The sequence below is a fragment of the Chenopodium album genome, chromosome 17 (genome assembly GCF_948465745.1).
Source record: "Chenopodium album chromosome 17, dcCheAlbu1.1, whole genome shotgun sequence".
Lineage (NCBI taxonomy): Eukaryota > Viridiplantae > Streptophyta > Magnoliopsida > Caryophyllales > Amaranthaceae > Chenopodium > Chenopodium album.
In genome coordinates this window covers 6131413-6275591 of record NC_137850.1, presented here as the reverse complement: position 1 = coordinate 6275591, position 144179 = coordinate 6131413, and the positions used below count along the sequence as shown (strand labels likewise).

At 34.9% G+C, this 144179-nt stretch overlaps 12 protein-coding genes and 1 non-coding gene across 18 annotated transcripts in view; 4 read left to right on the top strand and 9 right to left on the bottom strand.

The window, feature by feature from the left end:
* The window catches only part of LOC145589446 (dolichol kinase EVAN-like), a 7800-nt gene extending 1445 nt beyond the window's left edge, over window positions 1–6355 (bottom strand). Inside the window, exons 1-9 of the mRNA XM_081646016.1 lie at window positions 5940–6355; window positions 5692–5804; window positions 4886–5068; window positions 4608–4712; window positions 2570–2640; window positions 2413–2490; window positions 2058–2272; window positions 1717–1906; window positions 1560–1625 (exon numbers count right to left, since the gene is read on the bottom strand). Of these exons, the coding sequence (XP_081502142.1) occupies window positions 1560–1625; window positions 1717–1906; window positions 2058–2272; window positions 2413–2490; window positions 2570–2640; window positions 4608–4712; window positions 4886–5068; window positions 5692–5804; window positions 5940–6133 (1215 nt within the window). The 5' untranslated portion in view covers window positions 6134–6355. The remainder of the gene's footprint in view (window positions 1–1559; window positions 1626–1716; window positions 1907–2057; window positions 2273–2412; window positions 2491–2569; window positions 2641–4607; window positions 4713–4885; window positions 5069–5691; window positions 5805–5939) is intronic.
* Window positions 6356–27982: 21627 nt separating this feature from the next.
* LOC145588585 (uncharacterized) lies at window positions 27983–28606 on the bottom strand. Its single transcript, XM_081645216.1, has one exon. It carries the CDS (start codon window positions 28604–28606, stop codon window positions 27983–27985), a length of 624 nt encoding a protein of 207 aa, XP_081501342.1.
* A 13315-nt stretch (window positions 28607–41921) lies between these two features.
* LOC145588584 (uncharacterized) lies at window positions 41922–42290 on the top strand. Its single transcript, XM_081645215.1, has one exon. It carries the CDS (start codon window positions 41922–41924, stop codon window positions 42288–42290), a length of 369 nt encoding a protein of 122 aa, XP_081501341.1.
* Window positions 42291–44669: 2379 nt separating this feature from the next.
* Window positions 44670–47444, bottom strand: LOC145588583 (heavy metal-associated isoprenylated plant protein 3-like). The gene is made up of 5 exons (XM_081645214.1): window positions 47436–47444; window positions 47155–47338; window positions 46417–46601; window positions 45272–45359; window positions 44670–45151 (listed from the first exon to the last, which is right to left on the bottom strand). The coding sequence occupies exons 1-5, from the start codon at window positions 47442–47444 to the stop codon at window positions 44814–44816; spliced, it is 804 nt and encodes a 267-aa protein (XP_081501340.1). The 3' UTR covers window positions 44670–44813.
* Window positions 47445–53217: 5773 nt separating this feature from the next.
* Window positions 53218–57965, bottom strand: LOC145587513 (putative CoA ligase CCL7). Its single transcript, XM_081644251.1, has 6 exons — window positions 56855–57965; window positions 56022–56211; window positions 55111–55256; window positions 54039–54106; window positions 53828–53930; window positions 53218–53680 (listed from the first exon to the last, which is right to left on the bottom strand). The coding sequence occupies exons 1-6, from the start codon at window positions 57854–57856 to the stop codon at window positions 53567–53569; spliced, it is 1623 nt and encodes a 540-aa protein (XP_081500377.1). The 5' UTR covers window positions 57857–57965; the 3' UTR covers window positions 53218–53566.
* A 12634-nt stretch (window positions 57966–70599) lies between these two features.
* On the bottom strand, window positions 70600–80230 carry LOC145587512 (pescadillo homolog). The gene is made up of 13 exons (XM_081644250.1): window positions 80139–80230; window positions 79578–79614; window positions 79412–79497; window positions 78718–78966; window positions 78439–78564; window positions 78240–78324; window positions 77826–77936; window positions 77435–77528; window positions 75542–75783; window positions 74918–75025; window positions 73823–73944; window positions 72154–72373; window positions 70600–71093 (listed from the first exon to the last, which is right to left on the bottom strand). The coding sequence occupies exons 2-13, from the start codon at window positions 79599–79601 to the stop codon at window positions 70821–70823; spliced, it is 1740 nt and encodes a 579-aa protein (XP_081500376.1). The 5' UTR covers window positions 79602–79614; window positions 80139–80230; the 3' UTR covers window positions 70600–70820.
* Window positions 80231–89540: 9310 nt separating this feature from the next.
* LOC145587511 (lactoylglutathione lyase) lies at window positions 89541–97188 on the top strand. 3 transcript variants are annotated; one of them, XM_081644249.1, is made up of 8 exons: window positions 89541–89660; window positions 89940–90080; window positions 90185–90246; window positions 92768–92828; window positions 94206–94285; window positions 94385–94455; window positions 96538–96627; window positions 96925–97188. In XM_081644249.1, exons 2-8 carry the CDS (start codon window positions 89979–89981, stop codon window positions 97023–97025), a joined length of 567 nt encoding a protein of 188 aa, XP_081500375.1. In that variant the 5' UTR covers window positions 89541–89660; window positions 89940–89978; the 3' UTR covers window positions 97026–97188. The 3 variants fall into 3 exon arrangements, with proteins under 3 accessions (XP_081500375.1, XP_081500373.1, XP_081500374.1); XM_081644247.1 differs by lacking the exon at window positions 89541–89660 and adding an exon at window positions 89678–89831; XM_081644248.1 differs by lacking the exon at window positions 89541–89660 and adding an exon at window positions 89702–89856.
* Window positions 97189–102781: 5593 nt separating this feature from the next.
* LOC145588582 (serine/threonine-protein phosphatase 7 long form homolog) lies at window positions 102782–104660 on the bottom strand. The gene is made up of 4 exons (XM_081645212.1): window positions 103789–104660; window positions 103602–103689; window positions 103074–103505; window positions 102782–102991 (listed from the first exon to the last, which is right to left on the bottom strand). Exons 1-4 carry the CDS (start codon window positions 104658–104660, stop codon window positions 102782–102784), a joined length of 1602 nt encoding a protein of 533 aa, XP_081501338.1.
* Window positions 104661–104793: 133 nt separating this feature from the next.
* On the bottom strand, window positions 104794–107235 carry LOC145588581 (uncharacterized). The gene has a single exon (XM_081645211.1). It carries the CDS (start codon window positions 107233–107235, stop codon window positions 104794–104796), a length of 2442 nt encoding a protein of 813 aa, XP_081501337.1.
* A 7533-nt stretch (window positions 107236–114768) lies between these two features.
* On the top strand, window positions 114769–115203 carry LOC145588580 (uncharacterized). The gene has a single exon (XM_081645210.1). The coding sequence runs from the start codon at window positions 114769–114771 to the stop codon at window positions 115201–115203; it is 435 nt and encodes a 144-aa protein (XP_081501336.1).
* Window positions 115204–119277: 4074 nt separating this feature from the next.
* On the top strand, window positions 119278–123629 carry LOC145587510 (alpha-L-fucosidase 1-like). The gene is made up of 3 exons (XM_081644246.1): window positions 119278–119915; window positions 121583–121819; window positions 122411–123629. Exons 1-3 carry the CDS (start codon window positions 119344–119346, stop codon window positions 123204–123206), a joined length of 1605 nt encoding a protein of 534 aa, XP_081500372.1. The 5' UTR covers window positions 119278–119343; the 3' UTR covers window positions 123207–123629.
* Window positions 123630–124342: 713 nt separating this feature from the next.
* LOC145587509 (uncharacterized) lies at window positions 124343–131955 on the bottom strand. Of its 4 annotated transcripts, none has more exons than XM_081644245.1 (12): window positions 131878–131933; window positions 130752–130834; window positions 130273–130340; window positions 128703–128769; window positions 128071–128191; window positions 127680–127745; window positions 126858–126951; window positions 126574–126690; window positions 126303–126403; window positions 125729–125803; window positions 125537–125629; window positions 124343–125030 (listed from the first exon to the last, which is right to left on the bottom strand). In XM_081644245.1, exons 6-12 carry the CDS (start codon window positions 127698–127700, stop codon window positions 124737–124739), a joined length of 795 nt encoding a protein of 264 aa, XP_081500371.1. In that variant the 5' UTR covers window positions 127701–127745; window positions 128071–128191; window positions 128703–128769; window positions 130273–130340; window positions 130752–130834; window positions 131878–131933; the 3' UTR covers window positions 124343–124736. The 4 variants fall into 4 exon arrangements, with proteins under 4 accessions (XP_081500371.1, XP_081500369.1, XP_081500368.1 ...); XM_081644243.1 differs by lacking the exon at window positions 128071–128191 and adding an exon at window positions 131116–131211 and having other exon boundaries at window positions 131878–131910; XM_081644242.1 differs by lacking the exon at window positions 128071–128191 and having other exon boundaries at window positions 131878–131935.
* A 9216-nt stretch (window positions 131956–141171) lies between these two features.
* On the bottom strand, window positions 141172–141278 carry LOC145590345 (small nucleolar RNA R71). Its single transcript, XR_014101968.1, has one exon. It is a non-coding gene; the product is annotated as a small nucleolar RNA R71 (small nucleolar RNA).
* Between the last annotated feature and the right edge of the window lie 2901 nt (window positions 141279–144179).

Sequence of the window (144179 nt, the reverse complement as noted above, 5' to 3'; positions counted from 1 at the left end):
AAATGAAACTGTCTCTAGTGCAAAAACATATTTTTTTGATAATGATGACAGCCAATACAGCAGAACTTGATACCAATAAGCTGCCAGTACAATGAAAAAAGAAACATATTTAAAAGACCCAGAATTTAATTTGGCAAGTTCATGAAACACTACAGATACCCCAAAGAGGGAAAAAAAAAGATTGCATGATATGTATAGCTACTAGGCTACCACGGGATGCATCCACCATGCAGAACTCTGAAAAGAATTTCATCATACAATTGTTGAGCAAGGGGGCCAGAAAAAATAGAGGTCAATTCATCCATAATTTATAAAAATGGTGAACAGATTATCTTATATATAATGCCTATTGAGCTGTTCAAAGCATCCTATATAATTAGTATCTTTAGATTTTCGCCAAGTTCTGGTGATCTTCAGTCAATGTAGTTCATATCTGGCACATTTACAAGGCCGACAAGATTGATATTCACCTGGTAGTGTGGGACTATATGTTAATTGAAGGCTTTGGGAGGAAAAGGGGTTAGAGTCGTTAGACTAACATTTCAAGTGTTTAATAATTTACTTTTAGCAAGGCAAGTGTGGAGGCTAATTATGGTTTTATGGAACCTAGTTCACTAATTGGACGTGTTCTTAAAGTCATTACTTCCAAAATCCAAGAGTGTGGAAGCTGTGACAGGATGTAAACCCAACTATAATTAGAATAGTATATTTAATGCTTATTAGAGGGTCAAGAGGTTGAGGTGACATGTAGTGAAAGTCCCTTCTTAAACCTGAGAGATTAGTAGCAGAGGAACACCTAGATATGATTTGAGAATCAATGAAACGAGGGCTTATTACTTTATAAGAAATAATTGTGATGTGGCTGTTAGGGATGATGGTGTTGTCGGTATAAGATTGCTATATTACTTTATAAGAAATAGTTGTGATGCGACTGTTAAGGATGATAGTGTAGTGGGTATGAGATTGCTAACAAGGGAAATATGGTGGGAACTGGCTGTGAAAGTGGCTAGTCAGTTGAGAGCTAGCAGTGATCCACATGGACCACATATTGCTGAGGCAAAAAGTGGCAAGTCATTTGAGCTCAAGGTTTGTACTCCACTGTAGCCTAAATGTAATCAATTGTTTAAAGCATTAGGAGATGCAGTAAGAACTTATTAATTAATGAAATGCACCCTTTTCTAAAAAAAAAAAAAAGAAAAAAGATTTGAAGGCAAGATTTCATGGCCTTACCTTTCCCTGGCCTCAGATATATTTTCTCTATATTTTTTAGTTTAAAATTTTGGTCATTGTCTCATGTTATGTGGCTCCATTTTACTTATCACTTCTCACCAGTTACCCAGCAGAGCTGGGTAAGCCAGTTTCTGTTAGGAATAGTCTCATGAATAGAAGCATTGCTATTATTGTATCTCATATTCTCATTCTTCTTGAATCAATAAATAACTTCCCTCAATTTACCTTCAAAATCATTTTTGTTTACATTTCAAGAATAATGCAGCTTCTTCCAAAGAAAGATGAAATGAATTAAAAAGGGACCATGGAAATTTGCAAATTGAACTTACCCGAACTATTTCCAGAACTAAGAAAGCTGCCAAAGCCACACCAAAAGCAAGATTAAGAAAATTTGGCTGGAAAAAATTAAAACAAAAAATAGCATCAGACATTGTAAAAAAAAAAAAACAGAAATTAACCAATCAGCCATAACACAACAGAATCAACCTGAAGAATGAGTGCAGGAACAAACATAGAAACAGCCATTAGATGATAATACTTTCGCAGAAGAATCCGCTCCACCTTACTACTCCTTGAAATATTATAAAATCGATGCACTGAGATACAAATTACAGCCACCCAGTAGATGCACAATGATAACCTCTTAAGAGGCTCAGAGAAAACAAATTCGAACACCCTGTTTCAAGGCAAATTTGAAGTCAAGAATCAGCTGAAAATTTTGAAACCTCCGCACAATTAATTAATGCAGCCTAAAGCTGCTTCAATAAAGTGCAGTAAACATTGTACACCAGACATACACAAGTAGGAGAAAAAGAATGCATTAATACCACCATAGAGGATGCACTTGAAAATCCTGAACAAACTGCACCCATAGTGGAATAACTGCAGCTGAACTAATAGCCAGCAAAGTAAGGAATAAAACTGATCGCCCGTTTTCATTCCAGATCCTTGCATTATAAGAGCTTAAACTGATGAGGCGATTGGCAATTTGAGCAGAAACTTTAAAAAGTAAAGGAAACAGAAGGAAGCCAAGTAGATAACCCTGCAACAAAAGTTAAAGTAACAAAAATTTAATGTTGTAGTAGTGTCTTCTCATCAACCTAAAGTCCTAAACCACATGCCAACTCAGCATAAAAAAAAATAATACTAAAAATAAAAATAAAAACAATTGAACAAGTATACCTGAATGATGGTGCTAATCTCACTTCTTTTAATGCTATATCGCTCATCAGCCTCGGAAGGCATCAAATATTGTACAATCTGATCAAAAGAGGGAACGGCCTTTACAACAAATAATTGGCAAAACGGTTCACATTACTTATAGAGCAAGTGTAGAAACCTTCACAAGAGTAGACCTAAGCATGTCTCCAAAATATGTAGTAAGACCAACAGTCACCAAAAGTGCTTCTCCTACAACATTGAATGAACAACAATAATCAATATATAAAAAAGAAGGGTAGCATATATATCCCCTTAAAGTAATACCCTAGACAAAAAATCTACATTAAACTTCTGCTCACAAAGAAATAAATAGAGATAATTATTAAAATCCAAAGCGTAAAATATTAAATGAGCAACTTATAATGCATTCAAATGATAGACCATATGGAATGAGAATAGCTAGTTAAGGGGACAAATAATTTGAAATGGGGGAGTATACATCTACAGCTTCAGAGGGCCTATCACCCACTGCTAGTGACCTTCCCAACCCCATCCCTACTCTTGAAATTAACCAAGGTGTGGACACCTCTAGCAATATATTCTCAAAATTCAACCACAATTCAATTCCCTGCTATGAGCTTTTGCTCGTGATTCTTTGGCTTTGTTTCGTAGGTGTAACACACCTTTAGCAGCAACATTGCTACCCGGTCTGATTTTCTTGATGAATGAATACTTTTTTGAAACCATAAATGGGCATATTAAATTCACCAAGAAACTAATAAATAAGTATACATCTTCAATAATCAGAGCTTCTTAAGTTTTCAACATAATATATTACGTGGCCACAATTTCTCTATTTACCAAAGAACCCCCTTAGCAACAATCTTGAATCAAAAACAACCCCCCTCTCTCTCTCTCTCAAAGAGTCATACGGAATCAATCATGAGAAGATGTTTAACTGATTTTCAGCTAGTCTATGAATGGAGCAATATTACTCAAGCATTGGATAAATCTCCTATGAAACCCTCAGTTAAGCTAATACACCAAAGTTACCAATTACTCTTTGTAAAGGTTCTCATAGGAATGGGATTGCTTGAAGAACTTGTTGGTTTCTTCCCTGACTGTATGATTACTGATTGGATATTTGCACTGCTAACTTGCTCTTTCTGCCAAATTGTCACATGAGAAGCACGCTGGTATTTAAAATATTATAAGCACGACCCAATCTAGGATCAAACAATCCTGTGGTCCGGAGTTAGCCAAGTGGTTCAGATTGAGTATAATATTCAACAAAAAGATACGGGACGTATACGATTGACCTATTGTGCAAGATTTCAATCCTACAAATTCTGCAAAATTAAGCAATAATTCTCCAATGGGATACTGCACAAAAGCAGTATTGAATCCATTCGGAAAAGGGAGGGGGGCACTCAGCACTGAATAGTTAATACAATGAATCCTTCAGCTAGTTCTCATATTTGATTCTTAAATTTCAAACTCTTTCTTCCATCCTCACTACTCCATTGATAGTGTCTTCTCGGCTTCTCGCACTCATCAATTTGTTGTTATTTCACTTCTTCAAAAGTGCAAGTTATGTGGTGATCAATCTAAAGCTAAGTGGAGCTTGAAAAGTACAATTAGAAGACATGAGGATTCAGCACAAAGAGGCTTGTAAGATTTGTAACTTACTAACTTTTTATACAATTTGATACAATTGTGTACCATGGGCCAAGAAAAATTCTCTATTACTTCCTCAGGTCTTTTCCTACTCCAACATACCTTTTCAAAAGTATCATCTTAATTGCAACATTTTTAATTTTGGATAAATTTGACACCCAAACAGACATTCTTGCCCTTATCACCCACTTGTTAGGTTGTTCTCTTACTTGCTTTTACATAATCACATGGGTATAGTGGCCCGTGGCGGCATGGCCCATTCACACCACTTATCGCTTTCCTTAATTTGTGTGGCCAACCCATATGTTGCGATAAATAACGAACAAAGGAAGTATGCTAGTAGCTAAACCAAACCCATCAAACTCCCAGTAGGCGCCAGTGTGCCACAGCAAAATGCAAAGTCCCAACTGCATTTCTAAAATAATTATAAAAGATATAACTTAATAAGAAATACACTTGTTAGATGGTCAAACAAGCGTCTTTCCTTGTTCCAAACAAAGGTGGAGAAGTAACATGAACAAGATCAGACAAGCACATACCTATGGAGGCACATGAAGGGAAAGTACAAAGAATGTGTTGAATCAACTTCACTGCAGCTACTCCATGACTCAACATCCACATAAATATAAGTGTGAAGTGCAACCCTGAAATAGAAGGAGATCAAGTCATACAATCATATATGAGCCAATAATCAAATACACTAGACACCCATTAAAAAAAACAGTGTAAGAAAGAAAACACTGTCCTATTAACCACAAACGATTTATAACCTTCATTTTGCACAAAAAACAAAGTGTTGGTCATATCCAAGACATACCATAATTAGATGCATCAAATGGGAGAATTAAGTACACAAATGCACCCAATATTACAAATGTGATGGTGCACTTTAATGCAACTCTGCTGCTGCTTGAATGCTGAATGACCACACCAAGAAAGAGAAGTACACTGAAGCAGCTAATATATGTAGTCCAATATAGAAACTTCTGGTACTGAAATTCTGCACAGCATGAGAAGATTGACAGCTTAAAAATCAGATGCACAAACAAGTAATTCAAAATAAATAAATTAATTAATCACAAATCAAACTACAATTGCTTATAGTAGATCTTGAAATCACAAAAACAATAGGCTCACAATTCATCATGGAAACTTGATCATACGCTAATTATCCCCCTTTAACATCCAAAGGAGAAATTGAACTACACATTTGTAAAAAGAAGCTGAATTCCATATTTGACCATCAAAATTTATGTTCTAAATGCATACCAAGAAATGACAAATTAAGTGTCTTCTCCTTTCAAACAACCGAAGGATCGACAAGTAAAATTTGACCTTGGTGTCATGTTTTGTTCAAGAAATTGGCGAGAATTACTAGTTATTATCCATTCATCTACTTAATTTCCATATTAATCAATCCAAGCTATAGGTATAATTAGAACTTTACCCGGCCCAGGCAAAAATGAACATAAACACAGCTCATAATTATATGTTTTCTATCATTCTACTTGTATGCATACACACTCAATAATTATACAAGAAACAAACATTTAGTATTGTATAAAGCAATCAAATTTACATATGCAACTTTTAGCATAACTCAAACATGAATTACAAAATTACCTGCAAGTGCAACTTCCTGCAATGGCAATCCTCTAGATAACTGAATCAATTTCGAGAAGACGACAGCTGGCAACGTAACAGCTCCCAGCAGAATCCCCGACGAGGCACCTGGCCTACACAATTCAATCAAATTATCCCAGCAGAGTTAGATTTTAATACCAAAAACACATTTTACTAAATCTAGAATTAAATTAGAATCAAAACCCTAGAAAATTCACCAAAAATCAAAATTGAATTGAGAAAATGACCTGGAGCTGAATTTAGGTTTGGATGTAGAATTTTCGACGGAGATCTCGACAAAGAAGGCGGCAAAAGCGAGAAAAGCGAGAGAAATAGCTTCAAGGAGGAGGAGAGAGAAAGGGGCGGAGTAAAGAATACGAGTGATGACAAGTAAAACGACGGCTCGCTCGCCGTTTAGCAGCGAAGAAGCCATTAACGCCATTGTTGTTGCAGAAGAGCTTCGTTAACATATGTAATCCGCCATTGTTGACGAATTAAGAGGAGAGAGAAAAGAAAGGGGAATTTTGGCGCGCACCGAGTTGGAATTCCGACGGATCGAAGAATTAAGAGAGAGAAATGAAGGCTAAAATTGTGGGATTGAAAACCGCGTGATTGTTTGTTTGTTGGAGTGATGGTGACGTGTGGTATTACATGATCACGACCAATTATGAAGCGCCATGTCGGATTTGTTTGGTCATCCAATACCAGAATTTCAATGTTTGAGTCGTTGGAGAACTTTTCACGAATGACACTAGAAGCATAGCGCCTTTATGTTATGTTTGCATATAGGCGGACGAAAACGTAAATTTACAAGGTAAATAAGCCATTTGACATTCGGATTAGTACAGTTTATGGTTGTAGTGGTACGTTTTTATATACTCCGTATTATTATGTATGTATATTGTATCATTATATCTTAGTAGTACTATTACATTTCATAGTAGTATAATATTATACTATTTATATATTTATTTGTACTATTAGCAAAATATTTATACCACTACAACACATAATGGTACTATTTACTAGAGCTGATCACACTGAGCCCGGCCCGATTTTGGGCAGGTATTGGACAGAATTTTCCGGCCCGAAATTGGGTCGGGCCCGGCCCGGCTCGATTTTTTAAAAAGTTTGGACAAGTTTGGGAAATGGATTTTTTTGCATTTTTAGTTGATTTTTTTTGCCAGGTCCGAAATAGGCCCGAAAAGCCTGTATGGCCCGACTAGTTTGGGCGGGTTTGGACACATGTTTTTCGGCCCGAAGCTTGGCCCGACCCGACCCGAGAAATGGGCAAGTTTTTTTACCTCAGCCCGACCCGACCTGCCCATTGATCACCTCTACTATTTACCTATTAAATAGTACTTTATAGTTTATACTCATGGCCACCTGATAAATTGTCCCCACCACAACTTCAAATTTGTTACTACATTGTCATTTTATAAGCAAACATTGCATATAGGAGCTATGCGCCAGGGGTTCTCGGCGAATAGGCCCTATTTACTAACAAAAAAGTATTGCGTCAGTCCGGACTGACGAAATGGACTAACGAAATTCGGATATTTGATATCCTCAATTGGTAGAATGATATCCTCAATTGGTAGAATGATATCTTCTATTGACTGAATGATATCCTCCCTAACTGGATGATATCCTTTATTAGATATATGATATCTTTTAGGATACTTCTACTGTCTTGATGGTATCCTCTATTAGTTAGATGATATCCTCTACTGGTTATATTATATCATGGCTGATATCTTATAGCCAATAGAGGATATCATCCAGCAGCCAATAAAGGATATCATAGACATAATCATAAATGATATTCCCTTTCGTTTTTAAATACTTGCTCCGTTTTTCCTTTTCACGGAGTTTTAGGAGAAATTGGAGAAAGTAATAAAATATGAAAGTAGTGGGGTTGGTGGAAGAATAAAAACTTGTAAAAAAACAAAAGTAGTAGAGAGAATTGAAGGAGAGAGGATATGGAATTAATATTGTTGGGTACATTTGGTGAGAGAAATTAATTAAATATATAAAAGTTTTTCAAATAAGGAAATGGTGCAAGTATTTAAAAACAGCCGGAAAAGAAAAGTGAAGCAAGTTTTTAAAAACGGAGGGAGTATCATATAGTCAATAGAATATATCATCTAGCCACAATATCATATAACTAGTAGAAGATATCATCCGGCCATTACAAAATATCATCTAACCAATAGAGGATATCATAAAAACAATGGATGATATCAAAAAATAAAAAAAAGTAACACAAACACATGTACCAATTCATCTTCTATCTTAGGTTATCACGTCCTATCATCTTTCTCTCTCCACCCTTTAATCCAGGCTATTTGCTCCAAAAGAGCAATCTGAATCCTCCATTTTCTAAAAGCTCTGCAACAAAAAAACATCACAATTGGTCAATTAATATCACCAATGAAATTCACGCCAATTTTTTTTACTTAATTTTTAAAGTTCTAGCAAATTAACTACCTTTTAGAGATCTAAGAAAATGTTTTTACGAGACTCTTAAGCCTGCTTCGAATGGCAACGCCATGGAAGGTGGCTTCCGACTAACCGCCATTACTAATGACCAATGCTTTAGAGATCTAAGAGAAGGAGAAGGTGTCGTCGTCGTCGCAATACCTTCGTTGCCGCACGAAACATTAGGTCAGGCTTGACTGACCCAATAGTTCGTGTTTACTAATATTATATATAATGGGAACATGAGGGTGGAAAATATAATGACAAAAAATACCACTATATGCATAATAGTACACAAATAGTATTATTCAGACAACTTATGTTTTAATGGTACATTATTCATGCATTATAGGATACAAAAATATACTACAGTAACATTAAGAGAGAAAAAAAATATATCACCAAACTCCAGATTGCCCTCCTATATACAAGCCAAACAAATAGGCCCTATGTGAATCATTACAGCTAAAGAGTGTAAGGTACTCCTTTTTTTTTTTTTTTTTTTTCACACATGGTATAAGCAAGGTACTATTTGATTGGCTAAATTTCTTAAGGGCATTATTGATTATGGTCCACTATCATGGACTATTAAATGTCTATGCTTAGCCATTTATTCTTAAGTTTTTGTTTAAAAAAAAAAAAAAAAGCCTTTAACGATAAATCATTACAGTCGTAACAAGTCATTAAAGTCATGTTTGTTTGTACTAAAATTGTTAATAGGGGTAAAATTCTATTTATCAATAACAACCACTTAAAATTTGTCTTATATTTTTCAAAATTAAATGACGCAACATCAAAATATTAAAAACGTTCTACTAAAAAAAAATGAAAAAATCAAATCCCACATCTTTGTTTAACCTTTGGTTATAAAAGGAGCAAAGCTCTAATATTATTAAGCAAAGCTCACGGTACACAAAATCATCTTCTTTTCTCTAACTCTCCTCTATCTCTATTTTCTATACTTTATTTAGTTTCAGCTAAAATCTTGATCCTTTATCATATTATTAGCAATAAAATGTCAAAGTTTTTGGTATTCTACGTGATTTTCTTTTGGGTTTTCTTGATGAGTGTTTTACAGAGTCATAGTATGTCTATTTCCAACTCCTCAAAAGAATTATGCCATAGTGATGTATAATTTGCCTTGCTGTAATTTAAAGGTCTTTTCATCATTAATATTTTAGCATCCAAACATTGCTCAATGCCATATTTTTATTTTGATGAAGGATTTGGTGGTTAATATTGCTAGGGCAAAAACCAATTTATGGAGAAGGGCAATAAACTATTGTGGATGGGAGGGGTGAATTATCACCCATTTACTAGTCAAGTGACAAGCTCCTAAGTTGTGCTCAACTTTAGGGAAGGATTGGGTCCAACAATACCCTCTTCCAACTCCACCATATGCATACACTTAATATGTTCAACTTTTCCCACATGTTCAACTTTTCCCATTTAACCAAAATTTGGTTGCATTGATTCCATCATTTAACCAGGCTTAACCTTTCTCACTCAAAAATCCGAAGTATAGTTCCCTCCAAAATTGGTTATATCCATTAATTGGATCCCTTGATCTTTCTTTAAAATCATACATGATTTGATGTTATAATGATGAATTTCAAAGTGATCTTGGAAATTCTTACATCTTTAACGGATATTTGACAACAGATTAAGATCCAATTTGATATATATATATATATATACCTCACTCATTAGGAAATAGATCTTCTTAATGATTGAGGTATATCATATTGGATCTTATTTTACTTAAGTCATGCCAAGATTGTCATAAAGTGTACATCCTACAAGAGCAAATTCCCATAAATGAAGATTATCATTCAAGATGATGGACTATCAGCTTCACCCTTGGAATCAATCACCGGCATCGACATCCACACTTAATAGCCAATGGAAGTCCACATAATCCACGATTGCCAACATATGAGTTTTCACATATTGAAGTCGATTGAGTGATTTGTAATATTGGCCCTTTAACCTGGTTTTATGAGACAGGGAAGACTTCCAAAAATGTCAACTTGCTAGCTCTTGCGGAATATTTTCAGTAAGCTTTGTTGTTTAAAAGATCAAGTGACTCTCTAGAAGTTTTAGGCTCCCAAGAAAGGATGGAATATGATTTGTTAAGTTATAGTGTGAAAAGTTGAGCCAACACGCCATACCCAATTCTCCTAGTGATTTTGGATGTCGCCTTCAAATGTATTGCTTTGAAAAATCAATGCTTACCTTGTTTACTAGGATTATTTTAGTAAAACCTTAACAATACCCTTGACTTCAATGGAATCCAAATAACTACCAATAGTTTTTATGTGCTTTGATCTTGTCTTATTACTTCTTTTACATTCATCATACTCATACAGCTTTGAAAGAACCTTCCAGCAAAGTACCACAATTTTTTTTTTATGGCAACATCATAAATTCGTAAAGCGGGAAACGGAGTCATTGTTGTGTCTGAACTTCTAACTGAACCATAGAAGTTATTGGAGTGTAGAATAAAGACTTTTAAGTATGAAAGTGTATCCAACCAATGATGGAATGCTTCATTTAGAAAATTATTTTAAAGATTTAATCTCCAAAGATTCACAGTTCGATAAGAACCTTGGCACAAAACCTTCAAATTGATTTGAACTTAGATCCAAAACAATTAACTCATCGCATGTTATTGCAGGAATTTTGCCTTGAAAATTGTTTGAATTCAAACTCGACGTTATAATATTAGTACTCATGTCTCCCAAGAAAGTGGGAAATTTGATCGCTAAAGTAATAACCTCGACCTCATTGAAGTTTCCTAAGCAGTTGCGTATCTGACCACTCATATTATTGTTACTTAAATCATGAGTTGTAAGTGTTGTGGACTTGCAAATTGACTCATGGACCTCACCAACTACTGTGTTGTTTGAGGCTAAAAGAATCCAACAGTTTTAAAGAACATTGGAATGGACCCTTAAGAAGTTGTTATGGATCAATACAAAGTTCTAATTCACTCCAAGGATGGTGCTCAACACTTTCTATTACAGAAATTGTCATTTAGAATCATAACAAAACTCCTACCTACACCTTGTATCCAATTGGGAATCTCTTCGTGGATCAATGTTATTGTATGATATAAAACCAATCTAAATATCTATAAAAAAAACGCACTTAAAGAAGGAAATGTACTAATATTACAAGATGAGAGAATCAAAGATTGAAGCTTGAGCCAATTAAAGGTGGAATTGTGTTCATAAATGAGCACGATAGAGCAAACTTTTCAAAAATTGGGTTCAAATCAATTTAAACTAATTCTTAATCAAATGTAAATGAATTTATTATACTAAATTATTAATAACAACATTTATATGAACTTTCATAATAACTTGAAAATCCAAAGATAAATTCATATTATATTATACTTCTCCTGTTTCTATTTAATTGACACGTTCAATTTAGGCACACATATTAAGGAGAGGAAAGAGAATGAGAGAGAACGATAAAGCAAGTGGGGTACACTTAAAAATCAAGATATAAAACTTACCCAAAAAGGAAACGTGTTAACTAAAAAAAAACTTCCTAAAAAAGGAATACGTGTCAACTAATAAAAAACGGAGGTAAGTATATTATAGGGAAATTCTCTTTGGTAACACTCAATTTTTAATTTTTCTCTTTGGTAAATTGCAAAAAAACTTATTATCATTGGTAATCCTAAACTATTTATATTTATTAGTTATAACATTAATGATTGATTTTTATAGATTTTTAACCATAAACCATAGTTAGCTACGTTTGTTTTATTTATTTTTTACAATTAAACTTTTTAATAAATAAATAAATAAAACAAAAGTAAACATACCCCCACCCCTGCTAACGATCAATCTCCCCTTTGCCATCATCATCCATCCTCCTTCTTCCTCTTCCTCCATCATCCTCCTCCTTCCACTTCCTCCATCCACGGAACTTGTTTTTCTTCTCATCTTTAGTGCAAATTTCTCTCTCTTCCCAAATTCTTCTTCATCCCTGAGACCCTGATATTGCTTCACTCAAATTCCGCCATGAATTCGACCCACACAACAACCTCCTCTCCTACTGGTTATACTCCGATGTTTGTGCCACCAATTGGGTTTGCATCAATTATATTGTTCTTCCGATGGCCGATCTTTCTCTCTCTCTGCCTTCCTTCCCTCAATCTTAGGACCCATTCCGTCTCTCGCCTCCCTCAATCAACTCCTTCTTCTAGACCTTTCCAATAATTGCATGAATGGGTTCATTTCCCCTTTTTCTAATTGCTCTAATTTGAAGCTTGTTAATCTATCTCATAATGATTTTTTGGTGAATTTTCTTGGCCATTTCTAGTGTTATCCCTGATTTTCTAGGAGTAAAGAGAATAAGGGGAATATCAAGAAAAGGGGGGCTGGGGAGTATCAGGGTGGGGGACGTCAGAGGGGGGAGACCTGGCGCCTGCAGGGAGGGGCCGGGGCTGCGGACTGCCGGTGGCAATGAAGGACTGAAGGGGAAGTTTTTTTACAAAAAAAAATTATTTAATTATTAAAAAATTTAAAATGTTAACCATGGTTAATGATTTTAACTAAAATTGTTATTATCTTTGGTGAACAATAATACAATGTTACCAATGATAATAAATTTTTTTACGATTCACCATTGAGAAAAATAAAAAGTTCAGTGTTACCAAAGAGAATTTCCCTATATTATATATTGCACATATAGGTATATATTATGTGCATGTATATTCTTGACACATACAAGCCTTAGACACCTAAAACTATGTAATATTGACATGTTATAAGGAAGAATGAGTTTATTTGATAAGAAATGTGAAAAATAGGCAAAGTAGAAGTCATTTTAGCCTAATTTGATTCAATTTGGATGATAACGATCCTAAAACTTTACTACGTACACCTTTCATGTGATTTCAAGCCTTAGCCACCTAAGACTAGCTATTATTGACATGTTATGATGAAGAATGAGTTCATTTGATAAGAAATGTGGGAAATAGGAAAAGTATGAGTCATTTTGGCCTTATTTCATTCATTGTGGATGAAAATGAGTCTCAAAACCTAGTTACTTAGACCTTTCATGTGATTTCATACCTTAAACGCCTAAAATTAGCTAATATTGACATGTTATGAGCAAGAATATGAATCTTTATAGGGTTACAATGAGAGGATCAATCATATTAGACTAACAAGATATGTAAATATATTATAAAGATATTCATATACAAAATATATCCTAAACCTAGGATGAGAATATTCTATCGATATTCTCTATCATAATCACTTGACCGTAATTGGGTAACAATTCACCCCCTCTCATCCACTGCAATATGTTGCCTTTTCCATGAATTGGTTTTTGCCTTAGCAACTTGATCACCAAATCCTTCATCATAATTAAAATATGGCATTGAACAATGTTTGGATGCTGAAATGTTGATCATGAAAGAACCTTTAAATTACAACAAGACAAAGTTTTCATCAATATGACATAATAATTCTTTTGAGGAATTGGAAATAGGCAAACTATGACTCTCTAAACACTCATCAAGAAAACCCAAAAGAAACTCATGTAGAATACCAAAAACTTTGACATTTTATTGCTGAGATAAATGATCAAGATTGTAGCTAAAACTAAATAAAGTAGAGCAAATAGAGAGAGTGAGAAGAGAATTTGAGAAAACAAGATGATTTTGCTTACTAAGAGCTTTGCTTAATAATTTAGAGCTTTACACCTTTTATAACCAAAGGTTAAACAAAGATGCAGGGTTTGAGTTTTATTTTATTTTATTTATTTATTTTTAAGTTGAACATTTGTAATGTTATTATGTTACGTTATTTATTAATTTTATAAAATATAAGAAAATTTTTACATGGTTGTTAATAATAAATAGAATTTTACCCATATTAAAATACGGAGTATTTACTACAAACAAACATGAATTTAATGACTTGTTAAGACTTCAGTAACTTGTCATTTTTTTTTTTTTTGCACTACAAGAAAACGCTCATTTACCGATGGGATTTACTGATGGCTAGAAAAATCCATCGGTAAAAAAATAATTTACCGATGGTTTTACTTAGCCATCGGTATTTACCGATGGCCTGGCTATCGGTATATTTTTTCCGATGGCTTTCTTCCATCGGTAAAATATTATATTTTTACCGATGGCTAAAAACCATCGGTATAAAATAAATACCGATGGCTTTTAGCTATCGGTATTTTACCGATGGTTACAAGCCATCGGTAATTTTAAAAAAAAAAATAAAAAAAAATGAAGTAAAACCCTAAAAGCGCCTTTTTCCTTTTTCTCTTTCTTCTTTCTTCTATCTTCTTCACGCCTCTCTCCTTCTCTATTTTTCTATCTTCTTTTCATCTTCTTTTTCTCACGCCTCTCATCTCTTTTTCTCTCTCCTCTCTCTCCTCCTTCCCCCTTTTGCTCTTTTCTCCTCTCACTCTTCCATTCCCTTGTTTCTTTTTTTCTTTTCCTCATCACTCATCTCACTTCTCTGCCCTCCCTCTAAGTTTTGTTCTTTCTCATGGTGTTTGTGGCTTTGTTCGACGGTGTTCATGGGCTATTTGTGGGTTTTTCGGCGACAATGTGGTTTTTTTGGTCAAATTCGACCATAAAAACTCCAGATCTGGAGTTTTGATGGTCGAATTAGACCATTTAAACCTTGAGAAGTAAAAAGAAAATCTAAAGGTATGTTATTTGTGGTTGAATTTTCGTTGGTTTTTTTGTTTTCGTGGGTTTTGTTGTTGATGTTCGTGGGTTTTGTGGTTAATTTAATGGGTTTTGTGGTTGATTGTCTTATTTTTATGGTTGGTTTTTCTGATTTATTTGGTAGATTTTCGAGGGAGTTGTGTTTGATTTTCCTTGGTTTTTGGTTGATTTTCGATGAATTATTGTGGTTGATTTTCATTGGTTTTTTTGGTTGATTTTTGTTGATTTTCGTTAGTTTTTGTGGTTGATTTTCATGGATTACTGGTTGTTTTTCTTGAATTTATGAGGGTGGTGGTGGTTGCGGTGGCTGGAACTTAGGTGGTGTGGGGTGGTTGGCCGTTTGGGTAGGGGCTAGTAGATAGGGGGGTGGGGGACTGGGGGTAGGGGGTATGGGGTATGGGGCTGGGGCAGCAGGTAATAGGGTGGGTAGGTGGGTTTTTAATTTTTTTTTATTTTTTAAAAATAATTACCGATGGCTAAAAACCATCGGCAATATTAATATACCGACGGTTTTCCGCCATCGGTAAAAACAAACCGATGGTTTAAGCCATCGTTATTTTAAAAATCACCGATGGAGTTTGGCTATCGGTAAAACCATCGGTATTATTTTTACCGATGGCTTTTCCATCGGTATTTTCAGATTTTCCGACGAATTGTTATCCGATGGCCAAAATACCGATGGCAGCCATCGGTAAACGTGATACCGATGGTTTTTTATATATTTACCGATGGATTTTGGCCATCGGTATTTGGATTTTTTCTTGTAGTGTTGTAACTAGGGCAGCTAACGCGCGCGCATAGCTAGCCATATCCGAAACTCTTTTGATTTGGCCTTACATCACAAATTTAGTTGTTGTTAGTAATAATGAGGGAAAATATGTAAACAAATGTTCACACACTATTTTTAAGAGTTAAAAAAAAGGTAATTATCATAAATAAGAATAAGTAAGTAAACATTTTAGAGGGTATAATTATCCAAACACTGTTGATTAAAAAAAAAAAAACTTGTACATAATTAATAAGGGCATATATATAAATACACATTTTGAAGGGTAATCTTGTACTTTTTATAAGGTAGTGAAGTGAATTAGGTAGATTTATGTATGTATAAAAGTAAGATACCAATTGTCGTTCCTCCTCCCCCCTATGCTTATATAATAAAGAAGGATTTTATGTACATAATCTTTGTGTTGAATAAGCACATTTTGTGACCAAAATGTGAAAAAAAATAAAATAAAATAATTGACTCAAATTTGATGTACATTAATTTTAGGAAAAGTTATTAGGAATAATACGACCTTTTACTGGTTTTCCAAAAATATAACGACTTTTTTTATTATTTCGGAATAAATAACCTTTGACACACACCTTCTTTGAATAGAATGAATAACCGGTAACCCGTTTTATAGGTTAAACTAGACACATGTCGCATAGTGATTGGTTAGGATTTTTATTTTTATTTTTACATTTTTCTTTTAAAATAAAATGATTTTTATTTTAAAAAAGTTATTCCCCTTTTCACCTGTAATTGCTCTGCCTCCTCCTCCTCCTCCTCCCCTTTCCTATGTCAGCCGCCACCTATAACCTGGGAGACACCAGCACCGGTCACCTCCCTTTTTCCCCCAAGGCCACCTAACTCCCTTTATCTACCACTTCTTGCAGCTCCCAAAATCCTCTCGTATCCCCGCAGATGCAATCAATTTTACGGTTGTGTTTGAAAATAGTGGTGGTAGAAAGGTTTCATAGGGAATGTTTTGGGCTCGAAGAGCTTTGGAAGTGTGGTTTGGGTTCGTGGTGGAAGGATGGGGTGGGTGTTTCGGCAAAGCTGGTGGGGGCAAGGTCGGGTTTGTCAATGTAGTGGAGGGTACGGGTCGGGTAAAGCACGGTGGTTGATATCGGGTATGGTTGAAGTTTGTGCTTTTGTGCATAGCCAAGCGATTACTTCGATGACGAGGAGTGAAGTTCTTATTTGAAACATGGACATGTCAACTAGAGAATTTGATCTCACAAGTTGAGGGATTCTGGTAGCCAAATAATTTCTCACAAAAATCATATTTTGAGCCTACATCATATGCTAGATCAACACAAACCGAGAGCAATTCTATCCCTGTTATGTAAAGTAAAAGAAGCCTAATCATCTCTAACTGTAAATTGCGACGAATTCCTCCATACCAATTTATCACTAATTGCAGGACCTTTAAACAGGGACAACATCTTAGAAAAACCGCCAACCGGTACACCTCATTCAACCTAATATATATTAACAATAACATTATACTACCTCCGATTTCAATTATCTGCAACAAAGGGGTATTATTTGTGAGATACTCCCTCCGTCCCCAAATGATAGTCCCTTATGGGCAAAAATCACGGGAATTAAGAAACTTAAATAAAAGTAATAAAATTACATTGAAAATATAAATTTACATTATTGGGTATGTAAAATAGTAGAGAGTGAAAGTAATAAAAGTACATTGAAAAACAAAATTTACATGGGAAAGTTAAATTTGCACAAATATTGTTGTAATTGGTGGAAGTTTTGATAAAAAATTGATATTAATGATACTTGAAAAAAGCAAATGGGACTATCAATTTGGGACTAAAAATAGGCCATAAGGGACTATCATTTGGGGACGGAGGGAGTATAAAATATTCCTTTGTTGCAGATAATTAAAACCGGAGGTAGTATTAAATTTATAGAAAAATATCTTTTAATTTTTTATTTCATTTTTTTGAGCAAATTTTTATTTTATTTTATTCTAGTATGCTCTTTTAATTTCGGGAAGAATATCTAATCTTCCTTCAAAAAAATAAATTCGAAAAGAATATCTTTATGTTGATTTAATTTATTTATTTATTTATTTATTTTTTTTTACATTAGAAATCAGCTTTGCAAGTTCTGCTACACTACTTAGCTGGTATTCTAAAGGAAATACTAAACGAATATCTGCTTGATTTACCGCACCGAGATGAATCCTTAACAAAACAAAAAAGCGCCATACAAGGAGTATGTATTGCAATTTCTTCGAGGAAGCCCCAGTTTCTCAACAACTTTTTCAACTTTATTTAACTGTGGAGCCCACAATATTGAAAAAGTTGTTGATTTATTGACGAAAATGCCCTCATAAGAAACAAATTTTGTTTCTCACCATGAGAAACAGGGAATTTCCCAATTTCTTTTAGATTTGACACATTGATTACAAATTTTGCTTGTAGTTGGGTTCGATAATAGTCATACGCATCATCAATAATAACCAATCTCTTGAGATTATGAGCTGATAAATCCATAAATTGCTCGTTCTTACCACCATACTGCTTATTGGTTACATTTAAATCTTACATCAATGAACAACTCCTAAAAATTACTAACCACAACTCACCAAAACCCGTAGATAAATGGTGTTTCTTCAATTTCAGAAGAGTCACAACAAATCCTCATAAGGACATTTAAAATCTTCGATCAATGTAAGCTCAACCAGAGATTGACATTAAAGAATGCAAGCAGGTAAATTAATTCTCTTACCTAATAAATTGGACTTCATCATTTCCACAATAATTTGTTCCGGATTTCGAGTGCATATACATGACTAATCCATGATTCTATATCTTCTTTATTTTTAGAATTTTTCCAGAAGAGATAAAAACGATGAATTTTCGTCGAGGTGATCTGCTTAAGGATGCGATAAACAGTTGCGGAGAAATCAGGAGTTGGAGGAAAAGGATTACATGTTGGGGTGATGACGATGCTGGTGATGTGAGTCCAGAGGTAACGCAATTGGCGCGATAAGACGGAGGTGGATATGGTAGATTTGATCGGTAGGAGAGAAATAATATGTATAAGGATAGTGTCTAGGAGTAAGCTCAATCGATCAATATCCTCCATTGTTTTTAATCGCTTAATTTCAGCCATTGTAACAAGGGTTTGATTTTATGTCATAGCAATCGCAATATATATGTGCTTTTCCTCCAACTAATGGATTAGAAATATTGTATGTCAAAGCAATCGTAAGCATAACATTATATTAAATTTATAGAAAAATATCTTTTAATTTTTTGATTTTTTTTAATGCAATTTTTTTTTAAAATTTTTTTTTTTTTTTTAAATTCCAGTATGCTTTTCTAATTTCGGGAAGAATATGTTTATGTTAATTTTATTGTATTTTCTTTATTATTTTTTTGAAAAATTTTATTTACTTCTTTTGATTTTATTCTGGTATATATGATTTTTGAATTAAATATCTTTATATTAATCTTATTTTTATTTTCAATTAATTGTAGTGTTTTTTTTAGTTTCTTAATACTAGGACAGCTAACGCGCGCGATGCACGCGCATAACTAGCCATATCCGAAACTCTTTTGATTTGGCCTTACATCACAAATTTAGTTGTTGTTAGCAATAATGAGAGAAAATATGTAAACAAATGTCCACACACTATTTTTAAGAGTTAAAAAAAAGGTAATTATCATAAATAAGGGTAAATAAGTAAGTAAACATTTTAGAGGGTATAATTGTTCAAACACTATTGATTTTAAAAAAAAAAAATTACATAATTAATGAGAGCATATATATAAATACACATTTTTAAAGGGTATAATTGGCATCACACTATTCATAAGAGTAATCTTGTACTTTTTATAAGAGAGAGAAGAGATAGGGAAAAAAAATTAATGGATAAATGGCTAAGATTAGATATTTAATAGTCAATGATAGTCGACCATAAGCTTCGTTCTAGCAAAAACACTTGCGTGGACCTGGTCCACAATAATATTATTGTGGACCCGAGGTCTATACACACGCAACTGACATTATTTTGAATATAGTGACCATTATTTTTAACATAGTAACCTTATTTTTAACATAGTAACCTTTATTAAAACTATTACAACGTTTAATAATATTGTGAACTTGAAATACGACGCTATTACCCTAATTTTAGCATAGTGGCCTTTATTATTCATATTGATCAGTATATAAAATATTTCATTACAAAAATAACCACTTAGGCCTATATATTACCAAAATGATTTTTATTTCAACATAGTGACCTTTTTTAAAATTATAGTGACCCTTTTTTTTTGTTAATAAAACAACCATACTTTCTCTAATGTTAGTGGTCCACAATAAATTAGTGTGAACCAGGTCCATTTAAGAATTTGTATCGTTCTAGTTACATGTGTTTTTTTTTCTTGAAGTTTTTGTATATTTTAGCTTTTCCCAAATTTCTTGCACACCAATAACTATAACTAAAGCAAAAACAACTATTAATTATTTGCCTCCTAATTCCCTTCAATTACCCTCCTGTATTTTTTATTTTATTTTTTTATACCCTAATTTTAAGGAATTTTTTTAGTCAGTTCTCCTTATGTATCGTTTATTTGTTACCTTTTATTTTATTATAAATAAAAACAATTATCACATATGTTTAACAATTATTTGTAATAAATTGTAAAGTTGTTGATAATTTTTTTTTGGTCAAAACACTTTTAACAAACTTCGAAAATTATTGTGAATGCAGGAGTTAGTTAATTAAATTGATAAATTTAGTAAGATAAGGTTAGTTTTGATTTCTCTAGAAAAAAAAAATTAGTTTTAATTACTAAGGGTCTGTTCACATTTACTGAACTGAGCTGAACTGAACTGAACTGATTGGAGCTGAATTGAACTGAACTGATTGGAGCGAACTGAACTGAATTGAGCTGAAATAAATATTTTATGAGAGAGGAAAATTAAGAGCTGAACTGAACTGAACTGAGCTGAACTGAAATTAAGTAAATGTGAACAGACCCTAAGTGTATTATATTATACTACTAATAAGACTTGAAAATAATAAAAAAAAAAAACAATTAAAATGAAGTTAATTCAAATGAAATGACTTATATAACATGTATTAAATTTGAATTCATTTATATTAATGTCTACCCTTCAAACTCTCTTATAAAATATATATTTAAAATATCTTTATAAATTAAGTTTTTATTCAATAAATTTTTTGTGATGTTATTTTTTAAAGAAAAAATAAAAAAAAATTTGGCGGGAAAATTTTTATTATGAATGTGACACGTGTATTTTATGAATAACTTTGGTGATTACTTTATCATATAACTAGTTAATGCTCGAGCTGAGCTATGCTTGGGTTTTTCAATTAATACATGGTTGGATTATTTTTATGCATAACATGAAAAATAAAATTTGTACAATGATTTACTTAGTCGTCAATAACTGCAATTATTAATATGTAACATATCTTTCTAGGGAAATTTACAAATTACAACCATTTAAAGTAAGTATTTTGCAAATTGCAGCCATTTAAAAAAAAATTGCAATTTACAGCCAAAAAGTTCTTATAAATTGTAAATTGCAGCCTGTTTCAACTTTTTTCATCAATTTACGTGTCGAAAAATATTCGGTTAAGGTTTTAGGGGCCATTTTAGTTCTTAAGGGTCCGAATTGAGCTCGGAATTAGCAAATAAATAACTTAAGTGCCTCGTTTTTACAACAAAAAATAGTTGCCCACAAATCGATACATTTTTGTTACGCAAAACGAGACACTTACGTTATTTTTTTTGCTAATTCCAAGATCAATTCGGAGCCCTAAGGGCTAAAAATGCCCCTAAAACCTTAACCGAATATTAAACCAAACAGGGTGCAATCAATTTATAAGAACTTCTGCGCTGCAATTTGCAATTTTTTTAAATGGCTACAATTTGCAAAATACAAAATTTAAATGCTGCAACTGACAAATTTTCCTCTTTTTTTTTTTATTTTTTTATTTTTTTTGTTTGTAATTTGATCAAATTGAAAATAGGATTATGTAAGTTAAAATATAAATTTTCTATCTTATCTTTAATCTTGATAAAATAATTATTTATTTTCTTATGAAAAAAATGATAACAAAAAAAAATAAAATAAAATAAAAATTTGGAGGGAAATTTTTTAATATGGTATTGATACGTGTAATCAGAGAATTATTTTAGGGTTACTTTAGTATATTAGTATAGATATAGAATTTTTTTTAATAAATGTTATTTTTAGAACTAAAAAAAAGAGTTAATTTTTCTATCATTACTAGGTGAAACCCCGTGCAATGCACGGATATTGACTAATTATAATGAAAATATTATTAGATATTAAAAAACTAAATCGATTGATCAGTATTAAACCGTATGAAATATAGTTCGTATTAAAAATGAAATACAGTTCGTATTAAAACAATAAAAACATGAGAGAGAAAATATTTAAATATGTGATAGTCATAATGTGTAAGTCGATATTTTAAGAAGTTTACTTTAGATTTTATATAAAATAAAACTCATAATCTAAATGCAATCCTTTTTTTAATGTAATAATATTTTTTTTTAGAAAGTAATTTTGGCAGGAATTTTTTTAATAACACATTGACAAGTGTGCTCTTAGATTCGTTTTTAGTAGTATGTAATGTAATTGATTGATTGATTGATTATGTTTATTTCAAAATTAAAGATTATGATTTTTTTTAAAGTAATTTGTACTTCTAATAATGCCAAATTATTTAATAATTATATTTAAAAAGATTTCTTTATTTGCATATAATTTTAAAATTCGAACAATTGCTCGGGGTTATATGTACATCGGTACATTATATACTTTATTTACACCACTTTTATTATAGAAATAATGGAGTGTAAATTTGTAACTAGGAAGTGACATTTGTCACTCTAGGTTTCACTTTTAATACGGAGTATAAAGTTATTGTTGATATGATTATTGTATTATAGCTGCATTGATTGATTGAGTTGTTATTCTAGGGTTTTTTATGTTGTTTCTCTAAGGAGTATTGTTATTGAGGTTTTAGAATTATAATATTATTTTTGGGTTGAGAATTAATTAAATTTGAATACTAATATTTTTGCTTTACAAGAGTTGAGATATTTGGGAACATGTGCTAGTATAGAAATATTATTCTTAAGAGACTGTTATCAATCCTAGATCCTTAGGTGGTGAAAATCTTGCGCAAAATCATAGTGAAGAAGGAAGTCGAGATATGGAGGAAGTCATTATAAAAGGGATTGATTCTGTAATGGATCTCGGTGAAAATCATTTGGAATACGTTAATAGTGGACAAAAAGATTTGGATGGAAAAAAATACAGACATTTATTTTCTTGAAGGAGAATAATACTTTTTAAAAAAATTATCCCTTCCTAGGTTTGTGGATTAGAAGTTTAGAAAAGACGGAAGACCTCCTTTAGGGCGTCAAAATAAGCGACGGGAGTTTCTGAAGGTAATTTTAAAAATTTGATCCTAAACCTCATCTATTAACTATTATTAAAATAGAAGTTTGCTGACATCATACACCCCCCTCCTTATCCTATGTGTCGCTTCCATATTAAATATTTTCCCGCTATTTTATTGTATGATGTCATCAATTTTTTATTTATTTATTTATTTTTTTCATTTTATAAAAAAAACTACAAGTTGCATCAAATTATAAATATTGTATTAGATAATAGATGCATCCCATAAATACGATTGTATCAAATTGCATTAGATAAAGTTTGTTGGTTACCTATAATTACGGAGCTATCAAATTGTATATTGTATCAAGCCAAAGTATTGTACAGTATTAGATAACATCCATTAGTTAAAGTTTGTGAGGATAAGTGTAAATAAATAAATAAAAAAAAAAAAAAAAAAAAAAAAAGCAATAATTATCCTATGAATACGAAACCTTATCTAATGCACGGTGATCATGTGGAGCATTTGCTAATATATACTTATATGTTGCAACTTTTTTCAACATTGTGTGTGTTATGTATTTGAAGGTATGAAAATATTTATCTTCCACATTTCAATTAGCAATTTAGTTTTACTCATATTGATGTCAATTATTATGATTATTCGATAGTAACTTTTTTAATCATACAAGATATATGAAAATGTCTATACAACAATATGAGTTCATTGAAGACATAAGTCCAATGAAGGAAAATATGACAATTAAGATACGAATAATTATGGAAGCCACCAAGCTTTGATAATCTATATGACTATAATAGCATTGAGATGGTATTTCTCGATGAAAAGGTATTGATAATATATTCAAAATTGTTACAAAACAGAACAAACATTGAACTAAGCATTAGAAAAGTAGTTGATTTCCATTGATGAGTGAGCTTCGGTTACAGTACTACAATGGAGTCAGAGAATATAAAAGAAAGAGAAGAAAGAGAAGAAGAAGAAGGTGAAAGTAGTTAGTTGAATTGAATTAATGAAAAATAAGTGCTAGTACTTGAGCTTATATACTGCTCATTTATTTATTACATAATTGCTTCAACTAACTCGAGTACTAACTAGCTGGCAGTAAGTTTATTAACTTTGCTGAGTCAACACTTCTTAGAGTAATATTTCACATCCCCCCTCAAGCTTGGGATGGTTTAAACATACCAAGCTTGGACTTCAGAGCTTCAAACTGAGGAGAAGGCAAGATCTTTGTCATGATGTCAGCCAACTGAGATGTTGTTGGAAGATATGTCAATTGCAGCAATCCCTCCATTACTTTGTCCCTTGTGAAATGACAGTCAATATCTATGTGCTTTGTCCTCTCATGGAAGACAGGATTTCTAGCAATATGCAGTGCAGAAATGTTATCACAATGCAGTTGTACAGGCTTCAGATCAGTAATGCCAAGCTCTTCCAAGATCCTAACTAACCAAGTGACTTCAGAAGCTGCTGAGGCCATGGCACGATATTCTTTCTGATGATGACTTAGAGACTGTAGGCTGCTTTTTAGACTTCCAACTTATGGGAGAATCCCCTAGCATCATTACATAACCAGTGATTGACCTCCTTGAATCAATACATGCTGCCGAATCAGAATCTGAAAAAGCTTGTAAGGTTAATTGAAGACCCCCTTTAAACAGAATCCCCTGACCAGCTGTAGCAGCCACATACTGAATAGTATGTTTCAAAGCCTGTAGATGAGAAGTTCTAGGAGTCTGCATAAACTGACTGAGTGTATGAACTGTAAAAGCTAAATCTGGCCTTGTGTGAGTTAAAAAATTCAACTTTCCAACCATAGACCTGTAATAGGAAGTATCCTCCAACAAATCACCTTCATCAAAAGACAGTTTCAAGGATAAGGGTAAGGGAGTCACTACAGGCTTGAAATTTGTAACTCCACTTTCTTCAAGAAATTCCCTAGTGAATTTTGCTTGGGACATAGTCACACCCTCACTGTGTAAACCTATCTCCATTCCCAAGAAATAGCTCAGAACTCCCAAATCCTTGATGCTGAAGGTTGTGTGCAGATGAGACTTCACAAAACTTATCTCCTCTAAATCATCTCCTGTGATGATTATATCATCAACATATACTACCAGAAGAGTGACTTTAGACATGGTCCTTTTGATGAATAAAGAATAATCATCTTTGGACTGTTTCTAACCCAGAAAAACCAACTCACCTAAAAAATTTCTCAAACCACTGTCTGCTGGCCTGTTTCAAGCCATACAAAGATTTTCTTAATCTGCAGACTTTATTATCAGGATTAAGAACTCCTTCTGGCATTCTCATATACACTTCCTCATGTAGGTCCCCATGAAGAAAAGCATTATTTACATCTAACTGGAACAATGTCCAATTGTGATGAACAGCCAAAGCTATTATACACCTCACAGTAGCCATCTTAACCACTAGTGAGAATGTCTCTTCATAGTCAATTCCATACTTCTGATTATATCCCTTTGCAACTAATCTTGCCTTGTACCTCTCAATAGTGCCATCTTTGTTGAGCTTTGTCTTAAAAACCCATTTACTGCCTATTGGTTTCTTTCCAGGTGGAAGATCAACAAGCATCCATGTGTTGTTTTTCTCTAGAGCTTCTAACTCCTTAACCATAGCCAATTCCCAGTTCTTATCTCCTGCAGCCTCTTTATAAGATGAAGGTTCTATAATGGAGCCAACTTCAGTAATGAAAGCCTGGTGAGAAGAAGAGTAAGAAGTAAAAGACACAAGATTACACCAGTGTCCTGTTCGCAGAACAACATTACCACAAAGATACTTGTCTAAGTAACTTGGTGGCCTTCTTGGTCTTGTAGATTGTCTGAGAGATATATCAGTGTGAGCAACTTGAGACATGTCAACAATATTAGAGCCACCACTATTATCAGAAATCACCTCTGTATCTGTATGTATACCAGAACCTTCAGTATTATCCTCAAAAACATCTGGCACTTCAAAATCCACCATAGAAGGAAATGGTGTGTAAGTAGGCAAGAAAAACGGTGCAGGAGTTGTGCTAGGGTTATCTGATAAGTGAAATGGGAAATGTTTCTCATGAAACACAACATCCCTAGAAACAATAATCTTTCTTGTTGCCATATTCAACACTTTATACCCCTTCTAAGTTGGTGAATATCCCACAAAAACACATGTATCTGCCCTGGGCTCTAGTTTAGTTCTATGTTGTCTTGAGGTTGAAACATAGCATAAGCAACCAAAAACTCTCAAGTGGTCATTATTAGGTTGGTACTTAAACAATTTCTCAAAAGGAGTAACATTACCCAAAGACTGTGAAGACATTCTGTTGATAAGATAGGCTGCATACTGAACACATTCACCCCAGTAACAAACAGGAAGCTTTGATTGAAAAAACAAGGCTCTACCTACCTCCAATAAGTGCTTATGCTTTCTTTCAACAACTCCATTCTGTTGAGGAGTATCACTGCAACTAGTCTGATGCAAAATCCCTTTAGAAGTATACAATTGTAGAATTTTGCCTTCACACAATTCCTTGGCTTTGTCACTTCTAATGATCTTTACTGAAGCACCAAATTGTTTCTCAACAAATGTTACAAAATTGAAAAGTATGTCAACAGAATCTGTCTTATTTCTCATCAAATGAATCCAAACATTTCAAGTGAAATCATCCACAATTGTCAAAAACAAATTGCATTTGTTATGTGTCAAGGTATGATATGGCCCCCACACATCTACATGTAGCAATTCAAATGGTGCTGAAGTATGAATACTACTATAAGGAAAAGACTTCCTATGTTGCTTTGCAGCAGGGCATATACTACAAATAATATCTTCAGACACTCTATGACAATCCACATTATTCTGAACCAAATTCAACTGAGAAAAGGGTAAATGACCCAACCTGAGATGAAGAAGCTTAGCTTGTTCTACAGCACTGGCACTAGCATTTGCAGACCTTGCACTCCCATCTCTTGGTCTAACAGAAGCTTTAGCAAAATACAAACCACTGCCCACCTTACCAAGAACAAGTGGTGGGGTCATAGCTTGTAGATCCTGAACAACACACTTATCAGAGGTGAACTTCACAGTGCACTCTCCATCTTGACACAGCTTATGAACAGAAATTAGATTAAACTGGAAACTAGGAACAAACAAGACATTCTTCAACACAATACTATCATTCAGTTTGATAGTCCCAACATGAGTCACTTGAACCCTTGTACCATCAGGAATTGTTATAAAATTGTCCAAACCACACACCTTCTCATAGGAATCAAACAAATCCAACTTGTGACACATATGGTCACTAGCCCCACTATCAACAATCCAACCATTACTATATGTAGAAGACAAGAAACAGTAATTACCTGCAAAAAGGGCATTTGCATCACACCCACCATTTACTTGCTCCATGTTCTGCTTACTGCAAAAAACTTTGAACTGGTTATACTCTTCTAGTGTCAAATTTACACTGGAAGCATTATTCTCTTCTACAGATGTGTCAGCAAAATGAGCAAACTTCTTGTATGGTTGATTCTGATTATTCTGCTGATTGCTCTTAAAACCAGGAGGAAAACCATGCAACTGAAAACATCTCTCCATGCTATGTACAGTTATTTTACAGTGATCACAGTAGTAATTGATCTGTCTTTTGAAGTTTGCATTCTTGACACCTTGCTGAAAACCACTGCCTCTTCTAGCTCATCTACCATACTGATTATACTGCCCTCTATTATCAAATCTTCTTGCAGCAAAAGCTACTGGTTCAATCACCTTCTGAGACTGGCCACTCAATTCCCTGTGTTTCTCTTCTTGTAACACCATTCTATAAGCCTGTGCTAATGTAGGCAAACTAGGCATTTGACCTCACATTAGCATAGTTGTTGGTTAACTTCATCAAGAAAGACATTAACCTCCGATCTTGTTGAAGTTTGATATACTTCTGAGCTAAATTACAAGTACAATTAAGACAAGAACAAGCTGTTAAAGGACAGAGATTATCTAGCTCATCCCACGATTTCTTGAGTTTATTATAATACTCAGAAATTGAAGCTTCATCTTGTGACACATTAGCCAAATCTTGCTGCAACGAGTGTAGTTGTGCAGAAGAGGCATGCCCAAATCTTTCCTCCAAATCTAACCAAATATCCCTCGCAGTGTCAACAAACAAAATACTACCAGCTATTTGTGGATCTAACACAGCGATGATCCAACTAATGATCATACTGTTACACCTATTCCAGGCTCTCAGAGTAACAGCATCAGTTGCAGGAGGTTTAGGCAAACTACCATCAACAAACCCCATTTTATTTTTAGCAGTCAAACCTATAATCATCGACCTCTTCCAATTACCATACCCATTTCCATCAAACACATTAGAGACCAACTTCATTCCAGTAAAATCAGATGGGTGCAAATAATATGGACTAGCAGTATCTTGATTCAAATCAACACTTCTTTCTGTATTACTAGCCATTATCAAGAAATTTCTTCAAGAATCACTAAGAAAATTCAACTAATTGAGAAAACTCAACTATACCCAGAAAAATTCAATCGAGAACAACAATACCCAGAAACAATTTTAGCACAGAACAACTTTATTTCAATCAGAAACAACTCACAATCGATTCACAAACACCAGATTCACAACAAATCAACCAAAAAAGAAGAAGAGAACTCATAGAAATCGAACCACCAAGAAAACGCCCAAATTATACTTTGCAGAAATCCAGAAGTGAAACCCGCTCTGATACCATGTTACAAAACAGAACAAACATTGAACTAAGCAGTAGAAAAGTAGTTGATTTCCATTGATGAGTGAGCTTCGGTTACAGTACTACAATGGAGTCAGAGAATATAAAAGAAAGAGAAGAAAGAGAAGAAGAAGAAGGTGAAAGTAGTTAGTTGAATTGAATTAATTAAAAAAAAAAGTGCTAGTACTTGAGCTTATATACTGCTCATTTATTTATTACATAATTGCTTCAACTAACTCGAGTACTAACTAGCTGGCAGTAAGTTTATTAACTTTGCTGAGTCAACACTTCTTAGAGTAATATTTCACAAAAATAAATACTTAAGTCACATACAAAACAACTTTAACTCTATTCTCTAAACGTATGATTTTTATAGGGTGGAAAGATTCAAGCATCTGTTAAGAATTAGTTTCTCACTTTCTTTGATTTACCCAGTGAATCTTTCATCTGTAATTGTAGAGCAGAAAATTAACATGACTAACTATGTACAACTTATACGGAGTATAATTGAGCATGTTAAAATTAAGAAAGGAAAGAAATGGTGCGCTGAGTTTACAAAGAAAGGAAATAAATGGTGTGGTGTGATGGGTGTTAATGTTTCATGTGGTTATAAAACATATAGTACTTGATAAGGAAGGAAATGTCAGAACCTGGTTAAAATAAATATTAGTTTGCCTAATTAATCAATGAAAAGATACAAAGTACCATCTATTTTTTTTTTTTTTTTTTTTTTTTAAGGAGGAGCAAAAATGCTATTTTATATAGTAATTAGATACCATCGAATTAATGCTAATTTATTTTTGTACAATATATACTCACCTCTTTTAATATAAAATTCATATAAACAAAAATGTCCAATGTTGTTATGAGTATAAGAAAGTACGACTACTTCTATTTCTTTGATTACTTCAAAATACTAATTTGATTATGAAATATATATATTAAAAAACGAAAAGAGCAACTTTTATAATCTCACAAAATAAAAAAAAAAACATGATAATGATGAATTTCATATAATAATATAAATTTAAATTAGGTAAAATATTTATCATCAAAGTGCAACGCACAGGTACTAATCTAGTTACACATTAAAATACAATCAAACTTATCATAAATTAAGTTATCTTTAAAGGGTTAAAATAAATATAAAAAAATGGTTGTTAAAGTTACCCTCATATTCAACGTGTTTGGGTCCAATTGGGCCTAATCATTAAATGATCCAATTACAAGCCCAAGGTCAAGGTTCAACTCTCCAATTATGCTAAAGTCAAGATCAGTCCACAAGGCAAGTCAATTGGGCCAAGGCCCACTTCTCCCATATATGCTAAGGTATAAAAGCCATCAATATTACATTTGTACAGAAAACAAAGCCTCAAGCAATTAATTCTCTTGCATAGCTTTCTCTCTCTACACATTGTACTGACTTTAGCATCGGAGGGGCCTTCCTCGGCAACACCCCCGAGGCTAGTTTACGTGTGTTTGCTATGCAGGAAATCCTCGGCCCAACGTCACTTGGACCGAGCCCAGTCTTCTCCATTTCATAGGATCTTCGGCAAGGTCCCATTGTTTTCACCCGAAACAATTTGGCGCCGTCTGTGGGGAAGACTTTCAAAAAATCTTTAAGCCGATTTCAATCGTTCTACCTCAATCTTAGTTTTCAATGGCTAAGAATCGTAAGAACAAAAATGACGGTGCTTCTCCTCCGAGAAAACGCCGAAAATCACTAGGAGGGGGTCCCTTAGAACGCCCCACTCCTAGCCTGTCTCCTCCTCGGGATAGGAGCCCCTCCGCGGGACCCAACTCTCATGAGGAGCCTAGGGAGAGATCCGAATCTCCTATCATCCAGTCCAATCATCCACCGAGCCCGCCTCGGTCAAATGAGGACAACAGGTCCACTCAAAGGACCCAATCTCAGGCCCGAAGCCAATCTCGGAGCATTCACACCCACTCTCGCTCTCAGCCGAGGACACCCTTGACAGGGCCCAACTCGGAGGAGGTAGTGAGAGCCTTAGCAGTCCTCATGGAAGCCATGAAGGCCCAGAACATGCCACCTCCACGCGACCGAACCCCTCCGCAAACCAGAAACCAGCGGAGGAGCCTCGGCCAGGAGGGGGGGAAACTCTCCTCTTTCAAGGAGCTTGGCGAATGGGAGGAGGATACCTGGAGAACCGAGAGGGAGAGAAACAGGAACTCTCACTTCTTCAGGAAATCTTCCACTCAGCTCACTACGAGCAGAACCCATAAAAGCAGCAGTTCTGCCTCTCGTCCAGAAACTGCTCGCCGAAGCGTTCACGACCGTCTCGGCGATAGGGAACGGAGCGTGCACAGCCGCCTTTCCTACCCTATAGCCGAGGCCCAGACCTCCCATCCAGGGACGAAAACCTCTTCTACCTCTCTGAGAGGGCGGAGCGCGGTCCCTTCGGCTGGGAATAAGGGCAAGGCCGTAATGCTGCCTTCCAGTTCTCCATTCGAGCAATGGATACTGGAATCTCATGTGCCGACGGTTAAAATCCCGTCGCATATTACTTATGATGGAACTTCGGATCCGAAGGACCATATTGCCTCATATGAGGCTCACATGCATCTCTGCCCCAGGTCCGAGGCGACTTGGTGCAAGTATTTTCCAACCACTCTCAAGGGGGTCGCGCAAGCGTGGATCTCCAAGGGAGTTAAAGAAGGCTCAATTACTGGGTGGGACGATCTGTCCTCCAAGTTCAAGAGCAAGTTTTCCACGGAAAATCGCCGAGAGACGACTACTGCAGAGCTCATGGGATTGCAGCAAGGTGAGGCCGAGAGCCTCCGAGACTATCTGACTCGCTTCAGCAACGAGTCATCCAGCATCTCTCAGCTGGACCAAGGGCTGGCAGTTTTCGCCCTTCAGCACGGCCTCAGAACTGGGCCGTTCTCTGACTTCATGGTCATGAATTCACCCAGGACCTTGGAGGAGGCATTGAATGCTTCGGATAAATTCATCCGAGCTGAAGAGTGGCACAAAATGAAAACCCAACCTCATTCTGGGGGAGGGAAACAAAAACAAGCACCCTCGTCTGAAGGCCAAGGCCAGAAGGCAAAGGGAAAGGCGAAAGCCTCGGAACAATCTTTGACCAACGAGTCGAAGAAAGAAAAATCCGCTCCTTTCGCGGGCAGATATGAATCATACACTCCGCTCTCTCTTCCGCGCGCTAAGATCTACAGTTTGACGAAGGAGGAGCAGAGTTACAGAAAGCCGAGACCACTCCCAGAGTGGTATCAGCGAAAAAATAAGAATCAGTGGTGTGAGTTCCATGAATCACTGGGACACAACACTGAGGAGTGTATCCAGCTGAAGGACCAAATCGAGGATATGGTCCGGAAGGGATACTTGAAGAAATACATCGCGGATCACCGCGAGAAGAAAGAGGCTGAGAAGTCCGAAAAAGACTCTCGGCAAGAAATCGACTTCCCCCGAAAGAATAGCAAAACCGCGGAAGGAAAATTCCCTCCAATCCATGTTATCTCGGGAGGAACATGCTATCGGAGGGAGCACAAGCGTCACCTCAGGGCTCTGACCCACCAGGTGAATCATGCTGATATTCAGCCACCCCAGTCACCGGTGCCGAACATGACGTTCACAGCCGCTGACTGCCGAGGGGTGACGTACCCTCACGAGGACCTGTTGGTGATCATTGCCACGGTGGCCAACCACGACGTCAGCAAAGTTCTAGTTGACGGTGGTAGCGGAGCAAACATTTTGTTCCGAAAGGCCTATGATCAAATCAAGCTGAAGCCCAAGCACCTTACGCCGGTATCCTACCCAGTATCCGGATTCAATGGGGCTTCAACTTATCCTGATGGGAAGGTTCTACTTCCTGTCACCATCGGCTGTGACGAAGCAGCTAGGAACGTCATGACTGAATTTTTAGTCATCGATGCTCCTTCAGTGTACAACATGATTTTGGGGAGACCCATAATTCACGAGATCCAAGGGGTCGTCTCAACTTATCATCAGCTGATGATTTACGTTTCAGACGCTGGCTTCCCCAAAAGGATCCAGGGCAGCCAAAAGGAAGCCCGAAGGTGCAACTACCTCAAGCCATCCACTAGTCGCCCAGACGACGACGATGAGGATGAGGAGGAGAAAGAAAAAGAAAGAGAGTCGAGCACAAAAAAGCCGAAAGGTCTAAGTGCTTCGGCCCAAGGTTCTGTACCCAAAGAAAAAGGGTCAGAAAAGGAAAAGGCGAGCTCTTCATCTGAGCCGAAAGACTCAGAGAGCCAGCCAAAAAAGAAAAAGTCTGGGACGCCTGCTGATATAGACAGTAGGCCAGATTGTGAGGAGTCCAGTCCATCAACAATGGACCTGGACCAGCGGACTGAGACGGTCGAGTTGACCGAAGGAGATGCTGAGAAATGCGTAATAATCGGGATGGACCTTGATCCGAACACCCGTTGTGAACTTATTCAACTCCTTCGGGACAACAGAGATGTGTTTGCTTTCTCGGCAGCTGATATGCCTGGGATAAGTCCAGACCTCATCTCCCATAAGCTTAACGTCGACCCAACGTGTCGGCCAGTCAAGCAAAAGAAGCGGAATTACTCCGCAAATAAGAACCGAGACATCGCAGCCGAGGTCAAAAAATTGCTGGACGCAGGCTTCATCGAGCCTTGTCAATATCCAAAATGGCTGGCAAATGTGGTGATGGTTCAGAAGGCCAATGGTACCTGGAGAATGTGCGTTGACTTCACGGACCTAAATAAGGCTTGTCCGAAGGATTTCTATCCTTTGCCGAGGATTGATCAGCTAGTCGACTCGACGAGTGGCCACGCCTTGCTTAGTTTCATGGACGCATTCTCGGGGTATCATCAGATCTTCATGCACCCCGACGACCGAGCAAAGACGACATTCGTCACAAACGCCGGGGTGTACAATTACAAAATGATGCCCTTCGGATTGAAAAATGCGGGGGCGACTTATCAAAGGCTGGTGGATCAGGTTTTCGCCGATCAAAAAGGCCGGAACATGGAAGTTTATGTTGACGATTCAATCGTCAAAAGCAAAAAATCTGAAGACCATGTTAAGGACCTGGCTGAAACCTTCGCCACCTTAAGAAAGCATCAAATGAAGCTGAATCCGAAGAAGTGTGTCTTCGGCGTGAAGTTAGGGAAATTCCTTGGATTCATGGTCAGCAAGAGGGGGATTGACGCCAATCCCTCCAAAGTCAAAGCAGCTCTTGATCTTCCTGAGCCGAAAACAAAGAGGGACGTTCAGCGGCTCACCGGAAGAATGGCAGCCCTCTCGAGGTTCATTTCCAGAGCTTCGGACAAGGGACTACCTTTCTTCAAAGCCCTGAAACTCCCAAAAACAAAAGAGCTCGTTTGGGAAGAAGAGCAAAAAGAGGCCTTCAAGCAGCTTCGGGAGCATCTGGCTCAACTCCCAACTCTGGCTAGCCCAGTGGAGGGGGAAACTTGACTCTCTGAGCTTCAGCCGCAGTAGCAGCCTATGAGAGTTGGACATTCTGAGACTGGAGCTTTTCTTCAGCAGCCATTCTACTGGCTTCCAAAGCTTTTAATTTTAGTTGCACCTCAGCCTGTGCAGCAGCTCCTTCTCTGATTCCGCTCTCAATAGCAGCCTTGAATTTTGAGATGTCCACTCCCAGATGATCCCGAAGGAAGTTCTCCCCTTCTATTAGTGGGGGAAAAACCTCCTTCTCCATGGCAGCGCAGAAGGTTTGGAGGGCTTCAACAGCTTTCTTCTCATATTCTTCTCCCTCCTTCTGCTTCTCTTCAGCCGCTGCTTGCTTCAGCTGAGCAAGTTTCAGCTCCTCAACGGCTACCTTCCTTGCATGCTCAGCAGCATCAACCCTATCTTGTAGGGAGTCTATCAGCTCTACAGTAAGAGTCTGATTGTGCACAAACTGGAAACAAGGGCACAAATCAGTAAAAAAAAAATAAAAAAAAAAAAAACTGAACTGAAGAGCTGAATTGAAAATTAAAAGCAAGGAGAAAGATTTACCTGCATCATCAGCAGTTGGTTCGACCTTGCAGGGTCTGGAACTGATCTGCTGGATTCACCCATCCCAGCAGTGGCCTTCAGCGACCAGATCCTCGCCCTATCTACTTCGGTTAAGCCAGCAAAATTGCCGAAGTAGGCTGCAGCACCTTCTCGGTTCTAACCCCATATGAGATCCCAGATGTGATCTGGAATTGGAATGCGGGGGGCCGAGAAACCCATTTCTCCAGAGTGCAGCGTCTGGAATGAAGGGAAGGAAGACTCGAGAACTTCCTGAGCCTTAGATGGCTCAGCGTCTTCTTCTTCAGGAGCCTCTTCCTCCTTCTCAGCAGAGTCAATTATTATGACTTCTGCTTCTTCTTCGGGGGTGAGGACGAAAGCCTCAACCTCCCTTGCAATATCAGCTGAGAAACCCTCAGCAACGGGCTTCACAGCGCTTTCAGCATTGTGCTCAGCAGCACTCTCTTGAACCTCCTCCTCCTCTGGAACCCTCCCTTAGGATCGGGAGTTTTCTGATCCACCTCCATCTCAGGAGGTGGTGGAGGGGTCTTCGGCGGAGACTGAGGTGGTGGCTGAGGAACCCTCGGCGATCCACCGCCTTCCTCAGGTTCCTGAATGCTAATGCCGACGGGCCTCAGCCTCGTTTGGAAGTCGTGAGGGCCGATGATGGCCATCCTTCTTATTTTGCGAAGGGGCTGCTCGTCCATATCTGATTCTTCGGATTCCTCCTGGACTTGGTCTTCGGGACGAACGGGAGCTTTCCCTTCTCTTCGTCTTTTGCTCTCTTCAGACTGCAAAAGACAGGGGGGGCAGGAAGAACGTGAGTAAAAAAAAAAAAAAAAAAAAAGAGAAGCTGAAGCCTGAAAAGCTAAGTATAACTCACCGAGGTCTTCAGCAAAGCCTCGTCTTCGGCCTCAGCTGCCCTTGCTGCTGCTTCTTCCTCAGCATCCCTGGAGGACCCTTCTCCTCCTTCACAAGCTTCAATAGCCCGTGCAACCTCTTCGGCTGTACGAGCAGCTTCGAGTTCCTCGTCCAATAGCTGGCACCAAGGATCTCTCTTCTTCCACCAAGGTTTCTGCCGCTGATAGAGGGCAGAAGCTTCGATCTGAAAGTGATTCGAGTCCAGATGAACGTCTCGATCTTTCGATTCAGTGATGGAGGGGGCCCGAGTCAAGATGGTCCTCCCTTGGTCAACGTCGAGACGCTCGTAGTCAATCCTAGCAGTGACCTCGTCCAGCACTGAACATAGAAAATAAGTACAAATCAGTTCAGCAACATCAAAACGCTGAATAAATTACAAATGCGAAAGCAAAGAGATAAAAAGAAAAGGCTTCGGCCCCAGCCGAAATAGCTTACCATCTTTAAACTTTCGGCTGAGGCCGACAGCAGCAAGCATATGCTCCTGAAAGATGTAATGGTTATCAGGGAGCCAAGTTGCTGGAATGGTCTTCAGACGACCTCTCCCCCCTGGGTTATCAGCCTTCCCAAAAATATTGGCCTGATTGAGATTGTAATCTCCTTGGCCATCGTTTTCTAAGGGACCCAAGCTGAGCATCTCTGGGTCGGGATTGGAGAGGTATCGGGGGGCACTGAAGACAAAGGGGTGGTCAGGATCTGTGGGCGCCCTAACCCAGATCCATTGGCCTCTCCACTCCTTATCCGAAGAATCGTTCGGCCACATTGTCAGATGTTGGGGCCGAGACTCAATCCGAAACCACCCTGGACCATGATCTCCATGTCCACTCTGGGTATTCGGCACCAACTTATGGATTTTCTTGAAGCAGTGCAAGTTGGGGATATACTTCATAAACTTGCAGACCCACAAGTACGTCATCACCCTTCGGATGCTGACGGGAGTTAGCTGACACAGGGAGATCCTGTAGTGAATCAGCAAATCTCGGACAAATAAGTCCAAAGGGAACCTCAGCCCATACTGAAGTTGTCTTGTGTACACCCCCACATACCCCGGGGGTGGACGATGGATTTTATCCGAGGCAACGGGCATTCTGCACCAATATCCATCAGCTTCCATTATGCCGTATTGCAGCTCTATTTGCTCAGCGAACCGGTACGCATCGGCATGCTCAACCCACCAAGAGTAGGGGCAGTTCTTTATCATAGCTGAGGCAACCTCAGCGTCCTCCCATTCCTGAAATCCAGGAAGAACATCCCAAAGGTCGGCGGGAACTCCTTCGTCCTGCCCAGAAACGCTCGGCTCCTCCGTTCCTTAAGGAGGCGCCGATGAAATTGGGGTCGCCCTAATTCCTTCAGCAGGGTCAGACCCCACTCTTTGTCCGTTCCAGGTCCCAGTCCTGTTCCTGGGATCGGGGAATTGCCTTGCCCTTCTTGGAGCACGGGCCCTACCTCTAACTCCTCTCACCATTGTTGAGTTTCGAAGAAAAAGTCGAAAAAAGGGGAAAGAGTTCGAATTCGAAGAAAATCAAATTGAAATCAAAGGAAATTACCTTAATCTGAAGCGGAATTTGCCGATCTACAAGATGGTAGTGCCGAATTTCGATTTCTAAAGTTCAATACTCGGGGAATTTGCGAAATTTTGATGCGGATTCTTGGGTTTTCTGGGTTCGTGTTTGTGAAGAAGTGAGGAGAGATAGTGCGCTTCTTTGGTTTTATTTCCAGAAATGGGAATTTCAGGAGTCCGCGCTTTAATTTCTCTTAAATACCTCACTAAGTAACCGTTAAACACACGTCCCTATGATTAACCACCCATTATCCGTCCAACTTCCATAAATTATCCATCTAGCCGCCATTATTTCATTAATTGCGGTTTAAATTCAAATTTTTTGGATTAATTAAATCATTTACTTCCCTCCTTTTTCTGATTAATTAAACCCGACCCGTCATACTTCCAAATCGGGTCTGGGGGCAAGTTGTTTGGGTCCAATTTAGTCCAATTGGGCGTAGTCATTAAATGATCCAATTACAAGCCCAAGGTCAAGGTTCAACTCTCCAATTATGCTAAAGTCAAGATCAGTCCACAAGGCAAGTCAATTGGGCCAAGGCCCACTTCTCCCATATATGCCAAGGTATAAAAGCCATCAATATTACATTTGTACAGAAAACAAAGCCTCAAGCAATTAATTCTCTTGCATAGCTTTCTCTCTCTACACATTGTACTGACTTTAGCATCGGAGGGGCCTTCCTCGGCAACACCCCCGAGGCTAGTTTACGTGTGTTTGCTGTGCAGGAAATCCTCGGCCCAACGTCACTTGGACCGAGCCCAGTCTTCTCCATTTCATAGGACCTTCGGCAAGGTCCCATTGTTTTCACCCGAAACACAACGTAAATATAATAAGAGAAGTAATAATTAATTCCTCACTAATCTTCTACGGTGTTGCACGATAAGTTATATAAAAACGAGAAATGAAAACGAAATTGGTGAAATAAGAAAACAGGGAAACAGAAATTTTATGAAAAAAGAGGACATGAAAAAATAATAATAAAAATAAAAATTATAGACAATTAATTAAGAATAAAATATAATAGGACAAATCAAAGAACACAAGTAAAGGAGGACAAGAAATTAAGTTTTTATCTCTCCACTCTCCTCTATTCTCTCTAAAAAAAAAAGCCTAGTCCCCAACCTTTGTTTTTTCAGACTTTTTTTTTGTTCGTTTATTTTTTTGTTGTTTAGAGAGACATAAAGACGAGTAATGAGAATCGATTTCAGATTCTCAGGATCACCTAGAATTGAAAGGGGAGCTCTAACCACTTGAGTTATCCCTCACCCTTTTTTTGTTTGTTTTTTTGGTTTATAATAATGGTTTAGAGAGCCACAAAGACGAGTAATGAGAATCGATTCCAGATTCCCACGATCATCTAGAATTGGAAGGGGAGCTCTAACTTCTTGAATTATCCCTCACCCTTTTTTTGTTTGTTTTTTTGGTTTATAATAATGGTTTCTCCCTCGAAAGATAAGGTTTTTTCCGATCTCTTTCGAAAGACAAGGTTTTTCGACCTCTTTCGAAAGACAGGGTTTTTTTCCTCTTTTCGAGGGGGAATTTCTTTAGCTTTAAATCCAGGATAATAGATCTACAAGATTGTCGTGAAATTGTTTCGTTGGTGAAAAATTATGTGGGGTCGCAAAGGTTATCAATTTTTTGAATATAGTAAGATGAATCCGATGGAAATCATCCTCACAACTACAAGGAATCATTGGATTGTCTCTCTAACAAGACTGTGTTTTATCCGGCGATATTAGTGAAAGATGTTCCACATTGCAAGATATGCTCGACAATCGTAGTTTTTATGAAAGATTTTTTTTTTTAATTCAAATTATGTGTCTGTTAAATTTAATTATCGTTGTAAATGTCGTATGACTTTTTATTGATGAATTAATTTTACTATTTAAAGAAAGTACACAAGTAAAGTCTTCAGGTTGCTTCCTATGTACTTTCGGACATTTTGTCTCTTAATTAATATATTTGCTCGATGTGTTTCCCTGAAAGGAAAAAAAAAAAAAGTAATGTCCCCGCCAATCCACCATAGTCCACAAAGACCACAACTATACTTTTACGGGCTGTTTGGTATGTGGGATTATGGGTTATTTAGTATAACTCAACTTTAAAAATTTACCTGACCTGACCCGACCTTATTAGACTTGATCCGATTATCCAAACTGACACCCCTAGTTTGGTTGGGTTGGGTTGGGTTGGGTTGGAAATGGGATTAGTAATGAATCCATGTTTCATGTTTGTTTCGTGAGTATAGGAACACCGAAAACGTCCTAATCCGCGTTTTGAAACGCGTTTCGAAACGCCATATTTTTCGAAACGTTTCGGAAACGATACGCCGGCGAAAATAAGCGTTTCCGTGCAATAGATTGCACGAGCCTGAACCCTCCCTCTTTTATCTCCTCCATTGCAGCGTACTCTGAATTCTCCATTGAAGCTGCTTCTAAGCTTTCTCTCCTCCATTGAAACAGCTTCTGAGGTAAGGTTTTTTTTTCCCCTCTTTTAATTAATCATCGAATATCAATTTCTCAGTCTACTGTTAATTGTTGATGCTAATTGTTTCTATAATTAATTTAGGGTTCTTCTAAGGTGGATTATTGAACTATTAATGTATAAATGCTGAACTTATGAAAGATTGTTACAAACGATTTTGTGACTATAATTTTGCTGTTCATGTTCTTAAGCGAGAAGAATTTAACGTAATTTATTGAGCTTAGTTTGATAATTGAGTCAAATTTGGTTGTTGATGTGTTGCAAGCTCTTGTTTATAACCCTGTGATATTAGAGAACTATGAAAATGGAATTTCTATCCCGGGCCGAAGGCGGCTACCCCTCCTGCCCTTGCTCAGGGATGGGCCTTTTAACAAATCTTTACTCATTTTTATTGCAATTAATAACTATTGAGGTGTTGAGGAAGTAAAGTACAGCTTTAGAATTGCTACCTATTAAGCTTAGACCATTTCAATTTTTTTAATCAACCCTAAATTTGGAAATGCTAGAGGAGATAAGAGAAGAGGGTTGATAATGCTAAACACCCAATTCATGGAAAATCCTTGGATAGTGGGGTGTTAACTTCGTACCCCGTTACGTTAATTGCTATATAAAAAAAATAAAAAAAAATAAAAAAAATGGGAGAATGTTTTTGAGTTGATGAAGAAACGATTTTGTGCTCTTGTTTGAGTCTTGTACCTGTGGAATTGCGAAAGTTGGAGCCTGTTAGGCGGAATTTCAAAGATTGGTAATCTGTAGCATCTTTTAATGAAATTATTGAGCTGTAACCCAGTGCTTGATCGTAGGACCTTTTACAATAAAAGGTAGGAATTGTAGGATTCTCATTTTAACAACCCTAAGTGTTGAATTGGTAAGTGTATGTCTTAATTTAGTGAAACTTGCTGAACTAATTGGATTATTATCTTATCAGAAAGGTTTAAATTGAAAATTTGAAATTGCTCCTTTTATTCTTGGTTGTCCTGCCTCCTGCGTGGTATAATCAGTTAATTACTCCTGTCGTTTTGTGTGATTGGATGGAGTTGAAACCCAATGCTTGATGAGTATAATGATTTGCACAAGATTAAATTCAACTGCTAAGTCAATGATATTTAGGATGGATGGTAGTGTGCAATATAGCTGTACACTGTAAGAGTATAAGATTTGTGATCCAAGGATAAATGGGTGTGGAAAGAACTGTTGAATTTGGAAGTAGATTTAAAAACCAATAATGTTCTTCATAGTGAATTGAAATTTGTGTAATGTTCACTGGGGCTGCTTACATTGGTCTGTTTTCTTGGATGGATGAATTAAATCAAAGGTCATTAGGGAATGATTTTAAATAGGACCTGAAGTGACTACACTCTTGCTCGATTGTATTTGATAATGGAGTAAATATAGATCCAGATGTCACTATGTCAGTTTGCAGGAACTAGTGCTTGGGTGGTGTAAGAAAAAGGAATACACTATTAATTGGGCTGACTGCGTTGTGTACTGTAAGAAGCGCAATCCCTCTTGGTGCCGGCTATTTACATCACCAAAAAAAAAAAAAAAAAAAACCCACAGCCAAATGTTCATGTCCAACCTGATTACCGAGTGTAGCTGGACACATGGAAAATTCACAAAAGCCGCCGACTGGCCGAGTCAGACACATAGACATGTGTATGTGTCCAACCCTAGCATGAGCCGGATTAACATAACCCATCTCTCTACACACAAAACAAATCCTGTACAATTTGATCCTAAGGACATCTTACAATAAAAGGTAGGATTCTTACATCAACAACCTTGACTGCTTATTGTGTTGAATTGGAAGGTGTATGACTTGATTTGGTAAAACTTGCTGAACTAATTGGATTATTATCTTATCTAAAAGGTGTAGATTGAAATTACTCCTGTTAATCTTGGTTGTCCTTTGTGATATAATCAGTTAATCACTCCTGCCATTTTGTGCGATAAAAGCAGTTAATCACTCTTACCATTTTGACATTTTCTTCTTATCTCATCCAGGTATCTAGTTTGAAACAAAAAGGCACACAGTTAAAGAAAATCTAACACATTGTGATAGTATTAGCTCACCTGAACGGACAAAGTATGGAAGCTGTTATGAAAAGATATGTTCTAAAGTTATTTATATCATTGAAGTACATCACAGCAAATGTAGTTGATAGGAACAATGGGAAGATTGTTGCCACTGCTTCTACAGTTGAGCATGCTCTCAAAAGCTCACTTGAGTGTGGTCGGTCTTGCAATGCAAAGGCAGCAACAGTTGTGGGAGAAGTTTTGGCAAGGCGTTTAAAGGTTGAAGGTCTTGACCATGGACAAGGAAGTGGGATCCATGTAAATATGAACAAGGAGGTGGAGAAAAAAGGCTTTAAAAGTCATGCCAAGGTGTGGGCTGTTGTGAATGCACTGAAGGACAATGGCGTTAAGGTTGTACTCGAAGACAAAGATGATGTCTAAGCAAATTCTTAAAGCTACCTATTGTTTTAGCTGTGGGTTAGTTTGGAGAAAGATATTTCTCCATAGGCTATCCTGTGAGTCTCTCCTTTCCTTTTATTTGACTTTCATTTTATAAGTATAATTGTTGAATATCAGGTGCAGTAATTTTCGCAACTGGTGGGAAAAAAGAATTTATAAGAGGGATCGTAAAGTCATGGAAATTGATAGCCACCTTGTAGCCAATAAACTCTCCTTTGTTTTCTGGACCTAGCTAGCCCATAGACGAAAACCAAATAACATAACGATTTTAGTTTAGGGGTATAACGTTGTTACCCTGTAAAGTCTAAGCAAGGAAATTTATGTCTGCCCTTCCATAGTTCATCTATGCTGAGATAATATTATTTGTGTGGAGTAATTATATGTTGCCTAATAATTTATGGTTGCCTGGCTATCAACTTATTTCAAATGTAATGGATTAATTTGTACAATGTCATAATTATCAAACTGAAAGTAGATTGCTTATATATGTCATTGAGACACTATGCAAGTTTTAATTTCATACAAAGTAGTATATTTACACGATTGCTTACTTAACTGTGCCTGCAGTACGAAGGGACTGCCCAAATTATCTTAAATATGCAAAAAAAAAAAAAAAAAAAAAATCTGAGAGCCTTTTGCCCCTAAATCTTGCAGTGTTAATGCATACACTTTTTTAAACATTAGATCTATTATATGTGCAGAGACATGGAATTAGTGTGGCTTTGCCAACTTCATTTAGGATTTTGCCGAATATGCTGATGAAGAAAAGCTGCATTTGTTGGACACTTCCTAAATTGCCATAAAAATTCCAAACTGCTTGGTGCAAGACAGACGATAGTGCCTGACTAGTGATAGCTATAGTTTCTTCGTTCTCACTGCGATTATGATTAGGTTAGATGTTACTCAGTTGCTGTAGATAGGAAATTTCTGAAGCATGTTGAACATCACTTTGACGATTGCTTTATTATGTGTTAGTATTTGAAAATGGATGAATGATTTTGATGCGTAATGAGTCTATTGTGTATATATACAAAAGAGCGCAGAGAGTTCATCTGCTTGAAATGTCTACAGTGCTATATTTATTTTCATTCCTGGATTTGTCATTATGATTAAATGAATGACAACATTGATGAAAATTTCAGCCTGCTGTTTTGGCTGCTTCTCAGCTTCCATCAAGTTGGCTGCTTCTCAGCTTCCTTCAAATTGGCTGCTTCAGATGCTACTACCCACCAGGACAAAGGATCCCTTTTGTTACATTTTATGCTTTCTCTTTATCGTGCTAACAATCAGTTATTTTTTTGGGGGGGAAAGAAAGCAAAGCTCATTATTCAATAAAAGGTTCATAGTTAAATAGGGGGAGATTTCCATCTGGACGTGTTTTCCCAAACTTGCTCGACACTAAGGAACTAGTTTTGCGAGATGATGGGCTACTTAGGCTTTTAGCGTATTTTTCCCGAGCATTGTCAATTCACTATGGAGTATTTGTTAATTAGCTAATATGTTAGACACTTAAATTTAATTGTTTTTAAATTGTCCCAATTAAGGAAAAGAAAAATGAATACACTGGTATAAAAATATGAACCAATAATAGGGTAACTGCAACATGTACAAATCAGTGTTGTGAGTCTTGTGACTGAGACGCTCAGACTGAGCTAGGAGAACGACAATTAATTTGGTTTTGGTCTTTTGGGCACCAAAAACCATTTCAAGGTGAATATATGTTTTGTTTGTATTCTCTATTCCTCTCTTTGTCTGCTAGACTGCTACCAATTGTTGTACCTCCTATTAGGGGGATTTTTTTTTTTATTTTTTTTTTAATCACTACTATTACTACTATTTTTTTTAATACTTTGATTTTTAATTTTGAACTCACAAACTATTATACAAAATATTTATTTTTAAAAAAACATAGAGTATACAGAAAATATAAGTGTGGGTTCCACCTTAGAAGAAAATGTAAGAGGAAAAACTACTCGCACTAAAAACAATTAATTTGGGATAATTTGAAAAGAGAAAATGGCAATTAGTTGGAAATGGAAGGAGTAGTTTATAACAACTTTGTCCACAATACCCTTAAAAAAAAAGTTTGTCCTATATATAAAGTATTTTTATATATTTTATGTCTTTCATGAATAAATTAACATGACATCCGAGTGATGCACGGTTCTTAAATAAAAATTATTAATTTTTCTCGAAATTATAAATATTAATGGCATAAGAATATTAATTGAAAATTGCATATTGATATGTCTACATTTAACTTTCATTATTTAACATTATAAGAATATTATTGTACTCTATGATTAATTTAAGAATATTATATGTTTTGCATAAGAATATTATTGTATGATTAATTCGATGCATAATTATAGGAAAATTTCATTATTTACAAAACATCCTAAAATTTCATTATTTACAAAACTCATTAAAGTGTCTTGACTATCCTTCCCAAAAAAAGGCCACAAAACCCATCAAACCCGGCCCAAACCCACTACATCCCACAACTCACATAATTGCGCAGGCATTCGGGTTCTCATCACTGAAGAACCGGGGAGCCTCGAAGAGCTCGAGAACCCGACCCGACCCATCAACAAGCCCAACATAACCCGACCCGTTGACAAGATATTTCAGCTCCTTCTTATCCCCTCCGCCGCCGCCGCCGCCACCTCCTCCACCACCACCGCCGCCACCGCCTTCTTTCTTCTCCTTATCCTTCTTGTCGACGACGACCTCCACCGTCTTCTTAAGCTTCTTCTGCAGCTCCTCAGCCATCTTCTTCCCCTCTATCCTTCCAGTCACCTTCACCAAGTTCTTTTCCTTCTCAATGCTCACTTCATGCACACCTGTTTTATTCATCAACCAACACAAATAAATGAGAATTGTTGAAAATAATCTAAAAAGTAAAAATAAAAAAATAAAAAAATGTAAAAAGTTCACGTTCTTGTAGAATTTGATTATTTTACCACTGTACGATCTGATTGTCTTGTACAATTTGTCACCACAGCCGTCACAATGGTACGCCACCTTCAACGTCACCGTTATCACTGGCATCTGTCATTCATTGATTCACCAGAAAATATTAATCTAAATTGTAAACGAAATTTATTACACCCTCCGACCCTAAAACTTCGATCGGGTTGATTTTGCGTAAGAAATTTAAATAAAAAAACATAATTTACATGAGATTTGTAAAAATGTAAGAGATAAAGTATTAAAAATATATATAAAAAAAAAAAACAAAATAAAATTTTATATTAGAAAGCTAATTTTGCACAAATATTGTTATAAATTGGTGTGCATTTTAATGCAAATGGGTCAATTATTTTAATGCAAATGGCTAAAAGGGTCGAAGTTTTAAAGATGGAGGGAGTAATTTATTTTACAATGGTAAGCCGTACAGTATTTTTGTTTGAATAAAAATGTAATTTATTTTCTATAATTTCCATTTTAAATGCCGTACAGTACTATTTTCTGAAGCGAATTAATGCAGGTGTGTTTTCTGAAGCACAGAGCAAATAAATAATACGGAGTAAATGTTGTTACTTCCATTAAAGATAATTAAGGAGTGAATGTATTATCAGCATTATCCTATTTTACCCAATTCTGTAGTTTTAATGCTGGAATGCACGATAAATCACGAGTTGATGAGTGTAATTAATGTTTAATAAATTAAATGTCAAGTATAACTACTTTGGACAAGGTATATGAATCTGACAAATTCCCAAATAAGTCAAGACTACATTAAACCCCTAAAGCAAACACTTAACAAATACAGTAAAAATCAACTTTAAATATTAAGAAACTAGAGAAAAACAGAGTATGCAAGTAATGAGTAATAATACCACCGTTTCATATTATTTACAACGATTTGACATAAAGTAGAGAAAAAATGTTCAATCGTTGCAAATAATATAAAACGGAGGTAGTAATATTAAGTCGGAACTCGGAACCACAAAACAAACGAGTTCGATTAGTGTAATTAATCTTCGTTATTAACATTTCCGCTTTTGGCGTCTCAAAGACTCAAACCGAGTCCCTAATTTAATCATTTCTAACCAAATATATCAAGGTAAAATAATCATTCATTCATTTATTCATAATTTCATACCTCTTTGGGTTTTTCATCTTTGTTTTCGTTCTTTTTGTTATTGTTCTTCGAAGGTTGAGGAGAGATGAGTTCAGTCTTCTTCAGAAATTTCTGGCGGAGTTTATCAGTGAGTACAACTGGATCAACTTTGTTTTGGGCCATCACTTTCACCTTGTTCTCCCCTTCAAACTCCACATTTAGAACACCTGCATTTAGAAAATCAATTATTTCCAGATTTTGAAATTATATATTCAACAAATTATAGCATAACGTTTATTTTCTACCTATTTTGATAAATTTCACAACTATTCAGAAATTGTCGAGAAAAAAAAAAAAAAAAAAAAAAAAAAAAACCAAAAACAGAGGATGAATTACTTTTCCATGTTAGAAATATTTGCTCCAGTAAATTATCACTTAAATTGATTTTCTACTAATTTTATGAGATTTCACAAATAATGGAGATTAAAACAAACGCAATAACCAGGGAAGAAATTTGCAGAATGAAATAAATTTAAACATGTAACTATTTTCTACCTATTTTGTCGAAGTTCACATTTATTGAAAATCCTCTTAAAATTAAACAAAAAGTGATTAAAATCAAATGATTAAGAACGAACTCCTAGAATTTTAATTTATTTTACCTTTTTTTTTTTGTCATTATACCAATTTCAAAGAGAAAATGAAAACGATTCTCAATAACATACCCACAATGTAATTCCAGAGAAAAACAAATTTCTTAAAAAAAAATTGGAAAATTACCAGGAAAATTCAGAAGGAATTTCCGAATCCGTTTCGTGCAACCTTCGCAGTGTAAATCGATTTTCATTAGAATGTTCAGGTAAACACCGCAACCGCCACCTCCGCCGCCATTGTCGTCTTTCTTCTCTCCTTCTTCTGCACCACCTCCACCACCACCTCCTCCACCTCCACCTCTGTTTTTTTTCTGTAAATTCGAAATGAGAAAAAACTGTAAGTAATCAGAAACAAGGAAGAGAGAGAAATAGAAAGAGGAGACAGAAAGAGAAAGAGGAGAGTAAAACCTTCGCCATTGATGAGTTTTGCAGAGCTTGAAAAATTGCAGAAGAATGAGAGAGAAAATGAGGGGATGAATGAGAGAGAAGGAAGAGGGTATTTATAGGAGGGGCGTATGTTGTAATAATGAGGGTGATATTTATGTGATTTATTTCTGAATTTGTACTAACAAAAAAAAAAGGAAAAAAAAATTGATTTGAAGACTGCAGTGTACTGTACTGTGGTATGTGGGTTTGTGGTGGTGTAGTAGAGAGCATAGAGGAGTGTGTTTTGCACACTGCTCTGTCATTAATGGGGAGGGAGATCAGAGGAGAGAGAATTGTACAATATGTGTGCTGTGTTATTTTTGGCTTGACTTGACTTAATCCCCAAGTTTTAGGAGGGAATAAGAAGGGGTACCATCCCATGGCTACATTCGGATTCGAGTCGGGTCGTGCACTTATATGGTGGGTGAGTTTGTGATGGGGCTCGAGCTTGAGAGTCGAGACCCTTCTTAAAGAGATTTTTTTTTTTTTTTTAGTCACAAAGTTGGGGGTGAGAATCAATCCCAGATCTCATGGAATCGGAAGAGAATCTCTTATCACTTGAGCTATCCCTTACTCTCAAGTTTTTTACGGAGTACTATTTTGACCAATCTTATATTGATTTTTTTTTTTAATTTATTTATTGATTTGTTAATTTTCATGTGTAATATGGAAACTAATACCCCTTTGTTTTTTTATTTGCATTACTTCTCTTTTATGTGTGTGTTTTTTTAAATGCATCACTTCTATATTTGGTAACTTTATACTATATATTATCATTTTTCAATCTTATTTTAAATCCCACTCAAATTATTTTATCATTTCTCTCTCTTCCATGGTCCCCACTTAAATAATAAAAATATTTATTCTCCCTCACATATTTTCTCTTTCATGGTCCCATTTTACTTTTAATATAGTAGTTATTCATCCAATCACAACATTATACTCCGTATTATTCTTCTAAAACTCTGTGCATTCCCAAGTTGATGTCAAAAAAAAAAAAAAAAAAAAGAACTGAGGGAGTATGAATCGATGAATTAATAATAATATGAGTAACAAACTTATGACTTATTTGGGATTATTATTAATTGATAACTACAGAATTGATTATGCACATACTATGGAGTAATAATGAGCTATTGTATTATATAGAGTAATATTTATTTGTAAAAATTCAATGGAAATTACAAGTAGTGAATGAATTTTTTAAAGTGAGTTGGTAATTTGTGACACAACTTAAATTTTGACACCTAATTGTATAAAGGAAGTAATTGAACTTTTAGTTGTATAATTTTTTTTATATTATTAGTGAGCTTAAACTAAAAAATAGTTAAACATGGGTTGTTTACTACAAATTGTATGTCCACTCTTGTATTTAGTTGGGGTTTGCTAGAGTAATGATAAAGATTATGAAGATAAGCACTACTCGTAGATTGATTTGGAGGTTAATTGTACATATGAATCATATGACCTGTCTAATATAAATTTGGATGTATATTTATAGGTTTAGGGTATACCTATAAATTCCCTTACATCAAGAGATTTTTAATTGTTTGTACCAATGGAATATAGTCATCTTTTAAATGATTTTATTTACTTTCTAAAACATAATATTGGGTGCTGGAGAACTAGTCTAGCTTTGGTACAATCAAGTATATATATAGGAAATTTATCGATAACGGTGAGTTGAGTATATAAGAAAATGGTAATGTAACCAATACTCTATATGATCATTCTATAAAAACCCAATTTATTTCTACTATAATTATATAATGACATTGATGATCATATCCATACTATAGGTGAAAATTCTTGAATTCTAACATAGAAGATTATATATATAGAATTCTTGGCTGAAAATATAGAGGATTTGGCTAACTGGCTTACTCGATATATAACGACTTATATAAAGTTGTGTTGTTGAAACATAAACATGAGCTGAACTATTAGATTTTTAAGTAAAATGAATCAATTCAAGTATGTGATACGGTTTGTACCGAGAAAATACCTGTTAATATGCCATATTAACAAAAAATGTTAATATGAGGGTATTTTTGTATTTTCTTAGCTTTATCCCCTTTCTCTCTCCTCTACCTACACCTTCAGCCCACCTTTGTCACCACCTCACAACCATACGCACCACCCACTGCACGACCACCAACATCACTACACGACCACCGACATCACCGCACGACCACCGTACTTTCGTTAACACCATCGCACGACCCACTGAACTACCGTTAACACCATTGCGCGACCACCGCAACACCATTGAAACCACCATTTCGACCATTAGCGCCACCGCCACGACCATTAACACCGCCGCACGAGCAAATTCCTTCCCCTAAAGGGTTAGTATGGCCCCAATTTACATGTTTTGCAACTAAGGTGTCTTTTGTTTGGTCGACCGGATCATAACTTTGAAGGTGGTCCTGCAACTATGGCTGAGCAAAGGAGTGAGTCCGAAGTGCTTTGGGAGGGGAGGAGAGAAGAAATTGCTTTTAGAGGGGAGGAGAGAGAGCCATATTAACAAAGTTTGTTAATATGGCATATTAAGTGGAGACAACTCGGTTTGTACCATTCGTTATATGATTTTCTTTGTTTCTTCTAAAAATTTGTAACACTTGAAAATGACATGTAATGTAAGAAATGGAGAGAGGAAAGGTTTCACTTATTTTGTATTACTAATTTATCCTTTACCCTTATAGCCCCTACTCCCACCCGCTTTATGGATGGTATTTTTTAGGTATTTCAGTTGGTAAGGCTTACTACATATGCAATTGTTCCAATTTTAATAGAGGAGGTGCGTTTCAATAAATATATAATTTATATGATTTTATAATATTAAACTCAAATTTGTTTCTTTTAATTTAACTACGAGATTGATGATTATATATAAAAGCTCTAGGTAGAAATTATTGAATAACATATAATCCAACTTGGTCATATTATGATGACGTACATAAAGTCGTGTTGTTAAAATATAAACATGAGATGAACGTTTTAAAACCTAATGCGCGCGTTTCAAGTGTTACAAAATTTCAAGTGTTACAAATTGATGTGAAGTCATGAATTCACTGTTAAGCTAGCTACAATACGGTCCTTGAACTTTGGTATTTATAACATTTTAGTCTCTCAACTTACAAATGAGGCAAAATGGTTCCTCAACCACCAATGACTCACTTTTCAGGTACAAATTATCTGACTAAGTATATTTTAGGGACCTTGGTGCACATGTGGCAATAAATTTAATGATTTTAAATGTAAAGTTTAGGGACCTTTAGCTGATGAGTTGGCATTAATTAAATTAGAAATGAAAGTTTAGGGACAATTATAGGGTGAGGTGGCTAATGTAATTATTATAAGCCAAAGTTTAAGGACCTTTAAGGGACACATGATGCTCCCATACAAGAGTGATTCTAAGTTTTAACTCCTAAGTGTAATTTAGTTCAATTAAACTAATTTCATTTCAACTAAACCAATTTAATTTTAGTAAAAATTATTTACTTTTTAAAAATATATAAGTGAGATAATTTAAGCGTGAATGTATGATCGTCGCCATTTACTTCAGTTTAACACATTTAGTTAATGATCTTAGGAAATTATTATTTTCTCCTAGAAATTAACACAAGAAAAAAGAAGAAAAAAAAGAAAAACCCTTAAAATTGTCTCACATAAAACCTAAAAAAATTGAAAATCATTTAGAACACAAAACAAATAGAAAGAAAAAAAAAAAAAAAAAAAAAAAAAAAAAAAAAAAAAAAAAACCTAGAAATTGACACACAAAAACCCAAAAATTGAAAACCTTTTAGAACATAAACTCATGAAAAAGAAAAATTAAGTGAGATAAAGTTGTGGGGTGGTATTATTTTTATCCTAGTTTCATAAATTTATTTAGTTTTATATTACATAGTTTGGGTTTGTCTTACTCACTCACTTCGAAAACACATTATATTTTTCGGTTTTATTTAAATTTATTTTGGTGTGTGAAATATATAAGGGGTTAGGAGTTAGGATTGAGGATGTGTGGTTAATGAGTTTAGGTGGGATATATTGTATGAAATTTGATTACGAAAAAATGGTAGAAAGTAAAGGAATGATAAAAAAAAAATATATATAAAATATATCATGATTATCAAATTTTATACTTGCCAACTCACTTTATAAATATTTGGTTAAAAAAAAACTCACTTTATGAATTCCTAAGCTTTTGTTTAGTTTACAAAAGAAAAAAAAAATGTTTTTATTTAATTTAATTAATTGACTATGATCTAACAAGTCCCTAAACTTTTGCTTGAAAAAAATAAATATAGTCCCTAAACTTTGCTGACTCATCGCCAGAAGTCCTTGAATTTTGGCTTAGTTGGCATTGACATCTTTAAACTTTGCTGACTAAGAAGTTCCTCCACCAGAAATGGTGAGGCAAGGGTGGTTGATGGACCTTTTTGTCTCATTTCAAAGATGAGGGACCAAATATGCTACTAATGGCAAAGTTGAGGAACCGTATTTTAGCTTAACTCTTACTAAAACCAATAACCGCTGAGAAAGTCCTGCATTTCTTTTCAATAATTATTCAGTTATTCTACTACTTAGAATTTCGATCCTAGATTTCTACTTTCTTCAATTATGATTGTGTATATATGACTGCAACTTATGAAACTTAAAACACACCTAAATGATTCATTGACCAAAATGATTTTTTTTATGACTGAGTTATACTCTTAAACAGTCAAATTGCAACTAAGTATAAAAGGTTGTTGAGCAAATGTGTGACAAAGTAGTCAACCCCTTCAAATTTCAAACTAAGCATACTAGTCAATACAAAGGCCAGAATTTTTGCCTGAAAATTTCAAAGTTTAGTGTAGATGCTAAGCAAATATGATCAGTTATTTGTGCTTGCAGTTAGCCATGCCCTACTGCTCCGCTGATGATATCACTTCTGTACAGTCATGAACCCGTTGCCAAACATAGCCTCTATATAGATGGACATAATCTGTGTATTTTGCTTAGCAAGTGTACTTCTCCATGTCAACATGTTATTCTACTTACAAGTTACAAACGCTAAAATGTCACATTTGAAGAACCTTCGTGATCTCTCCATGGGTTTGTTTGCTGTCAATAAATTCTGAACGCGGTTACTCTCTAGCTAATTGCCATCAATACTAGGCCTCGATTTGAAGAGGGGTTTATCTTAATTCTTTTTTTGCCGGTGAACATTGTTGCCCTTGCAAGGTGTCTGTCTACTGTGTTCATTACCGAAACAAAATAAAGGCCAGCCTGTTCGACTTTTTGAAGTACCATAGACTCATAGAGCTACTTGATGCCCTCTTTCCAGCACTTACTGGGAACTATTCCAAATTTCCAAGGCATCATCATCCCTCTCAGAAGCTTGAGGAATGAAGATGTTCACTAGTACCCTAAAGGGATTTGAACATATGGCCTATCATAACATGCTCTCAATTTTAACCATTAGGCCTAGACTTCATTGGTAAATATACCTGGATGAGATAGGTATAAGCTAATCGAGCCTTCACTTCTTATCTATGAATACTTGCTTGGTAATCCCAATAGGTTATATTAGATTCATATTCTCCTTTTTTTAAATCCTTATCTTTGATTCATAAATTCACAAATATTCATACTAATTAACTATAAAGAAAAGGAAAGCCACAAAAAATAGATTAAAATTGGGGCCTATATTTTTAACAACACAGTAATAGGAATGAACTTTCAACATACACAATTTGTGAGCAGATTGTAGAGGATAGATATTGAAAACATGTTCTTTATTTCATGGTCAACAGATTACATACAAGGAAGTTGACTTTGTTTATACATGTACAAAGAAAATGTTTTCTAAAACTAAGCAAACAACATCAATAAGAGACCTCGAGTCCTTGAAACAGGATACATTTCATTATTTCAACCTGAAAAGAAAAGAATTTATAGAGCAAATATACAATTTCAACGATGATGTTTACAGCTTTAGGTAATCTAACCATTATCTGAATGTATATGTTTTAGTAATTCTATAATTGTAATGTTGCATTCTTGTTTCAGGTAAAACATGAACTGCATCCCAGAGAACAAGAAAGTACAGATGCAGCAATATGGATTTACAGCTTGGATCGTGATTTTTCAACAAGCTCTCGTCTGAGAAGCTTTCCTGAAGCTGACTTTGGGATGGCGCTTAAAAATGTTACTTTCCTTAATCTCTTGTAAGGTGCAACCTGTAGAAAAGAGAGTTATTGACAAAGATATCCATAAGATAGCATTCAAGTTGTTTCTAACAATCCTAGACAGACCACACTCTCTCTGAAAAGGAATTGTGTACAAAGATTTGAGAAAAACAAGTGTTCATGCATTTTGTTATATACCTGATCCGCGACAAACTTCTTGACATCTTCTTCCTGTAAGGAACTATTGGGTGATCGAACCACATACGCGATGGGAACTTCACCAGCTTCATCATCAGGAAATCTAATAATCATGAAAGCATAGATTGTCAATAAAGTTAAACAGGTGACCTAAAGCCTAAGCTCTAAAAAGGGTGTATGAGGGACAGGGTGCTTAGTTATAGAAGCTTACGGGATGACAGCAGCATCTAGTACTTCAGGATGTGAAAGAAGAACTGCTTCAAGTTCTGCTGGTGCAACCTAATTGTAATAAACAAGGAAAACATACTCTATGTCAATTATGTTAAGTATAATTTGAAGGTTTCATTGAGCCAAACACGTCTTTCAGAAAACAACCTTGGGTAAATATGAGCAATAACTAAATCTGCTTTCTTTTTTTTTTTTTCTTTCTAATTGATGTTTAGCCTTACTGAAAATTATTAGCCCCTCCAGGCTCTCTAAGGGTATGAGGTATTTGTTTCAACTTGTTTTATTACTGCAGGAATCAGTAGGTCTATCCATAATGTGGTCCCCAAAGGAGAAACATTTCATGAAACAAATATCAAACAGATTAAAGCTACATATAAACAGAAAAGAGCTTTGAGCTCTTGACCACATAATCATGATTTGAAAGTTTTTTTTTTTTTTTTCTTTTTTGGCCTGCAACAGAATGCTTCATGAATAATGTATTTTAAGAGCCAAGAACAACAGCATGATTTGTATAAATTATAATTCACCTGCTAAGGAAGACAAAGTATCTACTTAACATCAGTACACCTTCTTCATATGACACTGTTTACTAAGTTAACAGGACTGTCCACAAACTATAAGATTGCAAGGTATTTACTTCTGATATATACTGAAGTGTTCTACAAATTTTAGGGTGTTTTTGCATGGATTATCATAAACAAAACGAGGGAATTGCGGAACTATTAGGCTTCAGGTCAAAATTCCCATTGTCATTAGCGCTCAGGAACATTACTGATATGTGTCTTTCAATAATAATTTAATGTTTATAAAACAGGGAAATGCAGTAGGTAATTAATTTCACCAACGGCTGTTAAAATACATCTTTTGTCCAGTTGTCCAGGCAAAAGACACAAGAATGCGTATGCAATAACTATTACAATAATACATTATAGAAATACAGATTCTGTATTTTAAGTTATCCTCTCATCTTTTAGGGAAGCAAACACAGAAATAAGATATGAATGCAACATAATAATATGCAAATATTTCAGTGAGGATAATAAAAGAATCAATACCTGAAAACCCTTGTATTTGATGAGCTCTTTCAGTCTGTCAACCACATAAAGTTGCCCTTCCTCATCAAAGTACCCAAGATCTCCTGTATGTACCCAGCCTTGACTATCAATAGTCGACTTGGTGGCTTGTGGATTATTTAAGTAACCTGCACAATGAAATTATATCAAATACTCTATTAAATTGGTCACCTATAGCCAAAATATAAAGCACAGTAAAATTGTTTAACCAAAAGGGCAATTTATTTAATCGGAAGAAGTAACTGAGACTAGAGAAGTCACTCTTAGTATCTTAAAGTTCATCTATTATGCTCCATCAAAAAAAAGAAAAAAAATAGAGTTGGTCTATTATGATGTTCAGGAAAGGCTACAGGAGAAAACTAAAGGCCAAGACGTTTTTATTGCATCATTATTGATGCATTTGCAACCAGATGAAAAAAACATAAAAAAATAATATAAAATTGTAAAAGTATACTTTGTCCACCACTGCACTTTTTTTGAAAAAGGTTGGTTCCAAAAAACCAGCACATCTTAAGCTTCGCTTCTTTCAACTCTTTGACCTTAAGCGTACATTGTGATATTTAAGCAATCAAAGATGCATGTAAAGCTTTTCAAGCAGAAGGCCTAGACTATGAATATGCTTTTTTTCTTTTGGAAAAATGCTGATTCAGAAAGATTAGACTGTTTTGTCACCAAAGTAATAGGTTCCATAATTAAATCACACAATTCTGTGGAAATGATAGTTACTTTCCTAGGATTAAACAAAAAGATCAGGAGTAAAAATGCTTACTGATGCTTTGAAATAAAAGAATCTTTGTCCACTCAATGGAATATTATGAGGAAAGTACACACAAAAGTTTGCTTTTTTCCAAAGGGAAAACATTTAACACATGCAGCACAGAACTAATAGTCACCTTTCATCATATTAGGGCCACGGACCCATATTTCACCCAATTGCTTTGGAGGAAGAGGCTTTAATGTATCGACATCAATTATCTGAGCTTCAACACTTGCAGCTAACATTCCAGTTGAACCAGAATGTCGGCCACCTAGTCTTGGGTGTTCTACAGAGATGATTCCACATGTTTCTGTCATACCATACCCCTGAAAGTATAATGTAACTCTGCATCAGAGAAGTAGCTCTACCAACTGTATCAAGCAGAAATAACTATGTCTCCAAAAAAACAGCAGACACTAACCACGATACGAACAAAAGTACATCGATAAAGCATTATTGGACAATTCCATCAATAGGTAACAAGCTGAAATAGATACACCAGTTCCAATTTTCAAGTCTTAAAACATAGCCATAATATTTCTCCATCAAATATGAACTTTGTTTATGAACAGGGCAACATAAGATGCTAACTGCAAAATTATTCGGGGGATTTAACGTACCCAACATTAGAAATCGATAATTCGATATACACAGAAACTGTTTCCTAGAAAACCAGAGTCAAAACAATTTTGTGAAGTCATAGATTCTGAGTTGTTGATATTGTTGTAGGGAAAATAAACAAATTGGCAAGGGAATAAAATAATAAGGATTGTTAAATTAATAATAGTTCTGCATCTGCATAGTATTTAAAGGTAATAGCCTCCCTATTCACACCTCTACTAAGGCCATTAAAAAAATATGAGCAGGCAATTTAGAACTGTTAATTAACCATGTTTAGCATGTGACATAAAACGTCATAAACAATTGCATAAAAATATCAAAGGGAAATTAGTTTCTAAGAAATTATACCTGCACTATCGCAGCCTGAGGCACAACTTTAGAACACTCCTGCATCATCTCCTTCCCCAAAGGCGCGGCCCCGGAACCAATCTGCTTCAAAGATGACAGATCATACTTCTTAACAGCATTATGCTTAGCCAATGCAAGCACAATTGGTGGAACAATCCACAATTTAGTAACCCTATACTTCTCAATAGCTTTCAACATCAACTCGAAATCGAATTTGGCCATACTAACAACAGCGTTACCCACCTGCAATTGACCATACAAAACCACAGACAGCCCAAACACATGAAACATTGGGATCACACACAAGAACACTTCATCCAATTCGCCCTCGAGTTTTTGATCACTTGATACCATCAATGAGGCAGCAATGAAATTCCCATGAGTTAGAATCACACCTTTACTAAAACCAGTAGTACCAGATGAATACAACAGTGCAGCAGTGTCACTTTGTTTTATCAAAACCTTTGGAAAATCCACAGCAGACCCATTAACCAAATCATTGAAATAAACAACTTTAGAGCTTGAATTTAAAACCCCATTTTCTTTAGACCCTAAAATCAAAGCAGGCAAATTAAAACCCTTAAGCGTATCCCAAAATTCAGGGACTGTTACAACCAATTTGGGATTACAATCATCAATCTGTTTCTTTATCTCTGAAACTGTATACACAGGATTCACAGTAGTAGCAACTGCACCAATTGCAACAATACCCAGAAAAATTACAGGGTAATAAATTGAATTTGGAGCAAGAATAAGAACAGCTTGCCCTTTTCGAATACCCAGTTGGGTTAATCCATGAGAAACCTTAGAAACCATGGATTTCAACTGGGAAAAATTCAAGGTTTCCCCAGAATCAGAGTCAATCAAAGCAGGTTTTTCAGATAAAGAAGAAATATCTCTGAAGAGAAAAGAAACCATACTTAGATTTGGATTTTTGGGCAACATTATTTGAGGTCTTAATGACCTGTAAATACCATCTCTGCCATAACCAGAACGCTCCATTGCTTGAAGTTTTTGGAGATAGGAGGAGAGAGAAAATCTAAGAAAAAGATTATGGGATTGGAAGAAAGATTCAAGATTTAGCTGAAAATGACTAACTTAGGAAATTGAAACGCAGTGGATATTCAATAATTCATGGAGTTTTGGACGATAGTCAGTCACAATGTTAGGGACAGGCAAATTGATGTAAACCATAAAATTGGCCAGTTAGGATTTAGGAAGGATGGGAGACCACGTTACGCCAAAAATTTATTATATGCCGTGCTGCTGCTTCGTGGCCTCGTGAGTCGTTTGTGTTTTAAGGCGCGTAAACGTAAGGTGTTGAAGATCTTTACCTTGAAATTTTTGACAATTTTGATTTGGTCAAACCAATTCCGTCGGGTGACCGGTATAGTTGTAGTCAGGGGTGTTCATACATCAGTCCAAACTGAAAAAATGAAATGGATCACCTCGGATCGATCCCTAATCGAATTAATCAGTCTGTCTTTGGGACTAGAAATTTATTTTTTCAATCTTCGGTCCGATCCGGTCCAAAACCCTATAGAAATCGGTGTTAGACCGAATCGATTTTTTTATTAAAAATATGCGTAAAACCTTAAATAATGGTTAAGATTATCCTTAATAAGCTTAGAAAACTTTAAATTTATGAGCTTTTTTGTACTAAATGTAAAAAAAAAAAAAAAAAAAAAAAAAAAAAAAAAAAAGGTTAAAGTGTAGATTTTCCTTTACTTTTTTCAAGTTTTCAATAAAATTATTAAAAAAAAATAGAATTCTTTGTTTAAAAAATTGTTAAATCGATCAAAAGTGATCCGATCTGGGTTTTGGACCGATTCTTTCGGTTCACTCCGATTTTGGTCCAAACTTAATCGGTCCGATCTTCGGTTCTTCAAATTTTATTTTTCGATTTGGTCTGGTCCGGTCTTGGACCGATGAACAACCCTAGTCATAGTTTTCTAGTTTTTTGGTTTTTTTGATACTCGGGACCATTTCATATATACTTCGTAGCATATAAAGAATTTACATAGTGGTAAAATTTATTATAATTGTGATAATTTTGAAAATTGATAATAGACAAATGAAAACATCTTTTTTCTTGTTTTCAACTTTTGGTTTTATGTTTTCAAAAAATCAAAATACTAAATGCAAAAAATGATGACAAACTTGTTAGTTTTTGTTAAATTTCTTAAATGGGAGTGTATTTTATTAATCGAATACTTATATTAAGGTTACAATATGACTAGTTTTAATTGTGTTAGAATAATAAAGAAAAAAAATATTTACTTAATAATACATCTTGAAAATATGAAAAGAATCTATCTATTTAATAAACTAAAGGAACAACCGCTGACATCATATTGTCCACGTGGCAGCTTTATAAGAAAAATTTTCCCACCTAAATAAAAATCTGATGTCATTATATTTTCTTTGGTTTCAAGTTTCAAATTTAACTAGCATTTTGGCCCGTTTTATACACGGGTTATAACTTATGTTATTTTTATATAAATGTATGTTTTTCAATAGTTGAAACTACGAAGTTATTGTTACATGACTTTTGAGGTGAATGCTGTGAAAACTTATAAAAAAAATGAGGGTGGAATTGTGGAAGAATATGAAAGAATTTAGTTAAGTATATATTCATGAATATTGTAGAATATGAAATGACATAGTTCGTATTAGTTTAAGCTATATTTTAAGTTTAAGAGATAAAAAGACTTTTTATTATACTTCATATGTTTATGTAATAGTTAATTCAACTTTATTCTATCATGGTAGAAATGAAACACTTCATTTTCTTACTTAAATGTGTAAGTTACACATAAAGACTTTAACATTATGTAATATTTTTAATTTAATTTTTTTTAATATTAAAAAGGTAAGGGAAGTAATATGTGGCATATGAGTGAGTTGTGAGGACATGTGGCATATGAATAAGTTGTGATGACATGTGACATATGAATGATTGTGGTTTGAGTTATTAAGTATATATATATATATATATATATATATATATATATATTTCTCCTCCTCTCAATTTATCTATACTCTTTAATTTATTTATTTTTCTTCTATCACCAACTATTGGTATCTAATACATCTTTCTCTTATGCTTCATCAAACAAAATACTTTGATGTGTATATTTTTTTCTATTTTCCTTTATATATTACAAGTTTAAAATCATTTTTTATTTGCTTAATTAAAATCGTATATTAAAAATCTAACTTTTATGTATATGCTTAAATTTTCATATTCGGTTTGTTCTTCTTGAAAATTAATTTTATAAAATTAGCATTTACAACTGATGGTTATGTCTCAATAATTTTTCTGATACGTAAGAATACATAAAATATATACACTATATTTCAAAGAAATCCGTGCATCGCACGGAACTAATCTAGTAAATATACTAAAATAACAACCGCTAACATCATCACTTTTTAAAATTGTACACATGTCAAGCTGGTGTTAAAAAATTTTCCGCCTAAATCAATTACTGACATCATATTTTTATTTATTTTTTTACCTAAATTATTACAATTTTTTTTTTGAAGACAATTATTATTATTATTATTATTATTATTATTATTATTATTATTATTATTATTATTATTATTATTATTATACTCCATATTTTATATTGTGAATTTATGAGTGACTATTTGACTTGAAAATATAATTACTCTCGGTTAAAGAGTACTCCGTAATACATAATTTGCTTAAATTTTCACTCTTCTTCAAAATTAATAAGATCTAAATATCATTATAAATGGTAATTAATGGTTATATTTTTATAATTTATTTCATATTAGAGACATATATAAAATGTATATTTATTTCAATAAATTTTTGTATACCGTGCATCGCACGGGACTTATCTAGTATTTATAAAAAAACCTAAACAAAATTCATCACAGAAAATATACCTTTAATTTGATTGCTCCCTTGAATTCAATATCGCTATTATTTTATGAAGTTTGTATACATCTTGACAATATTTTTTTTTAATTACTTCATATAAATTATAGATTAAGGGTGAAAGAGGGAAGAGGTAGAGTTAGAGAAAATAGAGAAAGAATAAACCATTATTATTATTATTATTATTTTGTGTTATTGAATATTTATATAATGAAGTTTAGTGTCCAAGTGACACAAATGAAAATTGGTATCTTTTTGAGGGATTAAACTGTTTAGAAGTTTATATTATTATTATTTTTTTTTTTTTTTTTTTTTTTTTTTTTTTTGTGGGTTGGTTTCAACTGAAATGTAAATTTTTTTTAAAAAAAAAAAAAAATAAAAAGCAAAATTCAGGAAGAGGACAAGTGTCCTTTAAATTTCTCGTTTTAAAATAGAAGTATAGATATAGATACCCCCAAAAATCCAGGCTTCAGAGCGTCCAATATAAGTAGTAATAATGTTGATTATTTCGATGAATAACAAAACTATGGGTTAAAGATATTTTGTTGAAAAGCAACTACAAGTAATATTTTTTCCATTTTTTTATTTAATTATAATCGATCATAAGATTCTCAGTTTTGCACAATTGACAATTACACTTATTAGCATATTGTATAGATTAATTTGACCATATCTTTAATAAGCAAAATTGAAATTTTTTCCCGGTGGATATCGTGCATCCAGTTTTGTTTTAAAAAAAAGGCGGAATGAACATATAGTTGTTCACTAAAGAACATTTAGTTGTTTTGTAAAGAACATATATTTATCTTATAAAGAACATCACATATAATTGTTTTGTAATGAAAATATAGTTGTTTTGTAAAGAACATATAGCTTTATGTTCTTTATATATATCTAAAGAACATCTGTAATATTAATAAAGAACATGATAATATAATACAATGAATATTATTTGTATTCAACCACCATAATCTAAAAACAAAATTTAAAGAACATTTTAAAATAAACAATTAATTTGATGTCACAAATAAAAGTACATTATACTGACAATCAAAGAACATGAAGATAAAGAACATTATTAAATAGCACGCATGTTCTTTTCACTCTAGGTATATGTTCATTATATTTTAATAGTAGGTTCTTTTCACTTAAGGTATATGTTCATTGTATTTTAATAGTATGTTCTTTTCATTGTAACTATATAGATATGTTCATTATGTTTCTATAATATGTTCATCCGCTTTATAAAATATGAAAAAGAACATTTTACTGTATTTTAATGTACATTGTATTATTTAGATCTACAACTTTTTCTGAATTTGCTAATTTGTTTGCTTTCTTTTTTCAAAATGTAATAATTGGTCGGTTTTCTTCAAGAACTTCGTATAATTTCTCATTGCAACACCAAAACCACATAAATCACAAATTTACACCAAGAACTTGCAAAAAAACTACCAATCGAACACAAATTGAACAACTATGCATGTCGAAATTGTACTTACCTTTTGTTTTCGTCGGCCATCTTGAACAATTTTGCACCAAGAAGTTTGAAAGTAACAATTTCTTTATTAAGGTTTGATGAACTTGAAATGATTTTCAGTTTTTTCTTTTTTGGGAGAGAAATCTTGTAGAGAGAGAAAAATTCTAGAGAGAGAGTATAGCTTAAAATGATTTGAAATTACTGTATGGTAAAAAAATAATTACTATTTATCTTTTTGTTTTTTTACAAAAAAGAAACTCAATGTAACTCGTGTACATTAGAATTGAACAATATGTTCTTTCTACAACCATGTACATTATGATACAACATAATGTACTTTCCGCAGCGGATGCACCATGCGGATCGTGCATCCGCCTGCAGGAACCACCCATGGTTTATTTGAAACTATACATTGAGTTTAATCATTATTTTGCTATATAATAATAATAATAATAATCAAATCAATATAGTCAAAGCTAATTTATAATAATGAAAAAGATAAAAATTTGCAACTGAAAACATATTGTAACACCCTAGAAATTCCTTACTTTTTTAAAATACCTGTTTTGCCCTATTTAAAACTTTAATAGGAATATCTAAGACATTACCGTCACCGTGATAACGGCTAAGGCAAATATCAAAGACACACAGCGGAAGACTAATTTCAAAATCATTCAAAACAAGTCAACTTAAAAAGTCAATCAACGAAAGTAAAGTCAAACTAAAGTCAAACGAAGTAAAATAAAATCAACCTACAACTTGGAACCATTATAGGCCCTTATTAAAACCAAACCAAATTCAAAACCTTTTCGTTAGTCACGCATAATAATAATATCATAAATAATTAAAGCAATAAACACATCATATACTTATAGAAACTAGCATGATTCGCTCTTCACTCATGCCCATTCATGAAAATGCTTCATCACCTGAAAACCTTATCTCTACCTATTTCCACTACTCTCCATTAAAAATGGGTCATCATAGGGCCAAGATAAAGACAAGGCCAACAAACACACAATCAGCAAAGCTGAGTACATGAGCGTAAATAACACACTAGCATGCAATCCCCTATCAACACACGACTTACCTTGTTGCACCTATTTTTCAAGCATACGACATTCAATAAAAGTTCTCTCTAGACACTAAATAATTTATTTAGCGTTGATTACGCATCAAACGGGTTTCCCACTAACCTCCCCCAAATAAATTGAGGTTACTGACACGGGAGCTAACCGTACCAGCATCAAAAACCACACATAGGTGGTGGAATTCCTACGCATGATAATAATAAAAGGAATGTACAGCGTCCTGTACTCCAGTAGAAGTTATGATCAAATATAAAGTCACATAACTCCCCCTATATGTTCATACTCAAGGTATATACGTTCCAAGATTTTTGGTGCGTAATCTCTTTCACTTTACGTTATTTACAGATTATTAAACACAGTGATGACTCTCAAACCATAATCATTCAATCAACAATAATTAATCAAATAATTCAATATACCAATTTAATTCTTGAATAATTAGTGATCATATAAAATTAAATGTTGGACCCTTTTTTAATTCTACCTCGGTGTCAAGGACACCTTAAACGCATGAAGCGCCACAAATCCTATCCCTCGGTGTTAAAAACACCTTAAGTGCACTAGGGCACCAACATACAATTTATTCCTCGTGTACATAGACACTTATATAGCTCTTTCCTCATGCTTAAAGCATCAATAAAATTTATATGAACCATAATAAAATTCCTTTTCAATATTCTAAACTAAATTAAACATTTAGTTTAATTAAACATGCTCTCTAACATGCAATAAATAAATATGTGGTTCATAAATAATATTCCAAACTATTATTTTCCATCCAATAATCCATCACAAACAAATCATGCTTCATAATCTAATCACCAATAACATCCAAATCATAATTTCCAATCCAAACCTAGCATGATACTACTTGTAATCAATCAAACACATTTAGCATGCTACTACACCAATATAATTATACTAAGTACGCGAACGTACCTTGAATACGATCTTAATATCGCCACAATTAATAGAATTCACTCACTTCAAAGTATCCTACAATTTAAAATCATAGAAGAATATTAAAATCCACTCTACACAAATTTCCAGCAATATATACTATTATAAAACCCCTCATAATTTATTTAAAATAAGCTAAAATTATATTTAAAACATCATACTTCAATCCCAATTAATGGGTAATTAAAATTCCTTAAAGAAACTTGATTTTTAATGCTTTACCAAAAATTCTAGCTTAGCACTATATTTTAATTAAAACTTGCTGTAATTTAGTCTTAAAACACTTTAATCAAAGGTTTACACCATTATATATCATAATCCTTCAATAATTTGTAAATCAAGAACCTAGGGTTTCAAAAATTGGGGCTTTTTAGTTAAAAACATAATCTGAAAATTAATTAACATAATACTTATAATCAAACATCAAAATCAAATCCCAAAACTCATAATTAACAATTAGATTTAAGCATAGATTAGTTTTTAACAATAAATATTACTTTTTTTTTTACATTCGAAAAAGGGGAGAAAGAAGGCAGCGGCAGCCACCACGCCGGCTGCCAGCGCCGGTGGCAGCCTGCTGCCAACGGCTGACGCTGCTGGCGGCGGCAGCCACCTGCTGCCGGTGGTCGGCAGTGGTGGTGGTGGGAGGAGCAGCCGAAAAAAAAGAAAAGGGGAGGGGAAAAAGGAGAAAGAAAAAGAAAGAAATAAGGAGAAAGGAGAGAGAAGTTTACCTTGGGTTTTCTCCACTCTGGGCAAAGTTTGATCTGCCTCATATGTGGGATATTTATACCCCTTCTCTAAGACCCTTCTCCCTAAACTTTTCCTTTTTAATTTTCCTAATCCCATCCCTAATAAAACTTTACTAAAAGAAACTTTCCTAAATTAAACCCCAACTCAATTAAAACAATTAATTAAATAAATTTTCCTTTTATAAAATATTTCCAAACTTATTAAAATAAATAACTAAAATACTTTAAATAAGACATTTCAATTCAATTAAATACTTCTCAAAATACTTATTTTAAATAAAATACGTATAAAAATACGAGGTATTACACATATACTCCCTTTGTTTTTTGTTTTTTTTTTTTTTTTTTTTTTTTGGTTTTTTTATAAGCTAGAGTTACTATTTTTGTCTGTTTTTTTTTTTAAATAAGCTAGAGTTCCATTTTTGAAAATCTCTTACAATTTAATAATATATCTTTATCCACTAATGTCCCCATTCTTTCTTACTTTATCATTTCTCACTTCTCCAATTGTTCTCACTATAATATTCTCATGATTGCTTTAAAAGAGTTTATTAAACTATTCATTCTAGCAGAGATGCATCTTTCTTTTAGGGAGTTCAAATGTTAAGATATTTATCAGTAATTCGTAATTGGTTAGGAGTAAACTTAGGATGGGTGGGAGCTCATATGTTAGTATGTTACACACACTCTTACACCACTTTACTGTTTAATAAAATAATAACCTTATCTACCCCACTAACATCTTATTTTAAACCTCTTAAAACTCCGTGCAATCCTATCTCTAGCCTAAAAAAATAAAATAAATAAATAAATAAATAAAATAAAAAAACTGAGGGAGTAAATAGTACTACCTCCGTTTTTTATTATGTGCAACAAAGGGGTATTATTTGTGAGACATAAAATATTCCTTTGTTGCACATAATAAGAAACGGAAGTAGTATCTTAATTAATACAAGTCTCAACCCCTTAGAAAAAATTGGGTTCCCTTTAGGTTTTCTCCTCGGGAGAATTTTTTGATTCCCTCTAGATTTTCCCTTGGGAGCGTTTTTTCTAGCCTCCGTTACTAGACTTTTTTTGCTTTTTTGAAGGTTTTTCCTTCACTCTTCTCCTTTTTTCTCTTCTCTTCCATCTCTTTTCTTCTGATCTCAATTGTAATATTTATTTAAATATGTCTACAAGATACATGACCAGTAAGGTAGATGGATTTGGGATATTAGTATGAACACTAAGGCCTATTCTTTTGAGATTCTGGACAGAGTAGAGCAGGGATCAGCAGACCAGATTTTATTATTATTATTAAGCTGAGCATAGCATAGTAGATTTAGAGCCAGTTCTAATAGACTGAAATCAGCTGAAGTAAACTGAACTGAACTGTGCTGAGCTGAACTGAACTGAGCTGAACTGAACTGAAAATAAACGTATGAGAATAGGCCCTTAAGCAGTGCAGGACTCAGCGGAACAGCTCAAAAGAACAGGGCATAAATGTGTTGTGCGTAGAAGTGAGGACACTACAAGTAAACATGTCAGATTCATGGAGTGATTAGTTTCAACTAGACCTGGCAAACGGGTCGTTCGGGTCGAGTCAGTTCGGGTCAATCAATATTCGGGTCTGGTCAATTCGGATTTCGGGTCAATGGTAATTCGGGTCGGGTATCGGGACAACACTTTGGGTCGAGTTCAGGTCGGGTCAGGTCATTCTTTGGGTCAAATTCGAGTCGGGTTAAGTTCGAGTCGAGTCTATTCGGGTCAGGTCACTTTTTATCTATGTCAAACTCGACCAATAATATTTTATACTCCTCAATTATCAATAAGTATAAAGAATAACAATTGAATATTAATAAAATATCCATTAGACAATTCCAACAGTACTTTATACACAAGACTGTATTGTTTCATATGTATGATCACTATCATTGATTAATTGGTCAAAAATTCAAATTAGATAAAGTGGAAAGTGGAAAAAAAATTCAATGTAACACTTAAAAGAAGAAGCTAAGAGTAATAGTAATAATAACAATGACAAAAACTAGAGCTCCTAATCAAATGGAACTCTTTATGAATTACGAGTAATAAATTACACGTACATTTTAACAGTATTATACACACAATACTATACTGTTTAATATAGGCTATTTTTTTATAAGTGTTTATTTGGGTAAAGTAATTAAGCCCTAAATCAATTAGGTCATTTTGAATACTTGTTAATTTTGGGTCGGGTCATTTCGGGTACAGTTTGGGTCGCTTCGGGTTTCAGGTCCATTCGGGTCAATCAAATCGGGTCGGGTCGCTTCGGGTATCGGGTCAATTATGAGTTGGGTTAAATCGGGTCGGGTCAAGTTGGGTATCTGGTCAAGTTCGGGTCAACTCTACTTCGGATTGGGTATGGGTCGAGTCAGCTTTGTGTTCGGGTCAATTTCAGTTTACGTTTTCGGGTCATGGGTTAGGTCATTCGGGTCGGGTCAAGATTGTCAACTCTATTTTCAACCTATGGAACAACTTTCTTCAATTGTTGCATACCAGAAAAGGCGTAAGACATTTCGGACATAATATTTCGCAATGAATGTTGCTTTCCAAATGAACCCAAATATTAACTCCTCCATTTTGTGATAATCGCAACACTTTCCTTTTACATCTATTTCATAATAATTGCAACACTTTCTTATCAAATAAGGACCCACTTATATTTTATTAAATCTCTCTCCTACAAACCCCACTTATACTACTTTTTTACTCCGTATTATTTATCTCTCCTACCTATCCCACTTACACTATTTGTTTTATTATTTCACTCATCTACTAACAACTACTCCATATATATGCTTACCAACTATACTTTACATTAATTTCCACTTTTGGTCCCCACCCTATATTTTTCCTAAAACTATATGCAACACCTAGCGTTGTGCTTATTACGAATCAGAGGGAGTATACTTCCTCTCTGTTTTTGTAAATGAACATTCCTTTGCACGTATTATGCTGACATACTTCCTCTGTTTTTTTAAATGAACATACCTTTGCATGTATTATGTTGATAAGTAAAGTTATAACAATTGATACAAAAAAAATCTATTTTTTAAAACGATTTCAATAATGGCCTGTTCACTTCAACTTAATCTTAGTTCAGTTCAGTTTCAATCAATTCAGTTCAGTTCAGCTCCTAATTTCCTTCTCTCATAATTTATTCATTTTAGCTCTATTCAGTTCAGTTTAGTTCAGTTCAGCTCCAATCAGTTCATTTCATTTCAATTCAGCTCAGTTCATTAAATGTAAAGTTGTGAACAGGCTCTAAGTACCCACTAGACTATTTTTTCTTATGAATCACTAACATCAATCAAGTAACATAGACAAATAATATAAAAGGTTAAAACGTTTCACTTAAATTTGGATACCCTAAATCCTCTACGCATTATGTCTAGGCTCTCGCTACTAAAATGTGGCAAAGTAGGACCAGAAGATTGTTTTAGAGTAGAATGACATTCGTTGTTCCTAAAGAAGGCGAGCGATATTATTTAAAATAACTCTTGGTGAATGTAAGTCGGCCAAAATCCATTAATGACTCACGTACTGTAAATGGTCATGTACGTGCTACATTTCAAGAAGCTGCCCTAAAGTTCGTAATCTTAGAAGAAGATGATTATGCTGATAAAAGCATATTTGTGGCTTACCCATATGCTACAAGCTTTAAAGCAGGTTTTGCATCTGTCTTAAATTCTTGATATTCTGCAATTTCTTTCTTAAGATTAGTGTTGTCCATTAGTATTGTGGAATAAGTTTTATCAATTTCTTTCTTAAGATTATAGCAAGTTTCATACCCGTTTTTGTACAACCTAGTGACCTCTGGTTTGAAATTTATTATAATAAAAGAGCTATCAAAGAAAAAACAAACTACAATAGTAAGAAACAAACTAAAACTGAAAAAACAACAACTGTCGTCGCCGAGCGCAACCAGCTAACCAGTGAGCCAGAGAAACCCAGAACCAAGGAACCTTACGAATTTGACACACCAAAAAAGACTCAATAGCCGCCCGCAATTCCAAAATGAGCCACCAAACCGAAATGTCCAATGAACCTGAATTCGGAATCAAAGAAAGAAGAGGTGCAAAATCAGAATGAATCCGAATTTTCAAGAATCCTTTGTGAACTGCTGCTTGAAGTCCCCATAAACAAGCTTGTAGCTCAGACTATAATGTCGACCCAGGCAAAAAGGCCCTACTTCCTCCACCCAGAACCTCCGAAGAATAAAGGTCACGGATAACCCAACCTGCCAGCTCGTTGTCCATGTAGAATTGTAAACTCATAGTGGACATATTTTATTCTTGATTTTTGAAGGACAAAGCCACTATTTAAGCAGAGGTTATGACCCTTTTTGTTCACCTTATTTTCACTTATTTCAAGATTAATAAGTTCAGATAAGTTAATATAAGGGTTAATAAGTTCATATAAGATAAGTTTAGATAAGATATGATCAAGAAAAATAGGTTCAGATAAGCTGTGATAAGGGTCTCTTCAAAAAAAAAAAAAAAAAACAAAAAAAAAAAAAAAAGTTAATCAAGATTACCCAAGTTTAATTTATAACTAAAATAAGTTCTAATAAGGGTCTGTTCACATTGACTGAACTGAACTGAACTTATTAGAGCTAAACTGAACAGAACTAAACTGATTAGAGCTGAACTGAATATTTTATAAGAGAAGGTAATTAAGAGCTGAACTGAACTGAACTTATTAGAGCTGAACTTAACTGAACTTATTAAAGCTGAACTAAACTGAACTGAAATGAACTAAACTTAAAATAATCGTATCAGAACATGCCCTAAGTTCATATAAGATCAAATAAGTAAAAATCAGGTGAATAGAACATACCTTTAATGTGGTAAAGGCTACACATACAATTATTGTATGTAGTCCCTACATACAACTCCAATTTGTCATGTTTTTATTGGTTAGAATAATGGACCCAAATTCCATTGAAATTCAATTTATATTTGACTCTTAATTTTCTCTCCTCTTTTGATGTATCAAAGTTTTAATAGTGTTGTATGTAGAAACAACATACAACCATTATATGTGTATCATATTACCCCTAAATGATAGTAAAACCACTTCTTGTGGTAATGGCTTTACTTTGTACTCCTATTTATTACTTGCTTCACTTTTCTCTCCTTTATTTTCTTTTTTGAATATTTATAATACTATTTTCCTCCCCACTAATAATCCCCTCATATCATATTTTAATACTACGTATTTTACATACTCTCTTCTCCCCACTTGTACTTTTGATTTTTTAGATATATTTTTTTTCAATCTATCCCACTTCCATAAAAAAGTAATAAAATATAAAGGTAGTACTAATTTTAGCAACTTCACTAGATATATGAGGTAAAATTATTATCATGAGTAGCAGTTTTGCTAGGTAAAATCAAAACATGATATAGCTTGTGAGATGGATTTTCAATGGACAAAGGTAGGCTGTGAAGGAACCAACATCTACATCCTATTGACATCGCTAAGATGCAGCTAAGAGGAGGCATACGTCCAGAGATCTGGAAACAACCTTTGCAATAAAAAGGTGTAATAAACATTTACTAGTAAATTAAGTAATGATTTGTCTCAGGCAAAAACTGCTACCAAAATTTTAGGACAATAACATAGAATGCATCCCTCTATTAAACCACAAATTATGCTACATTTTTCTCACAACAGATTTACTTAATTTCCAGCACCAGAAATGCAAAGCTTCAGTGATAATGCATGTTGGAGCTGCTTCAATCTTTCCTCATTTCTGGCTTTTTGCAATACTTCGTTTTCTAGACTCAAGATGGTCAACCTTAGCCTTCCTTCGTTGCTTACTGATACGGATCGATTCATAAAGCCCTCTTTTACGGCGAGACATTGTCAATTCTGACATGTCAGGCTCCTCAGATATCTGATCGTTATCAGCTTGATCTTGATCTGGAGACTGGACATTCTGAACAGTACCAGTTGCAGGGCTGACACCCTGAAGTTCCATTTTCATCTCTTCGTGATGCTGTTTCTCTTGTTTTGACATCTGCACCCATCAATCAGGAGCTTTAAAATTACATAGAGCAAAGCAACTCAAAGGCGAAACTAAAAGATATAGTTTTGTCCCTTAATGGGTGTTTAGTCTAGAGATAAAATGTCAAAATCATTGATCAACCCACATTTAGTTAAATCAATAATCACTCATGAACATAACAAGGCAAAATATGAGTGAAAGTGGTACATATTTGGCCTAATTTTGCAAATTAGGCAGTACTGTACCCCTTTTGTAGCTTTCTTATAAACTGCTATCGTCTAGCCTCTAACTGCCAGTTGCCAAACTTGACAACACACATTCTAAAACAATGATCATTGATAAAGACTTCATTTCTTTTTAATTAACACATTTCGACTTATGCATTGTTCAACCTCCCTTTTGACCATCATTTATACACAAAGACAACATAATCACGTAGGATCTTGTTATATTAATCTTGATACATCAATTCAAAAGACCACCTTTATAATTTTTGTATTTTTGATAATTATAGATATTAATAATTAGGTATACATTAGCAAGTGTAACTAAAGTAGTGTCAGCTAAAAAGAAACATAGGCAGGTAAAAGAATATCAAATACTTCCTCAGTTTTTTTTTTTTAAATTGCATCAGGTTGGGCACAAAGTTAAAGAAAGGAATGTGAGTGATGTGACTAAAAATTAAGGAGAGAGTAAAAGTGAGGTACCAAGGGTAAATATCAACTGTGTAACGATGAAATAGGTGTTTGGTGTGTGAACACAAACAAAAAAGGTATGATAGTATACCCATTATAGAATTGGTGCAATTAAAATGCAACTTCCCTAAAATAAAAATGGTGCAAAAACGGAGGAAGTATAATTTTTCAGCAAACCAAAAAAGCTTAGTCAGATCTCAAGTGCAGGCTAATCTTTATAAATGGGACAAAGAGAAAGAGAATTTAGCTTAGACTAGCCTTTAATAGCATGCCATCCATAGTTAAAACTTCTAAACCACAAAACCTTTCCATGAAATTGGATAAAATGGAAGTCAATTCAATTGTAAGCAAACAAATAACTTCCAAAATAAATGTACCTCTTTCTTTCTTTCAGCTGCCTTGTTAGCTTCTACACGGCCAGCAACACCATCCAATAATAGATTCTGAGTGTCATTCTGATCTTCATTCCCAATTGCTGGTACTGGCAATACTTGTTTTCTAGCAGCAGCCTGAAGCTGTTTAATTTTCTGTGCATAATCAGGGGTGTAACCCTCTGCCTCATTGTCAACAAAGGGAGAGAGATGAGGTGGTGGGACCCTGCACATAAATTGCATTAATCTACAGCAAACCTAAAGTTTTTTTCAGTCTTACATTAACTTACTGCAATGCCAACAAACATGAACTGCAAATTAGATTTTCATGATAGAAAATATGTACATTATTCATCCCTTGGATCATGAGGCTTAGACTTAGCACTAACAACTAATAAACAAATACATAAGACAGTCTCATAGACAACATCAGCTTTCACAAGTTGACCTTATACTCTTCTTTCTCTACAATCTCCACTGTGGTATTGCGTTTTCTAAGTTGCACCCAATGTTTTTAAAAGTAACATGTAGTACCCGTTAGATGCAGTAAGTGAACACACCATATCCTTTGCAATGATTCATATTAACAAACAGTTAAAAAAAAAACAATCAAACTGAACCACCCTCACTCCGCTCCCACTGCAGCAACCACCACCACCCACCTCCCTCCTTTCTCTCTCTTCCTCAAACCCACCACCACGATCCTCTCCCACTCTGTATTCAAAACTCCACTCTCACTTTCCTCAACTACCCAACTCACCTTTCTTGCACCAAAAAGAAAAACGACCCACCTAAAAAACTCGAGGATTTCATTCCTCCTAGATAAATTGACGAGTCACCATTTGAGCGGTGGATGGAGGAGATTAAGCCTCCTACAAAGAGGGAATGCTGATTTTGTTTAACTGTAATTGAGAATAATTTTTTTCAATTTTTCAGTTGATTATTGAATTAATGCTTAATGGAGATGTAGATGTGTGTATAAAATAAGAATGCTATTTCAAGGAGGTGGATTTTTATTGGGAATGTAGAAGAATTGTATGTGCATATCAACAATTGTTGAGTGGTCATTGAGGTGCTAGTTGGGAAGTGCTAGGCGATGGATGCAATTAAGAGGGAGGGTGTTAGTGGCTCTACTAGTTGTGCTAGAAGTGGTTTGGAGGTTGGAGTTTAATGGAAGAGGGGAATAGGAGTGAGAAGAGGGATGGAGGAAGAAATGATGTATAAACTTATGATGATGTTTTCCAGCAAATTGGATCAATAAGAGGAAGATGACAATGAATAATAAACTAAACGATGGAACCTAATGTCAAGGTGACGGAAAGATTATGCTGTGTTCACTTATTGGACCTAAGGCATACAGCATGTAACTTTCAAAAACATTGGGTATAGCTTAGAAAATCCAATACTAGAGGGGTATAATGTAGAAAAACCCTAGACATTTTATATCCAAATATGCTTTCATATTTTTTAGAATAGCATGTGTCAAGGCCTCCAAGGCCCTTGAAATGAGGACCGAACATGCATTTTCAAGTTGAATGCAAAGTCAAAATAAGTGAGATATACACAAGATAGGTCAAAATATTGCAAATAAATAGCAGCCATAAAGCATTCTTTGGATCAACGTAAATTCAAACGGAGACACAAAGGGGAGGTAAAAAACTATTTTAGTACATACCTTCCCACCAGATAATCCTCAGTAGGCAGTACTATACGAGCATTTACAGAATCAAAGACCCATTGAGGCTGGATATATTCTCTAGAGAGAAACAAATGATTTTGAGTTGGACGATCAACAATCTACAGGACCGAAATATACTGTTAGAATACAGTCCATTTCAAAAGTACAAACAGCAATATAAAGGAAAAAAAGAAGAGGCAGGTGAGATCACAAAATACAATCATCTTAAACCCATGTACATTCTAAGCAAGTCCTACGAACTAAAGAATATCAATAGATCAGCAAGGACCATGATATGTGGTAATGGAAATGTTCTTTAGGATCATTGAGTATTTACAGCAACGTTATTTCTATCCTAACGGTAATACAATCTTATCTAGTCAACAAATGCATACCAGTTTCCTAATTATAACTTAATAAAGAGAAGAAAGAGCTGCGGTAGTAACCAACAAAAAAAAAAGAGCTTTATGGCATTCTATTGCCTGTCAAATTCAGTACTCCTGTCAATCAAGAACTTCCACCATAATACACTCTTAACCTAGTATAAATTTTAATCGCAGATGCGAGATGCCAACCTTAAAAAAAATCATTATTTAAACAGATTCACCATTATTATCACTATCAATCTAGAAATACTGAATAAACTATGTGATTCCACCATTTCAGAAAGTGTAAGCACTTTCCTTATATTCCGTTTTTGGCAAACTATTTTACTATCTTATCCCTCTGACCCCCACAATATTTACATTCAATTTGCTCATAGAATGTCCATGTTTTACTTACAACCACCAACCTTTTTACACTCTTTTACTTTATCCACCTTAATGGAGTTGCTTCACCACTAAAGGCACTAAGTGAGGACCCAAAAAACACACCAAAAGAATCCCTTCTGTTATTCAGTGCTTTATTTCACATGTCACAGAGTTCCTTATTTTCATATTTCCTTCTCACTTTTGTTAGCTGGGTCCCAATAACCTTATATAATTCAACATTCTACAGTTAGTAACACATATCGTAAACCATAGGATACAACTACCCTTCATGTGCCAATATCACTACACTGAACATGGGAAATCAGGCTTGCCGGCTTACCTGATGAGTAATGCTTGTGTCAGACTCCTCAAATGGAGCTCCATCTCCCTCCCAAGAGACCATTCCACCAAAGGCAGAGATCACAAAAAGCAATGGCTCCCTGGGAACCTATAATCAAATAGTTGAACATATGCAAAGTGAATTCACTATGATGCAATTACATAAGATAAAGAGAAGTAAAGCAAAAACTTGGAACACATGAGCAGGGAAAAAAAAAAAAAAAAAAAAAAAACCTTTACCAAAAGCAATTAGTACTAATATGAATATATACAAGAAAACATACAAACCAAACAAGTAGTAACATAGAAATAGACCATGCCTTAGTAAAGCCATGCCACTTAAATAATCACCTCCTCTCCTTGGGGGAGGCCTAACACATGGCCACAAATTTAATAAAATAATTCTTAATATACAATCTACAGAAGCTGAGAAGCACACAAGGATGCAAATACACGGTAAGAATTAGTGACCCAGTAATTCATCATTAGTTAGCTAAGGGTTATAAGTCTTATAACCACTTCAGGTCATTTGTCATACATGTGATGCATGAAAGGAAATGAATATTCAATTGAATCAATTCTAGGACTAGAAAAATAAAGTTATTATGGATTTTGTAAATATTACCTCTCGTCCCAAGAAGAATCTCATGTTCTTAAAAAGTGACCTGCACTCCTTTGTTTCTTCATCCACATCATCCTCAATCTCAGTTTCTTCAACAAGATGCATTAACGCTCCAGGCTCACAAGGGACCAGCTGATGTTGTAGTTGTGCAAGCGTTAGCTGTGATTCATCTAATTTACTAGATAATTCATGGCTTTTTTGCTCCTTGGATCTATTGGCAATGTACCTTGAAAGTGCATATAGATCTGTAGAAGAAATGAAAATAAATATTAAAATAAAGTTTATAAAAATACATCCATCTTAGCTTTTAAGAAACTTATGTACATGAAGCATCCTGCAATAGCATTCTGAAGATTCATGAACCATGTCTTATTTGTTAATTTGATTGTGGATTTAGCAACAATATATTTGATATTTAGCTAGGATTTCACTGCCTTTTACCAGAGTCAGCAAGAAACAGTATTCCCTGGTCATGCCGAATCACAAAAATTATCCCTATATTATAAGGAAAATGATAATCCCGTGAAAAATTTTAGCCTAAAACTACTTTCCAAGAAGATCAATTATAATTACCAAGAGCAAGGCAAAGTTCCATATCTGAATTGTATTCTACCATGCAGTATTGAGAATTTACATAATTTGAATTTTTTAAACACACACATCTCCCAGGCAAGCATTACCATGTCAGCAACATATTTCCCACACTTATAATCTCCCAATAAATGAAAGCAAGTCATCATTGGGATGTGATCTCTGTTTGAGTGAACCACATGAAAAAAAGGAGCTGATCACCAGCTTTTAGATATTCTCAGTTTCACTGCTTCATCACCATGTACTCATGGTGATTCATATGATAAACAATTCCTCAAAGACTTCCTCTACTAAAGTCCCCCACAACAAAGGTGCTAAGAGAGTATTACTTTAAATGTAGAATAGACATAGTTAAAAGCTTAAAATGAGATATTAAAATAAAAAAATTGTAACCTCTAAGCATTGGTATGTTAGTTTCAATTTTTTTAAAAAAAAAATCTCTAACCCAAGTATACACCAAATTAAGCAATACAATTAATAGTCTCCCCTAATAAATATTTAGCCTCTATGAAGCGACTTAAGGACTCTCTCTTCCCAGTCAAAAAAAGATATTATAAAGGTACTGTTGTCTTTCTCAACTTCACCACCAGCTACAAATGGTTATTCAAATTTCAAGAACAACAAACCCATGAACCCTCAGCCTTAAGGGTAGGAAACAATTACAAGAGTATACATCAATCATTTGATATCCAATGGTTAATTTTTTTAAAATTAAAGTTTTTTAATATTACATACTTCTATAGAAGTAATAGAACACATGAAAACTAACAAACTTCACATGTTGAGTTAAAAGTGGATAGGCCATACACAAACAAGTATAAAAACAAAACCCTTAGGCAAACAGAAAGGTTTTTCTTAGCTGCCTACAATATAACATCAAAGACAGGTGGGCATAAAGAGGAATGCTAGAGCCTCTATTATAAAACCATTACACTACCTGAAATTTTCAAAGGAATCTCTTGCAAATCAGAAAAACTAACAGCTTTACTACTCCTTAAAGCCCACACATCCGTACTTTACATGGTTTCACTAAATAGATGTGAAAATGGATTAAAGTTACTCCAACCTTGTATCAAAAAAAAAAAAAGGACTAAGTTACTCACTTAATCCAAATTTAATATCATATTAACCCAGGTTAAGACTCCATGTAACTATCTCAGGACATGGAATACTAATACTATTGCGGATTCAACAAAGGTGTATTTATCATTGGCTCAATTTTGGAAATTTTAACACTGCTTGTCTTGAGAATATCCAATTAAGTGAAAGGGGTAGAGGGAGAGAGAGCTCGGAAGGGGTTGTTACCTGCTGCTAATGCTTCCAATCGAGGATCAAGAATCGGTGGATACTTCACATCTATGGAGTGGTAAAGTTTGAAGTTCACAAAAGCAAGAAGAGTCTGCAGCAATAATAATAAAAATAATGATGATTACAAGCACAAGAGAGGCCGGCATTATTTTTTAGTATGCCAAATACCAATAAATTCCACAAACAGCCAAAATCTATAGATATAATGCTTACTTGATGCAAGTCATGGAGTAAATCAATCAATAGTAGTACAACCAGATATTACAGGAAAAAATCATATCAACCCTTTACTTTTGGCATAGTTAGATATTTTTTGTTCAATTAGCTAAAATAAAAACCATGAACCCAAAATAAGAAAGACTGAGAAAAGAAATTGAAGCATCGTTACCTCATAGTATTCCAGAAAGGTTAGCATGACATTAAAATCAACATCATCAGTCACGACTTGTTGAATTGAATGAGGGGCAATCCAAGTAATTTTTTGTCCATCCACCTCTACCTAACACATATATAAGTTCATTTGAACAAGATTAGCAGATATAAACTATGTAGGACTTATATATATGGCGTAAAATCATAGTAATCAATATTGGATTTATTCACACCAAGATATTAAACCACAGATGCAATCACAATTGCAATATAGGTTAAAGAGCCACTATCACAGGCAGTGCAGATGTTTCAAGTATTTCCAGCCTAAAATCACAGCTAAGGTAAGCTCCACATTTACACTGCAGTGTGGCTGAAATTCAATACTCTTATTAAGACTGGAAATAGATATAGTCAAGACATGCCTATATACCTGATAATAGATGCCTTTCACTGAAATGAAAGTCTTGCGTAACTTGTTGGTCCGAGCAATGTATGCTTGCCATTCATGACTCAACCTAAACAAAGCCAGCAAAACATGAGTATGAAAGTCAACAATGAGTCAATGACAAGTTAAGTAGTGAGAAGGTAAATATTATGAGCAAAGAAAGAAAAAAATCACCATTACTGACCTACGGCAATTATGGATACGTTTTACATCAACTTTTTCATTTTGTAATGTTGGCAAAGCAGCAAACAGGTGGATCATAGTAAGACAGTCATCCAAATCCCCAAGTGCATCAATAAACCTCGGGTACCTAATCACCACAATCAATCAATCAACCAATGCCTTAATCCAAATCCCCAAGGCATCAATAAACCTCGGATACCTAATCACCCCACACAGGACAAACAATTGAGATTGATGAAAAGACAATAAACCAAACAAGGTCATAAACACAAATACATACCTCTCTAAGATAAGTCTATCTAAACTGTAAGAAGGTTTATGTTCTTCAAGACGAACAGCACGGGGCTTATTCTTCTTCGATAAAGCCTTTTTAATCTTCTTGTCATGCGCCCTAATATCACGGTGTATATCCACAAGTGGATCATGATGAAGGAAAGATATGTCCTTAGTATGGTAATAAGTCTGATGATTCCCTTTTATTTTCTTCTTCGGATCACGAGGGAAAATACCCTTCCAAATGCATATTTTCCTGGAGAAAACAAAGCACGAAGCATAAATCAAATTAAAAATCAAATTAATAACCTACACCCTGCTCCACAATGCGACAGATGCAGCTACAAGACCAATTACTCCTCGGACAAATCGAGGAACTCCCATTTCCCTCCACAATCATTACCATTATCAATGAGTAACTATAACCAATATCCCACCTTAAAAGAGAGGTTTTATTTTTGTTCTTAATTAGGTAGTGACTTACAATTTTAGAGAAGTTCTGGAACTTATATCATACTAGCTCTCCAATAACAGAAATTTCATAGCAATTGAAGATAAACCCAACATTATAAATGGCGAAAAATAACATTAAAATCAAGGGTTTAAACAAAACCTAAAGCAAATAATAATTATTAGCAAATTATGTATAGAAACTGAAATTTAATTTTAAAAAAAAAAAAAAAAAAGTGAATGAATGAGACCTAAAAAGAGGGAGAGTAACTTGGAGACTCTTGACAGCCTGAGAACGAGTAACGTATTTGGCGGCGTTACCTTCCTTTTTCTTGCCCTGAAAAAAAATGGTGAGAATAATATGAGGCATTGGAAGAATGTGAAGAAACAAGCTTAGAGCAGAGAGATGAAGCTGACCGCAGGTCTGTAATGCTTCGGCATGGTAGCTTGATTACTGCAACGAAGGAAGGAAAGAGACTGATGAAATATGAACAACTTTACAAAACAACCCCTAAACCCTAATCTAATAAATCCAACAATAACTAATAAACAACATAAACATACAAATTAATAAACCACTCTAAAACCCTAAAATCAACAAATTAAAAATAAAATTTGATAAAACCCTAAAAATTAACAAAGCACATTACAGTTCATTAAAACCCTAACCTACAAACATGCCCGTCCCTGAGGCAGGGCAAGAGGGAAAAGAGGTCTAAATTCATAGTTGAATCGTAACATTAAGGGTTGTGCAATATATTTGCAACCAATTTTGATTCATTTATCACAAAAAACACATAATTTTAGGATTCAATAATCAAATTAAGCTCATAATTTTCATTTCTTTTGGTTATGATGGTTTCATAAGCTTAGAATTTAGAACAAATAGTTGAGATTTTGGAAACCTACACTAAATGCAGTGACAATTAAATTAGTATGTGAAATTGATATGATGATAACAAAAACCAAACAACGTACCTCAAGCTGCTTCAATGGGGGATACGTGAAGTGCGCTTCAATGGAGAACGTTGATAACTGAAAGAGAGGTAGGGTTGAAGGCCTTATAGCCCTATTAAAAGACACGACCCGCCACAGTTATAAATGGGTCGGATCTGTCTAAGAAACAAAATGGGGCAGATGTCTACTAAGGGCCTATTCTCATTGACTGAACTCAGCTGAACTGAACTGAGCTGAGCTGAGCTGAACTGAACCGAATTGAAATGAAATGAATATTTTATAAGAGAAGGAAATTAGGAGCTGAACTGAACTGAATTTCAACGTATGAGAACAGGCCCTCAGAGCATCTTTAACAATGAACAAACAAAATTATTTGTGTTACTATTGAAATAAAATAATGTAAAAAAAATTATGAAATGATGAATAGTGACATGAACAAATGTGAATGGTTTGGAAAACCAAACCATTTGTGAAAATTATTTGTCTGACAAAACTTACTTTTATTGATTATTTTAATGATAAATATTGTATTTTAATTTTTGAGGAAAAGATAAATTGAAGGTGGGGTAGGTGAATAGTAACATGAACAATATTGTTTTTTGGTTCATTGTTAAGAGGAGAATGTTGGAAATTATTTGTTTGATTTATGTATAAATGAGAGAGAAAGTATTTTTTTTTTTTTTTGTGAACAGTAACATGAAAAAAAAAAATTTGTTCATGAATAAGGATGCTCTAAGAGCAACTCCAAGTCAAAAAAAAAAGGTCTCCGATGGTTAGTAAAACAAAAAAGGAACTAGCTTGCAAATATTAAAAATCGCACGTCTTGTTGATTAGCTTTGTGGAGCTAATTAGCTTGGAAAATATTTATCATATAATAATTATTATTTACTAATTTACAACTAGCTTAACCATTGGATGAACAAATAGCTAGAATTATTGTAGATTAAGAATATGATGTGGCATGCCAAGCTATTAAAAGAATTAGCCAACCATTGTAGTTGCTCTAAGTAACTGGGGTGGGTGTATATTAAGTTACTGGGGCGGCCAGGCGGGTGTCTATACGATCGTCAAAGCTTGTATCAATTGTTTGTAAGTTTTTAATTTTGAATATGGCTGAAATTACATTAATTAACTATGTTTATAACAAACAAAAGGAAAGCACAATAAGTTACTAAAGGCATAAGATGACCTTACACAACATCAACTAAGGTCATTGACCTTACACAACATCAAAAGTGTCTTACATGTGTTAAACACTTTAACTAGCATTTTTGCTTTAGTGATTGTGTAATATGTATAAATTTGTTAAGGATGTACGAAGTATTAATTTTAGTCTGGGATTCCATTAGCTGATTTGCTTCATATATATTCATGTCATCATGTGGTTGGAAACAAGGCCGTCCCAAGTACTATGGAGGCCTTGTGCAATTGAGATAAAAATAGGTCACCTTTTTTTTTATGAAATGTATAATACTGTTGCACTTTCTAATAAGTGTTCCGCTTTGATTTTCACGGAGGTTTAGAAAAAAGAAATAAATGTTTTAAGCGAAATATGTTGAAAAGAAAAAAAAATATCTATAAAAGTATTTATAAGTTATTGTAAAGGGGAGTATTATATAATCTTGAGGCCACAAGCAATATTGGGCCCTGAGTAGTTGCGCTGGCAGCACCAGCTAAGGGTCGGGCCTAATTGGAAATAATTCATTCAAAACCTTAAGAATAGTTTTTAAATTTGTTATTTATATACTTTGTAGGTTTATCCTTTTACTCAGTTTTCTAATTTATGATCTTTTTTTGGGTGTTAATAATATGTCAAATAGAAGGATGTGAATAGGAAAATTAAAGAGTCAAATCACAAATCATGATTTGAATATTAAAGTATAAGAGTACATCACTACGAGTCTGCGACTCACAATTGTAAACATATCAAATACAAGTATTTGTTTATAGATCTCTCGCTAGAACATATTGCGGAAAAATCTAAGTAATAGAATGATACATGCAGTCTTTTCTTTGTATGTTGTAATTGAATTAAATCATTTGGGTGTGAGCTTGTTTTTATATATTTCTAGTAGAAAAAAAAGTATATGGCGCCTCAATAAAACAAATGACTTGTTTGGTTGACAAATAGATGGGAGGAAGTGGAGGATCATGGGATTTGGTAACCTGCGTAGTTGTTACGTTAACAAATAAAACAAAAATGGAGGAAATGAGAATTTATGGAAATATTTCTTACAAAACATAGGAAGTAATTTATGTCCTCATTGGCCAAACAAAATTCATGAAAATTTCAATTTTCCATCATCAAAACCAAACAAATTAAGGAATTTCATGAAGGAAACATTTTTTTTCATGAATTACAGCTTCATGTGAAAAATTAATACTCATGTGAACTAAACAAAACTAGCATGTTTGTTTAGGGGATAAAAGAATAGGGCTAGGGATTTTGGGAAATAAATATAATAATTCATATGTTTGTTTTAAGGGATAGGGATTTAAGAGGGGATGATAGAAGGATTAACCCTCCCTTTATCCCTCTATTTCTATACTTAAGCCCTGTTCTTTTGAGCTTCTGTATAGAGCAGATTTCAGCAAAGCAGACCAGAGCAGATTTCAGCAAAGCAGAGCCGAGCCGAGCATAGCAGATTTCATTATTATTACTATTACTATAACTATAATAATAATAGTAGTAATAATAATAATTATCATCATCATTATTATTATTACTACTACTATTGCTGGAACTGCTACTGCTGCTACTACTGCTACTACTGCTACCACTACCACCACTGTTACTACATACTAATTATTATTATAATAATAATTATTGTTATTAAATATTATTTAATTTATTATTGTTATTATTATTAAAAATAAATAATTAGTATTATCATTAAATATTAGTTATTATATTTAAATATTAATTTTTATTATAAAAAATCAATTATTATTATTATCATGATTATTATTATTATTATTATTATTATTATTATTATTATTAATAAATATTATTATTACTATTATTATCATTATTTTTTTTTTTGAGAAAATATCATTATCATTATTATTACTATTATTATTAAATATTAATTATTGTTATTATTATCAAATATTAATTATTATTATTATTAATATTATAATTATTAAATATTAATTTATTATTATTATTATTTAATATTTATTATTATTATTATTCAAAATTAATTATTATTTTAATTATTAAGTATTAATTATTTATTATTGTTATTATTATTACATATTAATTTTTAATAATAATATTATTATTAAATATTATTTATTTATTTATTAGTATTAGTATTAAATATTCATTTTTAATATATTTTTATTATTAAATATTCATTATTTATTATTATTATTATTAAATTTTAATTATTATTATAATAATTCAATATTTATTGTTATTATTATTAATTATTAATTATTTCTTATTATTATTAAATATTAAATATTATTATAATAATTCAATATTAAGTATTATTTCTTAAGCAGAGCAGAGCAGTGCAGCTCTAAAGAACGGGACCTTAGACAGGACGTTTGGCATGTGAGAATAAGAATGTTGGGAATGTAAAATGGAAGTGGATATGAGAATTGATAAGTGGAAAATTTATTAAATATTCTAAATCTTTTGTTTGACGTATAATTGAGGATAAATTAGGATTAAAGGCCAAATTACTATTATCCTTATGAGGCGTTTGGTATGAGGGATGAGATTAGGTAGAATAAGAAGGTGGAATTGATAGGTGGGATAAGGGTATAAATAAGGCTAGCAATGGATCGGAGGTGGATCAGGTGGAGCTTAATCCACCTTCATCCGCCAACGATCCATCCGTCATCCAACCCATCCATCCGTGTGATCAGATCAAAAGGTTTTTATTTTTTTTAAATTCTACTCCGTAAAAAAAGACCCTCATTTAAGAGAGACCATATATTTTGGAGAAGTGGTCTCTCTATTTTTTTTAATTAAATAAATTAAAAAAAGAGAGATTATATATTTTAGAGAAGTGGTCTCTCCTTTATATTAATTAAATAATTAAATAAGGAGAGACCATTTATTCAAGAAAAGTGATCTCTCCTTCATTTTCATTTCTCTAAGATTGTATCTAAAAGACCATTTATTTGAAATATTAGGTCTCTTGAAACAAAGAGACCATTTATTTAATTAATGGGTCTCTTACTTATGGTCTCTTTGAGCATTTTTGTAGTTGTATCATTTATGTTTCCACAATTTTGGTACAAAGCCGGTCCAACTTATTGATCTTAGGATTCACCTGATCCAAGTCTACAACATGTGCCCTATTCTGCAATAAATCAAGCTCATCCAACAACCTCCCCATGAATTCCAAATCAATATACACTAGTATCACACTACAAGAAAAGGGCCGTTTTGCGACGGAAATAATTCGTCGCAAACTGGCAAAATTCCGTCGCAAAGTGACTTTGCGACGGATTTCCGTCACAGGCATGGCGTCGCTCGAACTTTCGTAGCAAACAGTCCTTTTGTGACGGAATATCCGTCGCAAAACGAATTGCGACGGATTTTGCGACGGAAAGGTAGTTGTAGCTGAAAACAACATTTGCGACGAAAATTCCGTAGCAAGAGGAGTCATTTTGCGACGGAATATTCCGTCACAAATTTTGCGACGGAATGTATTTCCGTCGCAAAATGGATTCTTTTGCGACGGAATAGTCCGTCACAAATTTTGCGACGGAATGTAATTCCGTCACAAATTTTGCGACGGAAATTCCGTCGCAAAGTTATTGTAATTTTAATTTTTTTTTTTTTTTGTATTTTGTTTTTTTTTCCTGGAACCTGTATTCCTGCAATCCTGTTTAATTTTTTTGTATTTTGTTTTGTTTTCCTGGAACCTGTATTCATGCAATCTTGTTTAATAAAATACGTGCATTTAAAATAATTTCAGTCAAAAAGTCCACGCCCTAACATAATTCAAATATATACAACACGTAGCCGTAACTACCAAGTACGGTACATGATATAATTTTTTAAACTACAATGTCATCCATATACAAAAATCGAAAAATGACACCTAACTAAACACAAGCTGGCTGTCCTTGGCCTGCACCACCACCACCACCACCACCCGGGTCGTTCCTGGGGTCTCGAATCTGAGGCTGAATCGTAGAACAAGTGAAAGGAGTGGTCAATCCTGTAAATCTACTGGCTAACTCCTCTAAGAACTCCTTGTTCTTCCTCTCGATTTCAGCCATCCGTTCTGCCACTCGAGCCTCCACTCGAGCATCGAGCTGTTCCGCCACACGGCTATCGATCTGGCTCTCAATTGCTTCCACCCTCTCATTCAACTCCTTGTGGAAGTTTTCCTGCATTTGAGTTATGACCGACGGTACGTATTGGCTGGAAGAACCCGATCCTCGTCCCCTAGATGTGCCGTAGTACAAGTCAGCACCAACACCAAGACCTCTAACACGACCCTTCTTATTACGATCCTCGTCCCCTAGATGTGCCGTAGTTGGGAACCCTGGGTTCTTGATTCCTCCTGTCTGTGTTGGTACGCCTCCTGTAACAAACAAAGGATATACAATGCAGAAATAAAAATAAAGAATGAGAACCAATAGTTTGAGGCTTGATATAGTTCATAAGTGGCAATATAGGTTCACTAGGTCCTAAAACTAGGAAAATTGGGTGAAAATGGGGCGTTTTTGGTTCTAACTTGTCTATTTCTCACATTTGTTATCTAATGAACCTATTTTTGACCTTAATACACCTAACTAACATAGTTACTTGAGTTTGAGGCTTGAAATTGTTTATAAGTGGCAATATAGGTTCACTAGGTCCTAAAACTAGAAAAAATGGGCGAAAATGGGGCGTTTTTGGTTCTAACTTGCCTATTTCTCACATTTGTTATCAAATGAGCTTATTTTTGACCATAATACACCTAAATAACATAGTTACTTGAGTTCGAGGCTTGAAATAGTTCATAAGTGGCAATATAGGTTCACTAGGTCCTAAAACTAGGAAAATTGGGTGAAAATGGGGCGTTTTTGGTTCTAACTTGCCTATTTCTCACATTTGTTATCTAATGAACCTATTTTTGTGACCTTAATACACCTAACTAACATAGTTACTTGAGTTTGAGGCTTGAAATTGTTTATAAGTGGCAATATAGGTTCACTAGGTCCTAAAACTAGAAAAAATGGGCGAAAATGGGGCGTTTTTGGTTCTAACTTGCCTATTTCTCACATTTGTTATCAAATGAGCTTATTTTTGACCATAATACACCTACCTAACATAGTTACTTGAGTTCGAGGCTTGAAATAGTTCATAAGTGGCAATATAGGAAACAAGTGGCTTGAAAATGGGCGAAAACTAGTTATTACCGCAATTTCCTTCGCTCTTTTGTTCGCAGGAACCTTCCCTTTCCCGGGCACCTCCTTGAAGTGTGTATGCAAGAAGAGATCAGGTGCTGATGGAAGCTTCCCTTGATTCTTTGCAATACTGAATGAATTCCTTAACCCCTTTCACGAATCTAGGATCAATAGAATTCCGCCCACACAACCTCTCATACATCCAGCTACGCTCTGTTCGTTTCATTGTCACAACTTCTACACAACTCACGCATATAATCATATCAGTCACAAACAATAGTAGCAAAGTATCAAGCTAAGTTCTTTTCTTCATAAAATCAAACCTACATGAGGTTTTAGATGACATATATCCAGGGGTCCTTATCACTCCAACCTAACCCATCCTTGGACATCTTATCTCACTAGTGAATGTATGCCTAGTGATGAAACACATATAATTAACACACAATTACCCACATTCAAATAAACATACATACACTAACATGTATTTTTAAATTAACATATATTTTAAACTAATCTAACATATATTTTAAACTAATCTAACATATATTTTAAACTAAACTAACATACATTATAAACTAACTAACATATATTTTAAACTAAAATAACATACATTATAAACTAATCTAACATGTATTTTAAACTAAACTAACATACATTAAACTAATTCTAACATTGCAATATATCTTAAAAATTAAACTAATTCTAACATTGCAATATAAATTAAACTACACTACACTAAACACAAGTAATTAAATAATAAAATTTAGTTACAAATTAAATTAAAAAACATAATTAGAAAAAGTTAGGGTTTACATTAAAATTAAATTGAAAACAAAAACAAAGGGGGATAGTGGAATACTCACCGGGATTTGAGGGTGTTGTGGCGGAAATCCGGCTGCCGGAAGGAGGGTGGTGTGGTGGCTGCACACCGCCGGCGAACGGAGGGGCGTGAGTGGGCTTGAACGGAGGGGGTGGCGTGGGTGGGCGTGAGTGCGCGTGAGTGGGAGTGAACAGAAGGGGTGGGCGTTAGTAGGTGTGAGTGGCCGGATTCCGGTCGTTCCGGTGGCGACAGCGGCGGTGAAGTGGCCGGATTTTCTTTCTCTCTCTACGCTTTCCTCTATCTCTCTCTACGCTTTCCTCTTTCTGTTCTTCGTTTTCTTTTTCTCTCTCCTTCAGCGAAACTTCAGTTTTTTTTAAAAAAATTTAAAAACTTTTTGCGACGGACTTTCCGTCGCAGAATCCGTCGCAAAATGTTTTTTTTTTATTTTTTTTTTAATATTGTTTTGCGACGATTATTTCCGTCGCAAACAAACTTTTGCGAGGGAATAAATTCCGTCGCAAACTTTGCGACGGAAATTCCGTCGCAAAAGTTTGTTTCCGTCGCAAAGTTGCGACGGAATTTATTCCCTCGCAAATTAACCCTTTTTGCGACGGAATTGTAGTCCGTTGCAAGGTTTCCGTCGCAAAATGACCTATTTCTTGTAGTGTCATAAACAGCATATGTGACTAGCAATAAGGAATTTGCATTGTTCTTAAGCTGCTTATTCATCTAATTAAACAAATATTCTTCAACATAAAAGCAAGCAAATTATCTATAAAAACCTTCAAAACACAAAATAACAAGCAAATTAACCAACCAAAATCAAAATTCTAAATAAGCAACTTCCTAATGCACTTAAAATCCAAAAAAATCCCCAACTATACAATCAACCCACCAAAAATAAACCAAAATCATGGGAAAAAATTGGGGGAATAACACAAAATAACCAGCAAAAAAACGCAGCAGTAGAAATCCCGTGACTACTAGCAACAATTATCAAATTAGGGCCGACAGTAGTATCATGAAGGACAGGGCACCTATTGGTTAAACCCTAAGGAAATACTAGCAATATATACCAATAAATTTTGCAGAAAATCAATGAAATTTGAGAAATATAAACCCTAAGAAAGAGAAAAGAAAAATTCAGTCGAACAAGAACAAGCAAGTAAAGGATTCAAACCAAAAAGCGACGAAATTGATTTTGTATTAACCCTAGAAATTGAAAAAGAGAAATGACAAGTAATTATGAAATCGAAAATAGGCAATTAAATAACAATTCATGTATTTCAAGATAAAAAAAAATAATATACAAACAATCAAAGTCAAAATTATACAAATTCAACAAAATTCCAACACAAATTCAAGTTCTAGGGTTTCGTTAACAAAAGAATTGATAGATAACAAATCTGTTTATCGAGATAGTTGATTTCAGGAAATTTGAGGTAGGAAAACTGATCTAATTGAGCGAAATCTGGAGATTCGATCGATCAATTTGGGATTTTTTTGGAGAATTTGGGAATGAGAAAGGAGAGAAGAGGGTAGAATTGTTTTTTTTTGGGTTACGGGAAAGTAACGTGATTTGTTTCCCCAGTTTTTACACCGGAAACAAAGTGGTGGAATGGGTACCACCAAGAAACGGTTTAGTGATTAACCAAACGAATTCAAACGGAAATGGTAATCTGTTTCCGTTTCCTTCCCTATGAAAAGCCCACTAAGTTTTTTGGGTGCCCATTGGAACTTGGCACACATGTCGATGCAAAACTTTAACCAATAATATCTTTAATTATTATTAAGTATAAATTATAACGATTAAATACAACTCGATAATCTATACATAGAGATGATTCCAACAAGTACCAACAAGATTATATTATTACTTATGTATAATTCACAAGCATTGATCAAAATAAGTCAAGTGAATAGTGCAAAAAGCCCCAATAAAGCACTTAAAAAACGGAGGGAGTACCAAATAAAGGATACATAGTAAGGGCTTGTTCTTTTGAGCCTAGTTCGACTTTAATCAGTTCAATTCATTTCAGCTTAGTTAATTTCAATAAATCAGAATAGACCCTAATACTTTATTTAATCCATACTTTAGCTTTATCCTATCCTATCTTATCATATCATGTCTTTATCCTATCCTCTTATCCTTAGTAGCAAATATCATTGTTCCTCACACAGTTACACTAAATACCTAATATGAAGTATATCCTATCCTATCCAATCCTTTTATCCTTCTTACATTTGTATCATTATCCCTCGCACCAAACACCCGGTATAAGTAAAAGAGAGAACAATAGATGTAAAATGTTGGTGTGAATTGTGAATTGTGAATTGTGAATTGTGAGATCATCAAGGTAAAACCACCCACCATCACACAACCAGTTATCACTCAAATTAGTCAAATGGCTTCTTCTATATTCATCTCTCGAATTTCCCCTTCGTTAATTCCTAGCTTCACCACCTTCCAATTCTCTGCTAAATTAGCTTCTTCATCTTCTTTCTCTCTCTTCTCTAATCTTACCCAGGTTGAATTAGGATCATCATTCTTCTGTAAAATCAAAACCCTCATTTCAAATTTCTCCATCAATTTTTATAAGTTTTTTATTTTTTTTTAATTATTCAATTTTTTGCAGCAAAGGAGTGGAATTCGATCATTCTCAGTCACTTCATCAATGGCGGCAGCATCATCGGAACCCAAGGAAGCTGTTTCTAACAATCCTGGCCTTCATTCAACACCTGATGATGCTACCAAGGGTTATATTATGCAGCAAACTGTATAGTTCAATCTTTACATTGTGAATTTTGTATTTGATTTGTGATGTTATTGCGTTTAATTTATGAATTTTACTATTATTTTTGGGTTTTTGTTTTTGTTCAGATGTTTCGAATTAAGGACCCGAAAGTGAGTTTGGATTTCTACTCTCGTGTATTGGGCATGTCGTAAGTTCTTTTGCTTGATGATTAACCATAATCTTTGCAATTTCTGTGCTTGGACTGCTTAAGATTTAAAGTTTTGGGAATTTTATGGATATCTTGGTTAAACTTTATTGTAATTATGTTATGCTATGGATTTAAATCATCAATTCATTATTGAACTTCCGCATTTTGTTGTTGATTGTTACTTTGAGTTATCACTGTTATAGGATGATGATATTAGAATAAACTTGAAAAATTAAGGATTTTTTTTGTTTATTTATTTATTTTTTTTAGTTTTGTTTTACAATCAAAATTAATGGTATTAGAATAAACATGATTTTTAAAAATTAATGGTATTAGAATAAACATGATTTTTTTTTTTTTTTTTTTAATTAAAATAAGTAGACGAGTACTATTTTCTAGGGGTTGTTTGGCTCAACAAATTGGAATGGAATGGATTGGGAGGCTGGGAGCCCATACCATAGTGGTATGGATTGAGAATCCTATATCTTGCTACGCCTAAACTTGTTTGGTAGAAAACAAAAAAATGCTTTCTTGTCTTTCTACTTAAGGGGCAAAGAGAAGCGCTTTTGCTACTGAGAAAGCGAACGGTCAGCGCGAAGGTTCAAGACTTAGCCAAGCGTCGGTAGCAAAGCTGACATGTTACTAGGGGCTACCCAGGAGGCAATCAAGATGACAATCCCCTGCGCATCTACTCTGCTGAGCACTTTTCGGGCATAAGATAGCGAAGTTTTAGACTCTCATGAGGGGATCCGGAAATGGAATGAAACTCGTGATTTGATGATTAAAGATCAACCTAGCCAACGTGGCCTATGAAACAACCGGCGCATCAGCCTTTACAGCAGCCTAATTCTTCTCCCCTTGTATCTAGTTAGGGTCTGAATCTAGGGTGGAATGGATTTAGTATCTTAGGGGTGGAGGTGGGTATGAGATTATAGGGGGTTGGAATGGAGTTAGATACCATTAGTATGAGTATAGTGGTAGTTATTTTAAGGATGACTAGTTGACTACTATAGAAACATCCAACAAGGTGGGGCTAATTCATTACTTTTGAAGCGCACAAGTATTATCTGTATCTTGTCACCCTTCAAATGCACAACAAGTTGTAGTCTCATAGGAAGGCATATTAGCTAGTAAGTACCAGTTCTTTTAACCTGACCATCACTATGAATGTAACTACTTAAACAGGAGTTAACCAAACTAGCCAAAGTAAGGACTTCACTATCAATAACAATCCACTAATTTCTGCGACTCCAATCAGATTTGCTACTGCCCATGCTTGGGCTGCAGCAGAGCAGTCTCCCACTGTATGAATATCAGTCTTGATTGCAATGGCACCTGCCACAACCAGCATTTGCACTGGACATATGCTTATTAATGTTACCTCTTATTTGGAAGGCTCCTTTGCAAAGTGTTTAGATAAAGATAAACCTTCCTTTCGAGGGCACCTGTGCATCCCATATCTTCCAGGGCACTGTTACTAGCCATGGTAGAAGTCATACTGCTGTGCAAGTTCCTCCAGCTGCCAAAATGATGTCCAATTCTAAGAGAATAATGACCATCCTTTGTGTAGAGAGCCATCTGCACTGGAAATGTTCTAGTTTGATTGTTGTCCTGTTCATGAATAATATGATGAACTTAGTACAGAACCTGTTTGCTCTTTCTGCATTTCAGGATTTTTGGCATCATGAATTTTGTTTTCCTGGGATTTAGTAAAGTCACCTTCCAATGTTACCTGTATCCTTTTTTCAATTTTGGTGTCAGGTTATGAAGGAGATTGATAAGGGTAGGACAGAGAATTCCAAGAGAGGGGGGGGGGGGGGGTTAGATGAAAATGGATGGAGGTTTTAGAGGACGGTCAGGGTAGGTATGAATATGACAGAGAAAGAGTGAAGCATTATGATTTATGACACTGTAATTGAGATGGATTAGCGTTGCAGATGAATAATGCCTAGTTGCTTATTTGGTTATTAGGAGTGTCAGGAATCACAAAGTAAGAACAATACTTGCTCCTGGGTAACCAAACATATTAATGTAGGTAGTTATGCAAATTATATTGCCTTGCACCTACACTGTAAACTAGTTAGTTTTGTTTTGGGGTTAGAAAATATCATAAACTCAGGTTGAGCGAGTGACAATAGTTGTGCACAATCTTTTAGCTTATGACAAATTATTAGTTTGGCATGGTTGCAACTTCTAAGCAATCCAAGCATCATTAATTTTATTAGAAGTTTTGGTTATTTTGATCTTTTTTCTTTTGATTATATACTGACAGGTGGAACATTTTGGATCAAGTATATTGGTGGCAATAGTTTATTTAGTTAATCGAATCTTAAATTAAAAATTTCTTGGATTGCCTCATTATTTACTAGTATTGATTAAGCTCCTTTGCTTGTGGGTTTTTAACCCCCCCCCCCCCCCCTTTTTTTTTTGCCATTTGTCAATTTGTGGACTTAAAAGATTTCAATCTATGCTTATAAAATTGTTTTCACCAATATTAAAAGTGTATGTACTATATTTGCAGACTTCTGAAGAGATTGGATTTTGCTGAGATGAAGTTTAGCTTGTACTTCATGGGATATGAGGTAATAGGGATGCCTATCTTTGACTAAAGTAATTTGCAGCTTGCCATTTGGTATTTTCCTTATTTTCGAGTATTATTGCCAATAATTTATGTTCTATGCCTTGTTTATATATTCAGCTAGTCCCATTTTTACTGAATTGAAATTATTTTTGTTAAACTTAAATTATTTTTACTGAACTAAAGTTAATTATACTAACCTAAACTAAACTAAAATTATTTTCACTTATTTTCTATTATATTTCTTCTTTAAGGTTACTAATTTTTACTAAACTGAATTTATTTTTCCTAAATTGAAATTATATTTACTGAAATGAAACTATTTTTATTGTATTATTTTTGTAAGGTGAAGTGAACATGACCTTAATCTACTTCAGCTTTGTGTTCTATTTGCATATTATATTTACCGAATATTATTTTTGTAAGGTGAAGTGAACATGACCATAGTCTACTTTAGCTTTATGCATTCTATTTGTTTGTTTATTACCACCTTTTTCTTACCATAAAATGAGAGATTACAAGCATATTATAACAGCTAGGACTTAATAGTCTATTTGGATATGTGCAATTAACTCTTGAAAACACCACATGCCTTACCCAGAAAGGAATTAGTTTTCTCCTAGCAAGCAAATCACTTGATAAGGTGGCTTCCAAGTACTAGTAGTTAGGTAAATTTCTTTCTTGCCACACACTTCATGACTGTTGTAGATTCATTGTGTAGTTGAAACCCTTTATTTCCGGCTCATCTGGACCTCACAAAGTGCTTTTGCTCCCAAAAAAAAAAAAATTTGCAAAGAAAACAACTTCTTAAGAATAGTGTAGTCTTAGAAAAATTGAACGTTCGGTTAGATAGCCAAACTTCTTCATTTTGGAGCATTTTTGGAATTAGTCCTACAACCATACTCAAAAGCGCTCACCTAAAGAGGGATGTTGGCCTTTCATATTGATTTGATACTAAAAAGAAGAATTATTATGGTGGCTTGATCAAATAACATAGAAAAGACTTGTATGAAAAAGAGCCTCGATAAAACACCAAGATATCTTAATAAGTAGAAGCTGAAGCACTAAAGATGGTTCTTATATCTCTTTCTCACAGGAAAGCCTCTGTAAGCCTTTTTAGAACCCACTGCTTGGCTTAGCTCTATCTTAAAATATGTCTGATGGGGAAATGAAAGTGGGTAATTGGGGATAAATCTCTATGAATAAGCATACCTTGATTTCCTTTTCCTCACCTGAACTGTTTTCTCTGTGATGACACAATATTGAAGGTACTTACATTTAGGATGGAACTTGTGTGAGAACCATTTTCATCTTAGAACAAAATTCTTGAATTCAGTCAATGAGCCGTGTCTGTGATTGATGTTTGATTTGCTTGCTGTAGGATCCTTCTTCAGCTCCTAGTGATCCATTAGACCGAACTGTTTGGACCTTCAGTAAGAAAGCTACAGTTGAACTTACTCAGTGAGTGCTATATGTTGCAATTGATGATTCTTCGTAATCAATTGCTTGCTACTACTGTTGCTCTACTTTTTACCTCTAACATGTTGGTATACTTCTCAGCAACTGGGGCACAGAGAGTGATCCTGAATTCAAAGGTTATCACAATGGAAACTCGGAGCCTCGTGGATTTGGTATGATATTTTTCCCTTAAGAGTTTGTCTTGTTTCTTGACTGAGATTCAAAATTTTGAACCCCAGTGGGTTTATTTTATTCTACTCTGTCGGCTGTAGTTCTTTTTTTTTTTTGGAGAACTGGTACAAGATGAGTTGCCAGTATGGTTCATGTACTGTTATTGCATTGTGGTATAACTTTAATAGAAAGTTTATAAAATGATGTCAACCTCCATCTGCTCTTTCTGTGAAACAATTCTTTTATCCCATAAAGAAAGTTGTTTTTAAGTTAATGTAAAATATGAGGGAAAAAGAAAACATTAAAATAATTTGTTAAGTAGGATTGGTTGTAATGAGGTTGGTAAGTTGTGTAGATTAGTAGCTTAGTACAAGGTATTGTTGGAGACAAACTCTTTGTGTTTACTATAATAGAAATAGCAAAACACTTTTTCTCAATGGTGAATTATATGTACTGGGGAAGCTTACTTGTAAGGTTTCTAGATGTTCTCTAGGCGGTTCTGTTTGATGTAATGTTAATCTGAACTTTCCATATAGGTAAGACCACCTCTTGCTAACCACAAAATTCGTAGATTTATGCTTGGTATTAATTAGGGATCAGCAAGACCACTCTTAAGCTCCACAATCTCTATCACCAGAGTCAGATTCTCAGGGCTCTAGTTTGCTTGACAATTTGGTCATTCGGTTAATTTGTGCACCGCATTAGAAGTCAACTACCACATTAGAAGTCAACTACTCTGGCTTCTATGCTTAAAATAGTAGTTTGACAGCTTCTTATATAAGATAATTTTTTGAACTTGTGAAGTTATAGTTTCAAACTTCAAATAGACATTGTTTTCCCTAGGAAAAAGAATTAAAAGTGAAGCTACTTTGTGCTTTGTCCCAGGTCTTTAATTCAAATTAAAATGTGTTTTTGTCGCGATGAAGTTTTTATTAGCCTTATATTTATTTTTCTTTCTTTTACTGATGAAGGTCAATGTACATGAGAATTTATCGAGGCATAATTAATGACTCGAGTTCATTCTACCTTCTTCGGTACAATTTTTTAGTGATGAAGTGATGGTCAATGTAACAAGGACAGAAATTGTTTTATTTTTTTTATTTATAACTTTCTTATCTAAATGCAAAGATCTAGTGGACAACAAGAATCCTAAGACGCAGTGTATAAAAAGGCATGGCTAGGGGCAAGGAGACTTGGTCGTACACTTTTCTCGGTCTGGGTGAGACTAATTTTATTTGGCATACTAGAGGCTCACAACCCTTTTTTTTTCCAAAACTTTTTCTCTTTTTTGTTTAGTGTGCCTCATTTCAATGACCTAAGGCACAAGGAAATCCCTGTTACTTTAGAGCGTCTTGAGTCTCTTTATACATTAATTGATAGCACAGAACTTATCATACAACTTATCATGAGGATTTTTTCCTTATTGGGCAAACTCTGACTAGTGTTGATGGTAGTTATCAATTGAGGCCCCTATGAGACCATTCATACAAAAACTATATTTGCTAAAAGATTTTGGTGCACTTGTCACTCTTTAAATTAAGGGCAAATCCTTGTTCACTATGTAAACGCAAGTGATATTATAAAAAGTTCGAATGATTGATAATGAAATGTGTAAGATTTCCACTTTTAACTCTAATAGTCTAATTAATCTAATATACTATCACTACATATATTTAACTAAATTAAGAAATAAGAACCAAGGAAATGTGGTGAGAGGGATTTCTCCTATTATTCGCTTTTCTTACCAGTCAATAGTTTGGGTTGTGGTTGGTTGATTATGATTGTGGTCATAATTTGTATATTTGGTTGGTTAATGTTAAGAACAGAATTCCTTATTGTTTTGGGGTCCTTGGCCTCATTTTGGCAAAAAAATAATAAAAATAATCTTACATCTGTTTTCTCTTGTTATTTATATCCTGCCCATTTCAAAAATTTTGGATCTGCCCATCTGCCCCTGTTTCAGACCAATTTTCTTTTCCATTTACTGGCCTCATTTTTTCGTAGCTCTTTCTATCCTGATGCATTCAGCTTTGATTTATGTCTGTTAAGTTCTTAGCAACAATATTATGTGTATTTGCTCACAGGGCACATAGGAATAACCGTTGATGACACTTACAAGGCATGCGAGAGATTTGAACAGTTGGGTGTGGAGTTTGTAAAGAAGCCTGATGATGGTGGGTCTTTTATTTCATTAATTTGATCATCTTATAATTATCATATTTTGTTTGAGGAATATAATAACCTGAATTGCTGGCCACTTTTCATGTGTAATATATAATTATATGTTCAGAAAAAAGAAAGCCCTGCGCTTGTGTTTGTCAAAATCTGATCTTTTAAGGTTGAATACTTTGTATGTAGTAAATAGTAATGTGGGTAATATTTTGAGAATGGTGTCTGTTGGTACTACACTAGGATCAGCTATGATACTTTGAATAGTGAGTAGGTTTCTCATTTCGGTGAATATTTTGCAGGCAAAATGAAAGGGATCGCATTTGTAAAGGATCCTGATGGCTATTGGATAGAAGTCTTTGATCTTAAGACAATAAAAAGTGCTGCTGGTGATTTCTCTTGAAGCGTTGTTTCTGGGGCTTTCTGTTACTTTTTTTGTCATACCATGAAGTTTTATTGAAGATATACTATCTCATTTACTTCATGCTATATGCAGTACTGGGATTTTGAGATTCGAATAGCTCTTAATGTTTTGAACTTATTTAAATATGACTGTTATGATTGCACTTAGATTCTCTCTTGAGTAGTTGAGAATCAACAGGTATTTGGAAGGGGCCCATGAAATGTTGTATTAGATTGAGAGAACTCAAAGACGAAAAAGTAATGCTGCCATTGTTGGAACTTCCAAAAAGATAATGGGGAGGTATATATCTCTGGCTAGAAAGTTTTGATTCTGGTCACAAAGTGGGTAGTGGGTTGGATAGCATTGATGAAATTTCAAATTGTTAGTTGAACCAGTACTAAATTGATATATTAAGAACTCTTATTATGAATGTTGCTTGAGGAGCATGGGCCTAAAGAGACTAGGTTTTGGCAGCTTAATCTTGCAAAAATTGAAGTGTTTTAGGTTGTTTAATTGATCGATTATTTCGAATGAATCTAATGTGGTGCTCTCTAGATATTATTTGATGCACTGTTGTTTTCTTTGGCTGCAAGAGCTGAGTGGATTTTTGTAGCAAGTTGTATAGTCTCATGTCATTGATAGCGTGTTAGGCTTTGGTAGCAATTTATGAAGCTGCTACTGAATAACGTAAGGTCCTTAATTTTTGTGCCAAGTGAGATCAATGGGTTATTTGAGGTTGTAGGTATTTCGGGTTCTACTTTTGTTATGTCTAGCAAGTAACAATATCATTTCTAATGGACTGCACGAGTTTGTGTTGGTTCACCAGTATTTCGGCTACTTCTGATTAACCTGTTTCTTCACATCATTGCAGTAGTGAAATTGTGATCAGGTGGTTCATATATATTGGTAAATCTTTATTGAACTATTATTTTTAGAAGCAATATATAGATGTTGCAAGATGGTTGAAGATGGTAGGATCTACTTTTAAGATAGTGTAATCAAAGTTACAAGAACATTTAGGAATTGTTCTAGTTGCTCCTCAAGAGTCCTGCAAGTTTGGGTCCTGGAAGTGGGGCATAGTTGGGTGAAATATTATGATAGTTGAGTGTCTCAATTATCCCAATTGAAGAAATTGATGGCTTTATTCTTCACTTAGAAGTTTAAATTTGTACTACTTTTCTTCTTGTAATACTTCCTTCGTTTATGAGAGATGACCCATAAACTTGGTTTATGTGGGGCTAACTTAAACTTCCAATAAAAAACTAACACATCACCCTAAGTCAAAAACAAAGACAGGGAAAAATGGGAGGGAAATAATTTCATGACGGTACTAATTTTGGCAGACTTTTTCGCTCCTTCATTTTTTGGCACTCAAAATTTATTGTGTTACTAAACAATTATATTATGATACTAATAAATAAAATTTGTAACTAGAATTAATAATGTAGTCATTAATGAATAGAGAGATTTTTTATAAGAATTGGATATATATCATTTGATAATATTTCTTAAATTACAAATCAAAAAAGTATTATGAAAACACTTGTGAAATTCTTTTTTAATGCTCTTTCCATATTGATATATTTTCAAAAAATTTAAATAGTTGGACAATTTTAACCTTACTATAATTTTGTATTTTACCTTTATTTTTTACTCTCGATACCAATAAACATCGGTTTGTTATCCAAAATGAATTTAGTTGAAGGGCTAAACTAAAATAGTGAATGGTTAAAATCAAATACTGGAGGGTTAAAAAAATTTCATTTAGAATACAACAAATACTTATATATGCGAATTAAATAAATATTTTTTTTAAAATATATTATTTATAAAACTTAAAATTTTAATAATTTGGAATCTTTGTTTATATCTTGTAAGTAGATTTCTAACTAATTTTCGTTTCATTATTACATAATAATTAGTGAAGGGTTAAAATCAAATAGAGGGGGGTTAAAATATATAACATTTGAAATACATAAAGTAGTTATCGGTTACTAATAAATATAGCGTTATGTGAAACAAAAGTTTCAAATAACATATTAATACTTCCTCCGTTACATTCGCAACTTTAGAATTTTTTATTTCACATCAATAATACCCCAAAGTTTGGTCGAATATTGTTTGTAATACTAATAATCTAATATGATCTTATTTCTTAATATTAGATAATCGGTTTCTCCAAGGCAAAAAAATTATTAAACTTGTAGCGAAACATACTAATCACTTGTTATTTTTAAAAATGAAATGATGCTTCTTTATAATAATACAACTACTAAATATTAATCAATTGTTTTACCAAAAAGTGAAATTACACTGTTAATACTAGATGATAATTTATTATTAAAACACAATTATTAATATTGTAATATACAAATACTAGCTAACACTTGATTAGCAAATAGTGAGATTATACAAAAATAATCATTTTAAAAATATAATAGTGAAGGGTTAAAGTAAAATGGTTGAGGGTTATAATAAAATAATTTTGGATTACAAATAATAGTTATCGGTTACTAATAAATATATAATTTTGTCAAAAATTAAAGGATTTAAAAATGCAAAATAAGTAAAAATTTTAAAACATATTAATTTATAATACTTAAAATTTTCGAAACTTTGTTTACATCTTGTAAGGACATTTTCAACTAGCATTACAATTGTTATTTTTTAAAAAGTGAAATTATGCTCCTTAATATTTTTTTTTTTTTTTGAAACAATGCTCCTTAATATTAATTCTACTACAAACATGTCTTAAAACTTACAAGTGTTGCATCAATAACCAAATTTGGGGAATATTCTCCATGTTAACATCTTCATACTTTATATAAAATTTTTTATTATGAGATCTTCATACTTCATATATAATTTTTTATGAGATCTTCATACTTTATATATATATATATATATATATATATATATATATATATATATATATATATATATATATATATATATATATATATATATATATATATATATATATATATATATATATTATGAAATCTTCATATTTTGTTTTTTAATATAGTATACAGTGCCATTATTGAAAAACTATAATATAGATTTTGAATACTAATTATATAATTGATTTTATTGTAATCTAATTAATGAATACTATTTAAATAATTATTGTTACCAAATAAATTAGAAACTTACAATCGTTACAACCCGTTTTATTTTTAAGAAACCTGATTTTTTTTCCTTTGTTTTAATTTCAATTTTAATTATCAATTAATTAACTCCAAAAGTTTCATATATAGAAAAGTTTGATTAAGATTTAATGTATTGTCATTGTGAATAATCCAATGTTGTCTAACATCTGTTACTAGTCAATAATCTAACTTGACATTCATACTCCGATGTTTAAAATCTGAAAAACTGTTCTTAAAAAAACAAAATTACAATCTGGAAAATTAAAATTGAAGAACATTGGAAATAATGAAATTTCAATTAATATAATATTGTACGATTCGATTGAATAACTATATGGTATAACATAATTTTTCTTCAATACAAAGAAGCTAATATATGTATGATCTTAAAAAAAAAAAAAACCATTCCTTTTTTTCTAGTTTTGAACATAAGATTCATACAAATCAAAATAAGAAAAAAAAATTCACAAACCAGATCCGTAACACAACGATAAATGAGATATAATTAAAAAAAATTGTATAACATAACATTGTATATGTATTCATACGAATTTATGAAAAAACAAACAAATTTTCAAGCAACTCAAGCAAAAGATCTAGAATTTTTTTTTACAAAAAATATACAAGAACATGAAGAACATTAGAAAAGAGAGAAGAGAAAAAAAAAATCAATCCGCTAAAAATCAAACTGAAAAAAATTTAAGCCAAATATAGTAAGAGGAGAATAACTCTTGCAACATGAACAACATTATATAAAAAAAAAGTAAAATTATATTATAGAAAAAATTTGAAAAAAAAAACATATCAAGAACTTGAAGAACAATGGAAGAGAGAAAAGAGAAAAACTAGACAAAAAAAAAAAAAAAAAATCAGCCAAAAAAAAAAAAATGAGAGGAGAGAGAGTGGGGTGGTTGGGAATGTGGGTGCATTGATTTTGCCTAGAAAAAATAAATCAGATTTGAAATTTTGGTTTGAATTTATAATGAAATGTTTAAAAATAATATTTTTGGGGTCCAAAATATTTACCAACCATATCATGCCATGTCATTAGTTTATATATGTTCCAAACACGGTTTACGTGTAGCCTTTACTTCGTTTCTTCATATTTTCAACACTTTGAATTTAGCACCATTCATGTGCAGAGTACCAAGTTTGACCACATATTTTTGGTGGTTTTAGTACATTTTAATTGGTTGAAGCTACTACTAGAAATGCCGCACCAATCATAGGCTTCCTATAGGGAAAATGTAATCCCCCGTATTTTTAAATATTATATAAATGAAATTTTATTTTATTTATAATATTTATTTGTATTTTTCCGAAATTTAATTTTAAAAGTTTTAAATTATTAATTTGGGTCGAAATTATTTTGGTACAAATTATTTTATGCACTTTCATTTTACAATTTATGTCCAAACAAGCAAAGCCTAATCCATTGTTATCCACTTAATTGGCCCATTAATTTTATGAGGCCCAATATTCCTATTTATCCTACAATTCTCTCTCCTATAAATACCCCATACACCCCTAAAATTTTCCCCACACAAAAGGTTAGTCTTTATGAGCTCTTTCCCACAATAATGTTGGGAAAAACTCCAATTCCCTAAATACAGTCCCTTTTTTTTATTATTCCTACATTACCGTCCACGCAAGCAAGTTCAAGCAGACCGATTTTTTTTTACAGGTTCAATGACAAACCGCTACTTCAAGTAGCGGTTTTTAATAGAGAAAACCGCTACTTGAAGTGGCGGTTTTTAATAAAGTAAACCGCCACTTGAAGTAGCGGTTTTTAATAAAGAAAACCGCTACTTGAAGTAGCGATTTTGGAATTAAAACCGCTACTTCAAGTGGCGGTTTTCTTTATTAAAAACCGCCACTTCAAGTGGCGGTTTCTACTGAATACATTTTAAAAATAAAATCTGTAATTGCATAATACACTATAATAACCTGCATCATTTAAACCTGCAAAAAGTTCAATTTCAATCTGCAAAGCAACCAAATCACACACACTCCAATCTCATCCATCACGAGAATAAATTATCAACAAGCATTGTTTGATCTAAAATCCAATCATAATTCAAGTAACTTTACAAGAAATGTCCATTAACCAAATTCCAATCAATCAACATTTGCAAAATATGTATAATAATGTTAGCAAAACAATCTCAATCTCTACACCTAACTTGTACGTTGCTTCTTCCCAAGAAGTGATGATGAAGATGGCAAAGCAGACCCGTCCTCTGGAATGTCATGTAGAGAAACTCCACCCCGAGAGTAAGTAGTACCTCGGCGTCGAACTCTGTTATAATGGCGCTGCACTAGTGGAGGAGATGTGACAATAGTATGCTGTGGTGTAGAAGTAGCTGATATAGGTGTTATAAGGGGTGGCGGAGGGGAAGGGGGATGAATAGAAGGAGGAGGAGTACAAAGTGTAGGTGTTATAGTAGGAGTAGGAGTACGTAAGGGAGGACGCATAATAGGAGAAGTACGAAGTGTAGGTCTCACAGTAGGAGCAGGAGTACGTAAGGGAGGCCGCACAATAGGAGAGGGTGCACGAAAGGCACGTGAAGTTTGACCACCATGATGAGGTGGTGGTCTGATCGGTTAAGTGTACACAGAAGAAGAAGAAGAAGATGACACTTGAGGTTGCTCAATAAGGCGTGAATGTCCAACCCTAGATAAGCTCTGGCCATAAAATGTAGTAAGACTTCGTATGGTCTCAATGGCAAAAGGTAAAGCCTTATCTGCAGGCAAATCAGAAATGGTCTCTGTAGCTCTACATAGCCTCGTGTGCATTTCAGCAACTACATGAGCCTACATTAAACATCCAATGTCAGTACAATGAATTAAACAACTAAACAATTACATTGAAATAAAAATGAAATGAAGTTCATACGAGTAAGAGGTCGGAGGTGGATGGCTGGTAATGATTCGGTGGACGAGACTGTGAAGGCGGAGTAATAATAAGCCTGGTGATACGACGATACCAAGCTAGGTACTCTGTCATAACTGGTGACGAGGATCCGGTAAACGGATTACCCTGAACAACCAATGCCTCTCGTCGGCTCCATTCCTGCACATGTGTGGAATGTCGAGACTCCCAGTTACTCTGTCCCCTCCAATCCTTCTTGTGTAGAGCATCACCTGTGTCAACTTCCTGTGGGATCGATTGCTCTAACCCGAACTGACTCATGACTCTGTCTGGTACATGTAACTCAATGACATCAAAGCAAATTAATGGGGATCGTGTATGCCAAATATGAGTGTCAGAGCGACAAATCTCTGGTAGTCGCTCCATCACAACCTCGGTATATGGCTGCCAAACCATCTGTTTCACAACACATGATTGTTATTAGTAATAAATTGGCATAACTATAATACGTGAATTTTAACAAATAGGGAGATATTGAAGAACTTATTGTACCTGGTCCTCACGCTGATGGTCAAAAGCATCTCGATAATATGGAAGTCCAGATGCTGTATGTGCACACGAAAGGTGTACACGAAGCCAACTGTAAATTACATAATTAAATTACTTATTTATTAAATTCCATCTTTTAAGAAAAAGTCAAACAATACACTACCTGCACGCAAGAGAGTCAACACCTCACACATGTTGTGTCCCTAAAATGTCTCCCTCCTCCTGAAGGTCCTCCTGAGGTGGGTCACGAGCCCCCCGTACGTAGGGTCGACCAATGCAGATGTGCTCCCACGACCACAACTGCAGGAGGATGAGTGCACCTCCAATCTGACATGCTCCTCTATGACATGCTCGACACAATTGACGATACAAAAAAGCAAGAGTTGCACTCCCCCAACTGTAGGTCGAAGCTGTCTCCCAATCTTTGAGTAATGGGAGATAGTAGAGTGACACAGCGTCGCCACTCTTATCGGAGAAGAGGATGGATCCCATGAGAGCTAAAATGTAAGCTCGACTATATTGCTGAATCACCATGTCATCCGCTCTTTCTGGTACCACCGAGAAATGTCGTCTCAGCCACATTAACTTCAAAGTGGATCCTTCTAAATAAGGCTTCCCCTTCTCATTAAGACCGGGTCGAACTCCAAGTAACTCCTCAACGATATCATGCCAACTCTCACGTGGAGGAGGACCAGTGACCGGTGGACCATGGACTCTCAAGCCTAGCAAAACTACGACATCCTGTAAAGTAATAGTGGCCTCTCCTACCACAAGATGAAAAGTATGTGTCTCCTGTCTCCATCTCTCAACCAACGCCGTAAGTAGAGAACGATACAATAAAATCCCTCCACCAGCTAGCCTGTGCACACCATAGAATCCAACACGCTTCACATAATCTAATACCTCACCATCTACCTTCCAATCACGTGCTAAGCCGAATACATGCTCTCGAACTGACAGAACTTTATCTTCTATGCCACTCCAAACATCGTGACTCCTATGGGAAGTTTGCAACCGTAACACTAATGGATCAATTGGTCCTTGTTGAATCACCGGCTCCATGAGAACTGCAAATGAATACAGCACTTAATTATGTTAGCATGTGTGAGGAAAAAAAATAATAAGGCATGAATAAATAATAAAATCATAAAAGTAATAAGCATGTATAACGCAATTCAACAATAACTAGGCAACATTACCCAGATGATCCAACACTACTAGTAACTGTAGGACATGTCTTTTTGTTATGTCCTTGTCGTCGACAAACACTACATTCCTTCTTGACAATATAGGGACGCTCATCCATTTCATTACGAATTCTAGTTGAATGTCGACCTAGGCCTCTTTTTAGATCTGGATTAGCTAAAACTATTGGTCCATTATATGGGGTCCAATGACAAGGATCAGGAACAGGAAAGAAACATTTCAAGTATGAAAGTCTATATTCGGTTGTCTTGAAAGAAGAGTCAACAAACTCAAAATGTGAAAGGCTTCGTTGTCGACAAACTGCTAGTACATGAGAGCATGGCAACTTGTATATTTTCAACTTTTCACAAGTACAGGTCTTCCGAAACAAATTCACAGTATGAGTTTTCCCTCCTTTACCCGCCTTTCTACTCCCACGACCAATAGTAACTTGATACAACCCTACGTCAAAATCATAACCTTCAACCCGATGATGCATAGCTTTCTCCATGTTGGCCTCTATTGTCTTTGTTGCCTTCTCAGAAAAATCATGACCTTCATCAAGCCTCTTTTTACCCCTACTACGTCTAGTTGCGGAGTAGGAGTTAACTCGATGGAAGGTCATTTGTACTAAGGCGGTTATCGGTAGACATCGAGCCCCTTTCAAGACCCCGTTGAAAACTTCTGACATGTTAGTAGTTTTCACGCCAAATCTAAAACCACCATCATGGTGGATGGACCACTTATGGTACGGAATCTCCATCAAGTAACGACAAGCCTCAACATTCAAGCCACCGATTCTACCCATAAAGTAATCAAACTTATGCTTCTGCCTAGCATCGGCCGCTTTCCCAAAAAGGTTCTTCACAACAACACTTTTAAATTTGTTGTTCACATTGGAAGCTAAGTGTCGGGTGCAATATTTGTGGTACGCATAAGGCTGCTCCCAACTGCTACCAACCTCTTCCATTGCTGCTAAGATCCCAGCATGCCTATCAGATATGACACAAAGCCCTTGCCTATCAGTAACCCTAGCTCTAATACAAGCCATGAACCAAGACCAACTATCATTGTTTTCTCCTTCGACAACAACAAATGCAATGGGGAATAGTTGAAAATTGGCATCAGTTCCCATAGCAATAAGTAGAGATCCTTTGAATTTTCCATATAAATGAATCCCATCAATGGTGATGAGGGGCCTACAATGACGAAATCCTTCAATCGATGGCCTGAACGCCCAAAAAACTCGTTGGAAAAAATACATCGATTGATTTGTAGTCGGTATTAGCTTCCACTCAACCACGGTCCCAGGATTTGATTCCCTCAATGCTTGCATGAACTTAGGCAACTCTTGATATGAACTCTCCCAATCCCCATAAATTACTTTTATTGCCTTTTCCTTTGCAAGCCACACTCTCTTGTATGTTATCGAAAACTGAAACTTCTCTTTCAAAAGTTGCACTATTGTCTTGATTTTCAATGAAGGGTCAACACAAAAGACATCTAAAAGAGAATTGCAAACAAATTCAGAAGTGAGTAGTTTATGATCCACTGAGTCAATGTTACCAACACAATTACTTGCATGAGGGCCGTTGAACCGAACAATTTTGAAAGTGGGAAGTGCTGGATCTTTTACTCCTCGAAGCCTCCACGGGCAACTACATTGTGCTTTCCTCTTAAACTCAACAACATATTTCTCTGGCTCTGACTCAACAACTCGAATTATTTGATTTCTAGTTATTGAGTACGACTTCACAGCATCCTTCAATTGCTGCAATGAGTCAAACTGTTGTCCAACCTCAAATTCTCCCTCGGTATTGTATGTCTCATTTCTCACCCAAGTCATCCATGAGTTATTCAAAAGTGGATCAACTTGTGGCACTTCATTGAAATCTTGTGTGGGAGCACTTTCTTTGATCGCTTTATCACGAGCTTCTATTATATCTTCATCATCATCTTCGTTAGTATCATTCATCTCAACGTCCCCAAAAACATCAACATTGTTTGGGTTAAGAGAATCAAGAATGCCTTGTTGTTGTGTGCTTGTTGAGGCTCCAACGGTTGGTGATGATGTTGGAGACCTAATCTCCGAAAGATGTTCAGTGACATATTGATCGTCAACAAGAATTCTTGTGAATGACCCCCTCCCCACACTTTGATTAGTAAGGGGAATAAGTTTCTCCATGCTACAAGAGGAATCCATTTCAAGAAAGGAACCAATATCAGTTTGCACAACTGATTGCTTTGGAACTTGTTCAATGTACAATTGCATTGCAACAGAAGATGTCTGAGTCATAGCAATCCACATAGCTTTAATAGCATTATCGTCATTCAAAGGAATTGCGACATATGCCCCACTCATAGGATACCTCATAACCACCTTCAACTCCACAAATCTAGAATCAATACTCAACTCCTCATATACCTTGGTCAAAACTTGTGAATATGTCATCCCCGGTTTAACAAAAATAAATTTTTGATTTCCTCCCCTATAAGCTACATCACCTTCTTTCTGAATAATTTCCCCACCCCAATAGCAATAAAGAGGATAGTTTTTTGGTACCTCCATATTTTGTTCTAGATAACAACGTAATTATTCAAAGGCATTAGTTTTGCAATGTAATATTTGATAACAACATTATTAGTACAATTATTCTAAATATAAATAATAAACACTTTAACTTGGGATTCCATATTAAACACTATAGAAATTGCAACTGAAGAGAATTTGGAACTTTCTACTCTACCATTTCCCACTTTTGTCATTAGAGTACTGTAAGGAATTCTATCTACTAGAGCATTATGTATCCCTTTCATGAATTAGTTCATAAAACATTGCTTTAAGCCTTTAACCTTCTTTGCTCCATGTCTATTTTGTTCTGACATAAACTTCATCCAGACTATAAGCTTAGCATACACTTTAGAATTGACAAACCACAAAACTAACTCAGCTCAAATCAACAACTACTTTTTTTAGAGAAAAGGAGACTTATATTAATACTTAATCATCCACCACAAGTTTGATAGTGCTGCTATAGCAGCTACAACAAAACCAAATAACTAGTTCACCAAGGAAAAACACATATTCCAAATCAACAACTACAACTTACAGGTTTGTTTTCTTTTTCCATAAAGTGACACAAATCAACAATAGAATATGATACAATCAAAAGTCAATGGTCCCAACAAATTAAAAGAATATGATATTATATAGGTACAAAAGTATGTATTTAAGTAGTATGCATATGGTCCCATGTTGTAATTGATAGAGGTTGCTAATATACATACTCTAACAATGATTAATATTAAATTAACAACACTAATCTACAAATAAGAACACCCAACCCAAGACTAATTCAAACTATTATTCCCCATTATTCACAAAACCCATTGCGTTTTTCTAACATCAACGCTACTTCGATTGAAAAAGAAAACAGTAGCAGCGAAAGAGTTCAATAATTTTTAACTTCAACACTAAAACTATCCAAAGTAATCACAAATTGTCAAACACTATGAATATAGCATAGATTTACAATAAAACAACAAATAAATTTGATAATTGAATTAAAATAAAATTAGGGCATTCAAAGTAGTTCAACTGCTTAAATACATACCAAAATTCAGAAACAATTGAGCGTCGTACACTTAAAGACAATCCAGTATCTGAAACTCGGCGTCGGCGATTTGCGGTGGTGGGTACGGAGACGGCGGCGGTAGCGGCGGCTGTGGGTCCCTCGCAACTTCGCAGATGGTTGTTCAAACATTTTTTTTTTAATTTTTCGTGACTTGTTTACTGGAGGAAGTAAAAAGTAATTTAAACTTACTTTATACAAAACCGCTACTTCAAGTAGCGGTTTACTGATAAAATAACCGCTACTTCAAGTAGCGGTTTTAAATTAGACACCGCTACTTCAAGTAGCGGTTTTCTAATAAACCCGTAAAAAAAATTAATTTCTCTGAACCGGTGACGTGGACGGTACGTTGGGAATTAAATATAAAGGGACTGTATTTAAGGAATTGGAGTTTTTCCCAACATTATTTTGGGAAAGAGCTCAGTCTTTATTTCTATTCCTCTTATTTTCTTTTTCTTTTCTTTTCTTTTTTTTTTTCCTTTTCCTTTTTTTTCTTTCTTTTCTTTTTCCCGTTATTCCTCCTTATGTGAGACTTCTCACGGCACTACTCTGCTGCTACTGTTCACCACCAGCTGTTGCCGGTCGTCGGGAACGCCGGCCACCTGATCTCGGCGCCGCTGCCACCCTGCCAGCAGCCGCTCCTTTTCTCCTTCCTCTTTTGTCTTATTTTGCTTAATGTGTATTAAATAATTTTGGATTTGATTTTAATTGTTTGAAATTAGTTTTATTAGTATGAAAATTATATTTTGGGTGTTTAAATTCATATTTTCAGATTATATAATGATGTTTTAATTTTTTAGATTTTGTAATTATAAAACCTTGGGTTTTAATTTATTTAATTTGGGATTTTAGGGTTCTAATGATCAATTATTGGGGCTTTTGTGTACTTAGTGTTTTTGATTGATGATTGAGTATAAAAGTGATGTGTTGACGAAGTTTTGAAGGGTTTTTAATTAATCTAAAGTGCTGGAAATAATTTCTAAGTACTACTTTTGATGTTTTATAAAGAGGGTTTCACCCATTAAAAGGGAGATCATTTAGGAGTTTTTAAATAATTTTCAGATTTTTATAAAACTTTAAACTTGCAGTAATTTCACGTAAAAGAGTGTATTTTAAGGTTTTTGTGAAGAAAATTTAAAGAACTATATAAATGCCTTCAATTTTAACTAAAGGGAAGGTTTTAAAGTGTCGTTTAATTGGATTTTGAAGGTTTTAAAGTAAGTTAGTATTGCTGTAAATTTGATTGTTTGGGTATTAATTGAGATTTTGTTGTTTGGTTTAGGAGAGGACCTCATAGAAGGTGTTTTTAGTTGGAAAAGCGGTTTTCCAATTTGTTTATTCAAGGTACGTACGAGTTACGAAACCTTGCCTTTAGATGCATGTTTAGGGATGTATCGAGAACCTGGTATCATGTATAGAGAAGACTGGGCTTAATTGTTTGGTTATACATTGTGATTTTCGTATATTGTGTATAAGTATATGACTACGATTGTGGGTTATGTATAAGTGATTTTCTTATCAATTGGATATGTTATGATTAGTTAAAGGTTATGAATTCTTGGTTGTTAATAAGTGGAATTAATTTTGATAATGGTTCCATGAGGTTAATTTTTAATACTCTTTCATGAATTAATTATGATTTGAGTAGAGGGAGTTTATTAAAGTCTTATAAGACGAGGTTAAGGTTTTGGGGTGCTTTATGCACTCAAGGTGTTTATACACCGAGGTAGTTAAAGGAATAAATAATAAATGTTGCTTGTCACTAATAAATCAAGAATTGAAATTGGAAACTTGTTTTGCTTGATTGAATTGATATTGGATTTGGTTGTATTGTGTTTGCATATGAGTCATCACCAAGTCTAAACTTGTAAATCACGTAAAGTGCAAGATGGATGAGCAATAAAACTCTAGATTTGAGCACATCTGGAGTAATGACAATCAGGGGTTTGGGTACACGGGGTATTAGCCGTGCACTTTTCTCGAGGCTATCTGATCTACGATTCTCTTATTTCAAATACTTTTCAAAACTAGGAGTTAGATGAGATCTCATACTAACTACGGTCACGAAGTCGCGCCCGTGGTCGTTGGATGTTTTATTGATGTTTCCGAAAGGAGGCATGGGGTTTTCTTTTATTGATGTTCCAAATAGAGCATGGGTTGGACAACCTTGTCTATTGCTTAATCCAATGAATAAAAATGATGAGTTAACTAATTTTAACTAGTGGAGTCTTAGTAAATTGGTAGGTTGAGTCATGTGTTGAGTCTACAAATTAATGATGTGTGTTGATTGATTATTAGTAGCATGCTAGGGATTTCTTATTATGTTTCGCAGCTTGTATGTACTCAGCTTTGCTGATTGCGTGCTTTGTGTGTCTTTCTTTGGTCATGGCCTTCGCCTTTCAATGACCCTGTGACGATCCAATTTTTACACTTGTAATATTGGGGAGCAGATTAATCACAGGTTCTTACACATTCAGCATTCACATCAAGGTTGTGGGATTTCGAGTGGAGAGTTGATTATTGTTCGCTGTTTATTTCTTTTCATAAGTTTGAATTTATTTAAACTCCGGTTTTATTTATTTACAACTTTTGTTGGGTTTTGAATAAGGGCCTTAATGGTCTCAACTTGTAACACTTAATTTGGTTTTATTCGTTTGTTTTGAAACTTATTTTTAAATGAGTTAGTTTTTCCGCTGCTAAATTCTGATTTAGCCTTAACGTTTGAACACATGGCGGTAACACGTTAGTAATTCTCTTGGATTTTGTTCAGGGTATTTACAGGTTTAAAGAGAGAATTATTGGGGTGTTACAGAAAAAGAGGTGGTTTAGTCTTTTAGAAGAGATAAGTAATGGATCAAAAGTGTGATGAAAAAAGTGAGAAAGAGAAACTACTACTCGGTACTACGAAGTATATAGAGAGGGTAAGAGCATGCCCAACGGTTAACCAATTGGGTTGGTTATTGGAAGAGAGAAACTGAAAAAATAATAAAAAAAGAAAAAAGAGATAAAGTTGGGGGAATTTTATAATAACCTGGTTATTCTCATAACCGGTTATTTGGCTTTGTTATCACTAGTGGAAAAATAGCTATCCGTAACGGGCAAAAAAGGCCTATTCGTAATGGGCAGCGGGTGTTACGTTATGCCACCGTTACAGATAGCCAGTGTTATTTGCAAGTGGATGGGTTTTTATGACAACCCATGATGACGTGGCACAAGAGGATTGTGGCACCTATTTCTTTAATCAATGGCTGAGATTTGCTCTGATTTTTATTATCGTTGTAATTTTGTAACGGCCATAATTTTAAAAATACAATTCTAAAAAAAAAAACAAACACCAACAACTCTATTTTATTTTTCTCTATAAAATGAGCCCAATATTGAGGTATTTTGAAACAATTTTTTTTAGTGAATATTACTCTCTTTATTATCAAATTGTGTAAGAGATGAATATTCCAAAATCTAATAGGAAAAAAAAAAAAACCCCCACAAAATCTCAAAACTCATCACAACCCCAAAATAATCCAAATCTTCAACCTTACTATTCTAACATTCCAATTGATCTCAACTCAGATTTAGATACAAATTTTCAACAATTTTCGAATTATGGTTCACAAAATCTCAATTTCTCAAATCCAAGTACTTTCACTTCTTTTCCTTTTCAACTACTATAAAATCCTAATTATTCATATTCTCAAAATGTTATCCCATCTTTAGAGAATATTCAAATCTCGCAAGGTGATCCAACATTTCTTATGTCCCAATTTCCTATGTCACAAGGTGATGATAGTGTATTTTCGAGTTTTAATTGCTCATACACATCGAATGCATCAAATGACGACAATGACCCAGAAGTTAAATAAGTTGAAAGAGGTCATGAAGAAGACAATCAAGATGAAAAAACAAAGTTTTGGTCAAAAGCTAAAGAAGTGGTTCTTGTGAAGGCTTGGCTTGAGGTTAGTCAAAATAAAAAAAAACTAACACTAACAAAAAGGGGGATTTTTTTTGAGGAAAATTGAGGAAATGTATAATAATGTTAGATTATACAAACAAAGGTGTTTCGAAGAAGGTACCGACGAGGTAACACGAGAAGATTTGTTGAAAATGAGGGGTTCGGAGCAACTTAGAAACCGTTGGAGAAGGATCAATGCTTCATGTTCTAAATTTTGTGGTTCACATGCTCATGCTGAATCAAGAAGGGGAAGTGGTCACAATCATGTTCACAAAACAAAGACATCATTGATGTCTAAAACCTTTCAAGACAAGCATATTTGGGACATTTTGATACAACATGATGCGTGGAAACCAAGTGAAGATATTGTTCACAAATGCAAGCAAAAAACATCTACTCAAGGAAGTGACTCAAAGAGATCACGTATCAATGAAGCTGGCAACTACTCATCTTCATCAAACCCAGAAACACCAACCACAAAAATAAAGGAAAGAGCAAGATGGCAAATAAGCCACTTGGAGCATGGCAACAATGGTTGGACACGGCCAGAACATGAACCTTATAAGGCAATCAGAAAATCAAGTGGAACTTACAAGGTTGCAACTAGAAAGGGAGAAAGAAACAAGGAAGCAAAGAAATATTAATATGGAGTTATTTAAACACCTCGATTCAAAGTCAAACCTATCTTCGGAAGATCAAGAACTAAGGAACAATTTATTGAAGAAGTTGTTCCCCTCAGACTGATGTACTAGGTGTATGGTTAATCATAGTTTAAATGTTGCTTAATTTCAAATAATTTGTTTTTTAGTTTTCTGTTTTATGTACAAAGGTTCGATTTTTATTTTGGCAATTTTTAATGTGTTGTTGATTTAGGATATGAATGAATGTTATATTGTAATGTTATTATTAATAAAAAAAACAAGTTTATTACATATCTAGTATTAAAATCGTATTATACGCTTTATATGTACATATAATTATTATTGATCTGACTAAACCCATTAATTCACTTTGATATTTCACAGCAAAAGATGTACATTGATTTATATTACACTGAAAAAGAATTGATGTACCCAACACTGAAAAGCAAATATTAGATACTAGACACCGATGTACTTAACACTGAAAAGGTAATAGTGATAAACACTATACACTGATGTACTTAACATTGAAAAGGTAATAGTAACATTACATTGTTTTTACGTACATAACAATGCTAAGGTGATATTGACAATACAAATGCATGCATCTACATTACTGAACAATTATTAATTTTTTTCTGAATCAGTGCATGCATGCAAGACTTCAAATTCATCATATAAGACAATAAAGATGATTACATACCCAACACATTTGTTCTATAAAATGGATGAGATACATTTCACTTGATTAACCATCCATCTTTTCTTCTAAAAAACATCTACCTTCCATTCTCATATCAACTTGGTTTTAATAACATGTCATCCGACGAAAGCTCCTACTCTTCTAATTCGTCATCCAATTCAGAAAATAGCCAAACACAACGATACGAAAGACGAAGGCAAGCCAATCGTCTTGTTAACCGAATGATGGATGAAGTTTTTATGTCCAATCCAATTGAAGTATATCAAATGTTAAATCAAGTTCCAAGGGCACCAAGGATCCCCGTTCCAAGGGATCGTAAGGATGGACACAATCGTTTATGAAATGATTACTTTGCTGACCATCCTGTGTTTCCCCCACAGTAATTTCATCGGAGATTTCGCATGAACAAACATATATTTCTCCGAATAAAGCAAACTTTAGAAGAACGTCATCCCTTCTTTCAACAAAGACAAGATGCTACAGGAAGATTTGGTGCCTCCGGATTGCTAAAATGCATAGCTGCTACGAGGCTAATAGCTTATGGTACCTCTGCTGATTCTGTGGATGACTACATTCGAATTAGTGCATCTCTTGCAAGAGATTCACTACAACATTTTGTGGAAGGAATTGTCTCTTACTTTAGTGATGAATACCTTAGAAAGCCCAATGAATAAGATCTGGTAAGACTACTAAGAATTGGTGAACGTCGAGGATTTCCAGGCATGCTAGGTTCTATTGATTGCATGCATTGGTGGTGGAAAAATTATCCACTTCGATTTAAAAGGTTTGTTTTCTGGAAGACCAGGTAAGCCCACATTAATCTTAAAAGCTGTAGCATCATATGATCTTTGGATCTGGCATGGTTTTTTTGGGACATCAGGTAGTCGTAATGATATTAACGCTCTTGATAGATCCCCTTTGTTTAACGATGTTTTTGAAGGCCGTGCACCTTCTATTAACTATGTTGTGAATGACCATCAATACAATATGGGGTATTATCTCACTGATGGCATATATCCTAAATGGGCAGCATTCATTCCTACAATATCACTACCACAAAATGAAAAAAGGTCCTTTTGCCAAATTACAAGAAGCTAGACGAAAGGATGTTGAGCGTGCTTTTGGAGTATTACAAGCTCGTTTTACAATAATATGGAATCCTGCGCTAGATCGTGACGCATCAATGTTAGGAGAAATAATGATGGCATGTATCATTATGCACAATATGATCTTTGAGGACGAAAGAGATACGTATAAAATGTATTACAATCCAAATGAATATGATCAAGCTACAAATGCGTCTTCAAGTAATAGAAACACTGAAGAGCCTTTTCAGTTCGAAAATAGTAACAACCGAATTGCAAGTTTGGAAATTTATATGTCTAATAGAGCTCGTGTTCGTGATGAAGCTATGGATAAAGCCTTGAAGAAAGACTTAGTTGAACATACGTGGCTCAAATTTGGTGTTAATAGTAGGCAAAATAATTTGTGTTAATAGTTGTATAATCGTAACATTAAATTATTGTATTTGTACTCAAGCACGGTTCGTTTTTATCTTTTAAAGATTGTTGTCATTTGATATAATATGTATTATTTTTATTATTATCGAATTTGTAAAGTTGCAATTATTGTGTATTTCTTAATTAACGATTAATTACTTACTAATTAAATAATATAATGCATTAATTTTAAACATAAGTTATTTTATTTAATTAATGTATGCTAATAATAATTATTAGTTTTAATTGATTATTACCAAGTGCATTAGTTATATATAGGGCTGGCAAAAACTGACCCGACCCGAAAACCCGACCCGAAAAAAGCGGGTTAGGGTTGAGGTTTTCGACCCGAAAACTTAAATGGGTCGACACGAACCCGAACCCGAAATTAAATGGGTTAGGTTAAGGTTGAAAATCTCAACCCGAAAACGACCCACTTAACCCGAAATAAATTTCAGGTCAAAATCAGGTCGGGTCAACCCGAACCGACCTGATAACCCGAACTAATTTAAGTCAGAAAAAGAAAAAAACGTAAAAAGCTTATTAAGCCCAGCCCAAATTCACAAAGAGGCTTCCATATATAAATTCAAAACCCTAAATGAACTCATTTCCCCTCATTGATCTTCAGCCGTTTTTCCCCTCACTTCTCTCTCTTTAATTGTCTCTCTCCTCAAAAACTCATTGTTGAATTCGACAGAGGTAGTTCCGTTAAGCCCAACTTTACCATTTCATTTCATTCACGGCTTGAATCCTTCACTCCTCCACGAATTCCTCTCCTTCATCAAAGGTATCTTGCTTCTTAATTTATTTTCTGTTTTTTTTTCGTGTTTTTATATGCTAGTTTTGTTTATTTTCTAATTCTTCTGTTGTTAATTTTATATTTACTTGCTTCCGTTTATTTTAGTTTTTTACATGCTAATTTTCGAGTGTTATTACTAATTTCTGATGTTAAATGTTGTTGATTATGTTATTATACGGTTGTTTTTGCTAATTTTTTATTGTTAATGCTAATTTTTATTGTTAAATGTTGTCTATGTTATGGTGATTCTTGCTAATATTTGTTGTTTACTTTTGTTTATCATGAGCATGCATATTTTAATTTAGATCTTACTAGTTAGATCTAGATAATATAGTTTGATTTAGAATTGCATGTTTTAATTATGTTAGTGTTGTTTTTCTTTATAGGTTTGGCAGCAAGAAGTAGCCCACCCATGTTCAATTGGAAATGTTGTGGGATCAATTTTGAAGCTTGAGGTGGTGAACAAGGATGACAACCATGACAAATTGACAGTCCCAACATCGCCCGATCTTAATCCAAATGAAAATCTTATTGCATCTTCTATTATTTTTTGAGAATTGTAATTTGTGTTGTTAAAACTTTATCTTTGGTTTGTAATTAGTGAATTACAATTTTTATTGGTTTATTATCGTTAAGTAGGATTGTTACTTTGTTAGACTAAGCTATTTAATTTTGGTTTGAATTAAAATGCTTAACCTCTGAACAACTTGTATTTGAAATGAAAAAATTCAGGTCAATTTTGGGTTAACCCGAACCTGAATATATCAGGTTTGGGTCGGGTTAATTTCAGGTCAAAGAAACCTGATTTTAACCCAAATAAAAAATCAGGTCAAATAAGGTCAATTTCGGGGTTGACCCGAACCTGAAAATATCAGGTTCAGGTTGGGGTTTTCAACCCGAAAAGTTAAATGGATCAGGTTCGGGTTGGGGGGGTAGCTGACCCGAAATTAGGTGACCCGAACACGAACCCGACCCGACCTGATCCATTTGCCAGCCCTAGTTATATATGATAGGATTTAAGAGAGATATTGTGTGGTGGGGTTGGGTAAAAGTAGGAGAGAGAAAATGTATAACCAAAAAGTTATGGTTAACTATTGGGAGACATTGGTTATTAAATGGGTATAAGAGTGGTTATAGGTGAGGTGGAAGATGTAAAAATTAATAAAATAAGCAATAACCACAATGGTTGTGGGCAACCATACAACCATTGTGTTTGCTCTAATAGTTATCCGAGGGTGATCGTGGATACCGATAACTACTAGCCACTATGAGGGTAGTAATTCCAATCATCCCTCCCTCTTCTTCGTACCAATAATACCTTCTTTCCTTTACCAGGACCTTGTCTCCTTAATCACCTCCTCTTGGCTCTACTCACATATAATTTAGGTACTTTATCATAATATTTTTTGGCACAAAGTATTACATAAGATAGCCTGGAACTTTTAACAATGTAGGTAAGCAAGCCTTTTTCTATATAAAGGGTCTTAGACAGCAATTTGAAGGGTAGAGTTTCCTTAAGAATCTTAAAAAGCATTCAGAGTGAGTGTAAAATTGCACTAAGAGATAGATAGGTTTTTCATCTTTCTCTAAGCAAAGTATACTCTATAATCCTCCATGTTTGTCTAATCTTTAGAGTTATAATCCTCTATTTATATAAAAGTTTCTTTCAAGAGAGAACATTATCCTCTTAAACCTTATATCGCAAATGAATTTTTTTTTTTGTCTAAAATTTTATCATAAAATACAATATACGTTAGTAGCTTGTTTGATTAGGAAATATGGTATAAGGTAAGAAACAATCAAATATGTGTTGTGCCTAATAAGCGAATTGGGAAGTTAGGGTTGGGATTGACTACCTAGTACCTTGATAAATATGGAAACTCTTTATTGTTACTAAACATGGTAGGCTTTACATTTGAAAAGTCAATTTATTTATAATATCTATACTAATCTACTTAGTATTAAAAAGCGTTCCTAAGAAAATTTATGTGTCATGTAGACCTATTTGTTACGCCATATCATCCGCTCAACTTCTCAAGATTTGATATACAACCTCTAAGGGCCTGTTCTTATACGTTTATTTTCAGTTCAGTTTAGTTCAGTTCAGTTCAGTTCAGCTCAGTTCAGTTCAGTTCAGCTCAGTTCAGCTCCTAATTTCCTTCTCTTATTAAATATTCAGTTCAATCCAGTTCAGTTGAGTTCAGTTTATGAGAACAGGTCTTGTTCTAAAATATATTTTATGTTATCTTATGAATTAATTTTTTACACATATATAACATATTTAATTAAAAGAAAATATGTGATGACTCGAGTTAACGTTCGGCCTCAAATACTAGTTAGTCATTAAGAGATAACCAAGTTAACTAGGAAAAAGAGCTAAAGAAGAATAAGTTTAAAAACCAACCTATGTTACGTATTAGCAATTTAGCATATACGAAGATTACGAACTACAAGTACTTCTCTATTCCAAATTAATAGAAATGTTTCCTTTGATCAATTTGCTAATGCATAAATGCAATCGAAATAATCACAAATTTTATTTTTTATATCTATTTGTATAAATGTTTGTCAAACTAAATTTTATGATAACATGAAAACTCAAAACGTGTCGTCTAATTTAGAATGGAATATTAAAAAAAAATCAATAAACTATTTTTACCAACAAAACTTCTAAAACTTTTATTTTACCACCAAATAAAAAATTAAAAATTGTTTTTTACCACATGCCATCAAAATTATAACCGGTAAACATAACATAATTTTTTAAATTCTTCGATTTTCGTACCAAATACATGATTTTTAAGGGTTTTAGGGGGCATTTTAGTCCTTTGAAATCAATTTGTGGTCATAATTGATAAAAAATGATTGAAAATGTCTTGTTTTGAGTGTTTAAAAGTACCTTGATTTGCATGAAACATGCAAAATGAGGCATTTTTCGTTTTTTTTTTTCAATTCTGACCTCAAGTCGGACCCAAAAGACTAAAATGTTCCTCTAAACCTATAAAAAAACATGTTTTGCGCATGAAATATAAAGATTTTTTTTAAACCGTTAGATTTAACGGTTTTCTCGACGGTAGATGATAAAAAACAATTTTTAGATTTTTTTTTTTTTGGGTAAAATGAAAGTTTCAAAGGTAAAAAAATACTTTTTTGTGATTTTTTTTTGGTAAAAGTAAAAAAAAATCCTAAGTTTTTTGTCTTTTTACTTTTCTTAGCAACTTTAAAAAAACAAATTTTTTAAAAAAATACACAGTAGTCAAACACACAAAAACTTCAAAGTCTCCGTTGATTTACTGGTTCAATTCTCCCTCATCAGTCATCATTCTGGGTTTCCGCCATGAATAAACCCAATAAAAAGCTCAAAACTCTGTTCAAATTCCAACCCATTTCACCATTAACACTCTTCTTCATTTTCTCTCTCCCTTCTTCTTTCTCTCTCCTCCACCTTCCTCCTCCACCATTACCCCTCCTCCCCATCCCCACCTCTCAGCAGCTTTCATGGCAGCTCTCAGAAATGGCAATCTTCCTCCACTTTGGCACCAACACTTTCACCGACTCCGAATGGGGCGACGGTAAATCCGACCCATCTATCTTCTTCCCCTCCAATTTCGACGCTAAACAGTGGGTTTCCGTCGCTAAATCTGCCGGGTTTAAGAGGGTGATTTTGACTGCGAAACACCATGATGGGTTCTGCCTTTGGCCGTCTGATTACACTGATTATTCTGTGAAATCGAGTAATTGGCGAGGTGGGAATGGCGATGTTGTGGGTGATTTGGTTGTTGCTGCGAAAGAGAGTGGGATTCAATTGGGGTTGTATCTCTCTCCTTGGGATCGCCATGAAAGTTGTTATGGGAATACTTTGGAGTATAATGAGTTTTATTTGGGACAAATGACTGAATTGCTAACTAGGTAATCAACTATACAATTTCTTGTTTTTGCAATTTATTGGAATTATATATTACAGTTATGATTAACTTAGATATACGGCTAATCAGAACCTATATTAAAGAAACACATTATAGAGGATGCATGTTATTTTTTTCTTCAGTTTTGTTGTTGTTGTTGCTGCTGCTGTTGTTGTCGTTGTTTTCTTCAGTTTTGTTGTTGTTGTTGTTTTCTTCAGTTTTGTTGTTGTTGTTGTTTTCTTCAGTTTTGTTGTTGTTTTCTTCAGTTTTGTTGTTGTTGTTGTTGCTGCTGCTGCTGCTGCTGCTGTTTTCTTCAGTTTTATTGTTGTTGTGGTCGTGGTCATGATCGTGGTCGTGGTCATGGTCGTGGTCGTGGTCGTGATCGTGGTCGTGATCATGGTCGTGATCGTGGTCATGGTCGTGATCGTGATCGTGATCGTGGTTGTTGTTGTGGTGGTCGCTGTGGTTGTGATGGTTGTTGTTGTTGTTGTTGTGGCTATTGTTGTTGTTGTGGCTGTTGTTGTGATTGTTGTTGTTGTTATTGTTGTGGTGTTGGTGGTGGTAGTGGTAGTGGAAGTGGTAGTGGTTTGCCATTGTTCTTGGTGCCAGGTGGTGGTGGTGGTGTTGCCGTGTTGGTGCCATTGTTCTTGGTGCAGAAGTATATACTAGGCTTATTTTGTATCTTCTTTGTCATGGCTTAAATAGTGCAATCAAACTGCACCTTGCTTTATCATGTTTGGTTAAAACTTAAAGCAATATTTGCAACTGGCAAAAATAATGAACTGTATCTTCTCTTCAAAGATAATCTAATAGAATATGCAATTTTCGAGTTGTAGCAATCTGTAATGAATTTTCAATCTCCCTTGATATCGAAGCTAACGAACATATAGTGTAATGGGTAAGGTAATATTAATCTTTTGTGTTGCTGTGGTAATATGCTGCCTATGGAGTTTAATCCTTTTCTTTACTAGTGTGTTGATTGAACAATTGTCCATCTATCAATCTGCATTGTGCTTAGAAGTTTTATTATGCTCAATTGTCCGATCAACACTATATTCATAAGTCATAAAAGAAACTTCATAGTAATTTGTTCATTGGCTTGAGACTTTTAATCCTTGGTTCCTATTGGAAATATACATTGTTTCATATATCTTTCCCATTGTGCCCAGCTGCATGAATTAGGATGTAACACTACCTTTGAAATTAAAACCTCTGGTGTGACGGCTGATTAGCTAGCACTAAACACTCTGAAACTTTTTAGATAAAAGCATGTTTTTACCCCTTTCTGGATCATAACTCATAAGTAATTTCTGGTGTTGTTAAATGAAGCTAACGATCATAACTCCTAAGTAATTTCTGGTGTTGTTAAATGAAGCTAACGATCATAACTCCTAAGTAATTTCTGGTGTTGTTAAATGAAGCTAACGATCATAACTCCTAAGTAATTTCTGGTGTTGTTAAAAGAAGCTAACGATCATAACTCCTAAGTAATTTCTGGTGTTGTTAAATGAAGCTAACGATCATAACTCCTAAGTAATTTCTGGTGTTGTTAAATGAAGCTAACGATCATAACTCCTAAGTAATTTCTGGTGTTGTTAAAAGAAGCTAACGATCATAACTCCTAAGTAATTTCTGGTGTTGTTAAATGAAACTAACTTCTAGATGAAACAGATATGGGGAGATCAAGGAGGTATGGTTGGATGGTGCCAAGGGAGAGGGGGAGAAGGATATGGAATATTTCTTTGACATCTGGTTTGATTTAATTCATCAACTGCAACCTAAAGCCGTAATCTTTTCTGATGCTGGACCTGATGTTCGGTGGGTTGGAGATGAAGCTGGTGTTGCTGGATCAACTTGCTGGTCTTCTTTCAATAGGAGCGCTGCGAAAATTGGTGGAACTGATCCCCAGTAAGTTAACTTAGACCCTGTTCTTATCACCTCAGAATGAGTAAAGTAAAGTTAAATTTAGTTCTGACTACTTTGATTCAGGGTTTACACAGTCTACACCTACTGCACACATTTTCATATTCCTAGGAGAATTACTTTGTATTTCACTGTCTGAAAATGAGAGAAAGCAACAATAGAATTCACCATGTACATATATACATTACAGATTTACAGAGATACATAAACACGCGTCTATTGATAAACGCTCGTGTGTCGTCTTATGGAAGAGGGAGGGGTTAATTCCAGCTGTTGACCTGGTTTTTGGTTATCTAAAAAAGTCTGAAGAGTGAAAACCATTGATATCATATAAGATTCAAACTTCAACTACATCTTATATAGATTTTTTTGCTTCTCTGCTACAGAAAAATAGTTGCTTAGATGAGACCAATCATTGACTAAATGCAGTCCTTTTGTGACTATGTAGGATATAATTTTAAAGTGCAATAGTATAAAAAGCTAAATCGCATTCTTCCGTGGGAAAGGCGTTGCATTTTTGACATTATTCACTACAGCTCAAGCTAACCTACCCATTATACTTATTGAACCTAAAAGGTATTCACAGGAAGGAGACCCACGGGGGCATGATTGGGTACCTGCTGAATGTGATGTCTCCATCAGACCTGGTTGGTTTTGGCATGCATCTGAATCACCAAAATCTGCACTGTCTCTACTTGACATCTACTACAAATCAGTTGGCAGAAATTGTCTTTTACTGCTAAATGTTCCCCCAAACTCCTCTGGTCTTATATCTGATGAAGATATACAAGTACTTCAAGAATTTGCTGAGCTTCGGAGCTCTATTTTTTCCAGTAACCTGGCTAGGCATGCCATTGTGTTTGCCAGTAGTACACGAGGAGATAGTGATTCTCGCTTTGGTGCCTCCCATGTTTTTGAAGAGAATATTTATACATATTGGGCTCCAGAAAAGAACCAAGCTCATTGGATATTGTATTTAGACTTGAAGGATATAGTCGCTTTCAATGTCTTGCAACTTCAAGAACCAATTCAACTAGGGCAAAGGATCACATATTTTCACGTTGATATTATGAAAGACAAGGGGCAATGGAAGAGAATTTTGGATGGGACTACCATTGGATACAAAAGACTTTTACAATTTCCGAGAGTGGAATCTCAGTACTTGAGGTTGGTGATTGAGAGAGCTCGTGGAGACCCTCTTATTTCCTTTGTTGGGGTTCATATGGATCCTTATTTAACCCTAACAAGCGTATCTGATACAAGTCATACAACCAAAAGGCTGCCATCAAATGGAAACGATTTATTGAGCAAGTTTAAAGATACTCTCTATTCTATACCATACAGAAAGATGTCTCTCAGATCTCAAATTTAGGTAAGCCTTACTATGGGAGCATATCATACTGTGGGAATCCGGTGGGATGCATTCCACCTTTTTTTCCTCTGCTTTATTACGGTCCTTGAATGTACTTTACCATCAATCTCGGAGTATAAAGTTCAATGATACAAGATCGAAAGTTTAAATCAAGCTTTGCCTCATTTATTCTTCTGAGTGGCAAAAGAAAGTGTATTAATCTCGATGTGTTTATCCTAAACATCCATAGTGCATATGTTTGTACCATTTGTATATCAATGATTCAATACTCTGTATCACCTGTGGAAAGTGGAATACTCTCACTCAAGCGAGTATTGTTGTATGTTTGAAATGATTACAGAAATGAACAGTTTGCTCGATGTACACTGTTGGAATTTGTGATTCAGAGATTTTATTATTAATGCAAATGCTGTGTTTTTACTACATTATGTAACTAGTTCTGAAATTCTTACTATTACAATTGCCATGTTCTGCTGTTTTTCTGCAATTCCATGTCATTCAGTTAAAAGGTTGAGAATACTCATATTGCGCGGCATGATACATAAATTTGTTGTCAAGGGAATCCTTTAAGAATGATGTTCATGAGGTGGCGCACAGCCTTGTGAAGTATGGTTCTCACATGACTCACCCTCTGAAATTCCATTACTTCCCAGATGGCGCTGTGGATGCTTAGACAAAGGACAAGAGAGAGTGAATTGTTTTGAGTTCTTGAGGTCTACAAGCAAGCTTCTGGGCACACGCTTTGCTTCTTCCTGAGCTGGTGTATTTATGATGCTTTATGTAATTTTATTGCTGCTATGACAGCCAATGTCTTTTTTATACGATGTATATATAAATAATGTTTACTATCATAACTTGTGATCAACGAAATTACAATAATTAAATACATTAACATTCAACTTTTACAACATATTTAGGGCGACAGGTGTTTACTATCATCACTTGTGATCAACGAAATTACGATGATTGAATACATTTAACATTCAACTTCTTACAACATATATAGGGTGTCGCCTGCAGTACTATAATCGAAGTTGGAAATTGTATGATATGGACTGTACGAAACTTTTAATTATCCAAAATGAGTTTGGTAAAGGTCTAGTTCAAGCAAAGAAATAAAACATCATGATAGCTAATTAAGCAATAAGAGACTTTTTATTCGTCGCTCCATTTAAATTGGTTATATCCAAAATGAGTTTGGTAAGGGTCTTACATAAATAATCTCTAACCTTGAAAAAGAAAAAACAAAAAGAAAAAAAAGAGGAAAAAAAAAAAGGTGACCTCTATTCCTCTATTGCTGATAACTACAGTACTAAATTTTCTGAATGACATATATTTCCATAGCAAAGAGCCAAAGACTAATATCCAGTGCTTTGCTTAACAGACAGCAATAAGTAACTGCATTATGTTCCAATGTTTGGGTTGTGGAGATCAAAGAGAGAGGAATACCACAGCAATACCTTAATTCTGTGATGATGTAATGATGCAAGCACATACCAACAGTAAAAGACAGCAAGCCATGGTAACTTTTTAGTTGATTTTAACATCACGAAGAAGCCGGGCAGCCATGGCACCACATCTTCGCACTTCCCAGTCAGTAAGATCTCGGCTTGACTCTCCTGTAGAATCCGAGCAACCTCTATCGTTTTTCTCACTCTCAACTTCATCCACCCCGCTAGTCTTTCCTTCACTCTGGTTACTTTCTCTCTCTACAGATTCGGATGCTTGATTTTTCTCTTGATCTACTGCCAACGTAATTCCAGCAGAATTTTTTGGTTCCATTAAATACAGCTGAATACTTGGATGCTGATACTTTCTGTCCATCTGCAACCACAAAAGAGTTTCCGAGTTGGGCATTTATGTAAAGACTATTCAATGAAAGCATACTTTGAAGAAAAGGCTGTTAGAAAAAACAATTACAGTTTTATTAATCTTGTGCTTAACTTGATGATCTTGAAATTTAATACGGAGCATATGTAGATCTTCGAAGGTAGTAAATATCATTTCCTTTAAAAGTTCAAATACGTTTACTGAAAGCCAAATTCTCAAACAATTTATTAGATGGGATAAAACCAAATGTTTTAATGATCCTTCTAAATGTGAGGTAGTAGGCTTCTTGCTAGCCTTCCCAATCAAGGGAGTAACGATAACAATTTGTTCGACAACTGCTACTTGCAAGGACCAGGTAACAAAAACCTATGTTAAAATGTGAGGGTAACGTTATCTATGTACATTAAACCCATCCTTAGTCCTTGCCATGCAGGAAAGGGCCTCATGAAGCAAGATATTAGGTCAACAGTGATTGGTTTTGGATAAATAAAGTGATGTACCTTGGTTCTTGGAACAGTTTTGACATCAAAGTTGCTCTTCCACAATTGAAGCATTTGTTCGTGGACGCTTGTAGAACGTATCTCATAACCCAACTGTCCAGTAAAAATTTAAACTGCTAACTGATACTTGAACTGAAACAATTGCTACAGTAATACTTAATATAAAGTTTTTTTTTTTTTTAACATCTTTACCACAATGGTTGTGCGTGGTCCTGACAAAGCATGTATCGTTTGCAGCAGTGGATCAAGGAGATGTTCAGCATAAACCTGATATCCACACACATCAGAACCATTGCTTGCAAAAATTTATCTATACCACATTGTTATTTGTTGCTAGTCCTATACCATAGTCCTCCAGAATATTATTTTGCAGATATGCAAACAGACAAGCTATAGAAAAAAAAAAATAAAAAAGAAGGCCCTATTCTGCCCAACAGTCACCTTTTATTTATCAAAATAGGAGAACAAAAGGCCAACTAAATATACCATGTAAAGAAGAATGTAATTACCATGCACATGCCTTGTTTCATGAACAACATAGAGTGGCTGGGTAATCTGTATAGACTGTATTATCAGTTCACATAAGTCTTCCAAAACTGACAGAAAGTTTGGATTAACACTCCTAAAAACCTTTCTTTTTTTTTTTTTTGGACTTTTGCACTCCAACAAGTTTTAATTTTACCATGTCCCACTGCAGTTACTTTTGGTCATAAGCTTATATACCTTGATGCCTCCAAAGGGATAATATATATGAAAAGATACATACCACATCAGTGCCGATCACAAAATCATATGGAGGATCCACAGCTTGTATATGATCCTTATTACCCCAATCCAATTCCGCAACCTTGATAGAGCCGAATGAATCTGCAGTGCAACTCTTGCACAAGTTAGATACAAAATAATACAGAACATTGATGCCAACAAAGAGTGAAGGGTAGAGGAAATATAAAGAAGAAATAGATTTTTAAAAAATCCAAAATTATATCACAGCAGAAGTGAAAATTTAGAGCATATATCATATTGCTCTTTACTACCTGCATTGGCATTTGCCTGCATGATCCATGAAGTATTACGTTCAACATTTCGCTGTAGCAGAGGCAGAACTTCTTTCTGATCAGTTGTGACCACTTCACATCCTAACATAGCCATCCCTGGTTACCCAAAAAGAAATTTGAAGGGATGAAAAAGAATAGATACATTATCAAATTTCTAGATAATGATGAAGTTGGGATGGACCCATTATTCTCTGAACATGTGATAATACATTGGTTTCCAACTTATGCTGAAGACAGACATCTAAGGAGCAGGTATAACATACCAAAGCCAGCTACTCCACAACCTGCTCCAAGTTCAATAACTCGCTTTCCTTTGAGTTTAGATGGACAAAATCTCCCTTTTCTGCTATTCCTTTCCTGAAAAAGTGAGTGAATCATCAATAGGAAACATCTCAAAAAATTTACTAGTACACTAGATGCCTAAGATATAAGAAATTTAATAGTCCAATGGCATGGGCAAAGCAAGAGTTTATACCTAATACTCACAAGTTCTTATTAGGTGTTAAAGTCAAACATGTATAAGGACAAGCCAAGTATAATCATCCTAATCTGCCGTTCTTTTCCTTGAAAAATTTGATACAAACAGAATGCATCTCACAAACCGTCAATAGATGTGAAAGCCTAGCATAAACACAAGTCATAAGTTGCTATACCATGTTAATTTCTAGACAGATTTAAGAATGGACAAAATTCAGCAAATCAGCATACTGTTGCACAGTTGACGACATCCATGGGTCCGTGGCAAGACACAGTCAACTCAAATCACCCCCCCCCCCCCAAAAAAAAAAAAAAAAAAAAAAAAAAAAAGAGCAAAATTCAAAGTAAAATATTACAATTATAATTGAAACCAAAATACAACAATTGCATTTACATACTAAACTCACATTCTCACCTAACCTCGCATATTAGCCCATCAAACAAAGAAGATAATAAAATGTTCTAACTTACTATGTGGTTATGTTATGCAGTCTAACTTTATAACGCAAGATAATAATATGTCTCAACAACGATGACAACAAACCCAATAATTCCAGAGACTGCATCAAACTTTTAAGATATATATAAGCCTAGGAAAAGAAATATACCAGATACTTGGCAAATACCATTGATGCATCCCATACTGTAGTTCCCAAATGCTTGGAATTTGGATCCTGTCACAGCAAAGGAGAAAAAAAAGGTTCTACCAAGAGTTATCAAGGACAGGAGAAAACAGGAAAGTGGATATACGTAGTATAATTTCTTGGGTAAGGGTGGACAAATTTATACAGAATGATAAAAAGGCTAAAATCTGTAAAAGTTTATAAATTTAAGTACCAAATCAATTAAATTTTCGAAAAATAAATTTCAACTCATCCAAGCAGCCAAAAAAAACTCCCTTAAGCTCTGCATAGCGGAAATTTGTAATGCTATCTCCCAATAAATACTTCTCTAAAATTCACAATAAAAATCTTAGGGAATTCTGTGTTAGAAATTTACAGTTATATGGATAGGTTAATTTCTTAATGCCAATGGCTGTGTTTTTAATCAAAGCTCAAGCTCAAACCCCAAAAAGAAAGCTTCATCGGCAAACCAATGCAAATTCTTCTACAAGCATTACCTGAAAACATGTATTCAAATGAGTTTGAGGAAAGCATTTATTAGAAACAACTGCAGTGTGAACCACAACTGCAACAACTACATATGCTCTACACAGGCTGCATGAGGGTGTTCTACAGCTCTACTTCTCCTTTTCATAGTAATTATCTCACTTTTGGTTCTGGTAAATTTCGATTTGAGTTTCCTAATACTCTTAAATATCTATTATCTCCGCACATTTAATGCACTAATCAACTAGTAAAATAATCCTATTAAATTCATTTACATTTCTTAATTTGTGGAGTAAAATGGAACAACCAAGTACTCTGAAATAAGTTTTGCAGAATGATATCCACATCATAAAACCCATCACTTTCCGAAAAGTAGTAATGTCAATGACAATATTTTTTTGTTGAGCCAACAAAAGTGAAGCAATAGAGCCCCAAAAAAGAAGAATTAATGTTCGGAGAGTTAGATTCCTAGGCGGGTAGAAGGAGCGTGCCTATAAAACTAGACAGGAAAAGGCAATGTACCTGAGAAAATTGCAATTGATTTCCCAGTAAGTCTATTCTAACAACTGATGTGTCTGGCAGATTCAACCTGCAATAGCACATCAAGATAATGTAAGAAGCTAATCAGCTATTCTAAGTTAGAAACCTGTCATAGTAGCTCTACTCAATTAGTTAACTACAGTTTTTGACATTTCAAGCTCTAGTACGAATGGCAACAAATCAGATTTGAATCAGGTACAGCCACGTCTATAGGCATCTATTTGAAAATCACCAGTACCCACTCCCATATAATTTTTTTTAAATACATACATATATGTAGCCAATGATAGAACTGAGTAAAAAGATTATCTAATAGATATTCCGATACTTTATTACTTCTTCCAATGCTTTTGGCAATGATTTACAACGTGATTGGATCATACAGCCATGAAGCTAAATAAAATACTCCATATATCATAAAAAAATATTTATCAGGTCTCTGCCGAAACACAGATCAACTACAATATATGCATTTCATAACAGAAGACAACACAGTCGTTTCCAAGCCCTGGCATAGATATCCTATAGTGTTGGTAAAAAAAAATTAATCAGTAGCTCTGTAATACAAGCATATGTTATCTGGATATGCGTGTCCTTTGGGCTAATAATATAAGTGATGCAATGTCACCTGTATGTAATTTGAAAATCCATATCCTAATTTAATCCATATGATTTATTGGACTCCTACTTTTTCAACATATCTAATTTGCATGGAGACAAATCGGACAGCTACAGGTGGGCCTGCCAACCCTACTGCAAGCATAAGCAAACTTTACATAATGATTGGTAAAAATTACAAGCGCAACACTAAATTACACTTGGTTGTACTACTTTTCACTTGAATCAGTTCAATTAATAAGCTATGTTTCAGAAATGAAATTTTGGAAAAAGAGTGAATGACATTAGATGATTAAACTGAAATATACGGAATGGCAAGTAAATTTATACGTAGTAGTTAATATTCTGAAGCAGCTGCAAGGAACAAAGAGTAAACATTTGACATGTTCAAGTTGACACCTCCTCAGGTACTGAATAACATAAAATCAAATCCCAGAAGAAAATGCATAGGTCCTTAAAGATTGTCTGGAGAAGCTTCATGTTGGTGAACTCTAAGAACTTTAACATTATATCTAATTGCATGTATGCAATACACAAATCAAAATATCATATCCACATCCTTCCTCTTGATTGAACATGACCTTCTATCCAGAATTCTTAGTCCCAAACACTTCTAGTATAAAAAGAAACAAGAAAATCTCTTTTGGATCTAGATAACAACTCCTACCTTTGCAAAATACTCCATAGAAGACCAAACAACAGCTCAATAGAATTCATAGTATATGAGTATATCCATTTTTGTAACATGGCACAGATGAAGGCATAGTCAAGCATTTCTCCTGAAATATGCTATGGACCACCTTTATAGATATATAAAAGCATGACATATATATCTAGCATTTAATTAAAATTAAATACCTCCTTCATGCAAACTGAAAGCGAAGTCACTGCAAATAAAATTCAGACAAACTAATCATAACAATAACCTAATTACCTGTCAGACTCCATACTTGCATCTATTCCAAAATCCAATAGCTTGCAGTTAATTTTTTGCAGTGAGGCCTGTGACAATAGACCATAATAAGTAAGTAGAAAATAGGGAACCATTAAATTTTGATAGAATGAAACTGCTTGCACTTATGGGATTGAGGGTTTGCTTGATTGATTGAAGACTGCTTGCACTCATGGAATGAGCTATGCTTCATAACCAATAAAGTAGCACTTAAATGGTTCAAAAAGCCATTTGTACCCACATAACATATAAATTTGAGATTTGACTATACAAGCAAAGCGTCTATACTCTATATAGTTCATCAGAAATTATTTTTTATTATTACCCTTGTCTCAAATATAGAATAATATGCCAAAGTTAGCTAATTTGCCGGATACATAAATTGAGCAATGATTTTTTAATAACTTTTATCTGATCTCTTTCTTTTCATTGTCTATTTTGGAAAGTTGAAGCCTCCTTACCAAAGATGAGCTAGGGGAGATTCAGACTGTTTGAAAATCAGAAAATGGCCAATTTACCCAGGTCCTCTTTATTATCCAAATACCTGAATCCATTTGCAGGGTCAGATATATGTATCAAAAATTTAAATTGAAGAGTTGGAGTAACAGAGCTAGCAAGAACAACCCTATCTACATGTCAAGCATAGGGTGGAGGACAGGAAGTATTACACCATAAAGTGATGCTCAATACCTAAAACTCGAAAGGCAGATTGAGACATGAAGGGTTTACATCATACTGTGATCCTGCTAATCCCCGTTTCATGGTCAAGCTTTACATGAGAACTACTTAAACAGTAAAGAGTTGGAGTACTTCGGAAATACGTACATTATGAAAAGCTTCCAAAGGAATCACTGGGGTCGAAATCAAAATTCTTTTTTGCGATAGAAATGAGAACTAGAAAGCCACTTCTTTGTTAATGAGCTACAAGCAAAGTTCAAACCACATTTCAATGTCATAAAATTTTGGAACTACCAGTTTTTCTGCCAGAATTATTAAAATAAATAATATTATAAACATTATCTGCCTTACTGTAATACAACCCTCTCACACAAAAATTGCTTGTATTCTAACCTACAATCAATACCCTGTAAGTTCAGCTGTAACAAAAATGTTTTGGAAAATTTGGTAATTTATAAACATACCCATAAAGGCTAGAATTGCAAAATTTACATCTTTAAAAGATAATCCGAAATTTATCAGCAACCACCACAACAACTAAACGCAACTAGTCATGCTATTTACCACATATGAAGCTTAAAAAGAAGAATCCCAGATTTTAACAGTAACCATAAAAAATACTACAAATCATGACGTTGGAGCTATTAATTTCAGTCTACAATCAAATTAATCAGATAATACCAAAATAAGGAGTAAAATTTAATAAAAAGTAGACTTTTTTTATCAATTGAATGCACTTTGAGAGCCAAAATTAAAATTGAATTGACAATATAGAAGATGAAGTTAGAGAAATACCCAGAAATATAAATTGAAAGTTAGAGAGGAGAGAAAAAGTTTGTTGCAGTTAAAGGGGAATTGGTTGATTGAGTGATAGAGAAGTTGGGTGTTGCCGAAAGAGGATGAACTCACCTGGGGGCTGGCGGCTGAAAAGTACTATGCCGCCGGACTGTCTGCCGGTGATTATTCGACAAGGTTGTCCAATGGTAATTGAGATTTTTTTTTTTTTAATGAAAATTTGCAAATTGTAGCCGTTTAAAGTTATTAGCATTTTGCATAGATGAGATTAGTATCACTACAATCCAAAGTCCGTGCGTAGGGTGAGTAAGTCCCGAGTTAGGGTTTTGAGAATGAGTTTCCTTGCGATTGTTCACTATTCTTGACCGATTTTTAATCTTTACTCAATCAATTCCTCTGTTTTTTTCTATTCGTGTGATCAATGGGGGATGATTTAGTGAAAGACTGAGAAAAGTTGCGATTAACAGACGAGGAGGGTGTAGTTTTAGGAGGTGATTACGTAGAAATTGTCAGTGAGAATACAAAAGCAAAAATCAATCTCACTTTGGTGGGAAAATTATGGATTGTTAAACCATATAATCTGGAAGCAATGAAAAAGACTTTGGCGAACGTTTGGAGGTTGAAGGAGAAATTCGCGATTAGGGTTGTTGAGTCAAACCTGTTTGTTTTCCAATTCCTTTGCGTGAAAGATAAGGAGCGAGTTTCGGAAGGGCGACCATGGTTTTTTGATGAGAAATTGCTCCTATTGCAAGAGGTGGTTGGTGATGAGCAACCCTCTGAAATTGAGTTCAAACAGACGCTAATGTGGATTCGTTTGCTAGGTGTGCCACTAAACAAACGCTCCCTGGAAGTCATGTATAATGTGGGGGAGTTCTTGGGGGGCTTTCTTGAGGCTGATGAATCTGATCCCCTTGGTTGGTGATAGTCTGCGAATAAAAGTGTTGGTTGATATCAATAGACCTTTGCGTAGGGATCTTTTCCTAGCAACGGGGCAAAATCAGTCTCGTTGGGTGGATATCAAGTATGAAAGATTGGCAGATTTTTGCTTTTTCTGTGGGAGGCTACAACATACTGAAAGAGAATGTCAATATAAGGAGCAAGAGAAAGGAGATGAGGCGAAGATGGTATACCAGTATGGACCGTGGCTTCGTGCGTCCCCAAAAAAGAGAGTTAAAACCGATATGGCTGACAGAGAAGTTGAGAAAACGTGGGTTGAGCGTTTTAAGAGCTCAGCAATGTTAAAGAAAATTCCCACTTATAATGACCCGGGGGTCATTAAATTAGGACCTGTTGGGGCTGCTAGAAGGTTAGCTTTCTCTTCACCGTCTGCTCATGGTGAAAGTGAAAAGCAAGCTCATATAATGACAAAGGCAACTAAGCTACTTGCGGTGCCGGATAGCAGTGGGAAAAATCTGGTGCTCAGAACAGTAGGAAGAAGGAATTGTAGTGATGATGAAACAGAGGAGGAGCCAAGAAAATTAATGAATGTGATAAAAAGTGTGGAGAGTGAAGTAGTGAGTCAGGAGAAAAAAGATGGAGTGGGATTAGAAGATGTTTACAGTCAAGAAGGAGTGGTGATGATGGACACTAGGGAGACAAATGATAGGAGTGATAGTCATAATATGGAAAATGAGACTAAAAACTATGAGTGGGACACTAAGGAGGAGGGTGAGTTAATGAAGAAAGCTGCTAGGGTAAAAAAAAAAAGGCGAGGGGCCTTAGGAAGGTAGTTCTTAAAAAGAGTGGTAAAAAAGGAGATGGGGAAGGTGTGTTATTGAGTGGAGGTAAAAGGGGATTTCAAGACAAAGGAGGAGAGGAGTATGAAATGGTAGTGGGTGGAGAAGAAGCTGACAGTGATGCCAAGAAGAGGAAGGTCGAAAATCCTACTGACAAAGTGGCGGGCCCCATAATGGGCTCTCGGTGAACAATGAATTACGCCCTTTCATGGAATTGTAGAGGTTTGGGGAGTACCTCGGCGATTAATGCGGTTAAAAATGTTGATATTCTTGAAAATTCCCAAATTATGTTTTTGTTCGAAACAAGGTTGAAAAGCCACGAAATGGAAAAATTAAAACATAAGTTGAAGTTTAATAATCTGCTTGTTGTGAGTTGTGTTGGAGAGGGAAGAAAGAGAAGTGGTGGTTTGGCCCTTTTATGGAAAGATACTTTGGAGGTGGAAATAAAGTCATATTCTTTGCACCATATTGACTCGTGGATAAAAATTCCTAGCATGCGGGGTTGGAGGTTTATAGGAATTTATGGCTACCCGGATGCTGAAAATAAACATTTAACTCGTGTCTTGTTAGAAAATTTGATCGGTGACCCAAATACTCCATGGGTTTGTGGAGGTGACTTTAATTTGATGTTGATGTCGAGCGAGAAACAAGGAGGAAATGATTTAATGTTGTTGAGGCTGATATTTTTCGAGAAGCTGTTACAAGTTGTGAGTTGATGGATTTGGGTTTTGTTGGTCATGGCTTTACTTGGACCAATAATCAAGGTGGTGATCGAAATGTTCAAGAGCGTTTGGATCGTTTTTTAGCAAACAAGACATGGAAAGACCTTTTTCCTGGATCGTTTGTGTCTCATTTATCAAAGAGAAAGTCGGACCATTTGCCCATTCTTTTATGTGTTAGTGAGGGAGTAGGGGAAATAAAAAAGAAAAAAAATTCAAAAAATATAGATTTGAAGAAATATGGCTGAGGGATGAAACATGTGGTGATATTGTGAAGGAAGCATGGGATTGGGGAGGTGATATTTGTTCGAAAATTGCTCACACCTCGGGCAATTTGAGTGCTTAGAGTAGAAAGAAATTTGGTGATTTTATAAAAAAAAATAAAGGACTGCAGAGCTAAGATGGAAAGCCTTATGGGGGAGACACAAACCGAGGAGATTATAGCTCAAATTCGGGCTTTGGATGATAGAATGGATGAGTTGGAGAGAAGAGAAGAGTCATATTGGAGGCAACGGAGTAGGTACGATTGGCTCAAAAATGGTGATAAAAACACTACGTTTTTTCACACAAAAGCTAGCCAAAGGAAGTCAAGAAATCATATTAGGGAGTGAAGGATGCGGCTGGGAACATAGATCAAGATGAAGAGCAAATATCAGAAACTTTTGTGCGTCACTTTGATGATTTAGTTGCTTCGGGTGGGCATTATGATATGGATTCCGTGATCGAAAAAGTTGACTCAGAACTCTCAGATACTCAAGTAGCCGAACTTGCTGCCCCTTTTGATGGTGAGGAAGTCCGTGAGGCGCTTTTCCAGATGCACCCTACTAAAGCCCCTGGCCCGGATGGTATGTCTCTTATCTTTTTCAAAAAATTCTAGAATGTTGTCGGGAAAGATGTTATTGATAATACTTTGAGCATACTAAATAATGGTAGAGATGTAGGCCCTATTAATTAGACATACATTGTTTTAATCCCGAAAAAAAAAAGAGTATGAGTCTCCTGTTGATTATAGGCCTATTAGTTTGTGCAATGTCTTGTATAAAATTGTGTAAAAATTTTGGAAAATAGACTAAAAAAAATCCACCATGTATTATTAGTGAGTCTCAGAGTGGTTTTGTTCCTAGTAGATTAATTACTGACAACATTTTGGTGGCCTATGAGTGTTTTCATTATTTAAGGAAAAAGAAAACTGGAAAAAAGGGTTTTGGGTTTGAAATTGGACATGAGCAAAGCCTACGATAGGGTGGAATGGGCTTTCTTGGAAAAAATTATGATGAAATTCGGTTTCCCGGAGACTTTTGTGAAGAATATTATGAAATGTGTTTCATCGGCTTCTTTTGATGTTTTAGTGAATGGGCAACCGTCGAGAACTTTTAGCCCGAGTAGAGGTCTGCGACAGGGAGACCCCCTATCTCCCTTCTTGTTCATTATGTGTGCTGAAGGATTATCTGCTCTCCTACGGGATGTAGAAAGGAAGAAGCTTATTCATGGGGTGAAAATTGGGAGACATGTTGAACCAATTTCTCACCTATTTTTTGCTGATGATAGTCTGTTATTTACTCGGGCCAATGAAGAGGAAGTTGATAAAGTTCTTGATATTCTTTCGACCTATGAGGTAGCGTAAGGCCAGAAACTGAATATGGAAAAATCAGAGGTGTCTTTTAGCCGAAACATTGATCTTGAAAAGAAAAATATGCTTCGGATGAAGTTAGCTTTTATGACTGTCGAAGGACATGACAAATACTTGGGTCTTCCGACTTACATTGGAAGCTCTAAGAATTTTTTTTTTTTCAGAATATTCAGGATATGGTCTGGAAGAAGCTCAAAGGTTGGAAAGGAACCTATCTATCTTAAGCGGGTCAAGAATCCTCATCAAATCAGTGGCGCAATCTATCCCTACATATGTTATGCAATGCTTTGCTATTCCCGTTAGTATTCTTAACGAGGTAGAAAAAATGTGTAGGAACTTTTTTTGGGGTCAAAAAGGTGAAGAGCGAAAGATGAGTTGGATAGGTTGGGATAAAATGCTCCGAGCAAAAAATCAGGGAGGATTGGGCTTTAGAAATATGAGAATTTTCAACAAGTCTATGTTAGCAAAACAAGCGTAGAGAATTCTGAGCAACAAAAATTCGCTTATGTCCCGTGTGCTTAAAGGAAAATATTTTCCTAACTCGTCATTTTTGGATGCTAAAACAGTCCCTAGTATGAGCTTTACGTGGAGATCCATATTAAGTGCTAGGGAGGTGATTGTGAAGGGTGCTATAAAAACTATTGGAATCGGAAATAGTGTGCGCATTTGGGAAGATCCATGGGTGCCTAAATTACCAAACTTTCGAATTTTGTCACCTAGGGGTGATGGAAATGACACTCCGATTTTTGTGAATAAATTATGGGAAAATCAGAGATGGAATCTGTCAACCCTCTCTGGCTTATTTTCTCAGCATGAAATTGAGGAAATTTACAGCATTCCCATACCTATGTTTGAGGAAGATGATGGTTGGTCATGGCACCTTTCAAAAGATGGTTTATATAGTGTAAAAAGTGCCTACAATCTGCTAGTTGAAGAAGAGGAAAGAGAAAAGGCAACCACATCTAATGTGCATCCTGCTTTCAAGTGGAAGCGAATTTGGCATGCATGTATACCCCGAAGATTAAATTGTTTACGTGGAGAAGTGTGAGAGAAGGCCTGCCTGTGATGAGCCGACTGATGGCTAGAGGTTTGAATGTTGATCACCACTGCCCTATGTGTGGTGAAGAGGAAGAAACCACTACCCATATGATTCTATTCTGCCCAACTGTAACCCCTATATGGAGATACTCAGTGCTGCGTCTTGATATAAGCTCTACTGATTCGACTAGCTTTAGATAGTGGTGTAATGTGATGTGTGAAAAAATCAAAGAGTCGAAATGGTGGGACACTTTCTGGAGTTTAGCTTGGAGCATTTGGTTAAAACAAAATGCATGGGTGTTTGAAAAAAAAAAAAAGCAAAGAGGAAAACTAATGTCTTGCACAAGGCTGTGTGCTTGGTTGGGGAGTTTGAAACAACCAATTCCAGAAATGCTGAAGCGAGGAATGTACAACAATTTAGTACTATGTGGAAAGCTCCTCCTGTGGGTCTGTACACTCTGAATACAAACGCTGCATTCCAGGGACAGATGCTTGGTATTGGAGGCGTGATGCGTGATGAAGAGGGAGCTGCTGTGTTTGTATTCTGCTCGACTGAAATGGGACAGATGGACGTTGATGTTGGTGAAGCACTTGCAATGCGAGATAGCCTGAAGATAGCTATGGAAGCTGGGATCAGAAACTTCATTCTAGAAACCGGTAACACAAAGCATTTTCATCATGCTAAGAAGGGTTACTCCCCTCCGTGCGTTTTTGGTAATTTGTGATGGATATCCTTATGCTTGCTCGTGGTTGTCAGAGTTGCTCCTTTTCGCTTGTTAGAAGGTCAGGCAATGTTGTTGCCCATAGCTTAGCAAAGTTAAGTTTTAATTATAGTAATTATCGTGTTTGGCTTGAAGAGCATCCCACTGAAATTCAGGGGGCCTTATGTAACGATATTGAACTTTTGGTGAATTAATAATATGTGCTAAGCTGCGGTTTTTGTCAAAAAAAAAGTTAGTATTTTGCAAATTGCAACCATTTAAAAAAAATTGCAAATTGCAGCCCAAAAATTCTTATTAATTGTAAATTGCAGCCCGATTCAACTTTTTCATCGATTTATATGTTGAAAAATATTCGGTTTAGGATTTTAGGGGCCATTTTAGTCTTTAAGGGCTCGAATTGAGCTCGAAATTAACCAAAAAATAATGTAAGTGTCTCGTTTTTACAGTAAAAAATAGTTGTCCACAAATCGATACATTTTTGTTACGTAAAACGAGACACTTACGTTATTTTTTTGCTAATTCTAAGCTCAATTCAGACCCTTTAAAAAATGGCCCCTAAAACCTTAAATTGAATGTTTTTCGACACGTAAACCAATGAAAAAGTTGAATCGGGGTGCAATTTACAATTGATAAGAACTTTTTGGCTGCAATTTGCAAATTTTTTTTAAATGGCTGCAATTTGCAAAATACAAACTTTAAATGACTATAATTGGCAAATTGTCCTTTTTTTTTTAACTTTTTGACATTTTACTTGCATTTGAGATTTGACATAGGTGCCTTGAGTTGTCCATTTTCTTAATATAACCATGATTGTATAGAATCACACTAATTTTTGATTTTTTTAAAAAATAATTAATTTTTGAATCTTTATATCAAAAATATCATACGAAATACTTCCTCTATTTAAACACATGTTTTTAATGATAAATATCTCTAATTATCAACATTATAAATTATAAAAAGTGGATATTAATAAAATATACATTGAAACGATTCAAACAAGACCGCACATGAATATGTTTTATCGTATCTATAAACCATAAAAGCGAGTCACAAAATATTGTGTGAATAGTGTAAAAGTCAAACGGTGCCAACTAAAAAAACGGAAGAATTATAACTTTAAATTTTTTTTTTTAAAAAAAAAAACTGCCGTTATACCAAATTAGCCTTTCATAAAAAGTTTTATGATTAAACTAACACAAGGGATTTTGTTTCACGTTAATTACAACTTGTCAAGGCCAAGATGTGATGAATTTTAAACCCACCACGACTATATGAATGGAAAAACTAACATTCATCTCACCCCGTGCCATTGACATCCATACCAACAACAACCACATGAATAGCGAGCCTTTAAATTAATGGTCCCCAAGAATGGCCTCGGTCTAATGGTGTTGTTGTAGCACTGATATGTCTAGTTTATGTAGTATTTTACCCCCGTCCCTTGGTCATTATTAGTAGTGTTTTTGGCTCTTTAGAGCCATTTTTATTACTAATATGTGTTTTCTAGTGTTTTCGTAGTTTTGGTTGAGTTTTGTAGTGAATTGCACCTTTGGAGTACTTTCCCGGGATTTTATGGAGCAACTACAAGCATTGGAGGAGCACGACCATCTTTCGTAGCCCAAGATCGGTTAGAGTAATCAAACCGGTGAATAAGGGCTCGACTTGTGTGAAGACGAGACATTTGGACCGAATGATTAAAGCCCCAAAGAGGATATTTGGTTTGGGCCAAGTTACGAGCCTAAACGAGGAGTCCAAGCGGCCCAAGGGTGTCCGCCCGGTGGTTCGCCCGATGGTCCGCCCGGTGGTCCGCCCGATGGTCCGCCCGATGGCGCGCCCGATCGGGCAAAGAAGACTTATATCGCAACAGCCCTTCGCCCGATCAAAAAGGCGCGCCCGGTCGGGCGGTGTGGCGCCCGGTCGGGCGCGTGTCTCTGATAGATCTTTTAAGCATCGTTTAGTTTGTTTTAGTTTAGGATTCTTGCTTATTATAAATATGTTTTTGTTAAGCAAGTTTAGGATTCTTTTTTTACACTTCGTTATTCTTCCTTTACTTTTGTAATTCTTTCTCTTAGATTTTCTCTCTCTACTTAAGCTTATTTTCTCTCTCTACTCTATATACTTTGTTCTTTACTCAACTCTTTATTCTGATTACTTTGGTAACGATTTCTTTTCTCTTAATCTCAGTTATTTATTTTATTCCTTCTATCATGTTTTATTTTGTTGCTTTGATTAGTTTAGATTTAATTATGTGTGAGTAGTTCTTTTTCTAGGGTTTATGGGGATCCATAAATAATATGAAGGGGTAATTTATTGTTGTTAATTATCAATGCTATATTAATTTCCTATTGATTGATTTAATGCTCTGTGACTAGATTAGGCCTGATCTTTTATGCATGAGTTTGACAATATTGATTCGAGATTCGAGAGATGAGAATTGATGTTTAGGTCTAGTTTCAATAGGCAGGTTAATCTATAAATGGTTAAGCCGAGATTCAAGAGATGAGATTTAATACCGGTAGATTAATTCTGTGATTGTAATACGTAGCGAAAGCCCTTTATTATCTGGTTAATTGATGCATTAATGATTGGTTATTATGTTTTACCCTGGAATATTATTTATTGGTGAACCTATGCCCTAGGTCCTTAATTCATTGATTCCTCTTATTTTATTTTCCCTACTTATATTCTTCGTAGTATAATCTTTAAATCACAACAAATTGTTACTAATAATTTAGATTGCTATTAATTAGTTAGAAATAGAAAGACTAGTTTCCCTGTGGATTCGACCCTACTTCCCTATCTACTTTAGTTAGAGGACTTAGGTAATTACTTTTTATTAGGTGATACGACTTTAGCCTGTCAAAATTTGGCGCCGTTGCCGGGGAAACGGTTATATTTTTTATTTCTAATTGTTTTTGTAGTCTAGATTATTTTCCTTCGTCCCGGAGAACATAAGTTTTTTGGGACAGTTCTCATATCTGTTGTATAGTTCTTTGTTTATGCCCAGGTGTTCCAGATCAGGCTACATTCCTTTCGATCCTGAGATCGAGCGCTCTTTCCATAGGCAAAAGAATTTATACAAGCAAATACTGGCGAGTTCTGGTGGTGAAATTCCTAGAGACCCTTCATCTGATTCTAGTGATCCAGACACTTCTTCAGAATCAGAATTAGAGATGGGAGAAAATCCACCTAAAAAGCTCAGCGACTATTCTCAGCCATCTTTGGCGCATTTTCCCCACCTTTCTCCTACGCCAGATCTTGAGGGAGTTCAATTCGAGATCAAGCCCCAATTCATCACGATGATAGAAAGGAAGCAATTTAGTGGAGCTAAGGGTGAAGACCCAAATCTACACATTGCTGACTACTGTCAATATTGTAACACTATAAGGCAAGCTGGGGTCACGCAAGACCAAATAAGGGAGATTCTCTTTCCTTTCTCTTTATGTGGAAAAGCTAAACTGTGGTTTAATGGTTTAAATAGAACTGCACTTGGCATTACTAATTGGGAGACTCTTGTTTTGAATTTTTATAACAAGTATTACCCTGCAGAGAAAACAGCTCTATTGAGAAGCGCAATTCAAAATTTCGCCCAAGAGCCAGATGAGTCACTATATGAAGCTTGGGAGAGATTCAAAGACCTGCAGAGAGAGTGCCCTCATCATAACTTAGCACAGTGGCAGTTGATACAAGCTTTCTACAATGGGATCGGAAATTCTTCTAGAGCAATTTTGGATTCTGCAGCTAATGGGAGGTTTATGAACCTCAATGTTGATGATGCAGGTCAGGTTATTGAAGATATGGCGATCCATAATTCCCAATATGGGAATCCTAGAGGTTTTGCAAACAAGGGAAAACACCACGTCGATTCTGTATCCTTTTTGCAATCTCAATTAACCTCTATTTGTCAGAAATTGGATAACCTTACTACTGCTAATTCTAAAATAACTAATGTTTCTGCAATTGATAATAATGTTAATGATGCTTTCTGTGAAAATTGTGGAATTGTAGGTCATTGGGAACATGAGTGTAGGAGTTCTATGGAGCAGGTCAACGCTTTTCAGTCCATCAAGCAAAATAACCCATACTCCAACACCTATAATAATCCCGGGTATCGGAACCATCCTTACCTTTCCTATAGGAGCAGTAATGTGCAAAATCCCACACCTCCACCTCCACAACAACCAGCACCACCACCTCAGCAGAAATATTACCATCTCAATGCTGGCCAGAAAAACCAACCGCAAACTCCTCCACCACCTTCTGACCCAGCTTTATCAGAAATTAGAGCGATGTTAACTAGTATGCAAAAGCATATGGAGAGTAGAGACTCACAAATTGACTCGATTGTAGCCCACAATAAAGTCATAGATACTCAAATTGCACAGTTAGCCGCTGCTCTTCAGGTTCGCCCACAAGGAGCCCTACCATCGCAACCAGTACAACCCACAGATCAGGCGTTTGCAATTACCCTCAGGAGTGGTTCACACTATGATGGGCCTCCTATGCCCAAAGAAGATGAACCTGTTTCAATAGAAATTGCTAATCCTGATTCCTTTATACCAAGGGATATTAATCCTAGCCCTGCAGGGCTAAAGGGTAGTACTAATATTTCTGATGTTATATTGCAGGGTAAAACTTCAGGGAAGGTTGTAACTCAAGACAGGAATAATGATGTGCAACAACCAATTATCAAACTACCATTCCCAAATCGACATTTGAAAAGCACCATGGATAAGCAGTTTGGTAAGTTCCTTGACATGGTGAAGGATTTGCAGGTAACAGTTCCCTTTACAGAATTAATCACGCAAATACCTGCATATGCAAAATTCATGAAAGAAATATTGACTAGGAAAAGGTCTATTAGTGAGGTAGAGACTGTCGCTTTTACTGCTGAATGCAGTGCCGTACTACAAAATAAATCTCCACCCAAACTAAAAGATCCCGGTAGTTTTTCTATCCCTTGTCATATTAGCAATTTAATGATTGATAATGCATTGTGTGATTTGGGCGCTAGTGTTAGTGTCATGCCATTATCTGTGTGTTTAAAGCTAAAAATGGGTAAATTAAAGTCTACTAATATTACTCTGCAAATGGCTGATCGTTCTTCTAAATACCCCATAGGCATTCTAGAAGACGTCCCTGTTAGAGTAGGTAAATTTTATATACCTATGGATTTTGTTGTTCTTGATATGGCTGAGGATTTGCATACCCCAATTATCTTGGGTAGACCCTTCCTTAATACTGCTGGAGCAATTATAGATGTGAAATGTGGTAAATTGACACTATCAGTAGGGGATGATAAAATTGTTTTTAATTTGAATAATACCCCTAAAAGCCCCATGCTAGAGGAGAAGTGTTATAAAATTGATGTGGTTGGTAATTGTTCTAATAAGCCCCAAGCTTTTGTTAAAGATCCCTTGGAGGCGGTATCGTGTGTTGCATCTTCTACAGGTACAACTAACCAATGGAAAGAGGAAGTGGACGCAATAGAGAAAGCCTTATACTGTGAAGGTCTTGGTTTTGAAGATGAGAAGGTGGAAATGAGTACACAAGTTGCGGAAACTGAGCCTATAGTGAGAGTTCCACCAGATCGTGTTGTAATAGCTCAACAAAGTGATAAATCGAGGCAACCAACGGTCAAAAAGGGTTCTCAATCGAACAAAAGTAAAGACCCACCAGTTCAAGCCAACGAGGATCCACCCAATAGGGTGAATTGGCGCCTTACAGGGCGTGTTAGGAAGCCGAGTCGTGGTTTAAAAATCGCTCAACCGGGTGAAGAACCACCCGACCAGGCGATAGGCCAAGGGGCTTAACTTCCCGACATGTAGTAAGAGGGTCGTGCGGGACCTAAATAAACCAGCGCTTTGCGGGAGGCAACCCGTATTTTTCTTGTTTTTTTTTAGTCTTCTTTCTATTTCTTGTGAGAGGAGATAGGAGAGAGTTTAATGAGTTTATTGAGTCGTACAGGTTAGAAGGAAAAGAGTTAGTCAAATTTTGGAAAAAAAGAGAAGGAGTCTCTCGTACCAAACATTGCCTCGGGCCCGACCGGGCGAAGGACCGCCCGACCGAGCGCGAGAGCAAGGGTGAAAAATTGACAATTTTTGCCCGACCGGGCGAAGGACCGCCCGACCGGGCGCGAGAGTTGACGAGTACGGACATTTCGACCGCCCGACCGGGCGGTATGGCGCCCGACCGGGCGCGAGAACAAAGAGAATTTAGAGGGTTTATACCGCCCTACCGGGCGGTGTGGCGCCCTACCGGGCGGTATGGCGCCCGACCGGGCGCGAGAGCGGATCAGCAAAACTGCTCCACTTTGACAGGCCATAACTTTTGCGTTTCTTATCCGTTTTTGGCGTGTGACCTATCGTTGGAAAGCTCTTCAAGTCTACTTTCCAATGCAATTAGAATCATTGAATTATCAATTATACATCAAAAGTTATGATCAGAATAGTGCACCTGACTCAATTTTTATCTTTTTTCCACTAACACTTTGTTTCTTTCTTGCCCAATTTTGTTCCAAAGAGATGCATTGCAATCTTGAGGATTTGGTGACATTGATGTGGTGATG

Coding starts and splice junctions, on each gene's coding strand:
- LOC145588585 (XM_081645216.1), bottom strand. CDS start 28,606: ATGGCTAGTAATACAGAAAGAAGTGTTGATTTGAATCAAGATACTGCT.
- LOC145588584 (XM_081645215.1), top strand. CDS start 41,922: ATGGAAGCTGTTATGAAAAGATATGTTCTAAAGTTATTTATATCATTG.
- LOC145588583 (XM_081645214.1), bottom strand. Junction 46,602..47,154: donor ATTCCTTCTGAATTTTCCTG/GTAATTTTCCAA, acceptor TTCTAAATGCAG/GTGTTCTAAATGTGGAGTTT. Junction 45,360..46,416: donor AAGATGAAAAACCCAAAGAG/GTATGAAATTAT, acceptor AATGAATGACAG/ATGCCAGTGATAACGGTGAC.
- LOC145587513 (XM_081644251.1), bottom strand. CDS start 57,856: ATGGAGCGTTCTGGTTATGGCAGAGATGGTATTTACAGGTCATTAAGA. Junction 56,212..56,854: donor CTCAGGCTGCGATAGTGCAG/GTATAATTTCTT, acceptor TTATACTTTCAG/GGGTATGGTATGACAGAAAC. Junction 55,257..56,021: donor TGGCCCTAATATGATGAAAG/GTGACTATTAGT, acceptor TTCATTGTGCAG/GTTACTTAAATAATCCACAA.
- LOC145587512 (XM_081644250.1), bottom strand. CDS start 79,601: ATGCCGAAGCATTACAGACCTGCG. Junction 73,945..74,917: donor ACACAAGCATTACTCATCAG/GTAAGCCGGCAA, acceptor TCGGTCCTGTAG/ATTGTTGATCGTCCAACTCA. Junction 72,374..73,822: donor GAGGATTATCTGGTGGGAAG/GTATGTACTAAA, acceptor ATTTATGTGCAG/GGTCCCACCACCTCATCTCT.
- LOC145587511 (XM_081644247.1), top strand. CDS start 89,709: ATGGCTTCTTCTATATTCATCTCTCGAATTTCCCCTTCGTTAATTCCT. Junction 90,081..90,184: donor GTTATATTATGCAGCAAACT/GTATAGTTCAAT, acceptor GTTTTTGTTCAG/ATGTTTCGAATTAAGGACCC. Junction 94,286..94,384: donor GCTACAGTTGAACTTACTCA/GTGAGTGCTATA, acceptor TATACTTCTCAG/CAACTGGGGCACAGAGAGTG.
- LOC145588582 (XM_081645212.1), bottom strand. CDS start 104,660: ATGGAGCCGGTGATTCAACAAGGACCAATTGATCCATTAGTGTTACGG. Junction 103,506..103,601: donor ACCATCAGCGTGAGGACCAG/GTACAATAAGTT, acceptor GTTGTGAAACAG/ATGGTTTGGCAGCCATATAC. Junction 102,992..103,073: donor CCACCTCCGACCTCTTACTC/GTATGAACTTCA, acceptor TGTTTAATGTAG/GCTCATGTAGTTGCTGAAAT.
- LOC145588581 (XM_081645211.1), bottom strand. CDS start 107,235: ATGACATATTCACAAGTTTTGACCAAGGTATATGAGGAGTTGAGTATT.
- LOC145588580 (XM_081645210.1), top strand. CDS start 114,769: ATGAAAAAAGGTCCTTTTGCCAAATTACAAGAAGCTAGACGAAAGGAT.
- LOC145587510 (XM_081644246.1), top strand. CDS start 119,344: ATGAATAAACCCAATAAAAAGCTCAAAACTCTGTTCAAATTCCAACCC. Junction 119,916..121,582: donor ATGACTGAATTGCTAACTAG/GTAATCAACTAT, acceptor TAGATGAAACAG/ATATGGGGAGATCAAGGAGG. Junction 121,820..122,410: donor ATTGGTGGAACTGATCCCCA/GTAAGTTAACTT, acceptor TGAACCTAAAAG/GTATTCACAGGAAGGAGACC.
- LOC145587509 (XM_081644241.1), bottom strand. Junction 125,804..126,302: donor TTGTGATCGGCACTGATGTG/GTATGTATCTTT, acceptor TGTGGATATCAG/GTTTATGCTGAACATCTCCT. Junction 125,031..125,536: donor AAACTGTTCCAAGAACCAAG/GTACATCACTTT, acceptor TTGTGGTTGCAG/ATGGACAGAAAGTATCAGCA.